The following is a 133748-nucleotide window of genomic DNA, read 5'->3' as shown; positions in this document are numbered from 1 at the left end:
AAAAAATATACTTAAATAATATATGTTGTGTCTGCTCTCCACATCACTTCTTTTCCCTTTCAGTTAGAAGAAACTTTCTCCAGTTTTTCATCTTCATGGATTTAACTTTTCACCATAGTCGTGGTGGTTGTTACTCATTGTTCCTTTGTTTTTTTGTTTTGAGACAGAGTCTCGCTCTGCCGCCCAGGCTGGAGTGCAGTGGCCGGATCTCAGTTCACTGCAAGCTCCGCCTCCGGGGTTCACGCCATTCTCCTGCCTCAGCCTCCCCAGTAGCTGGGACTACAGGCGACCTCCACCTCGCCCGGCTAGTTTTTTGTATTTTTTAGTAGAGACGGGGTTTCACCGTGTTAGCCAGGATGGTCTCGATCTCCTGACCTCGTGATCCGCCCGCCTCGGCCTCCCAAAGTGCTGGGATTCCAGGTGTGAGCCACTGCGCCCGGCCTCAATTGCTCCATTGCTTTAATATAATCACTTTGATTCCGTTTTATGCACTGTGCACTCTTATCTCATGTTGTTTCTTTCTTTTTTTAACTCCTTACAAACACAAATTAAAACAAAATTGTAATTGTTTATTCTGTTTCTTCAGTAAGTTTATTTTGTAGAAAAAAAAAAATTGCCATGATTTTTTATTTGTTGGTTTGTTTGTTTGAAACGGAGTCCCTCTGCCGCCCAGGCTGGATGGAGTTCAGGGGCGGGATCCCCGCTCACTGCAGCCTCCGCCTTCCAGGCTCAAACAATTCTCCCATCTCAGACTCTGGAGTAGCTGGGACTACAGGCGTGCGCCACCGCTCCCGGCTAATTTTTGTATTTTTAGTAGAGACAGGGTTTCGCCGGGGTGCCCAGGCCGGTCTCGAACTCCTCACCTTAAGTGACCCACTTCGGCCCACCAAACTGCTGGGATTACAGGCCTGAGCCACTGCTCTGGGCCGATTGCCATGATTTTTAAGAGTTGTTCCCATTATAGTGATAAACCGAGAAAGCAGAAAGTAAAAATGCATGTTCACGTGCCCACAGACCTCAAAGGCCCCAAAGAGGAAAGTGAATCATTAAGACTGACCACAGTATCAACCACTGTGCTATTACTCATCTCTTCCTGAGATGATTTTTTTCTATCACTTATCTACTTAATTTGTGATTATATAAACTCTGGTTTCAACACATAGCTATAGCTGTGAAGATAGATTGCCAGCTTGTTACATTAGAAGCGCTTAGTAAATATGAATGATTATGATGATGACGTACTGCAGAAATCGTGATTTCAGAACACCATTGTACAACTCTCAACCTCACATAGAAGCTTAAAAATACTAAATGATTCTGACCTTGCTTACTTTACTTGGGAAAACCAACAATTTTCTTTTCAAATATCCAGTGAAAGAAAACATTTGAGTTCATCTGATAGCTGCTATAGAACACAAAACAATGAAAACTTACAATCTAGAATAGTAAATCTGAGCTTTCAGGAGAGAAGAATCATTTGACCTATTTACAAATTAGAACATGCAGTCAGTATGTATTTATAAAATTAATTTATATAAGTGATTTCAAAACATGTGATCTTAGATCATAAGCCCTCTTTATTTAGCTGAAATAATCATAATAAAAAGTTGTTGGCAGCAAAACTTGTAATAAATATTTCTGAATGGAGATTTAATTAATTACAACAGCAATGCTTGAACAATCATTGCCAAAATAAATAAATGCCACCAAGAACACAGGCCTTCCATGCAATTTGCATTGCATTAACAGATCTCATTTTTATCATCAGCAACTTTTTACTAAGAAGCCATTGTGAACAAAATATTAGCAGTGCTCTCCTTGCTACAGATATGATCAACTGTATTTTCTCAGGTGAGTGGAAACAAGGAGGTGGATCATGGGGAAGAGGAAACAAGATATGAGTCTTTGGCCTCTCTTTCAGCTTCATTTACAACAATTGCAAGTATTAAGAGTCCAACAACAATTTTATTTGTTTGAGGTTACTGATTTGCCCATCCTTCAAACTTAGAAAAAAAACAATCACATTTTTTCCCAGTATTATGAGAATCTTTGAGAGTTCTGCTATAGAAACATACACGTCGCTGTCAAGATATAGCTACTCAGTCTCTTGTATTATTGCCTAACTAAATTATTGCCTAATAAAATAATATAAGGCCAGATATCCTAACTCTATTTATATATTCATTTAACTCATGTGTTATATTTTAAGCTTATCATCTTAACGGTTTTTCTCTTGTGCTTTACAAGAGCCTGGTATCATTTCAGTTGTAACACTCCACCCTGAGTATAGAAATCTTACGAGATACAAACACATGCTTCCCTAATGAGACTACCAACAAACTCCAGTCTGTTTCTGCTATACTCTTTTGGATATGTCTCACTATCATGCTTCATTTAGTAGGTCCAGTTGTTATATTATACAATTCATATTAATCCTCCTTAATATGGTTTTGGCCATCAAATGGCACATAGGTAAGCCATTAATAAATATTTGTAATTAAGCTTAAATAAAATAGTTCTGTAATAAAAGCCAAATAAGACACCACTGGGCTGTAAAAAGAGCATTTTTAACCCTGGCCCTTATTGTTTGAGTAACAGCTTAAACTAAAAGGCAAGGAATCATGGATATACAATATAATGTATATCTGAATAAATGAGAACCTTTAGAGTTATACAAAAACTACAGGCTATTTTCTGCCACGAAAATTCAGGTAGAGACACTAAAGAAAGGTCTCTTGTGTCTGCAAAACTCATCTGGGAAGCTTCTTAGGAAATACGAGGTAGGACTTCATGCGAATGAGAAATAAACTTCCATTGTGTTAAAAAAAAAAAAAAATCAGGAAAGTCTCTTAAAACTCTTGCTTCAGACTACAACTACAAGCACTGAGTCTTTTTAGAAGAATGTTTTACAGTAAGCATTAGTCTATTTTCTGGTAAGGAGAGACAGTCCTCCATACTTCCAGCATTTCTTGCACTATATGAATTTATGAAATAGCAAACAGCATTGGTAAACATTGAACTATATAATAGAATTTATGAAACCTCTATTGATAAGTAAATGCCTATAGAGATGACACTTAAAGGTGTTACGCTGTCTCTGATAGATAATTTAGCATCATATTGAGGAGTGACAAAAACAAGCTTAAAATAGTATGGGATGCTAAGAGACAATTTGTATCAGAGGCTAACCAAATAAGGAACCAGGTTCCCATATACTCATGTCTCAGCTACACTTGGACAGGGACTTCAGCAACATTCTTGTAATGAAAGCCTAGTAATCAACATTAGTATCAACATGTAGACTATTTCATACAATGTGCTCAGCTAGTTCCGCCGGATTTTTTGTTTTATTTATAAATAACATGTTTAATAGAACTTTTTCAAGTACTTATGGCTTAAATTTGATTCTGCTTCCTAACTACTGAGATTGAACTCTTCGGAGTAATTCCTCTTCTAAATGAAATCAGTAATGGATAGAGGTTCTGCCTCACCAACCCAACATGTATTTTTGTCATATACCTTTGCAACTATGTCCTCGGCCTTAGCTGCACAAAGGCTATTCTTGCTGAATGATAGAGAGTTTACAAAAGTATGTAGAAGGTCCACTGGGAATTAGTCCAAGACCTAGATCTAGAATACTAGATACCAAAATAAAATGAGTATTATTAGATTACAAAATGACCCAATTTTTTCTGTCTTCATTTCTCAGTGGGATTTAATGGAATCATTGTAAGCAACCATAACAAAGTAGAAAAGAGACCAGGGAACCACACATATCTGCTCATTTCTCTCTGAAATTTCCATTTCTTTTGAGTCCCATTGCTTTACTTAATTAATGTTTTATGATTCATCATTCTCAACTATTTGTCCATAGCAAATACAAAATTTGTTCTTATTTGCATCCATCCTGTAACTCTGTCAGTAAAATAGCCTTCTTGTTATCTTTGCTCCCACATCAAAACCATTCCACAGATCATTTTGACATTTTTTCTTTCTCATCATCTTGACCTTCATATTCCCATTCCTGAGAATACCACTGTTACACAATAAAAGCTACAGAGACACTGAAGATATAGGAATGCAATTTTACCAAAACCATTCATAATGGTTTTGGTAAAATTAAAAATCAATTATTTGTATTTTGTTCAATAGACAATAGCTATAAATAATCTGAAAGGAATAAAGTAGAATAAATTGATGTTTTCCTATGAAGGATATGTGTGGGTATTCTAGTACCTGATCCTCATAAATCCACCAAGCAACATTTAGCTAACTTGCAAATTTCCATATACATTTAAGGCACTAGTAACAAAATGAGATCACCAATAGTACCAAGAGTTTCTACAAAACAACAATCAGTAATGAAAGTGTCTACAGAGGAACTATTTTACTTTTTGAACATAAAATGATGAATCCAAAAGGTATGTTTTGGTGAATTAGGTAAGAGTATTAGGTAACAATTGGTTCCATTATCTTTTGGTTAGAATACAATTATCAAAATGTAGAAACGATTTTGATTGAAAATATACCCTTGATTTTATGTAAAAAGATTATTTCTATGTCATATATTGTAGTTAATTGTGTTAGTAAAATAATTGCACCAAAGTGGATGTTCTCGAGTCATTTATGTAAAATGTAAGAGACACAGTATTATATTCAATAGCAATAATGGAATGTATATTACGGAATCTTTAAAAATGAGCCATCAGCAAATTAGCAGGTATATCCTAGCAATAGTACTTGCATAGTGACAAAATTGCTGTATTTTCTAGGGGAAGAACTGGGTAGTAAATTTAATACTATATCAAAGTTCATTTAACAAGGGGACTTTTCACAAGAATCTACCATTGTGAGAAAAATAAAAATAAAAGCAAATAAAGTAAAACACCTGAAACTACACAGAAGCCCTCCACTATGTTACCATGACACCAGTTACAGAAATCCAAGAGTGTTTAAATCCTGCCTCTGGCAATGTTATATATAACATGTGTAAATTGTATTCTCGAGCCTTGAATTGAAAAATTTGCTTCTCTTCAGCTCTTCTTGTGGGCTGAGAAAATAAAAGTCTGCAGGAAAAAAAAAGTATGACACGAACAATAAACATAATAGATTTTTGGACTTTCCATCCCTACATTTTGTACTCTCAGGTTCCTTTGTGTTGCCAAAGAGAATAGAATTTTCCCAAAGCAATACTGGTAGTTGAGGCAATATTCCACAAATAAAGAAGTTCATTCGAATTAGGAAGGAGCTACTTCCAGTTGACAGTTCACTCAGCTCCATAGCCGTGTTTATACCCAGTTTAGCCATCATCCATCACATTTCTGTTACCTAGAGGTACAACACAGGAAGTTCTTTGTTTCTTAGCAGACACTTTCCAGATAGCCAACAGAGGTCTCTCAGAGCTTTTCCAAAAGAGATTGGGTAAGGAAGCACAGGTAATTGCAGACCAGAACAAGGAACAGCATAAGAGAAAAAGCGCTCTTAGCATAGCGCTGGGCTCTTAATAGACATTCAAAAAAATATATTAAATTAATTAATTTTTTAAAATTCCATATCTTACACATTCTATAATCAGAATCACTGAATTAGGAGTTTTTCATCTCCCTTTGTCCTTAACAATCTGCAAGAAGACATTCAAGTTTAGAAACTAGACAGACCCACACCGATCTACATGCAAATCAGCATTTGTGTGCAACCCCAGGCATTTGGAAAATGTTAATATTTACAACTATCAGTTTCAATTTAATAGTATAACGTATTATATTGCAAAGTGTTTTAAAATAAGGGAGTGCGCATATTCACAAATACTCTGTCTTGAATTTTGGACCTGATTTTTGAAAGTAGTATCGGGAGTTCCCTTTCCTTCACACTCCACAACCTACTTCAAATTTTTCAGAGAAGTCCCTGGAAAACAACAAGGGCACAAAATATAACCATCTTAGAACACAATCCTACTACTAGGGCAATGAACTTTTTCATCAAAAGAGTGCAGAATCACAGCACTTCGGGAGGCTGAGGCAGGCGATTCATGAGGTCAGGAGATCAAGACCATTCTGGCCAACATGATGAAACCTCATCTCTACTGAAAATACAAACATTAGCCAGGCATGGTGGCAGGTACTTGTAATCCCAGCTACTCGAGAAGCTGAGGCAGGAGAATTGCTTGAACCCGGGAGGTGGAGTTTGCAGTGAGCTGAGATCATGCCATAGCACTCTAGCCTGGTGATAGTGTGAGACTCCATCTAAAAAAAAAAATAGTGCAGAAGATACGACTTCCTGTAATTTCCCCATTAGTAACAGAAAAGAAGACAGAGTCTGGAATTACCTAGCTTTCCCCTTGAGATATTTCTTGAGTCTAAAGAACCTAGGGAAATAAAAAGGAGATGACATTTACTGAGTGTATATTACAAACAAAACACAGCACTTTATGGCTTATATATTATATATTTAATCTTTGCACTAGTCCTGTGAGGTAGGTGGTACTTATCCCATCTTACCAATGATGAAACTGACACTCAGAAAGGTTAGGTAACATTTCAAGATTACACTGTTAGCAAAAAGAGGTCTCTGTCTGACTCAGTGGCAGCCTTTGCTGAACTGTCTACTGAAGTAGACTGGCTCTCGAGCAAGAGCCATCTGCTTGGGCTTATTCTGGCTTCTGGGGTTTATGAAAAGAGAAACCGAGGTTCTTCTTCAGAACTCTGTCTTGAAAAATCACTTTTTAAATCCATTTCAAAATTATCAATTAAAAAGACGGAACAGAAGGGGACTTTGAAAGAGGGAAGCCAGAGAAAGGGAAAGGAAAGGAGTGTTTAACTTAAAGGATGCCTGCCTTGGTAAATATAAAGAAAAAAAAAAAAAAAAACGGAGCATGAAAACCCCCTTTCTCTCTGAAGGACTCCAGCAGTCAAAACAAAAATGTGGCCTAAAGCTCTAGGGCTTCAACAAGGGAAAATTCAAGATGAACCAGTTTTCTCACTACTCATATTCCTCCGCTGATTGATAATTTAGTGATTACGATATCTAGATTGCTATAATAAAATAGGACTTAAATCGTTTTAGAAATCAAAGCTATTAGGTTGAACCATGTGAAAATGTCATCTTTGTCGATCAAAAATGGTTGAATAATGACAATTCAGTGTGGTTCAACCTAACATATTAGGTTGTTAACAACAATCCAAACATAGGAGAAGACCAAAATAATGAGAATTCAAACATGCCAATAACTCTGGATCATGTAAAATACAAGTTTTGACCCACACAGTTTCTCTGACCAAAGTTGATATGCCAGCTTGCAGGTAGAACATTCCCAAAAGACAGTCGTCCAGAGCTCTGAAATATTACTAAGGAAACAGTCTTTTACCATAACAGCAGTTTCGCATATGGCAAAGCAAAACACATGCGAACAAAAGTTCTACTTCTCCCGTGCCAGGGGCAGTTTTTCAGACTGAGATAGCTGGTCTGTGCTTACCTATTCTCATAGCTATGGAGAAGCTTCAGTTGGGACCTCAGTGTAAATTATATTCAGCCAATAATTGTGTGGAAGTATCAATTTAATTTTTAAAGAACAAGTCTTTGAGGTTTAGCATAAATAAGCCTGAATTAACATGTTTGCTACAAGGGCTGAGGCAAGCTGCTGGCTACGCTGGCCAATTCCAGTGTACAACCAACCCCCTTAGGTTTTCTACCGCATGTTTAAAAGGCCTGTTCTCTATGGCAAAGGCAGAATATATCCTGTAGGCTCCCTATGCAACAAGAGGCTAAAATAGCATTTAAATTTGATCCTTGGAACCAAGGGGGAAATACAAAGCTGTCCAATTTCAGAAGAGTTGGAATGAAATTCAGCTGGTATCACTGTCATGCTCAGGAGAAGGAAAAGGCAGACAAGCCCAAGAGGAGATAGTCACAACAAACAAGAACTCTGGATCTCTGAAATGAGAAGCTACTGCCAAGTCCTCTCATCTAACAGTGCACAGTGTTGTGAACTCCTGGGGAAACTCAGACTCTCCACAGATGGGCATTTGTGGCATATGTTTTCCCTTCACAGTACACTGTAAATGGATATTTTCCTTTCTGCTTTGCTTCTTTGTCTAAAATTTAAGAGCACATTTAATTGTGCTATGCACTTTCCTAGACATTAGGTCTAGATCCCAGATATTGGTGGACTAAGAGGAGAAGACCTCTAAGAAATTGTTTTAGGAAGAACCACATCACTTTGGAAATGGTGAGTGAACAAGAAGTCCAATAGAGAACAATTCTAATAAGGGTAACACATCTCAAATATGCAGAAGTTAGGCAACTAAGGCACCGTTTAGTGAACTAACATGGGTTTAATTTATAAGTACGTAAGTGAATTTAGAAGAATATACATTTATAAGAAAGTAAGATTTTTACTTTCTCGTTAAAGGGGTATACTCTTTAGTGCTAGTCTTCACATTTCTGACTCGTTCATCCCTCCCCACCTCAACTCTTAGATTATTTCCCTTTGCCTTACTTAATTGAAAAACTTCCCTTAAGGGATAAGTATCTACATATTACCTTAAATGTAACCTGCCATTTTTCACAAGCAGCTTCTTTAGAATGGCCCCATGATTTTTTGTGTGTTGTTATGATTAGAAAACTAAAGCAAAATGGAGACTTGGTTGATAAAGTTATTGAGTGAAGAAACTCCAAGATTGTATCTCAGATATTCCTAAAATAAATAACAACCCTTTTCCCCATTGTGATTGAAATCGTACACATTGTAATCCGATTTTTTCAGCATAAATGTTTTCAAAATAAAGGAAGTCATGTGGATAAAACAAAGGCGAAAGTATTCTGATGCCTTCTATGTTCAGCTCTATCTGTGCCAAGCTGTTCTTTGATAATTCTATTACCAGATTCTCTTATACAAAGAGGCTTAACTGAAACCTGTATGTGTTATACAATTAAATTATGTGTGACTAAAAAGAAATAAAATGTTTTCCTTTTCTAAAATGCAGTTAATAAAAATTGATTTTCCCAATTTTGTCCATACTCACTTTTTAATCAAATGCTCTTATTAAGTCATTTCTTAGACACTGCAGTGTACGTATGAGGTTTTTTTTTTTTTTTTCCCCGGTAATATACCTTTTTGTCCATCTCTTGTTAAAGCACACAGATTTCTCTTCAGGAAACTGGAGTACATTATGTTTTTATTCCCAATCTTCCCCCTCTCTATATTTATATCTTTTGCAATTCTTTCAACAGTAGCAGATTATACTTCCCTACGTCGTTGATTGGCTGTGTTATTTGCTTTGATCAATGGGAGCATGAGCAGACATGACATGGAGGCTTCCAATGTACTTGAACCAGTGCCTCCAGCGTTCTTTAGCCATTGCTATGAACAGAAGATATCCCTGGTGGCACACAGTCCCTAGAATAATGAGAGACATGTGGAGATGAACTAAAACAACACCTCGCCTGTAGCCAAGCCAGGGCGAGTTCAGCTAAGATCAGTCAAACCCCAGCAAACCCACGGAAATATGAGCAAGCAATAATTGCTTATTGTTTTATGAGGATAATAGTTTGTCGTCTATTATTCAATATCATTGGCACCATATCTGAGTGATAACAGAAACAAATTCTTACCCTTATGAATTCTAGCAAGACTTCCAGTAAAGATTATCTTCTTCCACTAAAAAGAGATGGGCATATGACCAAAGTTAGGTCAATCTGACTCTCTCTCCTAGGAATTCCAATCAACCTGAGTAACAAAGACAGAAAACAGTTGAAGCTATTTCATCCCGGAAATTCTGCAGAGATTATGCAATACTTCTTAAAATCCAAATTCGTAAAACAGCCAAGAATCTTGACTTTTCCAAGACTTCAGATTTTTCTTTATTCTGTTGAGCTAATACACGTTAGTTAATTTCATTCATTTGTTCTTAAGTTAGTGACTAATTTTCTGTTGCTGGTAACTCAAAAACCTTAATGATATAAGGACTTCATTTTTCAATCTCTAAATAAATTCATTGAATAGCAAAATATCTTATCATTATTTGCATTTTTCAGGACCCATCAAAATTCACAACGAGAAGGGAGTTGCCTACTACAATGGGAATTTCTCCAAACAAGTTATAAAAACAAAGGCTTCAACATCAGGTAACTTACTTGAATATTTTATTTGACATAAGAAAATGAATAAGACCTGATGATGACTCTTTTTGTTTTAGAACATTAATAAAACTATTTCCACCAACAAACATTTCATAGATGTTATTCTTATTTTATTACAGAAGCTATACATAATAAAATCAAAGAACCCTCTTGAAATGGCATGTAACATGCCAAATATAAATTGAGTCAGAATTATTATAAACTTATTTTAAATAACTCATGAAAATGCAAATATTTATTTTAAATGATGATATAATTCCCATTTCCAGCATATGATGATCAAAATAATCTGAAAACTCAGCTGCTACCAACCAGCTACAAATGGGAATAAAATTTTATTGAATATTTTAACTGCATAGCCAATATTTAAATTATACTTGTGAGATATCCTCAGAAACCAAAACTGGAAAAGGAACGAAAAGTAGGGGAGAACTACAGGGCTGATAATTTTGCTGGGGTGGAGTGGGCTACAATTAATTCCTCTCCTTAACAAAGGATCTTGGATTTTAATGCCAAGCTGTAGCTAGTACCTTGTGTCTGAGAAAGGAATGGATTATTAGTGATAGCCTCCCACAAAGCTGAGACCCTCACCCTCAGTGAAAGGGTAGACACGTGTAGGTAAATATGGACGATAAGTAAACTTATGCTTTTCCCTGAAATTTATGTGAATAAAGAACTGATCTGAGAATCCAAAATAGTGCTGAACTTAACATGGATTTGAAGTTCAAATCAAAATATCAAACTGTATGGTGCTTAAAGTGCGAAATTAATATTAAAACACAGCACCAGTTTGATTACAATACCTTTAGCACATGGCATAAGCCAATGCAGACACCTAAAATGAAAAATACTAATGATAAATAGCAACAGTGACACAATTATAGCAGAGACTTACAATGCTAAGAAAAAACTAAGAACAAAGTTAGTCAATGAATATAAACTTTTAATTAAAAGACTTACTAGAAAAAGACAACTTGCAAATATATTTCATATATATATTTCCATTAGAGAAATTGAATTGGTCTACACCAGTGTTTCTCAACTTTGTCACCATTGGTGATTTGGACTAATAATTATTTGTTTTCAGAAGCTGCCGTATACATTGTGGGATATTGAGCAGCGTATCTGGTCCCTATTCACTAGATGCCTGTAGCAAACTCAGAGTTTCCATAATTTTGTTTCCAATTCTCAAGGATGACTGAGGGGTTCAAGACTTCAGTGAAGGCAGTAACTGCAGATGTGGTGGAGATAGCAAAAGAACTGAATTACAAGTGGAGCCTAAAGATTGGACTGAATTGCTGCAATCTAATGGTCAAACATAAATGGATGAAGAGTTGCTTCTTTTGGATGAGCAGTGAAAGGTGCTTCTTGAGAAGGAATCTACTCTTGGTGAAGATGCTGTGAAAATTGTTGCAATGACAGGAAAGGATTTAGAATATGCCACAAACTTAGTTGGTAAATCAGCAGCAGGGTTTGAGAGGATTGACTCCAGTTTTGAAAAAAGTTCTACTGCGAGTAAAATGCTTTCAAACAGCATTTCATGCTACAGAGAAATATTTCGCGAATGGTAGAGTCCATTCACATGGTAAACTTCATTGTTGTGTTATTTTAAGAAATGACCACAGCCACTCCATCCTTCAGCAGTCACTACCCTGATTAGTCAGCAACCATCAACATTGAGGTAGGATCCTCCACCAGCGAAAAGATTACAACTTGCAAAAGGCTCAGATGATTATTAGCACTTTTTCATATGTGCATTATTTTTTCAGATATGTTATTGCACACTTAGACTATAGCACAGTGTAATCATAACTTTTATATGCACTGGGAAGCCAAAAAACTCTTATGACTCACTTTACTGTGATATTTGGTCTACTGTGGTGGTCTGGTACCAAACTCGCAGTATCTCTGAGGTGTGCCTGTACAAGTTCTCCAAAACCACAAATTAACAAATAATCTCCTCCTTTAAAAACTTGTCCCTGAGACTCAAGAGAGAATTTATTTTATGCAATGGGTCTTACGTTAATGTGAAAATTGCATAAGGGAAAACTGACAAGTAGGTGTGACTTCTTAAAATGAAAGAAAAATTCTTAATATTAGAAAACTAATTCTTTCAACACTTATACACTGCTAATGGGAATGTAAATTAGTTCAGGCACTACAGAAAGTAGTATGGAGATTTCTCAAAGAACTTAGAACAAAAGTACCATTCGACCAGCTATCCCATTACTCAGTATATACCAAAGGAATATAAATTGTTCTACCATAAAGACACATGCACACGTATGTTCATTGCAGCACATTCACAATAGGAAAGGCACAGACTCAACCTAGATGCCCATCAATGGTGGACTGGATAAAGAAAATATGGTACATATTCACTATGCCATACTATGCAGCCATACAAAAAATGAAATCATGTCATTTGCAGCAACATAGATGCAGCTGTTGATTATCATCCTAAGCAAATTAACGTGGGAACAGAAACCAGATCCCTCAGGTTCTCACTTATAAGTGGTAACGAAACATTGAGTACATGTGACACAAATAAGGGAACAATAAACAATGGGGGCTACTTGAGGATAGAGGGTGGGAGGAAGGCGAGAGTCAAAAAACTACCTATCAGGTACTATGCTCACTACCTGAGTGATGAAATCACCAGACCCCAGTGACATGTAATTTACACTAGTGACATGCAGTTTGACAACCTGTACCCCTAAAACTAAAATAACATTTGAAAAATTACCTAATTATTTCAGTGTACAAAAGAGTACCTCACAACTGAATTGAGAGCATCCTAGGAATTCAAGAAAGAACATTAGAAAAGAATATGGTTTTAATTTATCATTTTGATACTGCTACAGACGCATACAGAAGCATGCATGAATCTAATGGACATAATATTGAGCAAAGAAGTCATAAACACATAAGTAAATATGGTATCCCATTTGTTATGAATTTCAAAAACAGACAAAACTAGCATACAGTGTTAGAAGGGTAGTGATTCTTGGCAGATGCAGGGAGTGGATAGAGAAAGAGAAAGGGCATGTGATATTTTATTGTTCTCTGCCCTTATGCTTATTAGGTCTTTCCTTACTTGTGAAGTGCTATTGTTTGCATAGGTATAAGGCTATAAATTTACCCTGAGTTCTGTTTTATCTACATCTCATAAGTTTTATGATGCTATGTCATCATTCGTATTCAGTTCAAAATACTTTACATTTCTGAATTTAAGTTCTCTTTGACTCACGAATTATTTACAAGTATATTGTATGATTTCCAGGGAGTTTTTCTAGTTGTCTTCTTGTTATTTATTCCAGTAATATGATCGTGGTCATATAACATCATCTGTGTTATCTTAACCTTTTCAAATTCTTTGAGATTTTGTTTGTGGCAGCAAGTGGACAATTTTTGGTAAATGTTTCATGTGTGCTTGAAAAAAATGTGAATTCTGTCATTATTCGTTGACACTTTTTATATGTTTGTCAATTAGGATAAATTTGTTAATTGTGTTGCTCAGCATGCTATATGCTTGATATTTTTTGCCTTATTAGCCATTGAGAAAGATATGTCAACATCTTCCAATATAATAGTAGACTTGCTAATTTATCCTCTCAGTTTTGTCGATTTGTGTTTTGTAAATTTTGAAAATATGTTTTTGATAATGTACAGATTTAAGACTGTGATATTTTCTGTTGGATTAGCCCCTATATTGTTATGACTATCTCGCCTTGGCTCTGCCAATTTTTGCTTTTAAGATTGTCTGATAGCATTTCTAGGCCTGCTTAATTTTATTTAGGATTTTTGTGATACATTTTTTTTTTTGCATTTGGTTATTTTAACTTCTCTGTGTTCTTATATTAAGGATGTTTATCTTAATGCAAATTAAAACCACAATGAGATACCATCTCATGCCAGTCAGAATGGTGACTATTAAAAAATCAAGAAATAACAGATGCTGGCAAGGCTGCAGAGAAAAAGGAACAGTTTTACACTGTCGGTAGGAATGTAAAGTAGTTTAACTATTGTGGAAGACAGTGTGGTGATTCCTCAAAGATCAAAGTTCTAGAAACAGAAATATTATTTCACCTAGCAATTCCATTACTATGTATATAACCAAAGGAATATAAATCATTCTATTATAAAGATACATGCTCGTGTTACATTCATTGCATCACTATTCCCAACAGCAAAGACATGGTATCAACCCAAATACCCATCAATAGCAGATTGGATAAAGAAAATGTGGTACACATACACCACGGAATACTACACCGCCATAGGAACGAGATCATGTCCTTTGCAGGGATGTGGATGGAGCTGGAAGCAGTTATCCTCAGCAAACTAATGCAGGAACTGAAAAGCCAACACCACATGTTCTCACTTATAAGTGGGAGCTGAATGATAAGAACACATGCACACATGTTGAGGAACAACACAAACTGGGGCCTGTCTGGGCAGAGAGTGGGGAGGAAGAGCATCAGGAAGAATAGCTAACTGATGCTGGGCTTAATACCTAGGCAATGGGTTGATCTGTGCAACAAATCACTATGGCACACGTTTACCTATGTATCAAACCTACACATCCTGCACATGTACCCCGGAACTTAAAATAAAAGTTGATTTAAAAAAAGAATGTTTCTCTTATAAGAATACCACAATCATTGTGTTTTTAAAAAAATCCAACCTGAACAGTCTTTATCCAGACTATGTCGTCCATCTACATAAAATATAATTACATGTTGGCCTATATCTACACACTTATTATTTGTTTTGTGTTTAGTTCAACTACTTTATGTTTCCTTTTGCTTTCTTAACTTCTTTTGGATAAGATCAAATATTTCTACTTGTTCTTTTGTTTCTTTCAAGTAGTGTGATTATTTGTTTTTGTTTTGTTTTGATTTTTACTATTCTTATAGTGGTTATGCTAGATATCACAACACAAATCATTGGTTTATAATCTAATAATATTTATATTCCTACTACTTTCTTGATACTACCTGGAAACATACAACTTGTAAATTACATTGACCTTTCTTACCTTTTATATTATTAGAATCATACTTTTTAGTTCCACATATAATTTAACCCTCAGGGTATTACTATTATTTTTTAATAGTCTGTAGAATTTAATATTTGCCTGTATGTTTCTCTTGCCTTATGTTCTTTGTTCTCTTATACGGCACTTCCACATTTCCATCTAGATCATCTCTCCCTTGAAAAGTGTGCCTATTAGTGTTGGTCTGCTAATAATAAATTGCCTGTTTTGTTTGCTTCAAAATTTATTTTACCGTATTTATTGAGCAACATATTTTGGGATAGAAACCTTAGTTGAGAGCTTTTTCTAGAAATATTTAATTTTTTTCTGATTTGAATAATTTCTGCTAAGACATCAGCTATCAGTCTAGCATTCCTTCGAAAGCCACGTGTGCTTTTTTGTTTGTTTTTCTGAATGTTTCTTTCTTCTGTGCCTTTGATGCTCAACAATTTTACTATGATGGCTCTTGGTATGGTTTTCTTTGTATTTGTCCTGCCTGGGATTTGCTAAGTTTTTGGAATAGGTTAATATATCTCACCAAATCTCGAAAATTCTTTATTGTTTGTTCTCTGAATATTGCCTCTGACAGAGAAAGAGACTAATCTCTCTTTCTGGAATTCCAATTATAATTATATGAAGGTTTTTAATATGCCCATGTGTCTCTTATGCTATTCGTTTTTTATTTTGCTTTTCATTCTGTTTTCTCTGCATTCAGTATTTTCTGTTGACTCATCTTTGAATTAATTCATCCTGCCTTTTACTTTGTGCAATTGACTATTAAACTCATCTCTTGAGTTCTTCAATTCTATATAATATTTTTAAAATTATGAGTTACTTAATTTTTATATCTAATTGATTGCTATTTTTATTGAAATTATCTTTTACACCGATTTTTGTTCATATATTTCTCAATTTTTAATATTTCCATCACAATTAGCTTAAAAGTCTTTGCCAACTTTTACATCTAGATCATATGTAAGTCTGCTTCTAGCATCTAAATTTTATTTTTATTATTAATAAAATGCAAATCTTCCTCCTATTTCCCCAGTTTCTCAGGAAAGAAGCTGAACTCCACCGAGGAGAGAATTACACAGCACTGATCATTCAGAGAAAAGTAATCTGAAAGCATTTATAGCCATTAATAAGCAAATTTTCATTCATCTCATCATAGCTGGATAAAATGTACTATTTTGTCACTTTAAAAGAATGGTTAAGATATATGATGAAATCTATTAAATGCCTTTCAGACATGTACAATAATCCTATTAACTTGGAACTTAGAAATTCTATTAGGGTTGTCAAATAATTGATACTTACTACCACAAGGATTCAAATGGAACCCCAGTGATGTTGCATCAATAGTGTATGTTCCCACATGAATAAGAGCAAATTCTTGTCAGTAAAGATGCTCTAGTTTAGGTATTATTAGAGCTCCATGTGTATTGTAAAACCTACACACAATTTATCACGTTGAAAGGTATAGATTTCATATAGTTCATGGAATGCACAGGTGACAAAGATAAACAACAATAAATTTCACAAAATGCAAGTAAAATGACTGTGTATGACTCAGATATGTCTCCCTTTTGAGACAAATGGCATATTTGTAAAAGGTAAAAATTTCTAGTGCACAAATAGATTTTTAAGAATTTTGATCAGTATTGCCTATTTAATTGCTTCATTTGTTATTTTAGAAAAGTAATAGTAGGCTCCAATTTACCCAAAACAAGTACTTGGTTTACAGGGTGACACCAATTCACTTCAAAGCAATTCTGATCATACACAATTTATCCATGTAGAATGATATTCTAAATATCCAATTCTATATATATTGTAGTAAAAGCCACAAACTTGGTGAACAAAACTATCTGTGAGAAGATCTTGGTGTACAGCCATTTCGAATCACAAAGTACTTTGTTTGAAATAGATGGAGAAATTAAAATATGGACTAAAAATGGTAACTGATACAGAAAATGTCTACATGCTAATAACATGCTTATGTTTATTCAGACTCAAACAAAGCAAATATTGATCACCTTATTTTCAAATATATAATCCACAATTGTGGGAGAACCTGGAGAAGTAAAGACTGGATATGAGAGACAGAGGTTCAGAGAAAGAGTGACTAACAAAACAGTCTGCTAAGCCAAGTACTTCTAAGAATAAGTGGGTCCACCAAGAGGAAAGTTATAGGGAAATGTACGAGAACTTGTGTATTTTGTATAGCTATCACCTCCGTGAGTCCACAGCTATACATGTGGTAGTAGCCATGGACCCATCCTGTTAGTCAATAATAGATGAAAAGACCTGCTCAGTTAGCAGGAGAAAGAAAAGACAAACTACCACTTATCGGGCCCCCCTGTGTCTGTCTGCAGGGACATCTAACCACAGAATGACCTTTGGAGAGTTTCACATCCATCTTCAGAGAGTTTAACCTCCACCTTCTCAACTTTGCCTAAGTTCCTTTTTTTGCCACCTCTTAACCAGACTCATAAGCAGAGGGGGATTCTGGAAATGTAGCTCCCAGATTAATCAAGAAGCAAAATACACCAAAGTACCTATCCAAGTTAAGTGCCTCTGTCTTACATAAACTTACAAACATATTCTCATTTATAATTTATATTATTGCTTCAAATAAAATTAAGCAGTAATTTATTACAGTTTTATTTTTAACAAAGAAACAAAGGATAGGATATAGCCCTTCCACTGATGTAAATTTCAAAATTTACAAATTTTAGACCCTCTTCCAAAATAAAAATACTGCCACTTACCATGTGATAGAAAAGCAAATTTTTTATCTGTATTTACGTTACCCTGAGAAAATCAAAGTTAATTTTAGTTCAATTATTAGTTTTGTAACTTCTTTCTTACTCTAGAAATTAATTTGTTATATATCATTAATCAATAATACATAAATAGGAGAGTATGTATTTCGTAATGTTTAGCATGTAAGTACAAGATATTAACTTAGCCTCTTGGAGAAAATCTCGTTGAATTTTAGAACTACCTTATGACTTTGATTGACCTTAACTCTTTTTTACTTCTTCGACAAAACACATCTAACTGAATTGTTTATATTGAAGTTCACAGAAAGTAATAAGCTAAAATACTTTAATTCCAGAAAATGTGTCAATTTGAAAGATCTCATCAGGCACATTTGACACGTTGTTGCTGCACACACTTGTACCCTTTTTGTTCACATTTGTTTGTGTTCAAGGAAAGGAAAGGAGGAAAACCCATATACCTTGTTGCTCTGTGAATTCTCCAGCCTGCAAGTATCTGAGAAGCTGCCAGGACCTTTTATTTGTTTTGTAATCTTTAAGCTCTTTAAAAGGACCTTGACATTCTGCTTACCTTCTTCATTTCAGCTACCTATTAAACATCAGCATTTAATGATTTTCTAACTATAACTGTAAAATTGCTTTGCTCATCCTTCTGATGTCACAGCCTTTATAACACAATTCTTCCCCTTCTTTATTTGCTCTAGGGTGACATTGAGGGTACGAATATCAGAATCCTTTTTTGTTTTCTATTCCATTCCCTGGACACATAGCACTCCTTCCAGAATCCTTATGTTCCCTCAAATTCGCAAAACTGCCCCCTGACTGTAAGTCATTACCCACAAAAAAAGTCATTTGGTGAGCTGATTTTCTCTCTCATGCACAGCGCATACAAAGCACCTCATTATATCTTGGTATGGCCTAGTAAACTGCAGAGACGTGGTGGCCACTGAGGAGCCTCTGCACTTCACAGTCCCTGATGAAGAAAGAGCCTCTGCAGTTTCTTCATCCTTTCACGTGCACTTCTGTAAGGAAAATAATCTCTAAGATGAAGAAGTCTTGCAGGCAACTGAAATTGAACTCCCTTTCTCCCCATACCCTCACTCCTATCACTCACTTTATCAGTCCCCTTCTGCAGTCATCCAACACCCCCTTCCTGAAATTACTCTCACACAGATTTCTTACTCATTCATTGAACCTCTAAAGGAAATTGTTTGTATCTAGTAAGCTCTTTTCATATATTTCTCATCCTCCCTGGGAAAAGATTTTATTGATCCATGAATGTCATGACATTTCCAAGATGATGGCAGTTACAGAATTTTTATCATGAGCAAGGCTTGGTTTGGGACAAGACAGAAGACAGATGGGGAACTGGTGATGTCACATATTATGTACCACAGAATATGGGGGTATCAGAGAGCACATGTGCATATGTCAGCAAGGTTCAGTAAGAGATCAACATCTGAAAATAAAACTGAGCTAACAATGAAGCAGTGAGGAAACAGGGTATTTATTCTTAAGAGAAAATTAAAACAACCATTAAAATTGCAGGTGGAACTTTGGGTTTGGAACTGACATTTTATGTCAATAGGCAATAATTATGGTGGAGTGTGTTTCCATAATGCATGTAAGTAATTTGTACATGGATAATTATTTTGCATTATTACTCAACGAGAGACCTATTATTTTTCCATGCAATAAGAAAACAGCATATTTGTAAGTAAGGCCAGTGGAATTGTATATTAAATTTTGAGAAAGAGATATTCATATAGGACAGTTTGGTGCCTGTGGTAAATGAGGAAAGAGAGAGGAAAGAAGAGTGAGGTTCTGGGAGACTAGAAGTTAATTCAAGATATTGGAAGGGGATTGAAAAATTGGGGACTATAAAACCAGTAAAACATAAGAAAGGAAACTTGCTTTTATAAAGAATGAGTATTTTTTTGTTTTGATTTCCATGAAGTACATGAAAATAAAATTATTCTTGACTGTAGTTCACCCAAAGGTTTATTGACCTTAGCTTTACAGCATTTGGATAAAGAGCTTATAAAATGCCTATCATACACAGGCCTGAGAAGCAAGAATTCTGCCTAGGGTAAGAACTCAGGTGTCTGCCATTGACAAAAGTTGGCTGCTAGATTTCTTTGCAATGCAGTTTAGTTAAGTGATTCCGCAAATTATCTGTTCCTGCTATGTCTATCAGTAAGGCATTCTCAAACAAGTGTAATTTTCAGTGAATAAGCAGTCTTGGCAATCAAGTATAAAAGAAAAAAGCAGGAGGAGAGGGGAGGGCAGAAGCAAAGAATGCCACTCTAATCAATTCTGCCTTGGAGCGGGGACTCCTACCTAAATAACATGAGAGTTAATCAGCATTTTGTGTGCTGTATATAGAAAAAAAAATTGTCAATTTTTTATTGCAGTACAGATATCAAAGTAATGTTTCCATTACTGATTGACTTCAGACAGTGAATATGTTCCATCACAATGTAGCCACCACAGCTATTTCCTTTAACGCTATTTTTATTTTGAAATAAAAGAACATACCTTATGAGATACCATAACAAAATATCATTTTAATATTCAGCCTTCTCAGTTTTTTTTCCTTTCAAGTTTTAATTCTAAGGAGCACTTCCTTGTGAAACAACCAAGAATTGTCTTGAGACAGGAACACTCCAGAATTAGGTTTTGGGAGAGTGTCAAAATCTCATTCTAATAGTAGGTAGCTATGAGAGAATTGTTCATGTCATCCTACAAATATACAGTGAGCATAGATTATATTCTAGACAATATTACATTGTTTTGTCATATATGGAGATGACTCAGGCTGGCTTCTAGACTTGAAGAGATGATAATATAGTTGGCCTTGTCCTAGGACCTTTAGAATTGCCCTGCCTTCTTTTTAGTCCATCATTATGTGTACAGATAATTTACCCGGCAAATTATAAGACACCGGAACAGGTATTTTCCATTGAATTTTCACAAGTGTGATGAAAAAAATTCCCTGATGTAAGTATCAAAGTATAAATATGAGCTTGAAAAAGTCATATTGCAAAACTGCAAGTGAATTATTTCTAGGAAATTTACACCTGCAAAAAGGATACTTACTGTCCAAGTGGCAGCTCTTTAGTAAACTCTACACATTTGATTTCTTAGAGTTATTTATTAATCCAAATCCAGCTTTCTTACCAACCCCCAGGCTGAACAATTTTAGCTGGGAAGAGAGGTGGCCAACTTTCTAGGGCTGACTTTGATCCAGTAGAATATGGCTTTTACAAGCATTTACTTTACCAACTGGGAACTCAGTCCCCTTCCCTGTGAAAAACGCCCAGGCAAGTCCAAGGTAAAATTTCAGCTCTCATCTACTAGAATGAAAAAGGAAGAGATGGTCAACATAATCAGCCCAATCCAGCAATTTCTAGAGCAAGATATCCACCCTTTGAACTTTTATGTGTTTCAACATCCCAGGGACTCCCATTGTTCAGACTGCCTGTGTGTGGGGTGGTAAGGGTGGAGGGACTGCCTGGTTCATTTAAGCACATGTTGACCAGACATCTATGCAGAGCAGAATTTTTCTTACATCAGAAACAAAAACTTTAGTAATTCTAGTTTAAATGTGATTGAGCAGAATCAGAGATGCAGTTTATTCTCTCCTAATTTTTCTCTATTTATAGCCTCACTTAGTGACAGGTCTGTTGCACAGGAGTGGGCTCTTACTCAACACATCTGCTCCCCATGTGTTGCTGAGTCACACATACTTTTTTCATTACCAAAAGTAACAAATATTTATTTTCTCCTTGACAGTCCCACAGAGTTGTTGCAACAGAGGGAAAAACAAGTGGGATTCCATTCAACTTGGCTCATATAAAGATCCTTATTGGTGCTTGTGTCTCCACTACTAAGAGGCTTGTGGAAACCTTGGAACATGTACAAAGTAGAGCAATGGAAATGACTGGGAAAGAGGATCTATGAGAAAGACTGAAAGAATTGATATGGGTGTAGAAATAAAATTGTATGGAATTACAGATACACTGTTTCAGGTAAAAAAAAAAAAAAATAGAGAATAGCCTACAGCTGAGTTTCCTCTAAAGCAAGTTTTATCAATCTGAGACAGGCTTCAGGGAACTTTTGAACCCCTCTCTCACATATTATATCCACATAAATCTTTAATTTTTGTATGAGCCTTAGATGTAATCATGCAATGTTATCTTAAGGTAATGACATAAATTATGTTTTTCTCACGATGATGTCAGAGGGCAGAGGTGAAAAACTAGGCTCTTCCACTCTTTGTGATTTTGTATTAGTAATTCTTTAATTTGCCTATTGCAGCTCTGGACTTACACATCAAACCACGTCTGACCTAGAGGACAAGGAGTGAAAATGAATAGTCTAGCCCACATCGTTTCTCTGAATCAGTTTTATAATTGAACTGCACTTTAAACCTTATCTTTAGTCTTCTCACAAGTCTTATAAATGAATGTCACCCTGCTTTGATTGACTGATCTTCATTTCACACCCTTCATAAAGTAGCCCAAAATAGCTGCTGGAAAACACTACAAACCTGCTGAGTTTTAGCAGTCGTCAACTTCATATTGTCAGAATTTCTTGTGGGTGAGTTATAATTAGGTTTATTTATTAACTATAAAAGCTCCTGAAAGAAAATATCACAAATCATGCCATAGCCATCTTATCTTGTCACTGCTTCTTTCTTAGGAAAGACAACATCTTATCCACTGTCATTAAGGATCATTGCTTAGAAAGGAATTTTAGGAACTAAAAAGATTGACTTCATACTGTGACAGTGAATTTGCCTTTTCTTTAAACTGGCTTATTTGCTATCTTAATTGCATATGTGTGAAATCACAAACATTCACAAAATAGGCTCTACAAAGGCATATTTGCTAGTATAATGATCGCTTTGCTTATATAATCTGGGAATGGACTTAGCATCATTACACACATTTTGAAAGAAAAAAAAAATCCTTCTATCAAGGTGGCCTAAATCAAAAAGAATGTTAGCTGACTTGAACATCAGCTGCTGCTTCGTGACCTTGATTGCGTTTAGATCACCTACATTCCCCCTGCTTCAGAAGAACCCACATTATGCTAATGACCCTACTTCCCAAAATATCTAACCCTCTCACATCTAGTTAAGCTAGTGCTGTTCCAAAAACATAGATCACCCAAATGCTCAGGTGCTTACAGAAAATTCACCCTTTCTAATAAGTCATTTTGGCTTGCCACTGCAAGTGTTCATGCATAAAACATACAAGCTGAACTCAAGAATTTATGTAAAAATATATGCCCCAGAATATTTTTCACAACTTAAAAATCATGTATTTTAAATTGAACACCCAATGTAATGTGGGAGCATAGCAGTTTTTAAGATGTAGTTAAATACTTTAAAGAATTATTTTTCTACCTGTGGCTTAGCTAATGGAATCTGTGTTACTTAACTTTCCAAAAGCTATTAAGTAAAAATGTAAAATTTCTTTCACTTTTACATCTAAAACTCAACTTTCTGCTCAAATGTAAACTCTCTGTGGGGATAGGAAATGCAATCTCAAAATGTAATCTGTTTTCTAGTCTTAAAAATCATCTGACAGCTCTCCAAATGCAAAGTACACACACATTTCAAAAGTTAACCTTCAGGAAGTATAAATAGAATAGAGAAGCACCTTGCTGTCTCATTGTGTGTTCAAATAGCGTAAATTGATTCAAAATCTATTAAGATTAATCTTTCAAAACTAATACTCTGTGGTTCGAAGGTTACTGAGATAGTTTCCCTTCATACCTTGACATGTTTTATCATATCTCAAAAGTATCTTAAGGGTTCACATACTATCTGATGTTTATGTAGGTTATAGGCCCATTCCATTCATAGGCAACCCAAGCTATTTCTTGTCAGACAGAAACTGATAAAACTTCAATAGTATTCAAGAACCTTTTCCAGCAAAGTAAATATCCCATTGCCATATAGTAGCATTAAAAAAAGTGGTAGTCCAATGTATTATGAATGCCTATTTTCATAAACAGGCTTTTAGGTGAATGTGTAAGCACATAGTACTATGTCTGAAAGCTAGCTACTAACAAAGAAACATTTATCTCTTATAAGAGTGTCTTTAAGTATACATCAATTCAATAAAAATGATATGGCAGAAAAGTAGTTGTGAAATGAATGTGAGCAATAAAGGCAACCAATAGGAATAACTCAGGTTGCAAATATTTGTCTCAAGAATAGGATTTTGGCAGAATCCCCAGATTATAATTTCAACTCTCTATTCAAATTTGCAATCATAAAGAAATCCAAAAATGATAACATATTGTCTTTTTTTCCCTAATGAAACAGCCATATATTTGAGACATATTTTTGTCTGAAATGAAATAAGATTCTGATAGACCTGGAAAAACATGTGGACAAATAATTTGACTATTTTTAACATTGTTGTCTCTCATGAAATTAAGTTGATAATAAAACCCGTGGACTGTGCCTTCATGGAGGGGGTAGAGAGCATTTACTGGAAAGACAATTGCCACTAATATTTTTGAAATGCCTCAGAAACTTAGAAATAAAAACATTATTAAAATCTCTTCTCCAGGAAGTTTTGTTCTCATTCGTTAAAGTAATCCACCGTTAAACATTATTCCATTATTCTTGTCCTTAAACATTATCCACTCCTTCTTCTGGCGAAAGGCAAATGCTGCTCAGACAGGAATTCTTGAAGCCTGGTGTTCACATGGATAGGGGAATGTGTCTAGCCAACCATGTAAGGAAGGACCCTGCAGTGAGCCACAGCATAGACTGAAGAGATCAATTTCTTGTCTTCAAAAAACACATATTCTTGATGTTCACTGCAGGTGTCAGAAGCAAACTTCAGGGAGAGTGAGACTAAAACGATCTTCTAAGGAATGATAAGAAATATTTTGTTAACAATCATGTGAGATTGGAAAGTAGCACTCCTAGAAAAAGAATTTTGTGCTATCATATACCATCTGTTTAAAATAATGAAACCATTTTAGAAGTGAGAAATGTCAAGAAATGTCTTTTATTTGACTATTGTAAGTAATCCAAAAATTGTTTATGTCCAAATTACTAAGCAATATTGTATACACCTGGAGTCAGAGTATTATACACTGCTACACTATACCAGGTCTATAGGTAATGCATTTATATATTACATGCCTATCCAGTTAATGGTTTACAATTTCTTTTATGTAGTATTATTTTGAAATGTATTTAGGTATCAAAATGAAATGTTTTCAAAAGAAAGATCCGCTAAGCAAAAGAGAAAACTCCTATAGCAGGAGTTCCATTTGAGCTCCTTCCCTACTTGTCAGGGAAAACTAACAACAAATATATAAGTAAATAAACATTTAACAAAAAAAATGATAAAATCCACTGACCTTCTGGTAATCTTTTATTTAAGAGTATGAGGTTAAACAAACAAGAGAATATGAAGGAGGAAAATAAGATGGAGGAGAACAAAGTTTTCAGAAGTGCTTAATAGAACTATTGTATGCCAAATATCTACTCTATGGGAAAAGCAAATTTCACAATATTTTTATCAATTCTGTATTCACACATCTGATCAAGGTAACATCTTAAAATGGGTAGATGAAACAATGACATGAAAAAACAAAAAGATAACCCAAAGATAAGTTGATATAAATGTCAATGTAATTCATCTAAAAATCTCATTTGTGTTGAGACTCTAATTCAGCAAGAAGTAACTCTAGTTAAAAACAAATTAATCAAGTCTAGTATCACAGATTAGTAAATCAAGGCCCACCCAAGGTCATGTAGTTAATATGTGGCAGAATTGGGATTTTTATTATGCAGTACTAGAATTAGAAATCAATTAAAGTCCCTTGATAAAGATTGAGACTTTGTAAGCATCTTCCAGTTTGGTATAGAAATGGGTTAAACAATAAATGTTGATTAAGAAAAATACCTAGAAACCTCAGAAATACTACTTAAACTTCAAGGAAGATGAGTGCTAATTTATCCCACAATCTCTAACCAGATATCCCCTTTTAATTCCTATAACCTAAGATTTCATTTTTTCTTTCCATGAGATATTGCTTCCAGGGGAGTTTAAAAAGAAGGAAAGAACCTTTCAGATTACTAATTCTAAGCATGTAATATGCCCTCATGATAATTACACTTCTCTCCACTTTCTCCACTGCATTTCACCTGAATAGAGCTGGAACTAGATCTATAAGCAATCATAGTATATCCAATGAGAGATTCTTTATTGTTATTTTAATTAATTTTGTCACCCAGGCTGGAGTGCAGAGGTGTGATCATAGCTCATTATAACCTCAGAGTCCTGGGCTCAAGCCATCCTCCCACCTGGACCTCCCAAAGAGAGATTCTATTTTTAAATCTAGGATTAGGCATATCTACACCTGGGTAGCTTTATGGTGAGTTGACCGGAAAAGTAAATTTCCTTTTTTTTTTTTTTTAAGGTTCTACCATTTTTTGAAACTAAATACATGTAACATAACAATTGAAGTAACAGTGGGTAGGCGGAAAATATAGTGGCATTCTTTATTTTTATTTGTTAAATGAGGCAATCTGATTCACAAGAGGAAAATGTAAGGTCTTTATGAAATGCAGCAGTAGTACTCAAGGTAATTTGGATTTTATATTAGATATCACAGATGTTAAGTGCATGCCCAATAGGTAATAATCTATTTAGGGAATAAACAACTTCAGTCTGTTTTAAAAGTATTTATATGTTTTATTTTATGACTAAATATTATCATTGAGCTAAAATAATTTATACAGCTACAAACATGAAAACATTAACTGTGGATGTAATTCAAGCAAGTGCAAGTATCACCTGTCAGTTGGCTGTTATGAAAACAAATTATAATTAAAACAAACTTAAATTAATTCAATTTCTCTAAAATTCTTTGCAAATACAGTACAGCTATTTGAGAAATGAAAACTAATTTGACTTCCATTACTCATAATTAGCATTCATTAATAAGGCAAGAACTTTTAAGCAAGCTATAGCATCTCTGCCTCCAAGAGTAGAAGGACTGACTTTTATTACATTTAAAACATAATTGGTAGCTTAGATAACTTACCTAAAGCAATCCAGCATTATGAAATTTTGAAAAGAACTTAGCTGCTCTGGGCTGTAATCGTCCTGAGGAAAAATTGTCTACTTTCTGTTCCGAAATAGCCCACCCAAAGACTATCAAAAACTACTAACTGAAATGTTATGATAATTTGAAGGCTTTCTTCTCTTATTTTTGTGTAAAAATCAACATGTAATAGACAAGGAAAGTTTAGTCGGCTCTTTCAATTTTGCAGGTACGTGAAACATTCTTGTATACCTTCAGAGAATGAGGCTAGATGAGAAAAGGGTCATTTTATACCTAAGACGTGGTTAGAATTTAATTTCCTTTTAAAATTTATTTTGAGCAAAGGAAGCTTTACTTAAACACATTGTGTGATTCCACTGGATTGTCACAGACTTCCCTCATCTGTCCAATTGTTCTGCTCACAGCATTCAGGAAACCCTGCTCGCCATCTCTCTTGTTCAGTTATGTCATTCTTCCTCTCTCTTCTTGTTCAAAGGCTCTTGAAATCTCTTTTCTTAATACAGATTTCTATGACGAAGAAATACAAAAGAAAGAAAGCTAATCTTTCTGCCCCTAATTTTTTTCTCACTAGCACATTTCTACTATACAGCAAAACCACTCCTGGATTAGTGCTTGTACTTCAGCACTTTCCTATCAGTGCTTGCATAAAATGAGCTATAAATGCTTCATCCAAAATAGATGGTGACTTTTTAGGCTTTATATAACCACGTTCTTTTATATGTTAATCCATAAAAGTTCTCTTCATTTGAGATACCTTGAGATCAAGGACATTATCATTTTGAAATAATTCTGTGGATCCCATAGAAAATGTTCATGTGGCACAAAAAACAGCACGCTATAGAATTTGCACTAAATGTGCTCAGCACAATATCCAAAAGTTTGCAGAGACTTGGAGCTAAATTGGGTGAGCTGGTGATTATACTTGCTTTAAACCAACAGCAGAGATTCACTAGCCAAACGAAGTGCATGCCTCATGTTGTTAATGCATAGTTTTAAACAACAAAATTACAACAAATACACTTATCAAGTTCTATGTCAGTAAATTATAAAATCTAGAAGTTGAGAAGGAAGTCAAATATGTTGATTCTCTCACTGACCAGAATATAAAATATAGAATGAGAGGGTTTGAAAAAAGAAAAAAAAAAAAAAGGAAATAAGAATGATTTTTAGGCTTTTCAGGGGCCATCCCACAATATTCTGTTAGATTTCAAAAAGCAGATATAATTAATTGCCCACAGACATTCATTTAATCAGGTGTTTTTCATCAAATGTCTCCCTAGAATTTAAAGCTGATTGCCATCCTAAAATGCTATGATATGTACCACAGGCTCTGAAAGATCCATCTGGTATATGTAAGTCAATATGCATTTTGGAAGGCTCAAGGCATCTTCAAAAGTCAAAACCAACAATCTACTATCTGCAGTTTACAAACTAAATCGTACTGGTATTTTTGCCTGCATTAGCCAATTTACCCTTCATTATAATGTAAACTAATAACTGGAGCCAATAGCTAGTTATTTCCCATTTTACAAATATAAATTGGGTCCAGAAAGGATAAGTAATTTGTCCAAAATTATATTTCCTAAGAATAGCAGGACTGGGATGTGAATTCAGAACCTGAGTATTTAGTCATTTTGCTCATCTGAATCTCACAAAGCTCTTGAACAAAACCTTATTCAAGATGATTGGCACTAGAAGTTGATCATTTACTCTAAGAAATCAGTTAAGGTAAGAAAGTATCTTAAACAATTTACAGGACAGACAGACATGGAGAAAGAAATGGATATATTAACAGATTTATTTGTAGATATTTTCATATATGGCCAAACTTTTTCTTTGATGGGTATCCTATTTTGCGCTCTCCACAAAGTACACGCTGAGATAAGTATAAAGTGCAAGTGACTCGTTTGAAAGTGGTCCCAGAAAGCACAACAAATAAAATAGGGAAGATGATTTAGAGAAGGGAAGAAAAGTCATCAAGGTATAGGTTTAGCTGTGAAAAGTAAAATTCAATCTCACTTGAAATTCTCTGAGGAACTGTGTGGTATTTCAAAACTATCCTAAAAATAATAACAAAAAGAAATTTTAAAAAGATAGAAAGCTGGCTGTATATTTATTCATTGATTTCCATGCCTCATTGAATCAGAGTTTTACTCGGGAGCATTAAACCCCTAGCACTTTAGGTGGCCTTGGTGCTGGACTGAGCAAGCTTCTGTATCTCTAAGAGAAATGATCAGGCAGAGAGTCAAAGGAATGCAGGTGTGTGGCATGTCATGCTATAAAACTGCTGGGCACTGTCTCCTGAAAGTGCAGGTGAACACAGAAAAGCTGTGGATGGAGCGTGAAGTGTCAACAGTGTCTGCTACTACTATGAGCAGCAGAGGAGAGTTCCTGGTTGGAATTTCTCCTCATTTTTCTTGCTTAACCCATAGCTCTTTCCTATTTTTGATAAATATAATTTTATGTTCCCTTAAAATGAAGTAAGAAACTAAAGATACTTGGAAAGAAAAGTGTAGAATCCTTTAGGTGATTTATTTTTTCATACTTTTATAAACTTTCCCAAACCTTTACAACCATTTTACCCTCAACAAATTCTACAGAATGCTTTTCGGAAATGTTCTATAATAAATCTTCCTAACAACTCAAACAACAACTTTATTTCATTCTGCAATATTTCAACTGTATACAAAATAATTTCTTAAAAATAGATATGACTCTTGGTAAATACACAATTTAGCTGGTTGGGTGGCTAAGGCAGATGAATCATCAAGATTTCTGCTTGCCTTGGACATCAGGTGCTATGTTTACCAATGAAGTTAAGACCATGGGCTAACCTTGTGGGGATTTTTTAAGTGGAAATTGCCACTGTTGCTGGTATTTACTGCTGCTGGGAATCTTACTGTCAGTCCCAGAAAAGGCTCATCATTATTTACATTTTACAAAATAAAATGCAAAGAAAAAATGATTCACTGTGTGGTCTAAAAAGGCCACACTATTGCCATGTACACTTACACCCAGGTCACCAGAAGGCACACCCATGGCTAATTGATGAGGCAAGTCACCCATTCATCGAAACAGTGAGGCAATGTGATTATAAAAACGTTAGATAATTAAATAAATAATTAAATATATTGATGTCATTAATCCATGTAATCACAGCCTTAAATAATGACTAAAATATATTACTTTTGTAAGAATCAATCACAAATCCTAGCCAAAAATATAAAGTGGGCAAGCATGTCAGCCTTGCTGTCTTCTCCTTTCTTGACACTTCACTCATGTTTAGGCACTTTTGACCCTTTGTCTGTCCCGCCTCAAATACTCCTCATTCCATCATATGGAATAATTGCTAGGAAGCAGGCACTCATTTCAGGACTTCATTTCTAGGTTCCATTTGCATCAAAATGGGGTTGTATGACTAGTTTTTAATGGGATAAAATGGCTGGAAGCAAAGTATATTATTTAATGGTCCAGATATTTGAAAAATGAGCATGCCTTCTCCCTTCTCTTTTACTATCTATTGGCTGCATATCAAAGCCTAGGGTGTCCTGGAAGATAACATGACTTCTGGCAGCCTGGTCTCTGAATGTCTGAATGAATTGATCGTGACTCTTTTCTAGCCCCAGTCTCTGAACTGGAACTACCTTAGACTGTTTAGCTACAGAGAAAAAGAAGGATTTCTGGAGTCTGGGTTTGAAACAATGCTGTGTGCTTCCCCAAACCATGTCATTTTCCTGGTCATACAAGAAGACTATAATGCCTAGCCTCTCCTATTTTTATATTGGGTAGATATTTCTGCATTCTGGCTAATGGAATTTGGGTATAATTGACATATACTATTTCCAGACTCAGCCAGAGAGCTTCTTCCACAATCCTGCATTCTCACTACTAGTCTCCTGCAGTCTCCTGGAGCTGCATGCTGAAGATGGAAGGCTAAGTCTTGAACTGATTAGGTGGGGCAGCTTACATTGACTGGGACATGACTTATGACAGGCATCAGAGTGTTCATTGAACACATTTGGTAAACTATCACCTATAGCCTGTTCCTGCAGAACTTGATCTAAGGGAATAGATTAGAAAACAAAGCCATTAATGTATATGTTGGTTGCTTCTGTTGTGTTTGGTAATATGTTGCAAGAAAGAGATAGACTAAGAATAAAGTGGCTAAGTTTGCAAGCAGAAATAAATGAGAATGAGAACCTACAATTTTTGAGCCTTGCTAACCCCTTCTAGATCCCAAAGTGTAATAAATAAAATTGAGGAAAGTCTCTGACCCTGTGAAACTTTTCAGTTGAACAGAGTGACTCAACTTTGTGCCCAAATTCAGTTGAGGGATCCATCCTTCCTAAAATTCCTGATAGCCTCCATAGAGCTGGCATTAAGGATAGAGTCAGAGACTTGAATGAGGAATTAAAAGAATGAATATCTTTGTGAACTACATCCCAGAAAGAACTTTAGGTGTGGCTACTAGGCCATATAAATGACAAGAAAGATAGATTAGAAGATACTGTTTGTGACAAAACTATTATTTTAAAATAAGAAATAATGAGCTTAGTCTAAAACATTGGAGGATTTGGGGGTAGTGTTAACCATTAGCAGACTAAGAGGCAGTCTGCAAAACCTGTGCAGTCCTCACAGAAGGCAGAGCCAGGCACCCCCTAGGAGAGTTTCTTGCAGAGAGTGGAATTAGCATCTAATCAATAAACTTCTCCCTCTTACAAAGTACATAGTCTTTACAATGTTCATCAAGCAAGTTTTAGAATTTTTCTATGCCAGCTTCTGTTACATGGAGCCCATTTCTTACCTTTTCACATGACAATGTTGTCATGCTATTGGGTTTTAGGGATAGAACCAGATAAAAAGTCTTTTCAGGTTATAGGATGCTGACCCAATGAAAAAGACAACACATCGTCAGTAGATTCTAGACTTTGAGTTGGAGGCAGTGACTGAATGAATCTTGTCCACCTCAGTGGAGAGTTCATTAATGTTTTCTATGTGTAGAAGTAAGAGTGAAGTAGTTATTTCACATTGGAAGTACAGACTTTGGCAGAGAAAATGCTATGTCTTCACCAAAAGCAACTTTCTTGACTTTCAAGAAGAGTACATTTTTCATACATTATGTTGATTAGTTTGAGGTTCTATGATTGAATCCTGGCCATCCGAGTATTCCTGTGAGTAAAAGTGATGTATGCCAGTTTCACACATGGTCAAAAAAACATCTGTATGATCATCTATTCTCTTTTTTCCCTTTTGCAGAGATGTTAGAAGCCAGTTCTTGAGAATTGCAGGACCACCTGGTGGACATAACCTGGGTCGGTGAATGACTGCATGGAGCAGAGTCCTATCTGTCAAGACATCAGATTATGATGTAAGCAATAAACATGTATTTTGTTAACTCATTAGATTTGGGAATCGATTGGTACAACAGTGTATTAGTTTCCTAGGACTGACATTATAAATGACCACAAACTCAGTGGCTTAAAAAAAAACAGAAATTTATCCAATCACAGATCTGGAGGCCAGAAATATGAAAGCAAGGGGTTTGGCAGGGTCATGGTCCTTCCAAAGAGGGACACTCTAGGGAAGGGTCCTTCCTTGCCTCTTTCAGTTTCTGGCGGCTGCTAGCAATTCTTGGCATTTGTTGGCTTGCAGATGCATCAGTCCTATCTCTTCCTCCTTTTTCACATTGACTTCTCCCCTGTTTCTGTGTGTGCATCTCAAATATTCCTCTGCTTTTCTAGAAGACACTTGTCATTGGACACTTTTTCCAACGACACTTGCCATTGGATTTAGGCTCCCCCAATTCAACACACTAGGAGCATTTAGCTTATTCAGTTCATTGAGCTCTCAAGCTATTCTACACAACTTTTTTCTCAGAAAAATAACTCTCCAAAACAGAAGTCAATGTTTCACAAATTGTAGTAACCAAAATGATTTTAGATGCTATACATGTGAATATTAATAATTACATTTGTCATTTTAAGGTTCATTCCTAATTATATAAAGTTTCACATTTAAATAGATGTGTTATAAAAGACAAAAAAGTTAAATAATTGAAAAAAAAAAAACTTCTATCTATTGGTAAGCAGTAGGGAAGCTTCCTGAAAGTAAAGGGGCTTTCCTGTATCCTTGAAATCATGATGTTGGGAGGCTGATGACACTGAAGAAGATGAAAGGTGATCTCTGGTACTAGGAATTAGATATTGAGGAACACGACAATTGCCCAGGCAGCCTCCAAGTTTGGACAAATTATATCAAGTAGTGACTGGCTTTGTGAAAAACTGCAAAGCTTCCAACTACATGCTCATTTTGGAAAGATCAGTAGGTCACACTCTTCCTTCAGAGTGTGTCCGTAAAAGATAACTTCTTCAGTCACTGAATATCAATGATCATAGAAATTAAAACACAGAAATAAGTACATATCAGAAGTCGCAATACTGAAGAACCACACTGAGCATGATGTTGGATCAAATGCAAAGCTTTGTGTGCGCGCACACACACACACAAATTTAGACTAACAGGACTTGTGTTCCTTATGCTGGCCCATCAAAATAAGAGAAAAAAAAACAACAACATAAATTAAGAAGTTATTTCACAGAGGATTCTTTGACTCAATAGTAATTAATTTAGTAATTAATTACTGAATTGTAATTAATTATATTTAATTAAACAATAAATTAAAAGCCATTTGAACACAGACATGACAACTAGTTTCATAAAAATCCTCTCCAAAAGAAAATGTTCAAGGACTTCATCATAGTCTCTATTATACTTAGCATTTTTGGCAGCATATTCACCATGGATATCTCACCAGACATGAATCCTATCAAAATTTATGTAAATTAATATCAATTTTAAAGTGAATGTAATTTGAACAAATATATTTTTTGGCTTATTGTAAAGATATGAAATTAAGGCATCAAATAGCAGCACTAAGTCTCATTCTTATAAATAGCTTATGGCCCAAATCTTCCTAAAGTCAACAGAAAGGAAAGACAATTAGCACGTTACTGATATTAATGTTCATTCTGTTCTTATTTCCAAAGCTATTTTATTTGCTAATTACACTTTGATTAATGGTTCAGTCTAGGTTTGTAATATCTCCCTTTTAAATGCATTAAATACCAAAAATATGCTAATTTGAGAATAGGATTATCAACTGAAAAATAGTAGTGGGTTTACTACATCTTCTCATCTATTTTGACCATTAAAAAATAAATCTCTCTTCACACTGCTCTGGACATTAACTGCAAGTCAGATATATATTAAATGAGTTTCCTCTCATCTTATTTCCCATTTTATTTTAGTACATAATTTACTTTCTTTGACAGTATTTTAAAAAATCAACCTGGTTAATAATAAGATTGCAATTTTGTGGCTTCTAGACAATAACTTTACATTTTCTCTGTTATTCTCTCTGGTTAAAATTTAAAACCTTGTTAAAACAAATATTTTAATTCAGTCAGGCTTGGGTGGGGCCAGTCATTATACATTTCTAATACTCTCCTTTTTGATGACAATGCTGCTGGTCTGTGGACCAGACTTTGAATAGCAAATTGCAGTCACATCAGGTAAATGTTCAATTTTCATTTTATTAAATTTATACTGACTTTAATGACTATAAAGCCATATACTATTAACCTAAAATGACAATATTCAAAAAGAAAAAAAAAATCACACAAAGGGAAGTACACACAGAAATAGGATAATTTTAAATGTGTTAAACCCCTTTTATACTCTTTAAATATGTTTTGCATATTGTAACTGTGCAACAAGCTAGTTCAGTAGTCAACACTTCTCAACTCTACTAGCAATTCACAAACTATGCTAACACTCAACCACAAGGTTTCCTTGTATCTTGCTCATTTATTGATTTTTCATATTTTCAGTGTCCACACGTAATCTTGGCAGCCTAGCAAGACCCGATCTCTGATTTCACAGCCATATGCCACTTAAGTAATAGCAGAGTTTGCTTGCACACATGGAAACATGAGCATTCTTAAAAGTATCTCTCTTGGGGTCTCACCAAAAGGGGCCAATTTTTCGATATCATTGTTCAAACCTAACTTGGATGAATATCCACCTGATCTCCTGTAGTGTATTCATTTATCTTTGCCACAATGTTATCCATAAAGATCACCTATTGAATAAATGACTTATCATAAAAAGGAACTTATTGGAAACTAGTCTAACAATTCACCTGAAGAAATTATTTGTTTGTTTGTTTGTTTGTTTATTTATTTATTTATTTATTTATTTATTTATTGAGACAGAGTCTCACTCTTGTCGCCCAGGCTGGAGTGCAATGGCGTGATCTCGGTTCACTGCAACCTCCGCCTCCTGGGCTCAAGCGATTCTCCTGCCTCAACCTCCCAAGCAGCTGGGATTACGGGCACCTACCACCACTCCCAGCAAACTTTTGTATTTTTAGTAGAGACAGGGTTTCGCCATGTTGGTCAGGCTGGTCTCGAACTCCTGGCCTCAGGTGATCCACCTGCCTCAGCCTCCCAAATTGCTGGGATTACAGGCGTGAGCCACCGTGCCCGGCCGAAATTATGTTGTTTATAAAAATTCAAAATTGTATTCATTGTTACCTGCATGTACATGTACAGACACACACATATAAAACAGATTTATAGATAGAGAACTTAAAGAGCCCAGTGAGAAAATTAAACTGTTAATAACAGAAATGTTGAAAAGAAGCATTGAACAACCCTGGCATTTTCTACATAATATGTTCTTGTACCTGATAATAATATTAATAATATGCTTACTTGGAGACAGTATGGCATAACAGTTACAAATATGTGTACTGAAATCAGAGGGCCTTAGTTTGAGTCCCAGTTCTTTTGTTCTATAATTATGTGAATTAGGATGCTTTACTTAACCATTCTGAGTCTCAGTTTCTTTACAATAGCTTCTGCTTTAAAAAATTACATTAACTTTTGTTGCATAGCAGAATCACTAAATCACACAGGCATAGATGAAGAAGCATTATTTTCTCACTCATCACTGTGTGAGTTTGCAGGTTAGCTGGGGGTATCTATCTTGTAGATTAAGTCCAGGTCAGTTCCATATGTAGCCTTCTGGGACCTGGGTTAGAAGGACAGTGATTACCTGGAGACATGTTTTTCTCATAATACAGTTCGCAAGCTTCCAGGGGATTGAAGAGTGAAATGTACTGTTTTTTAGTGACTCAAGTTCGACACAACAATGTCATTTCAGCTCACATTTTATTGGCCAAACCAAGTCATATGCCAAGCCCAACATCAAGGAGATGTGGAAGGAAACTCCTCCTCATGAGGTGGTAAGGGGAAATCGTTAAGGTGGTAAGACAGTAATCATTATCTAAACAATAATCTAACCTTTACCAATGTCTTGTGAGGGATTTAAACTGCACTTCAAATGCTTAGATAGGGATGTATAGTAAGTATTCCATGAATGCTTAGAGAAGAGAGATATTTAGTGTAACTATGAGTCAGAACCTGGTTTGGTTGTTCACCAGCCGTTTCCCTTTTGTTCTTGTGCACATAGCTTGATTGCATTTCCCAGTTTCTCTTTTATTTAGATGCAGCCATTTATTTGAGTTCTGGCCAATGGAAAGTGAACAGACATGATATACTGGACTCAGCCTGGCTCACAAAAATCCCCCTACCAATCTCCCATGCCCTCTCTTTCTCATCTGCAGGCTTGAAACAGAGGTCCTAGTGGAAGACCGGGAGGCTCCAGTTCAGAGTGTCCAGCTAGATTTTTGTGATGATGGAAATGTTTTACAACTTTACACATCAATAAAATAGTTAGTAGGCAAATGAAGCTACTGAATACTTCAAATGTGGCTTCTGCAGCTGAGAAGCTGAATTTTTCATTTTAATTAATATCTTCATATGGTTAATGGCTACCATGTTGTACTGGGCAGTTCTGAGGAAGGCAAAGACACTAGATAGATGGAGTCTGAAATGTTGCATGCCAATCATTTAATTGAACTGTGATATAAGCTAGAAATGAAATTCTACTTTGCTAAATTACTGAGATTTGGAGGTTGTTTCACGGAACTGTTAGACTACTCCAACTAATAAGGGGGCTGTAAGTAACAGAATTACGTGTTCAGGCTTTAGCATGAGACAGAAAAAGGTTTCGATCCTGGCTCCACATTTAGTAACTACGTAGCATTGGGCCAGTTACTTAGCTATCTCCTTTGCCTATTAAAAGAAAATATTACCAGAACCTACCTAATATGGCTATGTAGGGATTAAATAACACATTGCTCTTACAATAACATATGAAGCATAGTAAAAGCCTAAAAATAGCAGTTACAATTGTTGCTAAATAGTTGAATAGCTGAAAATATACAATTCATAAGGGTCACCCCCAATCTCTCCTTACCTTAATGAAATATTTATGATAGTTTTGTATGTGAGAACAAGGATTGAGGCAAGTCATGACTTTAGTCAAATAGATTTGGACAGGATGCATTATAGCAGTATAAAACCACATTTTAGTATTAAGCCTGGGACTTTAATAAACTGCATGGAAACAGAGAAATAAAAAGAATCCAATCTATGTTATAAAAATGATTAAAGGGAGGGAATGCCTTAAAGAGGCATACTAATTAATAATAATAAAATTTAAAACCATAGTTGAAAACATACTCAAAAGGAAATAATGTAGCATGAAAATTCTAAAGAGATGTGTTTGGTAGAAGAATAGTTTTCTGCTAACCCCACCAAGCTACCTTGACTATGATTTGTTTGGGATCCTCATGATTAGGGAAAACACAAGTGTGTGTGGATGTCCATGCAGGTGCTGAGAGAAGAAAGAGTGGGTATGTAGAGCGAGTGGGTAGTAGAACCCTTACCCTAAATAAAAAGCAAATTATTGTGGAAGTATAAAATTTTCATAATAATTTAACAAATTACCACCAGGGCAATGTCATATGCATTTTAAAGCAACATTTATCATCAATTTAGAAATGCCTTATTTCATCTAATTAAAACAGAGCTTAATACATTTTATGATGGAAATTTATACCAGGAAATGATACAATTTAAAATCATATTTATTGTGTTTTAAAGCAAGTGACTTATTTTAGGACGGAATAGATCAACTCATTCCAAGGGATAACTTTCTCCGGTTTCAGCTACATTGTTAAAACTTGAAAAATTATCAGGAATTTCTCTCTCATGGTGATATTTAATTTGAGTAAGGCCTTTCACATTTGGTCTGATTGGCATATAAATCAAGAACAAATATTTCTTAAATGCTTATTTAAAGTACTCATTTGCCAATTTTTGAAATATAACTCAAATGTTATGGAAATGAAAATTAATGTTCTATCCATATATTTCCTAGAACTTCTTAATTTAGGGCAATTTTTGTTTGCTGATTTGTTTTGGTTTTTTTGATCCCGTTTGTCCATATCAGAAAAAATAATTTTAGATTATCATCTCCCTTAGATCATCTCATCTAGTCCAATGGCTTTAAATACAACCAATAAGCCAATGACTTCCAAACCTCTATCTCTATCTCCCTCCTTGACTGTTTAAGTCCACTTTTCTAGGATAACAAATAAATAGAACATAGTGGATTTCAGCAACATGTGTTTCTTGTGCGCAGCACTCCAGTGCTACAACTCCAATGGCCTTGACTCAAACAGCTCAGTGTCATGTGTCTTCTCATCTCAGATACCAGGGTTAAGGATCAGAGAATCACTGGAACATACCACTTTCATGGTGGAGGGCAAGAAAAAGGGGCCAAACTAAAACATGCAAGCCAATTTAGAGCTTTTTCTTACACACAGCAAATGTCAAGTTTGCTCATATTCTATTACCCAAAGCCATTCGTGTGGGCTAGGAAGCACGTTCTGTATATAAATGTGGCAAGGGAGGGAAGGAGACAAATACTCGTGAACAAATAATGCCAGCTACAGCACTACGCTTTTTCTGAACTCAAGGTTCATATGGACATTAGAGCTGCTTGATAACTCCACCTGCATGTTTACCAAACATTTTGCCCTTACCACGTCCAAACTTGAAACTTTGATTTCCAGTGCCCCCTCGAAGCTGCAATTCACTGACCTGTCTTTCCTAGCGCAGTAAATTTCATTATTATCCAGTCTATGTTCCCAAGCACTATACCCTAGCAGTGTATCCTATCAGTAAAGGCTAGTATTTACCGAGTCAAATCTGGGCACTGGATTGCTTATTATACTGGAGGAAAGTCGTGTTTTTATATAATTTTAAACCTTTGTATTATGAAAACTTTCAATTATATATAAAGTAGACGGAATAGTATAATGAATTCTATGTGCCCAACTTTAATGACTATCAAATTCATGGCTAATCGTGTTTCACTAAACCTCATTCACTTTACCTCCCCAACAGCTTTTTAAACAAATTCCAGATATCACATCATTTCATCATTGGTATTATACTATAAAAAGAATAGTATTTTTAAATCATCAAACAAATCACCATATGCTCCTGGTACCCTGCAATAGGTTCCCTTTGCTGCTGGAATAAAGTCTAATTTCTCTGATACCCATAGTATCAGCCCACACCTACCTCTCTAAACCCTTTTCTCTCATGCAGCTATCACCTTCATCCAATAAGCCCTGAAACACTGAAATTTCTGGTCATCTAGTGTTCCTTTTGCCACCAAAGCTCTGCCACGCAATCTTCACATGGTTATATTCATTTTATTATTTAGGAACAAGCTTAAATGCTGACGTCTCAGAAGGACATTCATTGACCATCAGTCTGAATGATCAATATGATTTGTGGCTATTTTTTAGCTTATTCTCTGCTGTCTGTTCACTCCACTAGAATCTGAACATCTTGAGAGAGAGTTAGTGTTTTTTACAATCACATCTTTATGTCTAGAACAGTGCTCTTTTGATAGCATGTATTTAATAGATATTTATTATATGAATATTTTTGTTTGTACAGGTTGGTGAACTTTTACTACTTGGATCATAATCCTCAGTATTTTCATTTAAAGAGTTAAATCCATTTCACTAAGTTACGTGATTTCTAGACCTTACTATATATTCTTGCCTAAGAATTGGAATTACAGAAGACAAGCACAGAAATAGGGGAATGCTGTCTTGCCATGTTAAGATTAAATGCATTGATATGCTTGTGTTTCATTCAAGTGAAGAATAAGGGGTGTGAGCTGGATTTGGGAATGCACAAGGCACTGAAGAGCAGTGAAAGGTAGATCCAAAATTCCTCCTGGGACATAATTTAAGACAGCTTGAAAGTAAAAATGAAAGATCAAAATGGTTTCAATTCTTATTTCTGCTATTGTGACTTCTAGACATAAAAGTTCTAACACATCCAATGATTTTGTATGAATTTTTTGTTAGCTTATTTCTCAACATAAAACCACTGAGAATCATCATCTCTATCTAATTTTTGACCACATTTAAAGCAAATGGACAAGCAATAAAATAAAATATGCAAGCAATAAGCAGAAGGCAGCATACAAGGAGAGCTTATCAGTAAAGATTGCATCACCAAGATCAGATCTGTGGGTGCTGTTGTGGGGATGGTTGGTAAACGTTGTTAACATTTCCATTATCTCCCTCCAAATAATGCATAATGTGACAGTTTCTACAAATGCAGCCACTGTCACCACTTCCAGCCACATTACTGCCCCTAAGCTCCTTGTCAAGAGAAATTTAGGAGTTACCAATGGTTAAAAGTATTTTAAACCAAAAATTTATTACCTAGGGAGATTTTGTTTATGAATAAAGTTTCTTTCTACCACTTCAAGTGGATAAGAAGACAGAAAGAAAATAAATTGTTCTTGACATTGAAACTAGAGAAGCTAGAGAGAACCGGGACATCCCTTGCAGATAACTTCAGCGTAAGTCAAAAGAAAACAAGGAGAAAACTTGTAAAGCTGAGGCAATTTACCACTTTCCTTATCTTTCTGTTTTGTGTTTTACATATATAACAATGAGTTACTAAGGTAAATGTCATGTTAGGAAGAGAACGCAATCATCATGATAGGAAGACCAATGTATCTGGTACAATAATTTCAAACTTAATTATGAAAAAATGTAGTTTTTATTTTCTACAACTCAGTCTAATTTAACCCTAACTCCATTCTGCTCAGGAGAACAGAAACATAATTTGCCACTTCAAAGCAGTCTAGAGGATTCTTCTTCCCTTTCCCTTTCTTCCTTGTATTGTATATAAATGCCAAGGTCACTGAGGTGAAATGTGGCATGAGGTGAAAAGTAGCATCTCGTCCTTCATCACTACACGCCTATCGTGACATGGAGGACTAAATATATATCCTCCATCTACTTTCTGGAATTAATACCTTCATGATTATGTCAATTGAGGTGTACAGTTCTCATGTGGTCTTTTATATTATTCAGGCCACGTATGCTACTGCAACTCTCCTCCAAGTTGACTGGCAAAGCTATGCCAACCTTATCCAGAAAAACTATCTGTCTATACTGTAAGTCTTTTTGGTGCATGCAGAACTGATTTAGCCATTTCATTTTATCCTCTACTGCCAAGAAGGAACATAGAACGTCAGCAGCACAGATTTTATCTAACTGCAGATCTCTAAAATTATTAAGGGATTCCACTTTGTCCCTATCAGTTTAGAGTTAACTCAAGTAAGAGAGGAGAGAGTAAGAAACCCATACCAGTCTCTGGATTGCTAAACTCCTTCCTTCAGATGTCATGATCTTTCTCCAGTCTCTGTTCTAGTGTAGTTTGGGAAAGAACTCCTTGTGTGTGATCATGTTTGTTTGCTTGTTTTTCTCAAATCTTGTTGTCTATTACCTGAGAACCACTTCAAATGTAAAAGGCAAGAATTTTAGGTCTATGCCTTTGTTCTGATGTTTTCCTGAGACTGTCCTCCCCTAAAATAATGAATGCTGTCTTGTGTTGCTGCCTGGAATAAGGAAGGAAAGTACCTAGTGACACAAGGAGATGTAATGTTTAATACTTTAACGCTTTGCAATACTAGTTATCAATAATAAGTTTTCCAAACTTAATCATTTAACTAATGACATCTTAGTGTTAGCCTTTATGTTACATGTCTATAAAACGTCTTATAAAGATGTAATTTGAATTTGCTTCATGTTATATTCTCCTTTTGTTTATTTGGGAAAATAACATCTACTAATTTAAAATTTGTCACATCCAAAATTTGTGATATAATAGTATAGTGGTAAATGATGGTGTATCAGGATTCTCTCCTAACTATTACTGATATGTTTAATTTACAGAATGGAAAGAGTTTAAGAGCTTAAAGAAGGAATCTTGTTATTTCTTTCAAGATATATCAGTAATATTTATTCATGAATAACCACTTGTTCTAAAATTTAAATGAAACTGAAAATTATTCAGAATATTGTAGCTGAGGCAATTATCAAAGCTGTTTTATACCAATTACGATTTTTATAGACAAGCTAGCACAGGCTATTGTGCTCCTTGCCATATAGAATTCAAAAACTGAAGATGAAATTATTTTGCAAATTTGTAATAAGAGGAATCCAGAACATGAGTATTTAGAATTTTGTTGATTTATAATTTTCAAGGTCACTTTCAGTCTCAAGCTCATTATGCTCACTAGCAACTCCATGAAATATGCACAATGATGTATTTTTATTTAAATGATAAGCAATTAGATTCAGAAGAGGTAAAATATTTACTTGAGGTCATGAGTCACAGATATTCAAAAGTAGGGGTAGCACTACATGATCTGAAAAATAACCCAATAGTTTTTCTACTTATTATCCCCCTTGAAATTATGTTTGAAAATCGGGATGAACGTTTTAACTGTATTTAGAGATGGGTTTTTTATATTAGCAGCACAACGTAATTAAGCATTCTTATGAAAGTTGTGACGGGCCTCACAGATTGTAATTTGTAAGGCTTCGATAGATTGTCTTATTTTCTGAGTTATGTGTTATGCCAGAATATTTTAAACAAAATATAGTTTGCTCTAATAATTCTTCCACAGTCTTATTTACATTACTAAAATGCTTACTAATGCATTTTTTGATATTTTGCACAGATAAACATATACCTAGTTCTTTCCTGAAATACCAGAAATTGCAAGCTTGTCAAATTGTGATTAATGAGGATTTACTGGATATCAACATATGAGTCTTCGGTAAATAATGTTTATTCTTTTTAACTGAGTTGCATTATTCAACAATGAAGAACAGAGGAATGATAAATAACATGCTAACATGATAGAGATTTGAGTGAATGTTTTGTCTTCACAGATCTTCAACGATTTGAACAAATTCAGAATTCATTACAGCAGTTTTTCACATAAAACTAAAGAAAAAAAAAAGATCAGTTCAATTTCTATGAGCCAGATATTGGAATTACTTGAAACAGGCTCGCGGTAGCTGTTCTCTGGGGAGAATAGTTGTTAACTCAATAGAATCAAGTCCTGAGATGGAGGGGGAGAAAAACAAACCAATCAAGGCTAATGGTTCCTGATGAACCCAGATTAAACACAGAGATTGGTCTGGTTTAAATATACTCAAGGGAACAGTCCTTCAGATAAGAGTATCAATTTTCACTCTGGGTCAATAGGATGAAGAGTGTGTGGTTAAAAATCAGATATTGCAAATGTATACAGCTTGAGTCAGGATGCCTGTTGGGGGGAAAAGAACACTTGGCAATCAGAAAAAAACCTGAAAGTACATGAAGAATTATAATGAATATAGTCAAATAAAAAATATTAAATTTGACAAGATAATTTTTAAAATACTTAAAAATAAACATGCAGAAATCAGTAACTTGTATATATATATATCAATATCTTAGAAAATTAAAAAGAACTGTAATTATGAACAACATAAACATACTTATGCATAATATTTAGGATTAAAGTGAAGAAAACTTCAGCAGTATTGAATAATATAAGCACTTGAATAAAGAGATATTACCATACGTAAGTTTAAATATTGTAAAGATTTAAGACATTTCTACAGATTAATTTTTAGATTTAAAGCAAATCTAATCAAAATCCCAACTTTTTACTTATAAAATAATACAAAAATTTAATTTATCAAAGCACGTATTGAAAAAAGGCAAATAAGAGATTTTACCATAAGGATGTTCAATGCAGCATCGTTTAAAACAGAGAAAGATGTAATTGTTTACATAATAAATTACACTGCATCTGAAGGTTATGATTTTGTAGGCAAGTTGTTTTTTAACAATAATTTTTTAGATAAGTTACAAAAATGGTATGTATGTTATAATGATTTTTATTTTGAAAATACTCTGGAAATATAGTTATATATATTTTTACATACAGGGAAAAAAAAAAGTTTGAAACTCTCACTGCTCTTACCTAGGGGCAGATAAATCTCCCAAGACGGGAATGAAGAGGGCAATTCCACGATCTTATTTGAGGAACCCTCCTTGAGCAAACTCCACCTTTCATAACTCCCCACCTGCACGCCCACCTCACCCCATGTATTGCTGTGGTCGTGTTTTTCTCTTCAATCTGATTCTTGGTAATTTTTTCAAGGGAATAATTATAATTTTTTCTCACTGCTTTTATCAACATGTTTATGTATATGTATGCATTTATTCATTTTATAATACCTTCCATTGCTAAGGTTTTGAAGCTGAAAAGGAAAGCTACAGTATGCATTTATTCTGTAATCTTGAAACAAAACTGGAGACATTTTGGCAATGGCAGCCAAGACTGCCTTATCTCTGTGTTTGCAGTGTTCATGATTGGGTGATGGAATTATGAATGCTTTTCATTTTCTTTGAGTAAATCCATGCTATCCAAATTGTTCATTCTTGACATTGTTTTACAATCCTAAAATCTATACTATTTGTTTCTGTTTTTAATATCCCTAACAATATCTGGTAAAATGAAGAAAAATTAAAAGTATTTTTGAAATACTTTCATTTTTATTGTCTTGGATCACTTAGAGAAAGAAAGTGGACATTTTTCTAGTAAGAAATACACTTAAACAAGTTTGAATTAAACTCAAGTATTTAAGACTGACTTACTGTTCACCTGAATTCCATTTTATCAACCCTTTTATTGATAATATATGTAGAGGACATGTTTTCAACTCTCTGATTGTGTTAAGTGCACATGGTATTAGAGGATAACCTCTTTGAGAATAAACACTGTGCTAAATGCATTTTTGTATCCTTCCTTGTGGCTAGCATAGGGCCTTACACAAGTACACAATGAAACACACAAGTAGTTAAGACTGACTTAAGATCCACTTCAACCCCATTTTATCAATCATATCCTAGTTTGATATGTTTAGAGGATATGTTTTCAATTATCTAAAAATATTTTAAAGATGTCTGAAAATATTCTATATCATTATGTTGAAAATAATAAATTTGGGATATACATTGCTCTTATTTATTATAAACTCTCTGGTTTATTATCTTAAAAAAAAAAACTCTGTGAGGATATACATATGCTTCCATGAATCATTATATGCTTGAGATCTAACTGATCCCATTATTTGACTTTTTACTTTTAGGAATATTCTCCTATCATTATTTCAGAAAGGAGACCTTGACCTTATAAGCACAGAGAATCAAGTAGAACTGACTAGCATGTAGTGCTACTGTCTTTTTACGTGTTGAAAAGATACGCACTTTTTTTAGTCCCCAAAAGGGGTCAAAAATGTGGCAAGCTGGTTATTGGTCTCAGATTAGAGTCATATCTTCCCAAGGGGCATTCAAACTAGACCGTTAAGAAAAATGGGTTACTGGGACAAAAATTATCATAAGATGATATACACCTACATAGGATTCCAAGGGACTTCTGTGTTTTATTAGGGCTCTGAAAATATGCAATATGAATGAACTAGAACCTGTAACTTATCCTCTATTTATTTTGTTGAACTGAGTTTACTAAAAAAATTAAAAGTTTGTGTCTGCTGAAAATATGTACATTCTACATAGGGTTCCAGCAAGTATGAGGAAAAAAAAAAAAATCTAATTTGACTGGACCGCTGGTTGATTTCCTAAAGTCCCACTGCTTCCGATTTCTCAGTGATGACATACTTTCCTGCAGTCAATATGCATCTCTTAATTTGTTTGCAGGAAAGTTGGCCTCTTTTGCCTTCTCAAATCACACTTTGTAATCAATGACTATGTTCTAAATGGAATTCAGAAATGTCTTTAGAAATCGAGGGCAGTTTCAATAAATTATTTTTAGCCTGCTCTCCTTCTAGGAACTTATTACTACCATAGCAGAGCAGTGATTTTTCTTTCCTTACATCTGCAAACCAACACACATTCTACTACAATAGTCCAGGATTTACAGAGCAGCCACATACTATGAATAGATTTTGTTCAATAAAATCTATTCCCAATTCACTCTTGGAAACATGCCATATTTACATGATTCTTGTAATATTTCAAAACATAGAAATTAACACTTCAGTCACTTGGTCTATTAAATAAATTTTCAATATCTGCATGTGCAACAAAGTCCTACTTTTTAGGAAACTAAGAAACTTCTAATACTATTAAAACATCCAGGATGAGTAAGATACTCAGACTTGGGATTTGAAGTCAAAATTAAATTACAGTAATAAGTAATAATTACACCTTAGAGTAAGCTATTTCATTTATATTTGAGTGATGGCTGTTCCAAAAAATATCTTTCTCAGAGACTGGTTAGTTCATGACACTATCATTTTATTTGAAGTACTATATATTCATACCATTTCAGTTAGCACTGGTGAGGTAAACCTCAGAAGCAGATGACCTGTGCAAGATCATCTGAGTATACATTTCTGAACTTGAATATTGCATCTTAAGAAGTCATTGTCCTTGATTTGTCTATTCTACAAAAATTTCTACCTATAAACAACAATAAATGCCAAAACCTTAAGGAGATTCTACATTAATGTTTAGCAAAAATACATTCAAATAGTTAATCCATTTGGACAAAATACACGAGTAAAGAAACAATCAAAGCCAAAAGCAGAGTAAAGATACTACCGGAACTGTTATTAAAGTTGTGGTTCAAGGCTATCAATAAGGTCACTTAACGTAGGTCATAGAGTTCACTAAGACTGAGACAAAGCTACAGAGCAGGTGCTGATGACGTATATTTATGGTTCATTCACTCACTGACAAACCCAATGCTATCTATGAACCATTGCTCACTGTGGGACTGTTCCTAGTCATGGGATACAGTAGCGAAAAACATAGACAAAGTCCTTCTCATGCTGTCATGGCTTTTCCATTTTAGATGAAGCCAAGGAGAAGGAGGAGCTCCTCAACAGATAGAGAGAGAGAGAGAGAGAGAGAGAGAGTTTAACTTAAGGTAGTGATAAGTGTTATGAGGAAAAGCAATGTATCACATTCTCAAACGACCATATTGTATCACATCTCTTGAAAATATGCTTTAAAACTGCTTCAGTATAACATTGTTAGAATTTAAAAAACATCAAGAAAACAACTTTTCAGGGGATAATTCATATACATACTTACACAAGTAACTTCTCTGAACTTACTAGTAGCAGGATTAGTGTAAGACCTAGCATTTTCTTAATTCTAGGCTTGTGCTTAGATGTATGCCTTAGCTTTCAGCTTTCATTAGCCATAGGTTACATTTAACTTTAAAGATTATAGTATTACCTCAAGAAGAGTATTAGAATAAAATTCAGTAAATGAGGATTCTAGAGATTCAAGAGATCATGAGCAAATTCTAATCTCTTTGTGTTGGTTTCTTCCAACTAACAAATGTGGTTAAGCTTTTTCAAATGAATATAGAGGAGTTTTGAGAATTTCTATCTGATTCAATTCCTAATATTCCAGCTATTGTGACAAGCATGGGGGTGCATCAAGGAAGACAAACACTAAATAATTCATTATACATATTAGAAAAGTGGAGACCTACCCATTTTTTCAGAGAAGATAAGCCACAATAAAATTTGAGCATACACTTGAAGAGTGAGCAAATATTAATGCATATACTAAGTAGCATATTTGAATTCTTTGAGGTTCCCTGGAAGAATGGCAATCAGCATTTGTCTAACAATAGTAGCGAAAGTCACACTATCATAATATCATATCAGAAGATATAGAACAATCCCCAAATCTCAAATAAATAATATATATGAAAATAAATGAAGTCTTGGTAGTTAATATGCTCCTCACTAAATTCCTGAATAAAATGTGGCCCAACCTATTAAAACTTTAGGGCATGGCTAAATCTTACAGGTATTTTCAGAACGAGTTATTAACCTTCTCCCTGTTTCCTCCTTAGTTTCTCATTTTTTATATTCTTCATTCTTTCCTTTCATTACAAACAATCACACTAGTTACTAAACAGCATAGTCAAGATAAAGTGGCCCCTGAAATTATTCATCTTGCGCTGAAGTCATTGAGAACAGAGTGAATAAGTTGTAAGCAGTTGTCTCTCCAGAAGCCATCTAGTTATAAGAGAAAAGGTGAAATACTAATTTCTCTATGAACTTTGTTTTTAAAAATACATTTTTATAAATTGTATAAAGTTGATCATTACAGTAAAAAATGCCCTTTAATTTGACTTAAATATCAAGTTTTTGTGATGAATCCTTCTACACATATTATAGTGATAGAACAAAGAAATAAGATTTCCAGGGCTCACAATAGCTACATCAATTTTCCATTAAAAGCTTCAGAATTTAGCTGATCTCATTTAGTAATAACCTAATTAGTGAAGGTAAGGAAATAATAACATGCATCAATCTATTATCTTTTTTATATAAATTATATAATGAAATTAATTTACAGCCATAAGAATACAGGTTATAAATGACTCTGATAATGTGTTAACACACTAGAAACCCAATTGAACCTATAAGTACATATTTCTTCACTGAAATTGCTCAAAATCCATTCATCAAATTGTTTCATCTAAATTCATTTCCCACCGGTAAGGAGAAAAGGGGATAGAAGAAGAAAGATGAGAGAGGTAGGAATGAAGGAATTCCTGGTGTTATAGCCCTGTGCCAAATTTTCAGCTTTTCAAATACCTAACAGAAAAGATAAACCATGTAGTATGTTGTCATACTAAACACAACAAATGATGGCTCTTGTCCCCAGTTTCAATTAAATGCTAAGAAATACAATTCATGATCTTATTTCTTTTGTTTTTTTTCCTACAAGAGCTCCAAAGAGCCATTTCAAAATGATCGTTCTTCTTAAAGGTTGGCGTTGTTCCTCTTATCACCCTTATTTGCATTTATATTTTAGAGTAAGAATTTTATGATACAAAATCCTCAATATGCACCTGATGGCCTTTTGAATTCTCCCCAATAAACACTGGCATATCTACACACACACACACACACATACACACACACACACACACAAAGTTCATCAGGCCATATGCCACAATTATTTTACCTTCTCAAAACTAATCTTTTTTTGTCATAAAGTCACTGGATTATTGTTTCTATATATTCTGAAATGACATCTACTGCATACCTCCTTAAATATTTTACTTTATATAGAAGTAGAGAGCAGAAAAGGAGGAATAGGAGAAGCACTGTGAAACTCTAAGTCAAAGACAAGTGTTTTGTTGTTGTTGTTTTGGTTGGTATGACATTTAATAAGTACAGGAAAATGAAAAATCTCTCCTTCAATAGAACATCCTACATAAGTAGCCACAGTGAACCTCTCCCTGATGACCCCTCAAGAAAGAACAATTGCCAAGTGTCTGTACATAGGCCAAAGGGACTATCTCAACATTCAAATTATTTGAAATATGCATTATTTTAATATTCATGTAAAATTTTAATTTTACTTCCTTAAAACAATACCTACTTATTTTCACTTATTAAAAATTCCTGGTCAGGCACTGTGGCTCATGTCTGTAATCCCAGCACTTTGGGAGACTGAAGCGGGTGGATCACCTGAGGTCAGGAGTTTGAGAGCAGCCAGCTAACACGGTGAAACCCCATCTCTACTAAAAATACAAAAATTAGCCAGGCGTGGTGGCGGATGCCTATAATCCCAGGTACTCAGAAGGCTGAGGCAGGAGGATTGCTAGAACCCAGGGAGTTGGAGGTTGCAGTGAGCCGAGATCACGCCATTGCACCCCAGCCTGGGCGACAAGAGCAAAACTCCTTTTTAAAAATAAAAAAAATTCCAAACCTTCTGGTAATATTTCAGCCCCACACCACCATATGCTCCCAGAGGGATCCATAACCAACCATGAGATGCATAAACAAAGGTGACCTTCTGGATGAGGTACACTGGCTTATAGAAAATTATTAAATGCATGCTATAATTGACCTTAAGAGGTTATATAATCAAACCACAGTTTCTAGGTAAGATTATATTTGGTCTAAACATAACAATCTAATTTCTGTTTGAAAATCTCCAGAAGGGGAGGTAACATATCTTAGCATATTTTAAATTATAGTGCTCAACAAAGTATTCAAATCTAAAAATTCTCTTTCTCAGTGAAAAGTCATCTATTCCTTTCCACCCTAGGTTGCAATGAAGGACAGCTATTAACTATTACTACATCATCATTATTATCTTTTAACATTAGAAGCTCAAGAAAGTTACATTTTGTTAAGAAAAAGCTGATTTTTACTCAGAACTGTGCAAGAGTTGTGAAATGATAATAGCAGTAAAAATAGCAATAGATTTGAAACTCCATCTACAATACCTCTGCAAGCTCAGGGGGACAGAGAAACTAAGGCATTGTCCCATCCAAGGTCATGCAGAATTAAAAAAAAAAAAAAAAAAAGAGTCAATAGGAAGCCAATCCAGGAGTTTCAGTCTCCTGTTCTTACTGCTTCAATAGTCTCACCATCATTAAAGTTCTTTTTCATTCAGGTTAGACAGAGCCCTATGGGATTCATTCCCCCTTGTGTGTGTTGCTTGGCTGAGCCATACATTTCTATTGGCCCTATTGATTAGGCATCTGCTTCCTCTGTGAGGATAGTTTGCTCTTGTGGAACTGTGTTTAGCAGCTGTTACAGTTCAGATGAGTGTTGACAGGATGAAAATTAAATTAACACCCAATAACATTTTAACACCTGGTCCAACAACTGCAATATCATTGAATTTCACCTTTTCAAAATTGCTTCGGGAGTTAATTCATCCTTACTTTGACTTTGACCTGAGGAGACATTCCTGTAATTTTGCCACAAAACACTCTCTCCTGACTGTTCATTTATAATTTCCATGAACCTCCCTCTGATCCATGTTTAGTGACTACATGGCCAGTTTTTGGAAAATACACAAAATAAATATCCTATTGGAAGATGTGCCACCCTCTTGATCACAGCTAAAGAATGAGCACAAACAAAAACATTAACCGAAAAGAATGTGTTTCACTGTAGCATAAGCCAGACTGATGGGCAAGTAACCATCTTACCAGAGAAAATGAACTCAGAAAGAATGCAGGTTTCACACACTTGTGACTTTCTCAGTCTTGATTGGCTTGTGAATAATGTTGGAAGGAGGATGTAAAGCACTGTCTTGAAGCCGGTGGACTCTGAAGTCAGTCGGCCTGGTTGAAAACTTCACCTTGGCTGCTCCCTAAGCATATGACATTGTATAAAATACTTCAATCCTTAAGCCTCACTTTCTTCATAAAATGCAACTAACAATGGTGTCTATTATGCAGGATTATTTTGATGATTATACAATCCATGTAAAACTCTTAAAGTGCTAGTGCCTGACAAGGTCCTAAGTCAGCCTAAGGTACCATATTATCTCACAGTCTCCCTGAACTGAAAGGGAGCTTTGAGATCATTTATCTTGCCCTCTCATTTTACATTAAGCAAGCACAAAGGGGTTCAGCAATTTCTTAAGGATGTTTATTTTGTAGTTAGAGCTGAGAAACAAACCCAGGTTTCCTCATCAGAACTTTTATTTTCTTTTTATAAGACTGCCAACTTCTATTTTAATACGCTATTTATTTAGAAAACATTCTGTGTCCGTGCTATGTAATTTATCCACTTAAGCTCCTTTTGTATTTCTCTTTCTCCTCTGGGAGGCGGAAATGGTGTTATTTGCTATTGGCCAGAGCTATTAAAAGGCATAGGTAATAAAAATATTATACTATCATTTGCTCTTTAGAATTCCTATCAGATGCTAGGTGCCCTGACAAAGATAAATATAACACAGGACCTAACTTACAAGAAAGCAAGGAAAAAATGGTATCGCACCACCACATAAAAAATACAGTCTATTAACAATTGTTAGAAAATGATAATCCATTTTGTGGATTTTCCAGGATCATTATGTCTTTTCTTGTTTTTGTTGCCTTCAATTTTATTGCTAATTATATCTGTACTGAAGGAGGACTAGCAGAAGAGAGAACAGCATTTTTTAATTTGGGTAGCGTTGCACATATTAACAATGATTTTGGCAAATGTTTTGTATTTCTAAGATTGATATTTTAGGCTGTAATGAGATTTTAGGATTAACTGTAAATTGTATTTATCTATTTTTCCCACCTGCCTTTTCCCCAACAAAACGTAATACAGACTCAAGAGTTTTTCTTTTTGTTTTATGATAGATTATCCACCCCCAACTTTTTTTCTTTTCATCCTAAATGTATGGTAGTGATAAAATAGGCACAATTTGCAAAATACAATTTGGTGGTGTTAATTACTTTCACACATGATACTTAAAAAAAATAATTTTAATTATTTTAAATAAAACATCCCAATCCTTTATTATTAAACTTGCAAAATTCAATGTAAGCATTAGTTTCTCAGAAAAATGCCATTTTGTAAAATGAGGTATAATTTCATGAAAAAAAAAAAATGACAGATGGGAGGGGCAGGTGTGAAGATTTTGACTATTCTAACCAGCTAGTATGAGAAAAGCAGTTCTCCAGAAGTACAAATCAAATGGTGGAAAGTATTGAATGTTTTCAAAATGTTATATAATTGCTTAATTGCCTCACACTCCTAAATGGTTCCCTGTGTCCCCTCAGGCAAATAAAGCCTTCATTACCCTAACTGTAGAAGGGATCTAATCACCCTGGGGAGAATATGCATATAATTTGAAATATATAAGCATTAATGATATAATAATGTGCTCAGCAACACATATATCACTGATTCCATCTATATTTCCCAGATAAAGGTATATGTATCTGGAGAAAGGTGTATTTTTCACTAAAAATAATGAGACCAGTAACAGTTTAAAAATATTTTTAGCTATCTAAGCATGCATTTAAAACAGGAAGAAAAGTTATGGTTCTCAAATTCTCATAGATATGATAGTGTATTTTATCAATCCTTTGCAGAACTAATTACTAAGCATCTAAAAATACTCCTACTAAAACTAATACATTCACACTATGATCAGGATTAATATTTTAGTGTTGTATGAAGAATGAGAAAAGATAATCTTTACAGACCTAAAATATGTTTGAGCAGTTTTAAGAGCCTTGGCAACCAGTGACACTTTGCTTTGGGATATTTTAATTATACTTTACTACAGTAAGATACGGTCAACTAGGGAAAAAATATTGTTTTCCTAGGAGAAAGAGAAGCCCCCCCCCAAAAAAAAGTGGAATAGAAATCAGGAAAACTTCTCATCTATGTCATTGCCACTATATAGTTATCAAGTAATAATTCATAAAATCATAGAACTAGAAGAAATCTTAGTATTCCATTCAGCCCACGCTCATGCCTCCTGGAAGTCAGTAGAAAATAAGAAAAAAAAGGGAAAAACAACTATAGACTTTTGAATAAAAAACAGCAGCTCAGCCAGTCATGGTGGCTCATGTCTGTAATCCTAGCACTTTGGGAGGTCAAGGTGGGTGGATCACCTGAGGTAGGGAGTTTGAGAGCAGCCTGGCCAACACAGTGAAACCTTGTCTCTACTAAAAATACAAAAATTAGCTGTGTGTGGTGATGTGTGCCTGAAATGCCAGCTACTTGGGAGGCTGAGTCAGGAGAATCACTTGAACCTGGGAGGTGGAGGCTGAAGGAAGCTGAGATCATGCCACTGCACTCCAGCCTGGGCGACAGAGTGAAACTCTATCTCATACAAAACAAAACAAAAAACAAAACAAAACAAAAAAATCCAGCCACTCATCAGCCTCTGATACTATTTAAAAATATTCATGATAATGTTGGCAACCAAAGCAGGTAGAGCTCCTTTTTACCACTTCATCAGACATAAAATTAACAGTAATAATAATTAATTAATTAATTAAAATACCAGAGAAACACAACCCAGAATATTGGGGATCATCTGATAGGAACACTTTATTTTACAGATAAGATGACCATCCCTGTAAATTATGGCATGTGTTCTCCATGGCTACACAGATAGAAAAAACAAGATGCAAATGGAGGGACATTACCTGGCAGGCCAACATACGTTTTAGGACACCAAGCTAGTAGTCAAGCTTGCTCTATTATTAGTTATTAGTTAACACTTAAGTGGTAGCAGAAACTAACAGGAGTCTGAAATTCTAGAACTTTTAGTTTATTTGCCAAAGGGAATCATGATCTCAGCCTCTAGGGCATCTCAGATAAATGGCATGGAAGTCATTTATTTTGATGTCTACCAGCCTGTCTTCCAGCACTCTAACCTGCTACAGATGACTGCTAATAACTATATCCAAATAAAAAAATGTTTGGAAGGGAAAGTTCAAATGTATAGATTTGGTACCAATATATATTAGCAGGAAAATTACATATATATACACACACATATATATATATATCTGGTGGAAAATTAATCAAATAATCAAAATATTATTTATTACAGATATATATTGCTAATGTACTATTTGACATAACCTATGGTCATTATTGAAATTCTTTAGATATGTTCTTTGGGTATTCTATAAGAAGGTTAAGATTCATAATCTTTACCACCATCTCAATAGATTTTTTATATATTTTTCTGATTTTACTTTTAATACAAACCACTATTAAGACAAGAAACAAGCCAACAAACAAATACGTTTCCCATGGTAACTGGAACTCATCCTCTCTACCACAGATCACCAAGAAAGCAAAGTGTATTCCATCTGCATGAGAATGGATGGAAGGCTAGAAATAGGCCAGAAATACCAAGAATATAATGTTCTGACCTAAGAACTCTGAGGTGAGAATGTTCTTCAAAACAGTCTTGACAGATACACATAATCAAGATGGCATGTTGCTGTGGCATACCATACCCACATCCATGTGAAACACAACATATAAAAGGGAAGAAAAAATGGAGAAAGACAGAGTCATTCTTTGGCTGATATCTTATACATTGCATCACCACCAAATGTTAAGTAAACAAGAAAGCAAATTTTAACCGGGGGCGGGGGGGATGTCCTTTATCTAGAGATTTTTATTTAAAGTTTTATTACAAACTGGAAAAAGAAATGTAATTATATTTGCTTTCAGAGATGGATCAGGCTTAATACATTTATACAAATGTAGCCTTCCTAAGAAAATAGATATTTAAGCTTTGGTTCCTGGGAGTTCCTAAAACTGAGGATGAAGTGAAATTGCCTTTGGAGTCAGTTACACACCCAGAATGAACTTCAAGATGAACTAAGGGAATAGGAAGAAAAAACAAATATAACCTATCACTGAAATTATGTTGTTTACATAACTATAACCTTGTTATCTAATGAAAAATTTTATGAATTGAAATCTATTTGATTTATTTTAGTGATTATACTTAAAATATACAGTCAAAACATTTCCCATCTGAGCTATTAGTATTTTGTAGAAAGAATGAGTTTCCAAATATTTAAAAAACAATCACATTCTTAATAAGCTCACAAATTATAGTTAATTATTGCAAAAAGTTAATGGATAAATGTGGGCTAGTAACTTACTTTTACAGAAATAACAAAAGTAAGCTCAGATAGTCTCCATACTATAATAAAGGCTCTTCCATAATTGAAACACAAATGCTTTAACTTACAAACACATGCAGTTAATGTTGATTAGGGACTTTGGGTGTATTTAACCTGTAATGAGGGCTGACGCATTTAACACTTGACCTGGACAGGACACAAAAAGTTCAACAGCACAATTCCATAACTGAAACAAAGATGGAGTTTCATCATTCAAGGAGAATGCTCATACACTTAGCCACTATTGATATGTACCTAGAGGTTGACTCTTTTCTCAAAGCTCTCTAAGTAGTCCATTTCTAAATTGCCTTCTAATATGATCTCATCTTAGAATCTACATGACTTTGTATTTAAAAATTCTTGCTGAAATAACTTCACTTCTCTATATTTATTCAATTTATCTCACTCTTATTCTCAGGTGTGGTGATAATACCATGTTCACCATCTTCAAAATAATTTATTTACTTTTTTGAGACAAAGTCTCACTCTGTTGCATAGGCTGAAGTGAAGTGGCATGACCACGACTCGCTGCAACTTCCACTTCCCAGTCAAGCGATTCTCCTGCCTCAGCCTCACTAGTAGTTGGGATTACAGGCACCCACCACCATGTCCAGCTAATTTTTGTATTTTTAGTAGAGATGGGGCTTCACCAATTATAATTTTTAAAGTATTTATTTAGGTCATCTGAAAAGCAGACAGCAAGATGGGAATAGACTTTCAAGAGATTTTTCAGTTGGAAACAACTGCAAAGAATAAAGGGGAGGAAGCAGGATGAGGCAGAGAAATTCTTCAGACTGCAATGCAGATCTGATGTTTTGGACAAGAAAGGGAAAGAAAGAGAGTGGGGCAGGTAGTGTCTCAGACTTCAGTGCAGCTCTGAGAAAATCTCAGCCAGAAGGATAGGAGTTCCCAAACCAAACTTTCCTACTAGAGAAGTCCAAAGTCTCATCAGAATGGGCCACCATCAGAGGCTTTCAATAGCAGAGCTCAATGGTGCATTTCTATGTCTGCCTTGGTAGTTTTGAACTCTTCCTGCATATCTATGAGAATTGTAACCTGGAATATGTAGATACTTTGCAAATGCCCAAAAGTTAGGCAAGAATCTGTCTATCAACTTACCTTCCAATTGCAGATAGGAATTCTATTAGTGTCACAGTGACAAAGCACTCAAACCGACAAAATTGCCTTCTGACAAACACTGTAATTAGAATAATACAGCTTTTCGTTCACATGGGAAATTAGAAAACAACCCGGAGGACTTTATTCTCCACTTCTATGGATGTCTCTTTATTTTTCTCATGATTGATCAAATATATATTGGAATAAGTTTTTCAGTAAAGGTAACATACTTCTTCAGAATATGCATATGTAAGAACTCGTTTTTATTGCCTTTGCAGATACATACCAACTTGACTGAGAGGAGATAAAGGAATTGCAATTTAGTTAATGATACTGTTCCATAAGATGAGGCACATTTTTCCCCCATTCCCCCACCACCACCTGCACAATTCTTAACAGATCAAGGTAGAACTGCCGCTATTGCCAAGTCTGAAGGGATGTGGAGTTTGAGGATGAGACACTCCAAAGTCACTGAGGAACAAACAGAGAAATGAACTCAACTACACAGAAACTGGTAGTTACTTTAACTTGTTTTATCATACATCATTTTACTCTCTTATTTGGAGAGGTTAGGAGGATAAAACTCATGCAACATAGACTCCTTTGGAAACTGGGTTTCTAGATGTGAATTAGCTGCCTTCACATGGCATTTTGGGGCAGTGGTGGCTGGCAAGCAAGTTTTGACAGGAAGGTTTTTGCCTCAGACAGGCTGAACATTCTGATCCCTTGTCATCCACCATCAGCATATATGATGGCAGTGGATGTAGCCCTGGGAATAGCAGGGTTTTGTGATCTTATAGCAAAAAGTCTAATGGTAATCTGCTTGCAATGTTTTTGTAAAAATGTAATTTCCTGTAGAAAGCCTTTTTCTGCATGGTTTTGGTTTTTCTGAACAGAAACCTGAACTAACACAATGATCGTGCTATAGAACTATGTGTGTGATAGGGAGGTAAATGGATGGAGATCATAAGGTGGAAAGCTATGGAATAACTGCACTTGCATCAAGATGGAAAAGTACCATGGAAAGGTCATGATGCTGCTTATTGAAGACTAAGAATCTTCCAAAAGAAAGGAAACCTAGTTAGTAAATTCTGGGATAAGAATATCCTGGAATGAAATACAGAGATGATGCGCATGTAAAATGGTTAATTTTCTGTGAAGTCAAGTAGTTCCTGAATGGATTAAACATAATTCAGATATTATCCAGAAATTTCATTCCTAGGATATATCCAATAGAAATGAAAACATAGGTTCATACACAAACTTGTACATAGCCAAAAGATGGAAACAACCCAAATGTTCATCAATGTACAAATAGATAAATAAATGTGGTATATCCATACAATGGTATATTACTTGACCATGAAAAATGAAGTGTTGATATATGCTACAAGATCGATGTGCCTTGAAAACATTATGCTAAGTGAAATAAGCCAGTTTTAAAAGTCCATATATGATATGACTCTATTCATAGAAAAGTCCACAATAGAAAGATCTATGGAGACAGTGGTTGTTTCCAGCTGAAGAAGGAAAAAGGAGTAAGGGTTTGATAGTTAAAGGGTTATGGGACTTCTTTTTGAGGTGATGGAATAGTGGAAAAGTCTTTCCAGACACAAGAAACAGAGTAAGTCCACAAAAAGAAGTCAGTAATTTTATTTTTGCTTCATTGCTGCTACTTTTTATAGGGTGTTGTATTTAAAACACAGTGTGTATAAAACACTGCTACCCCTTCACAAACTGACAGTTTTGTTTGCTTGTACCAGTAAGGCATAATCAAACTTGAAATCAACATGAAGTCCTCTCTTAAATCTTCCTTTTCATTTTGAAATTGCACTTACTCTCTCACTGTTTGTGTATTTTGATTTAGAGTTGTGTTCTAGTGTATTAATTCTCTATTACTGTGTAACAAATTACCACAAATTTAGTAGTTGAAGATGACATCTCTTTATTATCTCACAGTTCATTAGTTCAAAAGGCTGGGCTCACATGGCTGGATTTTCTGCTCAGGGCCTCACAAGGCCAAAATCAAAGTATCAGGCAATCTGTAGGCTGTAGGGAAGAATCTACTGTTAAACTCACTCAGGTTGCTGGTAGAATTCAGTTCCTTGCCACTGTAGGATTGCGGTTCCTTGCTGGCTATTGGACGGGAATTACCCGAGGCTCCTAAAGGCAATTGTTTGGTCCTAGCATGTGGCTCCTTCCATTATTAAAGCCATGAACACAACAGCATGCAACATCTTTCTTATGCTTTGAATCTCTCTGATTTTCTTTCTGCCACCAGCTAGAGAAAAATGACTCTCTGCTATTAAAAGGTTCATGTGATCAGGTTAGGCCCACCAGAATAGTCTCCCTTTTGATTAGCTCAAAGTCAACTGTTCAGTAACTTTAGTTACATCCGAAAAACCACTTTTAAAGTGTAAGATAACAGAACCAGGGCATACTATTTTGTTAGATATACAAATCAAACGGTTAAGGCAGGAAATCTTGTGGGGAGTCCATCTTAGAATTTGATCTGCTAAACCTGGTTTAGATGAAAAGATTTCTATGAACAAGTAAACTTTAGAAGTACTGTCTAAGAAATGATAAGTAGGGTTTTCTTCTCTCTGCAGGATATCTCCACATTTTTAAATGGTTTCTGTACATTATTATTTTCCAAGAAGATAAAAATCTGTGTTAATTTTTAAAAATTATATGTCATGAGTCATTATATCAATGTAGTACATATGACTATCATTGATCATAGGAAAATTAAACTGAGTAAAACAATATTAGAATCAACCACAATAGGTTAAAGGTATTTTTGTGAATGATTTTATACTCATCATCCATATATGTATGGTTTATAATGTATCAGGTAATGTTCTAAGAATTTTACCAAAAGCAACATATTTTAATTTAGTAATAATCTTTAATGATAAAGAAACAGAGGCAGAGAACCTTGCCAAATGTGAGACAGGTAGCAAATGTTAGAGCCAAGATATAAACCAAGGTTCCACCTGGGTTTGTAGAATCTAACTACTATAGGGCAATGTTCTTAAGTACCACTCTAGTGCTAAGAGTTTTGTTCTTTTTTTACAGCTTTTATATTAAATATATTTAATAAGTAAACTCCTATGTTTCCTAAACATAGATTACAGTAAAATCCTTTGTTGATTCCATGCTGTAGTTCATTTTGTATCTTGAGAAACATCATTTAGAGATGCTTTTGTTTGTATGTGTAATATAAAAACAAGGTGAATGGAAAGCTACACGGCCATAAAAATTAACAAAATCTTGTCCTTTGCAGCAACATGGATGCAGCTGGAAGCTGTTATCCTAAGTGAATTAATGCAGGAACAGAAAACCAAATACCACATGTTCTCACTTAAAAGTGGGCACTAAACATTGAGTACACTTGTACACAAAGAAGGTAGCAGAAGACGCACCAGGACCTACTTGAGGGTTGAGGATGGGAGGAGGCTGAGGATCAGAAACTACCTATCATGTGTTATGCTCATAATCTGGGTAATGAAATAAACTGTACACCAAACCTCCGCAACACACAATTTATCTATGTAACAAACCTGCACATGTGCCCCCTAAACCTAAAATAAAAGTTGGAAAAAAAAGACCAGCAAGGTGGATCTTATGCAGATGGTTCTAAATCAATTTCAGTAAATTAAAAACTTAAATTGTGTAACTTCAAGTGCTGCAAAATATTTTAAAACTCTATTTAAATAGTCCCTATTTTAAAATGCTTCTTGATTTTTGATGGGGTTACATCCTGAGAAGCCCATCATAAATTGAAAATATCATGAGTAGAAAATGCATTTAATATACCTCACCTACTGAACATCATAGCTTAGCTTAGCTTAGCGTACATTACTATGCTTAGAACACTACATTAGCCCATAGATGGGCAAAATCATCTGGCAACACAGTACACCATAGGGTATTGGCGTTTGCCCTCATGATTGCCTGGCTGACTGGGAACTGCGGCTCTGCCCAACATCAAGAGACAGTATTGTACCACACATTCACAGCCCAAGAAAACATCAAAATTCAAAATTCAAAGTCCAATTTCCGCTGAACGTGTATAGCTATCACATCATTGTAAAGTAAAAGAATTGTACGCTGAACCATCATAAGTCAGGGACTGACTGTATTTCAATATTATTTAGGAGAATTAAGAGTAAGACAATTTTCAATTATTAGTTAGGTTTATAAGACAGTCTAGGAATTCATTGAAGTAAAAAAAAGAAAAAAAAAAAAAAAAAACACCTCACTTTCCAGAGCTCGATTATACCATGGAGGCAAGAGTAAATGGCATTAAATCAATATCCTAATATATCAAGCAGCTAGTAGAAGCAATGAGCTGGATTACTGAGAACACTGTGGAAGAATCTTAAAAACGTATTGTGGAGTTAAAAAAAAAAAAATGGAAATGGAAAAATACCTAACTAAATCACAATATCATTTAGATAAAGAGAAAAGGGGATCATCACACATACAGACAAATAAAGATGTCACTGTATTTTTTGTAAAACACATGCATATCTACAACATCATGGGTGCATCGAAGATTAAAAAATGTCTACAATATTAAAGGCACCACCAGCAGTGATTTGTAAACGGTCTCATGCCGTCTGCCCACATGCTGCTTCCACGAAGCCTTGCCAAGTCCTGGCTCCATCTTGGAAACTGTCTGACCTTCACGCCCAGGGGAACTTTGGCTGTTTTCTCTTGTCCCCACCTTCTGTCCTTGACCTGCATACTCACTTCTATTGATTATTTAATTCATTAATTAGATGTAAGATTAGCTATTGCACCACTCTGCTTCGCTGACGTGTATGTCTTTGGAAAGTCTTCCAAGTAAACGGTAGTTCATATTATTTTTAATTTGTTATCTGTGGTGTCAGTAATCATTTCTTCTAGAAGTTAGGCATCACATCTTTGGTCAGGAAAGTGACTTTCTATGGTAACATGGTTTCTATAGGAACATCAGTTTAAACTGTACCTTTCAAAGCATCTTTTTCTGAATACAAATTGTCATAAAAACAATGCATATCCATAGATTTTTGAGGGCTAAAAAATAAAAGTTATGTATATGTTATGTAAAGTTTATGTATTTGTTAATCTTTCTCTGCTTATTTTATCAGGATACAGACTGAAGATATTTATGAGGGTTCACATCATGTGTCTGTATCTTTGCGAAGCATTTTTATTAATAATGACTTAAAAATTCCCTGAATGTATTTTAGGAGTCAGTTGTACAAACAATTATATGCAAATAGTTTAGCTAAAATAACCTAATTATAAAAGAAAATTTTCCTACCTCAAAAGCAAAGATAAAACAGTCATGACAACATATATTATTTCTGTCATTCATTTACTATAATAGTCAAAAAATAACAACACTTCAAATTCTTGCTATGCCAAATTTTGATGAGATTACTCTATTTTTCTTGACAGAAGATGTATGAAAAATTTTTATTGAACTTATAGCTAAGTGAAAATCCAAAAAAATAGCTGGATATGTCAGCCAATGAGGTTGACATCACTCATTGTGAATGTTCAAGTTTAGTAATAAATCCTCACTTCAATGCACAAAATATTACTCACTGCAATGGGACTCACTTCCTTAGCTTCCAGTTTAGGTCATACATGTGTAAGCTTCTTGCTAACATTTTAATTTAACATTAAGAAATGTCTTCCAGATGTTATTAAGAAAATGTAATGGTATAGAAAAATGAAAGTTTGAACAATAAATATTTGCTTTGATGAATAAATGGAAAACATAAATTTAAGAATACTTAAAATCTACAAAAAAAATTTACTTGTCCGTGCAGACAGATGCACAATAGGTTACCTTGCAAAACTGAGTTGCTTACTGGTGGCCCCAGCCTCTATCATGCTACGATAACCCATATAAGTATATATCATTGCCTAGATATCAGTATAGTCTCTCACATAACAAAAAAATGTTTGTGGATAATACCATCAAGACAGTTACATTTCTCGAGTTCAAGTAAAGTCTTATGAATAATATTTCAAAAATAAATATAATTTGTTTTCCCAGGAAATAGATGTGCCAAGTCTGCTATTTTGCAGGACCTTGGATTAATATCCATTTCAGTTGATAAGCTTCAGAAACAAATTATGTTTTCATCAATACTTTCCTTAATTAACTCTCATACATATTGTCTGTGTATTCAGATGGATTCTGCAGTGCTATCCTGTAAATTGACCAAAGAGGACAATTGATTGAGACTCTCAAAACAAGCTTCCTTGAGACAAAGGAATTTATAGACCAAGAAGTCAAAAAGGCCTAAAATATTTCAGGTATTTTAACACAGATTCAAATCAAAAGCTCGTAATAATTCCGAAAGAATTACTGGGATTCATCAAGGAATGTATTTTTGTACATACCTCCAGCATCATTTACAGCCTTTACAGCTAAATTTCAATAAAGATTTATCTACCCCAGCTTTCTCTCTTTTTTCTTGTTATTTGCTCTTTGTTCCTTTGTAATTCTTGCCACAAAATTTAACCTGTTCTCTTAAAGTTTAACAATAACATAGTCATCAACTCAAATATATATATATATCTATATATATATATATATATATATATATATATATATATATATATATATATATATTCTCCTCCATGACCTGAGAGCTACTATGGACGATTCCCCTTCCAATTATGGTTGCCTGACCCTGTCACTTTCTGTTCTCCTCTGACTTCTGAAGCCAATTTCTTCTCTGTCTTTTCTCTTGGCTTCTTTTCCTCAATCTATGAGTCTTTACCCCTATTCCCGTATCTCCTCTTTACTTTGTTATTGTTGTTCTTCTCCAGCTCTCTCTCACCAAATATTAAATATTTTGTGGCTTTAAATATTATTTCCCACCTGGTTCAGTGGCTCACACCTGTAATCCCAGCACTTTGGGAGACTGAGGCAGGTGGATCACCTGAGTCCAGGAGTTCGAGACCAGCCTGGCCAGCCTGGCCAACATGGTAAAACCCCATCTCTACTAAAAATACAAAAAATTAACCGGGCATGGTGGCAGGTGTCTGCAATCCCAGCTACTCAGGAGGCTGAGGCAGGAGAATCTCTTGAACCCAGGAAGCAGAGATTGCAGTGAGCTGAGATAGTAACACTGCACTCCAGCCTGGGCAACAAGAGTGAAACTCTGTCTCAAAAAAAAAAAAAAAAAAAAAAAGTTGGGGGGGATTTCTTTATGGCCCACCACCAAGTTTACATCCATCACTTTACTCCTTCATTCTCATTTTCTCATTTCTAATTACCTATTTGCTTAATCTATTTTGAGACTATAACAGAATCTCAAAGGCCACATTCACAAAGTTGAACTTCCCAAATTCCTAGTTAAAATGAATTATCCTATTTAATTCCCTACTTCAGTTAATGGCTTGGATGTTTTCTCTACTCATCCAAGCTTTCCACTTAAAAGAGCTTTTAGAGTTTGATTCTTTTTTCTTTCTTTTTTTTTTTTTTTTGTTTGTTTCACTGTCACCCAGGCTAGAGTGTGATGGTGCAATTATAGCTCACTGCAGCCTCAAAAGTTCTGAACTCAAGGGATACTACTGCCTCAGCCTCCCAAGTAGCTGGGACCATGGGTGCACACTACAGTGCCTGGCTAAGTTTTTTTTTTTTGGGGTAGAGATGGGGTTTCACTATGGTGCCCAGCTGGTCTCGAACTCCTGGGTTCAAGTTATCATCTCATCTAAGCCTCGCAAAATGTTGGGATTACAGGCTTGAGCCACCATACCCAGCCTTTTACTTCTTTTTTTTGTTTTGTTTTTAAACTTCATAGACCTTGCCTCCATCAATATAGTCAGTTGGGAGACCATGTTGATTTTCCAACTGCAGTATTTAACATCTACCCCATGTACCACATTTCACGGATACTGCCGTCATTATCTCCGTCCTGTTATACTATATTAAGTTTTGTCACCATTGGTATAAATAGATCACTTTATTATAGTAAAAACCTTTTCAAGTCTATTCTTGGTCCTGGCTTTTTCCTTTTGAACACATAACTTAAACAGTTTAATCTTCTCTTAATTTACAATATCTTAAAGATGATACGAAAACATTTAAATGGGCCAGGCATGGTGGCTCACGCTTGTAATCCCAGCAACTCTGGAGGCTGGGGTTGGAGGATCAGGAGTTCAAGGCTGCAGTGAGCTACAATCACACCACTGTCCTCCAGCCTGGGCAAAAGGATGAGACCCCCATCTCTAAAAAGAAGAAGCAGAAGCAGAAGCAGAAGGAGGAGGAGGAGGAGGAGGAGGAGAAAGAGGAGGAGGAGGAGAGGAAAAAAAAACTTTAAAATGGAACTATGATTGTCATCTCTAGGAGCAATACATGCAAAACTAGATGTAGTTTACGATTAAAAATAGCTTCATAGTATAAAAGCTTTTATCATGCTGCCTTATTCCCCCACATTCAGTCTTTCATTTGTTCAGCCATTTAATCATCAAATATTTGTTGAGTACTCCCTATGTATCAGGTACTGTTTTAGGCACTGGGAATATACTACTAAGCAAAATAGACAACCTGCTTGAACTAATTATCCTTATACTCTAGGGGTAGTGAGGGAGTAAACAAAAAATAAGTAATGGAAAGATTACCTACAACACTCTGTGTTCCACCATAGTCCAATATAGATAGGAGAGAGATAGGGTCCAAAATGACAAATGCCACAGGGCCTAGAGAGAAACTGATTTCTTGTTAACAGCAGGAATCATATAGGCCACACACTGAATGAGAAAAACACTTCTTTAGTTTCAGCATTACAGCATAACACAGTAGAACACAAGTTAAAATAATAGCCACAGCTATAGAACAGAGCCTGTACTTCACGTGCAAGCTTAGTGCAATTACAAAGTGAAAGACTGGTAATTCTCAGTTGCTAGTGTGCAAGTTACCATCCTAGTGCTGGCATTAAATTATCATCTAGTGCAATGCCACACTCTACTAGAATAACTTTTCCTTTGATCACACCTATTTGATAATTTCCCCAATTTTTTAGTGAGTATACTAGTCAAGTTTCTCCAGAGAAACAGGACCAATAGAAAATATATAGATGTATAGATATATAACTTAATTATAAGGAATTTGCTGATGCAGTTTTGAAGGTTGACAAGTCCCAATATCTGCAATAGGCAAGGTGGAGACCCAGGAGAGCCGATGGTGTAGTCCCAGGTTCAAGACCTAAAAAAAACCTGAGGTTCCAGCTCAAAGGCTGTTAGAAGGAGTTCCCCCTTACTCATAGAAGGGCCGACATTTTGTTCTAGTCACACCTTCAGCTGATTAGATAATGCTGCTGACATTAGGAGGGCAATCTGCTTTACTCAGTCCACCTATTCCAATGCTAATCACGTCCAGAAACATCCTCACAGACACACCCAGAATAATGTTTGATGAAGTATATGAGCACCCAATGGTCTCCTTCTCTCTTTTTTTCTCTTTCTTCTTTCTCTATGTATACATGTATGTATGTATGTATGTATGTATGTATCTAATAGCTATCATTCTGACCAAAACTGTGGATTCAGACATTATCAATTAATGCTATTGTCTTTGTAAACCATGTATTAATAAAACACCTTATCCCACTGTTAATATTCAATAATGAGACAAAGTAGACCACAGCCTGCAATTGTCCAGAATGAACAGCAGAGGTAAATTATGCCTCCTGTATTGACTTCCAAGCCTGCTTTTCTAGCTAATTGATACATTTTCTTATATATCATTTTGTTAGTGGTGGCAGAGATCAGAGTTACCACGAGTTACTAGCAACATATCCATGCAGGTCCACAGCCACTTCAATTCTTGACTCCTCAGAAGAAAAAATTCGACTGAGTGGCATAAAGCAGAAAAAGAGACTGAGGCAAGTTTCAGAGCAGGACTGAAAGTTTGTTAAAAAGTTTTAGAATAGTAAGGAAAGGAAAGAAAAGAGGAAAGTGCAACTTGGAAGAGGGCCAAGAGGGCAGCTCGAAAAACCAAGTGACTTGGGGTTTTATACCTTGGCCTGTTTCTGGGGTCTTGCCTTACTTCTCCCAACTCCTGAGACCTTATTGGGAAGCTGCTGATCAACTTCAGGTGTTTTCTATCTATCAGGAGACTGCATTTCCCTGATGCTGGCTACAACCAATTATTACTTTAGAGAAATGGTTAACAACTGCTTGACCATCACCTGATGGTCAACACTCCTGGTGTGTTTTGGCCGGGTGTCCTCTCCTGCCCTGCTCATACCTAACTAGCTACTTCCTCTAACAGTTTTATTTATTCTTTAATCCACCTTTTGAAAACAAAACTCAACCCCTTTTAAACTAACCCATACCATGCTGCTTGCTAGATTAGTCTTTCTAAAGCACCATCCCACCTTATCACTCTGTGTGCAAAGACCTTTCATTTTTTTCAACTGGTTTCAGCATGGTCTACATTATATATGTTATATTATATAACCTACTGCAAAACCTTGATGTATACTATTAACTAGTCAGGGTGACATATTTGCTGTTCCTCATTCAAATATTGCTCATTCTATTCCTTTTTTTCTATGACATAACTCTCAATCCCCAAATTGTACTCACTCAAAATCCTTCCTACTCTTAGGACTTAATTAAAATGTTATTTCTTCCATGAAATAACATGAATTGTTCCCTATTCAAAACTATCTTACTTTACATAAAACAATTTCTCTATACTCTGCACATGCAGCCATCTCTCTTTGAATCAACTTCCTCACGTTGGATACCCTAGTGTTGAATCCCTGATAAATCCTCTTCTTTATCTGCACTCACTTCTTTGGTGAGTTCGTCCAACCTAATGGCCTTAAATATCTACTTGCAATGTCTCATAAAGTTGATTTATGCTACCCAGCCTTCTCTTCTTTTTTCCAGACCTATGGTACCAACTGCATACTTGATTATCAGGGAAACCAGCCCCAATATTTCAACGTAAGTTCCTTCTATTTTCCCTAAGTGTCAGTTGGTCTGAGAAATAAAGAGAAAGAGTACAAAGAGAGGAATTTTACAGCTGGGCCTCCAGGGGTGACATCACATGTCAGTAGGACTGTGATTTCCTCTGTGCCATAAAACCAGCAAGTTTTTATTAGGGATTTTACAAGGGGAGGGGGTGTACAAACAGGGAGTAGGTCACAAAGACCACATGCTTCAAAGGGCAATAAAGATCCCAAGACAAAGGCAAAATTAGAATTACTGATGAGGGTCTATGTCCCTCTGTACAAGTGTTATCTCAATAAACCCCTTAACAGAAAACAGCTTCAGAGCAGAGAACTGGTCTGACCAAAATTTACCAGGCTGGAATTTCCCAATCCTAGTTGGCCTGAGGGTACTGCAGGAGACCAGGGAGTATTTCAGTCCTTATCCCAGCCACATAAGACAGACACTCCCAGAGTGGTCGTTTATAGACCTATCACCAGGAATGCATTCCTTCCCCAGGATATTCCTTGCTGGGAAAGGAATTCAGCGATATCTCTCTTACTTGCACATCCATGTATAGACTCTCAGCAAGAAGAAAAATATGGCTCAATTCTGCCCAACCTTGCTGGCAGTCAGACCTTATGGTTATCTTCCCTTGTTCCCTGAAAATTGCCGTTACTTTGTTCTTTTTCAAGGTGCACTGATTTCATATTGTTCAAACACACATGTTTTAGAGTCAGTTTGTACAATAGTGGTCCTGAGGTGACATACATTCTCAGCTTATGAAGATAACAGGATTAAGAGATTAAAGCAAAGACAGGCATAAGAAATTATAAGAGTATTATTAGGGAAGTGGTAAATGTACATGAAATCTTCACAATTTATGTTCAGAGATTGCAGTAAAGACAAGCATAAGAGATTACAAAAGTATTAATTTGGGGAACTGATAAATGTCCATGAAATTTTCACGATTTATATTCTTCTGCTGTGGTTTCAGCTGGTCCCTCCATTCGGGGTCCCTGACTTCCTGCAACACTTGCTATCTCCTTCAGAATGTTTAATAAACCTTTCAAACATAATCTGTCCAAAACTAAACTCCTAATCTTCCATCCACAAATGCTCTTTCCTCTCTCAAGTGATAATATCATCCTTGCAGTTACTCAGGCCCAAAACTTGCAGTAACCTCTTATGTGCCTTTCTTTCCCTCACAAACCCTGTCCAATCCATCAGAAAATCTTTTTGACTCTACCTTCAAACTTTATCCAGGATCAAACTGCTTCTCAGTAATTCCACTACTATCACTTGGTTTTATCCATCATTATCTGCTTGTGTGGATTTTTGCAAAATCCTTCTAACTACTTGCTAAGATTCTATTCTTGCCATTTGTTATACAGCAGCCAATAGTCTGCAAAGGCATATGTGATCTGCCATTCCCATTGCCTCTTCCATCTCATGGTTTTCCCTTTCTGTCTGATTCATTCTACTCAAGCCACACTTGTCTCCTTGATATTCCTCCCATACACCAAGTTAAGTTCCATTACAGGCATTTCCAGTGACTAGTTTTTATCTGGCTGGAATGTCCTTCAAAATATCCTCATAGATAATTTCCTCATCTCAAGTCTTTGCATAAATGCCACCTTCTCTGTGAGGTCTATTCTGACCATCCTATTTAAAAATGTATCTTTATCTATCCTATACACTTGATCAGCTCTCTCTGTTTTATTTTTTAACCATGGTATTAATGGCCTTCTAATATGCTATATAATTTACTTTTGTGTATTTTTTGCATCTCTCTCTACTAGAATATAAGATCTACAAGAGCAGGTATTTTGATGGATTTTGATCACAAATATATTTCAAATTCTTACATTGGTGTTAAATAAATTTTCCTTTTTTAAAATTATTTTATGGAATACACACTGTAGTACTATTGTTTGTGTATAGCTTATTTCCTTTCTCAGTTTTTGGACTCCATGAGGAGAATATCAGTGTCTGATTCATTTTTGTTAACCGCATCTGCATTCACAGTATTCAGTATCTTGCTTTGCACATGAGAGGTAAGTCATAGTACAATTTTGGTACAAAAAAATACAAATTCAAACAAATTAACTGTTTGTAAATGGTGTAAATTAATTTTGGGTGCATAATTATTTCACAGAAATGAAATAAAATTTTTCTATATACTTTCCATATTTAATAAACAACTAATACCAGGAAACTGGAATGCTATTGGGAAGTGAGACAGGATCTCCTGTCTACATCTTTGTGGAGCCAGATATTTCACCTCTAGTTGTTTGCACAGTTTTGTTTTTTCATTTATGTCTGTCTCTCCACCCCTTCTCTTTGCTCTCTAATCCATCTCCACACAATATTTCACTGCTTCTTCATATTTATATAACAAAAGATGGCTATCCATAGCTTCCTAGTTTAACTCCTCCTCAAGTAACACTTGAACCATTTCAGTTTTAGGGGCTTTGGCCTAGATATAATGACAACCATAAAAATTTAACCCATCAAATTTTATTCAAGTCTTTTCCTAACCAATTAAATGGCCCTCACTATAGGCCTAAATCTCCTACTTAAAAAAAAACCTGCCTAGTTCAGCAGACTGCCAATGGACATCCAAACTCATTCAAGCAATAAAAGGAATCTTGACTAGGTTGAAGGATTCATTCTAATTAAATCAATTCCTTTGTCCCATTCATCATTCATTCTCTCTAAATAGCTATGCCAATTTATTTTGCCCTACTATAAGATTTATAACCTTGTGTTTATAGTGGAAAAGAAATGGAAAGGCAAGGTGAAAAGAAAGTTTCAAGCTCAACAAAGAAAAAGTATTTTGCCCAGTTCTCACTTACAGCAATGTAAAATCTTTAGGCAAGATATCCTGAGTTATATATATATAATTTAAATTACATATAATGTATTTAAATGTATATAAATATATTTAAATATATAATATATTTAAATTATATATAATTATTTATTTAATAATATATATATACTTAATCACTATGATTTAAATATTCTCCCTTTTTTCTCCCCTAAATGTTCATCTTCTTGTTATTACCACTGGTTGTCAAGAGATACTAGATCTTGGCTTTCTACAAAAAAAAGCTGGGGAAAAAACATCCCACAATATTTAACAAAAACCACAACAGAATTTTAAGAAACAGATTTTGTCTTTTTGATATTTTTCTTTTTCCTTTTCACTTACTTCTAAATGAAAAATAACAACCAGAGATACTGGCTGAGGAAGAATATGATGAATGTCACTGCTCATCGGGGTTTCACCTAGACCACTGTCTTCTTTCTCCAGTCTATCCCACACCGATAGAGTTTAAAAACACAAATTCTTTGACACTCCTACCATTGTGAGATGAGGTTCACAGCACTTCTCCTTTAATCTGGGCAGGTTCCTAACTGTTTGTACCACTAGAATATACTATGTGGCTTCCACAACTAGGTCATAAAAATATCTATGCAGTCTTTCACCTTCCTTACTGGTACACTTGCTCTTGGAGCCCTAAACAACAGTGTAAAACTGCCGACCTGGGGTGGAGTCGTATAGATTTCCCCATCAACATTCCTAACTGTGTAAATTATTTTGTCATCTACTCTACCTGCTAGAGATGTGAATAAAGAAATCATTTTTAAAGGGTATCCTCCATCCCTAACTGTTTCAGCCTTTACTGCTTTAAATTGCCTCCAGTAATGGAGTCATTCCATGAGCATAATAAAATGATTATAGCTTTGTAGACCTGACTTGTGCAGTAGTTTGTTACACAGAAGTAGATAACTGGCCCACATTTCAAAGCTTTAGTTGTTTCTTTTGATTCCTGAACAACGTCTTCATTAACAAAACATTGACAGCCAGTTATCATATGTAAAGGATGTGATAAACTTTACAGTAAGGTGTTAATAGGTGATAACCCAACATAAGCATCTGAGCCTCCAGCTTCCTCATTATTAAATCAGGAGTATGTGCTATATAGTCTCCTAGACTCCTTTCACTTTGGATCTTTGTAGGACTCATGAGATGTGCCTTAACTTACAGAATAAAGCATCAGTGGTAGCACTTGTGGGTGCATAATTTAATTTTCAAATATTTAGCTTAGAATCTCTCAAATATATCATTAGGTTGTCATTCTCATCAGTTTGTTCCGACACTAACTCTAGTCTAGAGACTGTCAATTCAACATTTTTTTATGGGAGCAGTATACCTCTACATCTCTTCCCTAATTAACTCTTAAATAAGATGTGTGATTTTTGATGAACAATCCAGGTACTTTCCTTCTCTACAGTAATTCAGAGAAGCAGTTCTCTCAGGACCATACTAGTGCCATTAGTGTCTGTAATATTGGGCCAGAAATATTTCTAGCTATTTCCTCTGGAAGGCAAATAAAAATGACTGGGAAGTTTCCTAAGGATCAGATTTACTCAAGCAGTATTTTGTCCCAAAGCATTCTTTTGTTCATCACTAGGAATGGCATTATATCACCATTAATTCCTATATTAATTTTTATATTAAAGAAAATACATTTCTGAATACTTCTAAAAATTTAACTTTAAAACAGATTTTGCTTTAAATAAAGGTGCTTCTTTTCCCCCTCTTAAATGTTAGTGCAGTGAAGAAATTAATCTCGTTTTTCTTTCTTTCTTAAACAAGCATTCCTAGTTATTTGTTCATTTAATTATTGTTACATAGCTAAATATTTTTTTCTTCAGATTTTAAAATCTCTCTTTCCTAGTGGTAGACCACTGACCCTTAGCGAAAGGAATGAAACCAGTGAATTTTGGTCATTAGCAACAGAAAAGATTGGATCTTTTCACCATCTCTGAATGGAAAGAGATTGTGACAGTTAACCAAGTTATACTACCCATTAAAGCTTAAAGTCTGCTTTTCTGAAAATCCTGAGGTAACCCTCACACCACAGATTGCATGTGTTGTTCTTTTAAAAGTGGAGAATGACATTAAAATAACTATGAAAATATTTTTGACTGAGAACATATTGAAACTTAACATTATCCAACTCTAGTGCTTTGACTAAAATGTAAAACACATTTGCTGAAGCATTGAAGTTCTCATTAAGTAGCCCTAGCTTAGTCAAAGCACAATTGTTGACCTTCTGTGCTTAAGGCATGTGCTGTTCCATACAGATAGAGGCTTTCCTACCACACTCCTCTTGATGGTTCATAACGGAGTGGCATGTGCATATCAGGAGAAGAACAGACCCTAATTTGAAATATTAAGTAGCATAAGCACATAAAAGGCCTTCATTAAAATATTAAAAGTTTGTTAAACCCATAAGAGCTAAGAGATATGTTTCTATGAGAGGAAAATTCCAACCTCAGGCTCCCTCCATATGTTAATTTCTGACATTTGTTAATAAGAACATTAACTTAGAAACTCATTTTATCCAGTAGCTGCTAAAGTGCTACTAGACTACCGGAGGATTAGTTCACACTTTACTTTTTGCAGAACACAACAGAAGAGTACCATATACAATCATTGCATCCCTGAAAGTGCCAAACTACAAACCTAAGGCTTATTTTGTCATTGTGAGCTAAACAGAGGATTGGCGGGGAGTATCCTCATTACAACAATTTTCACCAAGTCATTGATAGCCTCATCAAGGTTTTGATATTATAACTATGTCAATGGACAGTTGATGTTCATATTTTCATCCAAAATTGGGGAAGCACTTACCATCAGAAAGTGCCTAAAACAGAGCACTCTGAGTCTCCAATTTTGGCTTTTTTTTTCTTTTTGAGATGGAGTCTTGCTCTGTCACTCAGGCTGGAGTACAGTGGTGCAATCTTGGTTCACCGCAATCTCCGCCTCCTGGGTTCCAACAATTTTCCTGCCTCAGCCTCCTGAGTAGCTGGGACTACAGGTACATGCCACCACGTCCACCTAATTTTTCAGTAGAGATGGGGTTTCATCATATTGATCAGGCTGATCTTGAACTTCTGACCTTGTGATTTGCCCGCCTCGGCCTCCCAAAGTCCTGGGATTACTGGTGTGAGCCATCACAACTGGTTGACTTTTAAAAATATAAAACAACCTATCTAGAGACTAATTTTTATATTAGCTATTAAATGAACTTAGTAATTTCTATATTTAAAAAGATGCATTTCTAAATACTTTTAAAAATTTAACTTTAAAGTAAATATTGTTTTAAATACAGGGCTTTTTTCCCCTCTTAAAAGTTAGCATCATGAAGAAATTACTCTCATTTGTTAAGTAACAGGTATCAAAAAAGTGGTAATATTTATATATACCTAATCTTTAGATATTGTTATCTTAACCATTTAAAAGTCATATTACATCCTGGAATCCATCATAGTGCTTGAAAAGCACCTGAGACATAATTCAAGGGCTATTTGTTTAATATATAAATTTTTTTAAATGCTTTACTCCTGCTGAGTACACTTTAATAGTATGAGGATAAACATGGAGGGAATAGCAAGGATTGCTCCAGTAACTAGGCTAGGAAGGACTTCGTGGATTTGCAAAAAGAAAGAAAAAGTTCACAAATTGGTAACAAAGTAATATGTGAAAATTAATGTATTCATTTTGCTAGGGCTGTCACACACACACACACACACACACACACACAAAATACTACACAATGGTGGTTTAAGGAACAGAAATTTATTTGGTTACAGTTTTGGAGAAGTGTATGATCAAGGTATTATTCTGATGCCTGTCTCCTTGGCTTCCAGATGGCCACTGTCTCCCTGTGTCCTCACACATTCTTTCCTCTATTCCTGTACAGAGTTTTGGTGTTTCCCTGAGTGTCCAAATTTCTTCTTTTTGTAAAGACAACAGTCAGATTGGATTAGGTCCCCGCTAAAGATCTCATTTTAATGCAATGACATCTCTAAGAGCCTTATCTCCAATACAACCACATCCTGAGATACTGGGAGTTAGAATTTGAACATATAAACTGGGGAGACACATTTCAGCCCACAACAACTAGTTTCTCATCTTCAAGGCCACAGAAACCCACAAAGTTAAAAATGGAATTTTGAAAAAACTGAGATTTTATTTATTTGGAAATATATTAGGGAGAGACCTTGAGGTCTTTAGATATTCAGAAACTATAATACATTTGCAAACAGTACAAGAAAATTGTGTAATCAATAAAAGTAGGCTTTGTATCAACTGCAAAAACAACAAATTAATGTCATGGTATTATACCATAAAAATAAAGGGTCACTCTGCTGGAAAAAAGTTGTTTCACACCCTACTTGAGAGAAGAGAAGGGGAAGGTATGAACTGAGCAATAACCAATTGCTATATATGGCTACATATGAAATCTAACTCCCAGAAGATAGATGTGGGAACTTGGGAGGAAAGGCAAAGTCAAATGCTAATAACTAGCCTAAGGCTTACCAACCCTTACAAACCAACAGGGCTTTCTTGCTGGACCCTAGTTTCTACTCCCTAGAATGACCATATGTTCCAATTTGCCAAGGACTATCCCAGGTTATATCTGTTGTTTCTCAGTCGTATGTCTGGCTAGCATCCCCATGAAAATCAAAAGTATCCCAGTTTGCATGATGTGATCATCTATCACTATGGCCCCTTCTCCCACAACATGTGTATAAACCCACACAAATAGCAAGTATTTGAGGTTCGGAAGACCTAGTCTCCCATCCTCAATAGATATCATCCCCTCCCCATACTTACACATTCAACCTCTTTCCTTTTTGACCAGTGATGAGAAGTTGAAAGATCTCAAATTCTGTTTTATCTATCTTTGATGTATTAGTCTGCTCTCTGAGACTGGGTTATTTATAAGAAAAGAGATTTATATTGGTTCATGGTTCTATAGGCTGTACAGAAAGCACAACACTGGTATCTGCTTCTGGGGAGGCCTCTGGAAGCTTACAATCATGGCAGAATGCAAAGAGGGAGCAGGGACATCACATGGCAAAAGCAGAAGCAAAAGAGAGAGAGATGGGAGAGGTGCCACACACTTTTAAAGGACAAGATCTCTCAAGAGCTCTCTCACTATTGCCAGGACAGCACCAAGGGGATGGTACTAAACCATTCATGAGAAATTCACCCCCGTGATCCAATTGCCTCTCACCAGGCTCCCAACTCCAACATTGGGGATTATGTTTCACCATGAAATTTGGATGGGAACACAGATCCAAGTCATAGCACTTGATAATACAACCTAGGTTCTGAAGAGAAAGAAGAAGAGTTCCTGTAATATTTTTCAAACTCTCACATTTAATCTCAACAGTCATCAAGGTATAATAGAAAGAAGTCTGGACTAGAAATATTATTAGAATTCCGGTCCCCACTTGGTTGTTAGTCCTGAGACTTTGTACACATTATTTAAACTGTTTAAGCCTTACTTTCTTCATTCATATCAAAGGAATAGGGTGGATAAGGGAGCATGATATCCATCCTACCTATTTCAGTGTCCTAAAGAATCAAATGAAATACTGGCTAAACACTTTTAAAATCCTTTAAGCATCATATGAATGGTAGTTGTTATTATTCTTATAATCAGAGAGATAAATAGACAGCATAATAATTAAATGTGTTTATTTAAAGACCTTATCCACAACATTAGAAGTGCCCTCTAGGAGCTATAGCTTCTCACTTCCAGACCACCCTTTTCTCATTATTGTACTTTCACCATGAGGATTCATATGAGTAAGGTGAAAGCAGAAAAGCTGAATTAAGGATGGTATATCTGAATATACTACAGAATTAAGGACGAATAATTGAAAAACCTACAAGTTCAGAGAGGAGGAAAGGTGAAGTGAGATAAAACTGTAAAAGTACTTCATAAGCTTCCCAGTCAAGTCTTCAAGGGCATTGGAACATGTAAGTGGTGATGTGTTAGTATCCTATGTTTTTTATACTTTTATTATGGGGAAAGGGAAGTTGGGGAATGAGAAGAGGGAGAATAATAAAAAAGAAAGTAAACTATAAAAACAGCAATGAATAGACTTTTAGCCTTTGCTTTGCCCATTTTGACTTTTGTTAAAAGAGGACACAGAGAACACAGGAAAAAGAGACTCAAGATGTGGGACTATTTTCATCAACATAGACCTGAATGTATGAGAGATTACCTTGACTTCTTTGTTTTTAGTGTGTTTATGTGTTTCTTCAAGGAAAAAAAAATACATATATATAAAAGTATATGGTTTTGTCCCTAGAAAGACTGTTGTCTAATACTCAGTTGGGTAAAAAGATAAAATAATACATGGTCAATCTGGAACAAAAAGGACTTACCAACCTATATTCTAGCACAATACTCCCCACTTTTCACTAGCCATCCCATTGTCATCTTCTTTTTTATCTATTATAAAATTCTCACCATTCCCATATCCACAATTTAGTGTGTATTTAGGCATATTAACCTGGGGATATATCTAACTATGGATACAATGTATGTGCTCCAGTTTCCAAAAAATAATTTTATGCTCAGAGAGACCAAGGTCAAAGTGGTTGAAAAGACATGTGGGGTCAATTCTTGCAATCATTAGAAATCAGTTCAAAATATTTCTTAAACAAATACCCAAATCATAATTGCCCTTAAGTTTGAATATGTACTGTGACATAGTCTATGCTCTTCTGACAGAAGGTTTTGTTTTGTTTTAACAAAACTACCACATAGTCTGTATTGAATTAGTTTGCTACTTGATGTATTCAAAAACATTAAAATTTGGCAATGACTCTTCTCTTGATTATGACTCTTGGCTATGACCATGGCTAGTTGAGGGAAGAAGAGTAGAGAATTAGGATTGTTTGCAGAACATTCCCATAATGAAGAAATTTCTTTTTTCTTACTGTGTCAGTTATCTGTTGCCATCATAAGGCTATAAAACAACAGAAAGCCTCAATGACCTATAGCAGTAAACATTCATTTAGCTCACAAGTCCGCAAGTTGATGATTGAGGCTGAACTCAGTCACATAGTTCTTCTAGTCTCAGGTGAGAGCACCCGCATATCTGGGGTTCTGCAGTCCTAGATTGGGGCCTCATGCATCCGGACTGCCTGGGTATTGGCTAGAGTAAATCAGCTCTGCTTCACTCACCTCTCGCCAGCAATCTATACTTGTATTCTCATGGCAAAAGCAGAGGAATGAAAGTTGGAAAAAAAAAAAAAGAATAAATAAGTAAATGGTTTCAAGAAAAAAAGGAGAAGGCAGAACTGTCACTGCCTGTTTCTCCCTATCCACACCAAACTCTTTTTCAGCAGCCTGTTTCTCAGGTTTCTTGACTCAACATTTTTATCAATGATTTCCTCTTTCTTCACCATATCATTACTGATATCTTATTCTCCTGTACTCTTTACTCTGTATACTCTATAACTGATTTTCTATATCTTATAACTGATGTTTTCAAACCTTCTCTTGCATTATACCTGCTAACTTCCCATTGACCAAACCAAATTACATGGTTGAAGGTAGAATCCAGGGAGCAGAGGAATAAACCCCACCTTTTAATGAGAGTAACTACAAAGCCACATGGCAAAGAGATCCCTTTGTAAGGAGGGATGAAGAATTTGGGCTATCCCTGCAGTTTATGGTAGATATACCATCAACCATTCTTAAATAAATAATTTCTCAGGGCTTTAGGGACATTTCTATATGGTTTCATTAGAATATCTATATCTATATCTCTATCTATATCTATATCTATCTATCTATCTATCTATCTATCTATCTATCTATCTACCTACCTACCTATCTATCTATCTATCTATATGCAGTTCCCAGTCATCTTCCCTGGGCCACCTCCCCACCCACCCTGAAATCTATTTCAGCTGCCTATGTGTTTCTCAGGTTTCTTAACATTTTCATCACTGATTTCATCACCTTTTATCACGTTGTTACCAATATATATTTCCTTCTGTTTTCTTTATTCTCTCTACTCTATAACTAATTCCATCATGTGCCAGGTCAAATGAGCCAGAAAAATAGGAAGGTCTCTTCCTGCTTACCCTCTCTTTACATTTTCCAATGGATCACGTCCCATGACTGCTACCTCTGTAATATTTGCTTATGTATTTTTCTTTTCTGTTTCCACTGTCACAATACTGATTAATGCTTTACCTTTTATAACTACTGAAATATTTTACTTCTCTTTCTATTCTAACCTGATCCAGAATAACCTTTCTAAAATGAACATTGTCATGGGATATCCTAGCTTACCATCTTCAATGGTGCCCCATTGCCTGTAGGACATAGAATGTGAGGACCTTCGTGATTTACCTCCTTCTTACAGTACCCCTAAATTATGATAATACTAATCTGGAATAATTTAGTGTTGTTTCAATAAGCCTGGCTGATTCTACTTATTTGATTTGAGTGTCTCATATATATATAATATATATAAAATATATATACATATATATTATATATATATTACATACACACATAAACACACATACATGCAGAGACACACACACAACTGGGGTAGGGAAATCAATAAAAACATAGACTTTGGAATAGGGAGGATCCGAGTTTGAATCCTGGCTACATCACTAACTAGCTATTTAAATTTGGGCAAGTGAACTAAACTCTTTTAGTACAGTCCTTTGGTCTAAATGTTGGTTTACGTATTTGTGTTAAAATGCACAACTGTAAAGATACACAAATACATCGGGTATGTATCCATCAGGTCTCAGTTCAAGGACCATCATCTATCTGAAACCCTTTCTAAATGACCTAGAGTACCTTTCTCACTCTGTATTTTATGTCTTCACTACATTCTGTGTAGACCTTTATCATAACAGCTGTAGTGCATTAATGCACTTATTGCTTTACATCTGTCTTTGGTTTTATAGACTATGGTTTTATAGACTATTCTCACCTTATTAAGATGACTTCTTATTCATCTTTCTAACCCCAGAATCTAGCATGCAACAGATTTGGTGTCTGAATAAACTCAGAGACAGGTGGTAGGTAGTTTCCAGGTGAAAAGGAAACATTACACATATACCCAGTATACATGTTATATTTTCTCTTGATATTAAATAAAACAGACTGAAGAAAATAGACTAAGCTTGAATCTTCCTCTACTCTCTTAAACGATATCCCAGGCAATTTGCCACTTACTCCTTTTCAATCAGTGATTACTTCCTAGAGCTCTCTCCAGATGTATAAAATGACTGGTAAGTCAGTCTTATAGAACCTGCCAGAGTCAGCTCTCCAGATGGTACTAAATGTGTCAATAATGAAAATATGCCAGTGTTAATGCTGTCCTTCATTTCCATATACCTGATGAGCCAAAAGAATGAGAGAATGTCAACTTTTACAATAGGTGGGTGAAGTACTGGAACAAGAAGATTTTTGCCCTCAGGAGTACCAATAAATCATTAAAAATTTTATTCTACCTCAAGAGATAACTCCCCAATGATATTCTTAATAATGAGGACTTACACACAAGAGAAGCTAAGAAATTTAAAGTAGGACACAATATACATATTAAATGTATATTAATTTCAATAACCTGCGTACATTCATTTAAATGGTACACATGCAGATACCATTCAAGGCCTCCAGGTAAGAGTAGCCAGACTCTAATCAAAGCAGAAGAAGGAAGATCTTGTGGCATCACAATTTCACCTCTTTAAGGGTTCTTTTTCCCTCCTACTATGAAATAATAAACATATATTCAGTTATCACTTTTTACAGTCATAATATACCACCTGAGAATGCCTAACAATGAATTGCATAGTGGAGAGCTGACCATAACCCTGAGTTTCTTCCATACCCATTGTCTTCTGCTGGCCAGAAGTTGCCAGTTGGCCAGCAGAGTAAATGGTGTCTTCACTTGAGTATTCTGAACTTAAAAGGTCATATTAAAATTGATAGTGACTATCCAAACCAATTAGAGAAGGATTAGATAGTGGAAGGATTTAAAAGATTTGCAGAAATAAATAAATAAGAGCCATGAGAAAGTGCACATCATGAATAAGGAGAAGCCAGGAGGTAAAAATAGAAAAGCAAAAAGTAGCCACAAGTAAAAGCAGAGAAACAAGTGGAACAATAGAGTGATTAGTAAAGGCAACAATGGGCATTTGCCTACAATGAGACAACTGAAAATTTCTGGGGAGACACAAAGAACTCCTTGAGGACCCGGGATTTGATTACTGAAGCAGCTTCTTGTACTTTCCCTCTTCTCCTGTAAACCTACAATGAACTCCCATGATAAGTGGAAATCTAAACATGTTTACTTCTTATTTGGAAGTAACTTAATAATGCAATGGGAAAGTGTAAAGAAAATGTATGTGTTTCTGCTGGGCAGCATTTACAAGTCAATTTTTCTTTAGAATCTAACCAGGATAACAGTTCGGAACTTTTAACCTTCAGAACCATATTAATCTGTTCCAACTCTTTCATCTTACTGCTAATATTTTGTTAAGTATAACTTTTCTCCCATCATGAGTCAATATTTTAAAACAGTACTTAGCTTAAGAGAAAAAATGTCACTTAATAAGATAATATCATCTCTCTCAGATACGTTAAAGTTCCCTCTTAGTTCATTAATGTAAATCAAAATAAGTACATTAAGCTACTAGTCATAAAAAAGTTCAAACCAAAACACAAATGAAATAAGATGATTCTCTAACATACTTTTCCCAACCAGTATTTGATCTGTAACTCTCAAGACTTCAACTGATTAATATTTTCTGCCATAAAAATGCCCATGATGGAAGCCAAAATGTTTTAAGAAGTTCTTCTTTCACTTCTCCTAGATTAACTCTTACACGGGATTGAAAAGATATCCCTTGACCACTAGATATGGACAGAACCACTTCTGCCATATACAGTTGGTCAAAGTAGTCACAAAGCCTGCTCTCAGTCAAGGAATAGAGAAATAAACTCTGTGTCTTGATGAGAAAGTGGCAATGTCACACTGCAGAAGAGTACATAGGATGGGAGATCTCTGGTGATCTTTGGATAATACAATCTGTCAGCCTCCAAAGTTAAAAGTGCGAGCACAGATACATTTTACAAAGTATCTTCTGCATTTTTTTTCTATTTTTATAGTATTTTCACAATACTTGGCATGCAGCGGATATTTTTACACAAGTTTTATTTTTCAAGCAAGTTTTGAAATATTTCTAGTACTGCCACACAGTATACAAAAAGTAGAGGTGCTATTTTTTTTCGGGGGTGGGGATTAGATACAGACAAGAAGATGCTACCTATAAAATGTGGGATAAATTTTCAGCTGCAGTAAGGTTATTGTTTGCCTTATGTTTTCTTTGATGAAAGTGGCCAGGAAGACTTCCATCCTGAAAATTTCGCCTTCTAATAGCCCCATTTGTTGAGTACTATTTCCATGATTACATAACTAGATTTGATCTCTGGGTGTGGACTATGCATGTACTTAACCTGAGGTTGATTTGTCTCTCCTCTAAGGATGCATAAAAATTAGTTTTTAAAGGTTCCTATAAACTTTCATCAGCTAAGTTTGTATTAAAGGAAAAAAGCAAAAAACCAAAACAGCCTTCAGTATTCTAGATAAAGAACCTCCTTTTGATTGTTGCCAGGGAGACCTCATCTGAAGCCTCCCTCTGTGCTGGACATGCATTGGCTCATATTCATCACTATTGACAGTCTCATATGTGTCACTGTCCAGCAAAAATCCTATCTGTTGCTATTAATAAGTACCCTTTGCCACATTGATTAGGTGCTTATCTGAGCTTTACAGACAACAACCTCCCTGCTTGTCTCAGAAGTCTCATATTAGTCAGAATGGTACCCCTAACTCTTTACTCCCTATTTTCATGACTTTAGGTACACACAGCTTTGACCTTAGATATTTTCTTTGTACCTCTGTCTTAGCATTCAAATCAAGACATTCTCTTGAACCTTGTTACAGTGTTAACTCTCAGACAACCACACTCTTCTTTGTGCATTTCATATCTGGCATTTTCTGGAAGTCGTTTGGGTGTGGCTACTCTGCCTAAACTATAGATGGTAGAAATCTCCAAGCTAAAGTGTGGGGCTTCTAAATAACATGCACACAATAAATTTTAAAAGGATGCATTCAAATATCCCATTTTTAACATGACTTAACTCCATTTCTTGATAACAATAACAATAATTAAGTGGAACTGGAAAACTATTAGATCTAGTCCAGTAAATCAGTGGTATGACACACAAAGTAGATATTAGGAGGGAAAGGAGAAGCTTGTTCCCAGCTTAGCTGTAAACCGTGCTCAAAGATTCAGATGCTACTGTAACTCCCTAGAGAGCCAATGGGTTGACCTCACTAGGAATTTATTTCATTGACATGTCCACCTTGAGAGCAGTTTATCCAAAAGAATGAGGCATGCAAGCTCAATTTGAGAATGATACCAATTTAGAAAGAGGAGGCAGTTATCAATAGGTGCTTTATGTGAGTTTCATGGCCTCACATTTGTATTGTAGGAAAATTGACTTCCAGAGAAAATAAAAGCTGTTTTCACCAAAATCTCCATGAGATATTGCGACCATGAAGTCCAATATGAAGTGGCTACTCTGGTTACTTGTATCTGGGACATATATATCCAAGCACACCACAAAGGTGGAAGAAAGGGCTTCTCTTCCCCTAAGCATAGAGCCGAACGGCCACATGGTGATTCCTCAGCTTCAACCATAACTTTAGTTTTGGTGCAGCAAAGCAGCTTCAATTCAATAGAATATTGACATTACTCAGTTTCAGTGATTTTTATCCAGAGACTATGACAATATCAGCAGCCTTAGAGTTCCTTTGAAGGATTGTGTGAACATTGATTATTTTAGCAGCATACATTACTTGAGAAGTATGGACCAACAATGAGAGCAAAAAGGAAAATTTTAAAAGTTACACAGAGGTCCCAAAATAATTGGTGGAACTTTGAGAGGGGCTGCAGTTTCCACAGTAGAAATTAAAGAAGATACAGAAAACTATTGTTTGTCATTTTTGAGCTTAGTCTATATAGGTTTTTTCATATAAATTTTTTTTTAAAAAAACAAGATATGAATTAAGATGTAGAATTGAGAAAAGCCCCAGCAGAACATGGGGATGAATGTTAAACATTGGCTTCTCTAACCCTACAACTTTGCAATCTATTCCCTGCCTACCTTTTCATCTTTCCTTATTTTGTTTATACACATGAAGGATATTGGATGATGGAGCCACTGACCTGTGCCTCTCCAAAAAATAGATCCATTATATGCATACAAAAAAAAGAGTACGCATAAAAACAAACACCATGCTTGAAATTAGAAGAAAACATTTCAGTAGTACATTCAGTTAAACTTGCTCTTCTTATTTAGGATGCTATTATAGCTTCTTTGCTAGAATGTTGATTTCTAGAATTGTTTGCTGCTAGCAACTCACCATAAAATTCAAGAAGTGTGTCATAAAAGATCTCATCAAATATAACAGTTAATCAGATTCTTTTAATTCTCTGCATACATTTTCTCAAAATAACACATAGTATCCTTAAGAAAATGAGTTCTAAAATATGATCAAAGCAAAAATAACCTGTTTCTGATGGAAGCCCAAAGTGTCTAGCAAATACCTTTCTAATTCATATAAACAGAGACAAATAGGTTAATTTTGTTTATTGTTTTATTTTTAACAGCTCTCAGCCAAGATCTCATTTACACTTTTTTTTGTTTTTTTTTTTTTTTTGCTATAACTCTCTTTTAAAAGGGTATTTCCTCAAGACAAAGAAACTTCCTGGCATAATTGGCATGAGCATGTTATGTGAAATTGAATTATGTTAGCCAGCATTTCTCTAATTACCATTTTTTCATGGGCATCTATTATTCAACAATAATATTAGAAAAATAATTAATACCTTCAGGACAAGGACCTGAACTTTATGCAAATATAGATTAGAAAAGTCCAAATTATTTTTTAATGAGCTATATGTATTATGTCTCCCTATCTAGAGTTCATCTGGACCATGGCATTAAATAAGCTTAGAGTTAATTAAGCGTATTAGAACTATTCCTGGCTTCTGCCATTATTAGTATGAATCTGCCAGCTCAGAGGCACTCAGCAAACATGAAAATACTTTATCAACACCCCTCTCCAAAACACCTTGAAATATTTCAATCCTGTCTATACTCTTGGGATAATTCTAGAAGCTCAAACCTATTGGACCCATTTTGAAATCCATTACTTTTCTATTTATATCAATATGAATTTCAGGAATAGAGGACGCTTTCTTTGTAGATGTTGATTTATATTAATAAGAGCTACAGCCAAACAATTGCTCTCAAGCACATGCACACACGAAGGTAGGATATCTCTTGCTGCAGAGATACTGGCTCAGGCAGCAGATTAAATGAATAGATTTGCTTCATATCTGAGTGTGCTAAATTGAATACAAGTCATAATAGAAAATCTCAACATGCAAATGAAATCAGAAGAGCTTTTCTAATTTTCAGGAAGTGAATGACAGAATCGCCCTTTCAGTTAAAAAAAAAAAAAAATCTTCAGACCACTCGTTAATAGCTGATCACATGTTAGCACTAGCCAAATTAATTGAATTGAAACCTACTCAGAGGTTGTGTTAGTTAGAAGAGTGAACCCTGTTGGAGCAAGTCCTTCTAAAATCCACCCAAAATTTGAAAGAATTATTACTTATATAAGATAATCCTATGGATGGAGAGGAGCAGTGCCATGAATATCAAGAGAAAAGCAATAGACATTCATTTTCTATTAGGAACTCAGCAGGGAAAGGAAAAAAAGCAAAGTCAAGATGAATTTTCCATGGAGTGGGTTCAAATTCTATCATAAACCCTACGGCCATATTTCAACAGCTGTGGCAAAATTTTTTATAGGGGGATGATTTGACATTTGAAGAGTTATCTTTCCAGTCTCTTCCATGTAACTCTGTGATGAAACAACAAACTCAGGCATCCTGGAGAAGGCCTGGAATATCAAAAACCAATAGATTGTGGATTCAGACAAACCAGACTTTAAGTACAAGCATAGCCATACACTACATGAGCTACCTTGGAAAATCAGTTAACTTTTCTCAGCCTTAGTTCTTTCTACAGAAAGAGAATTCACTACAGAAACAGAGCCATCAAAGGGCATGTACCCAGCAAATATTTTGAAACATAACAGGCATTCAGTAATTATTTGTTCACTCATCTCCCTTTCTTCAGATATTATCTTCACTCTATTTTTATGCTATTAGCTACTGTTCAAAAACTTCAGTCGCTTTGTGCGATTTTGCCTTCAGTCTTGTATATTCTACTTTTATCTCAAGGTGTTCATCAGTTTGACCCATATAATACATCTTTTGAAATACCTCAAGACCTTCTGTCCCCACAACCTCACTCCATTCTTCCTCTAGGGTTGGAGGAAGAACAGAACAATAGTCAAATGGAATTAATAAGAATAGGCTATTGTACCAGAAGGTGGAATTTCTGTTGGGAAGAATAAAGGAATCATAATGACAGCTAGACCCAGGCAAACACATTCCTGTCTCTCGTGAAATACTCTTCCCCGCCGGGCGCGGTGGCTCAAGCCTGTAATCCCAGCACTTTGGGAGGCCGAGGCGGGTGGATCACGAGGTCAGGAGATCGAGACCATCCTGGCTAACATGGTGAAACCCCGTCTCTACTAAAAATACAAAAAACTAGCCGGGCGTGGTGGCGGGCGCCTGTAGTCTCAGCTACTTGGGAGGCTGAGGCGGGAGAATGGCGTGAACCCGGGAGACGGAGCTTGCAGTGAGCCGAGATCACGCCACTGCACTCCAGCCTGGGAGCACAGCGAGACTCCGTCTCAAAAAAAAAAAAAAAAAAAAAACAAAAAAGAAATACTCTTCCCCTTAGAATTCCTTGTGGCTAATAGGTTTCTTTTCTTCTTGGAAGAGAAACACCCACAACTCTGGAGGAAGAGTTCAGGAAAAAGGAACTAAGAGACAGGATAGTGAGGCCCACACATTATTTTGGGCAAGGTAGTCCTCATGACACATACAAAGTACAGGTGTGTTCTCTGGAGGGATAGACACATAAGCATTTCAGAGCCAAATCAGTAATTATTCTTTTTCCTTTTGTGAAATGATATCTGTGCACATGGGACTCAAGTTGAGATGGTCAAGGGGGCCTGCAACTGCTGTATGAGACAGGTAGAAATCTCAAAGATTTGATCCTGTCCACATGCTATCACTCCCCTTCTAATAGTTAAATGAATGTAGCCTGGTTTTCTTGAGTTTCATACAAAATAGTTTACAATATTATAAAATATGATTTTATAACTTTACTATAAAGATTTAGTACCTCATAAAGAAATTTTGAACTTCTTTTCCAAAAATGAATATAAAATATTTGTTCATATCATATATAAGAACTCTCTTAGGTTACATATTCAGATAACTATTTATAGACACTAATTTTTGATGGATCACTATGGTCAGCTACATAATAACACCTCAAAATATTTACATCCTAATCTCTGGAATGTTTAGATGTTTTCTTACATGGCTAAAGGAATGTTGCAGATGTGATTTAATTAAGGATCTTGAGGAGGGGCAATTATCTTACCTTATATCATGGACCATAAAGTAACCCTCAGTGACCTTATACGGAGGAGACAGAGGGAGTTTATTACAGGAGATGATGTGAGGGTGCTGCTGACTTTGCAGATGAAAGAAGGGGACCTGGGTTGAGGCATGCATCTCTAGAAATGGAAAAGGTAAAGGATTACATTTTCCCAGAGAACCTCCCTAAGGAATGTGGCCTTGCCAATACCTTCATTTTGTCCCAAAGAAACCCACTTTGAGATTCTGGTCTCCAAATCTATAAAAGAATACATTTCTGTTTCAAGTGACTAAATCTGTGGTAATTTGTTACAGCAACCATGGGACGCCAATAAAGTCAGAAATGTTCTAACCAAATCGCAACTGAGGATTAAATAATTTATAATTTGAGTATGTGAACAGAAACTAAAGCTTTTCCCAAAACCTTCAAACTTGAGTAGGTACTTTCACAGCATAGCATAATCCTCTCTCACTGCATCTCTCACATACACTGAAACTTAATTATTTAGTCATCTCTCATTTCCAAAAACCAGAAAGTCCATGAGAGCCTGGTTTCATATCTGCCTTACTCATCTCTGTATCCCTAAAGTCGAGCATAGTAGCTGACACATAGCAGAATCAATAAACATTTGTTGAAACAATAAATATGTGAATGAGAAAATGAATGAATAAATAAATTGTTTAAGAATGGTGCCAAGCAAGGAGAAGCAAAGCAAGGCAACACAGGCAAAAGAGCATTACCTCACACATGTAAACTGTTGTCAGTATAGGAAAGAAAGCCAATGGATTCAGGGGATTTTTTTCATGCTCGTCTTGATCATCTTTTGCTAAGTTTCAAGAAGCAAAACACAAAAAGGCAGCCAAATGAAATCAAAGTTTTGTATTATCTATAAACTTTTAAAGAGAACTTAAATTATCATAAAATGTAAGCATTTATAGATGATCGTAGGATCAAACATTTAAATATTTGAAAGATTTCTAATTCATTTTACAAATTGTATTTTAAATGTATTTCATTGTACTATATAATGGAAATACTATTATTATACTGTTGTATTGTGTTATTATATGGTCTAAACAATGATTCTTAGTAACAAATTACAAATACAGTACTTTTACCATTTTACACAAGCCGATAATCAATAGTCAATTTCAACAGGGAAGTTGTATCTTTGAACTCCAAATGTTTTACATACCCCAAATGGTTGTGTTTCCTGTCTCTACACAGGAAAGACAAAGAACATTCACTAAAGTTTAATTCTCCTTGACAATCAGCACTTCTCTAAAACACACTCAAAAACATAGAAATGGGAGGTTCTACTTTGACAGCACCTAAACCACCTGTGGGGTGGGTTGTTTGTCCAGTGACTTGCTCCTCGCAATTACTAATATTGCTCAGTAAGGAGGGCTAAGTTTTTCCCGCTTTCTAATATATGTAAAAACCTTGTTTGTAAAAGTTTTTACTATCAATAAATGCATTTCAATCATAGCCAGTCTATGTATCCCAAGCTAAACGCTTTCTTCAAACAGAAGTGCATATCCTGGAATCTTTTGCACCTGTTAATTTGAAAGCAAAATTTGGATCTGAAACCTTTTTTTATTTTTATCTAAGCACTTCTTTACAGCTGTTCAAACTAGTATGATAATATGAAAATCACATATCATTTATTCAGAAGGGAAATTAACTTTTATAATAACATACATTTCAGAAATTTCCCTTGTAGATAAACATTGCTTTTTTTTCCCCAAATTTAGATTTTCTTGACAAAGATTTGTTCTGTGTCATTGAATTCTTGTTTCTCTAGTTTGAGAGCTATATATGAATATGCAAATAAACTAGAGCAGTAGTCATTCATTGGAAAGCAATACTAATACTAATATTAATGCCATTCATATCTTACAAAGAACTTCTCAGAGTTAATATATAATGTATAGTATTGTATGCAAGTAATTCTCATTTGCATGTAATATAGAAAAGTATGACTGCCTTAGTATAACTAAAGTTGACTTTGAAAATATTTCCAGCACAAAATCCATTTTTAAGTATTGGTGATCCTTAAAAAGTCAGGAAACAACAGATGCTGGAGAGGATGTGGAGAAATAGGAATGCTTTTACACTGTTGGTGGGAGTGTAAGCTAGTTCAACCATTGTGGAAGATAGTGTGGCGATTCTTCAAGGTTCTTGAACCAGAAATACCATTTGACCCAGCAATTCCGTTACTGGGTATATACCCAAAGGATTATAAGTCATTCTGTTATAAAGATACAACCACACATATGTTTATTGCAGCACTGTTCACAATGGCAAAGACGTCGAAGCAACCCAAATGCCCACCAGTGATAGACTGGATAAACAAAATGTGGCACATATATACCATGGAATACTATGCAGCCATAAAAAAGGATAAGTTCATGTCCTTTGCAGGGATATGGATGAAGCTGGAAGCTATCATTCTCAGCAAACTAACACAGGAACAGAAAACCAAACACCTCATGTTCTCACTCATAAGTGGAAGTTGAACATGAGAACACATGGACACAGTGAGGGGAACATCACACACTGGGGCCTGTTTGGGGGGTGTGGGGTTATTGGAGGAATAGCATTAGGAGAAATACCTAATGTAGATGATGGGTTGATGGGTGCAGCAAACCACCACAGCACATGTATACCTATGTAACAAACCTGCACGTTCTGCACATGTATCTCAGAACTTAAAGTATAATAAAAAATAAATAAATAAAATAGAATAAAATAAAATAAATAAAGATTGTTAGCTATTAACAAATGACTCTCTAAAGAACAACACACATTTTGATTAGGAGCAAGGAAATGTGGCAAAGATTGTAAAAATTCCTGTCAGATTTTAACACTAATACATTAGTCAGGCTAAGAGTTATATCAGTAAAGGATGAGTGATGAGAAAGCTTCAAGTATACCAACAGATTCTGGGCTGAAGTACAGAACTGTCACGAACAAGATCTGACAATGAAAAGCAAAGAAAAAAAATCACAGAATGGTACCCTCAACTTGATTCGCCATCTGCTAGAATATTTGTATTAAGATCTTGATTTCTGGATTTAAAAGATCACCCAGGCTGGGCATGGTGGCTCACACCTGTAATCCCAGAACACTGAGAGGTCAAGGTGAGGAGGTCACTTGAGCTCAGGAGTTCGAGACTAGCTTGGGCAATAGGGCAAAACCCCATCTCTACGAAAAATACAAAAATTACCCGGACGTGGTGGTGTGTGTCTGTAGTCCCAGCTACTTGGGAGGCTGAGGCAGGAGAATTGCTGGAGCCCAGGAGGTCGAGGTTACAGTGAGCCATGTTCGTGCCATCACACTCCAGCCTGGGCAACAGAGTGAGGTCTCCAGCTCTAAGAAAAAAAAAAAAAAAATCCTCAATTTTCTTCTCACGCTAATACATCATGGTAATAATGACTTAAATTATATTTCTGTTAAGGCCATCTTTTAACAGGAAGATAGATGAGAAAAGAATTCACGTTAACACAGCAGTATTTATAAAATTTAAAAAGTGATTATGAACAACCTTCCTATTTGCTTTAGAGATAAAAGAAGAAATACAATTCAATTTGGAGTTGATAAGAAATTGTAAAAAAGCAATTACTTGTTTTGAACATGGACTCTGTAAACTAACATATTTGAGCTACTGAATACTTCACATGCCAGATTTTAGTGGTCTTTAGCCTCAGGTTGGCACCTCTAATGTTCACACAGACTGTTTTGAAAGGAAATTTGCAAAACAAAGAAAGATCAAAGTACATTTAAATATGTGGATGAGGCTGAAGTATCTATCAGTGGAAAAGATCTCCAAGATGGAAACTGTGATCTTTAAAAGACAGTTTCTGTTTGTCAGCAGAACCCAAACAAAACATCATCTTGTTCCAAAAGATGAAACCAAGGCATTTTTACAACTAGATTTGGACTATGGGCTTCCTAATTAATTTATGACTTCTAGCTCTGTATGGTAACGTTTCTAATCCATTTCTTGAAGAAGAATAACACCACACAATGAAAAGTTGAATTTATTAAGAGGCCAACATTAGGAATGGGCGGAGACTTAGAATTCATGTAATAAAACTATCTCATGTTACAGGCATGGAAACAAAGGCGTAGGGAGGTAAAGTGACTTGCCAAAAAGATGACACAACCTTTCCTCTAAAAGGAAGAAAAAGACTCCTCATCTCCATACCCACTGTCAAGTCCTCTTTCCCCCAATATTAAAGCACAACAAAGAGCAACTGAATGTGAGTGAATGATTTACCGTACATCATGCTTGCGTTTTGGCAGCATTTCACTACTTTTTGAAGCCATAGTGTTCTGAGTTACTAAAGATTGACACTACTATTTCAGTGAAGTTTATTGTTCACATGAAACCATTACAAAGTAGAGTAAGAGACAGAACAAATTTGATTTTGAAGTTGACTTTTTGTGCTTAGAGCATGTGATGAGGGAAAATGTTCTGACAGTTCAAGCTTACTCAAGCTTAATGACAGATCCAAATTGGAGCTTGGAGATAAAAGAAATTCTTTAGTGATGCCTCAGTTGTCATTGATTGCTATGAGCAATTTTAAAGCTATTCAAGATGAGAATTGCCAGCTTGGTTCTGAAAGGGGAGAAAGTAGTACATAAGATTAGAGGCTGGTACAAATGCTATCTTGGTTTAAAAAGAGAGAGGACAGTTTAGTATCACACGCATAGGTGACAATCGTGACTACACATAGACATTTACCAGCAGGAAATGACTCAGTGAATGTTTAGGGTAGTGTAAGCACCAGCTGTGCTGAGGAAGATGAAAATGAAAAGCAGCTTCCCTTATAAGGATCACCAGCAGCAACATGGCTGGGGAGGGAGGGGGAAGAAAGTGGTTGCTAAAGCTGAGAGCTAATAAAAAATAATCATAAACTATCTTCATAAATTACAGGATATGGTCCTTCTGCTTGCTGAAAATCATGGAATTAAAAAGATATAGAGTCCATTCTGAGAAATTCAATTTCATCAAATGGAAAGTGAAAGCATCTCCAATTCTATATATACACACTGAAGCCTTCATGCCCCATTTACACTACTCGTATCGAATCCCGTAATAAGTTTCTGCCTATTGGGTCCGAATAAATGGTGGTTATCAAAATGTTCTATTTTTAACTGATCTTTTAAGTTGCTTTCTCTTTAGTATTTTTCCTGATAAAATATCCTAATTCCTTACGACTGTTAATTAATTGATGTGCTTTCCCGTAAATAATAGTATCATTCATTTAAAGGTAGGAGCCAGAAACAGAAAAATTCAGCAATCTTTAAGGGCTTTTTTTTTTTTTTTTGGACAAAAAAAGTTCTATCTACAAGTAAGACAGAGGGTCCCGGGAAAAAATATAGCCCCAGTAGAGATTTTCCACTGGAGTACACAGCTCTCACCTGTTTGTTATCCCCTAAATATACTGTGCATATTCACACTCAGTGCCTTTTTAAAAAATGAAGCTGTTCTTCTATATAAAAATGGTTTTTCCAAGATTATTCACCTAGCGTATATAACTCATTCTCTACTTCTTACCTCCAACATCACTTTAGTGACTGAAAATCACATGTCAGAGAGAAATAAATATTCTTCCTTTGTATTTCCACAGCACACACCTCCAACATAGCAGTAGCACATACAATCCGTTTATTCCTTCACTATAAGAACTGCCCTATAGAACATTATTTGACTCTGTATCTGTCACAGGAGTTAACATATTGACTTTTACAGAGGAAGTACTACAGAATATTTGTTCAATAAATGAATAAAAGTGGACTTTATCAATAGGATTGTTTATTTCTTTGTTTTCAATGGGAATTACAATAAAATATAAAATCCAGCTACAGACAACCTTGCTGGTGAATTTTTCTTTCACATATATCACAGAAATGTATATTTTACCCTAATATATCCTATACAAATATTTCATTATGTCTATTTTCCACCTAAGTATTTATTGTTAACAAAGAAATTGCATAGGAATTTATGAGTGTGTTTGTATTATAAGATAAATAACATTTCTCCTTTTGTTTTGCAGCAATATAGAAGAACTCACTAAAAATAGTATTTTCTGTTGACTTAGACTAGGATTGATAAACATAGAAATGGAAAAATGATTTTATGGAAATGACAGAGTCCACCTCCTTTCAGAATCATACCTGAGTTAGGGAAGAGAGGAAGTGAATCACAGGAATTCCTGTGTTGTCTCTCGCTGACATCTTCACCTGCAATATCATAGCTTTCAGTTACTGTGGTGAGATTCAGCCACATTATCTGTACTACACCATACTGTCTGCCAAAGTATTTCCTTGCACAATTCTTTTATAGGAAATAAATACTCTAATCTATTTATTTTTGTCATATGGGTGGACCTGGGCAGAAAAATCCAGATGATTTTGGTAAAGTGAGCTGGAAAAACCCAATGTAAATTTCCTAATAAACAAAAGCAAGTATTTTACAGCGTAAATTATGCCACATCAGGGAAATCTCATAGTCCACAAATGTTCCAAATTACTAATAAGATATCCAATCCCAGCAGTCTGGGTATATCCAGTTGTTATTTGTTTGTTTTTCACTAGAAATGATCCTACCAGCAAAATGCTGTTGTTTTCTAAATTCTTGTTCATTTTGGCAATGTGCTCTAATAAGAGAAGGGAAAAAAATTCATTGAAATAACCTCCCATGAGGGTGCTTGTTATCTGTGAAGGTATATATAATGTCATTGTCTTTATAAGAGCAGAAATAGCTCTGACCTTCTCAAGAATGTATACAATCGCCGGGAGTGGTGGCTCACGCCTGTAATCCCAGCACTTTGGGAGGCCAAGGCGGGTGGATCATGAGGTCAGGGGTTCAAGACCTGCCTGGCCAACATAGTGGAACTCAGTCTCTATGAAAAATACAAAAACTTAGCCAGGTGTGGTGGCTCAGGCCTATAGTTCCAGCTACTCAGGAGGCTGAGGCAGGAGAGTTGTTTGAACCCCGGAAGTGGAGGTTGCGATGAGCTGAGATCTCACCACTGCACAGAGACAGAGTGAGACTCCATCTCAAAAAAGAAAAAAAAAAAAAGAATGTATACAATCAATCTAAAAATGGGATAGTTACACTTACTTAACATGCCTTATTTTTATCCAAATAAACGTGAAAAGAATCTAATATAATATTTGAAACTCTAATATAATATTTGAATATCTACATAGGATATTATATTAGAAAAAAATAATAGTAGTCTTTTTATAATGTTTATTCGCATCACAAAATTACTGAGAAGGAAAGCATTTCTAAAGTTACATTAGAACTTTGTAATTCATGTTTGTGTTGGAATGATGGTTACCAGAATCTGGGAAGGGTAGTGGAGGAGTGGAAACGGGGATGGTCATTGGGTACAAAAATATAGTTGGATAGAAAGAAAAAGACCTAGTATTTGATAGCGCATCAGGGTGACTACGGTCAGCAATAATTTATTGTACGTTTTTAAATAACTGTAAGACCATAATTAAATTGTAACACAAAGAAAGGATAAGTGCTTAAGGTGATGGATACCCCATTTATTCTGATGTGATTATTGCACATTGTATGCTTCTATCAAAATATCTCATGTGGCCAGGTGCAGTGGCTCACGCCTGTAATCCCAGCACTTCGGGAGGCCAAGGCAGGGGAATCACAAGGTCAGGAGTTCGAGACCAGTCAGGCCAACATGGTGAAACCCTGTTTCTACTAAAAATACAAAAATTAGCCTGGCATGGTGGCGGATGCATGTAATCCCGGCTACTTGGGAGGCTGAGGCAGAGAATTGCTTGAACCTGGGAGGCAGAGATTGCAGTAAGCAGAAATCACACCACTGCACTTTGGCCAGGGCAACAGAGTAAGACTCCGTCTCAAAAAAAAAAAAATCTCATGTACCCCACAAATATATACACCTACTATGTACTCATAAAAGTTAAAAATTATAAAAATTATAAAAAATAAAAAACAAATTCTTCTCTTTTCTAGTAGTCCTCTAAAATTATTTCAAGAATGATATTGATGCTGTAACAAAATTATGCAAAAATTGATAAAGTAAAACTGCAATTTGGGTCTTGTAATAATAAATTTGCCCTGTGGTTTTTCTTATATAATGTAGTGGAATCTTCTAGTACCCAAGCCACTGCAGAAGAGCAAGTTACCTAGCTTTTGAGAAAAACAAAACAATTATTCTTACAAACCACAGGAAACTTAGTAAATTAAAAGAGAAATTATGAATATTATTGAGAAGCATGAAAGAGACAATGCAATCTATTAATTTATGTTCAGAAAAAAAATCAGCTCTATACATAACTAATTATTGATAATAATAATAATTTTTCAAAATTTTCCTTTTCTGATACATTTCTGGCCACTACTTAACATTCCAGTTTGTGCCCTTGCCTACCTTACCATACAACAGACTCTTAATTTTGTATTGATTTAATGAATTATTGATTTAGTCTGTTTTTCTTCCATTAGTCTGAATATTTTGGAACTGATGCTGTATTTTCACTTACCCTGAAATTAACTAATAAAAAAGTCTGAATTATAACATTTTAATGCATCAAAATTGTACTTTTAACAAATGTTCTTTTAACTTTGAAGAAATAGCAATTATATTCTCAAAGTCTTTGTTTCACTAACGCTGAGGAAATGAGGCTTTATTTTTAAGAGGAAAACACTGTTGATTTATGGGGGCACATTTTTGGTTATTTTTATTTTTATTTTTATTTTTTGCCCTTGTTAATTAAAAAACAGGAAAAAGGATGGGCACGGTGGCTCACGGTGGGAGGTTGAGGCAGGCAGATGATCTGAAGTCAGGAGTTCGAGACCAGCCTAGCCAACATGGTGAAATCCCATCTCTACTAAAAAAAATTTAAAAATTAGCCAGGAGTAGCGGTTCACACCTGTAATCCCAGCCACTCAGGAGGCTGAGGCAGGAGAATGGTTTGAACTAGGGAGGTGGAGGTTGCAAGTGAGTCTAGATCACGCCACTGCACTCCAGCCTGGGCAACAGAGTGAGATTCCTTCTCAAAAAAAAAAAAAAAGGAAACATATATATTGAAGTAGTGTATTTGCTCTTACAATAGGTATATTTCTTGTTTTTTAAAATCCGATTCATCATTCAGGCAAATTATTATGTAATCTTATGTGTCCCTCTAAATTATATTAATACGTGCATTCTCATGTGTAAAAAAAAAAAAAAGAAAATCTGATTATACTTTCAAAGGCCAGGCCTATATGCCCCTCAACCTTTTCAACAATAATGTTTGTTTGTTTAATCTAAAACAATGAAACTGCTAAGGTTTGAAAACAGAGAAAGCCTCTATCAAACCTAGAAAGATTGGATTAATAACTGTAATTATATGATAATCTGATATGAAATTGAATTTTTAATTTTGATAACATTTAATCTTTAGTTCACATAACAAGTAGTACTCAAGATTCAAGGATATATGAAGGTATGGTTGAAGAGATTGTTCTAGGTGGAAGAAGGCACTGTAAATAACAATTACCAAGATGCTGCTGTGAATGCCTTTTTACTGTTCATTATAGCAAACTGCTGTAGAATTTTCACTATATTCTGGGGAGCATCATGAAAGAGATTCTGGCGTCTGTGATCTTTTGCTGGGTCAGTAGTGATCCATCAAATATGTACCCCTAGGGAGATACATATTCCTTGATGTGAAAGTTAGAAAATACTTCAACTCTATTACTTTCTGTATTTTTTTTACATTTTAAAAATGGAGCTTGACTTTTCTTCCTAGCACACTATAGGACATGCCTGAAACTAATGGACTTCAGACTCATCTAGCCGAAATAATGCAGTCATCTATTTTAATCTGTAGTGTTTGTGAGGTCATGTCCTTCTTCACATTCCTAATATTTTTATTTATAATATCTCTTTTTTCCCCTTTGATCAGTTTTTCAAATGTTTACCTATTTTATTAGTATTTTTAGCAGATGTATTTTAATTGTATTAATAATTTTCTTTGTTTGCTTCTTTGTATATTTTTACTTATTTTCTCAATGTCTAACATTATATTTACTCTTCATTTCTTTTACATTATTCGGATTTATTCTGTGTTTCTTTCCATTAATTTTGGGGTTGAATGCCCAGCTCATTTATCTCAGTCCCTCTGGTATAATGACATCACATCAGGTAACTTTTAAGCCAATATCTTTCTCTCTATGTAACATTTGGTTATATGTTGTAAATATTGAGGTGTGGTAAATTCAATTCCAAATATTCAGCAATTTTTTTATTATTATCTTTTTTATTCATCTTTTCTTTTTAAAAATAATTTTAATATTTATTGTAGATTCAGAGGTTACATATGCAGGCTTGTTACCTCGTTATTTGCGTGATGCTGAGGTTTGGGATATGATCGATCCTGTCACCCAGGTAGTGAGCACAGCACTTAATATTTAGTTTTTCAACCATGCCCTCTTCCTTCTCTTCCCACTCTGGTAGTCTCCAGTATTGTTGCCTTCTGCATATTCATGATCACTCAATTTTTAGCTCCTACATATAAGTAAAAACATGCCGTATTTGGTTTCCTACTCCTACATTAATTTAGTTAGGATAATGGACTCCATCTATATCCATAGTTTTTCAGATGTATAGTTTGTGAATATTTTCTCCCATTCTGTATGTTGTTCATTTACTCTGTTGATAGTTTCTTTTGTTGTGCAGTAACTCTTTAGTTTAATTAGATTCCCGTTCATCAATTTTTGTTTTTGTTGCAATTGCTTTTGAGGACTTAGTCATGATTTTTTTCCTAAAGCCCACATCCAGAGGTGTTTCCCAGGTTTTTCTCTAGGATTCTTATAGTTTGAGGTCTTATATTTAAATCTTTAATTCATCTTGAGTTAGTTTTTGTACGTAGTGAAAAATAGGTGTCCAGTTTTATTCTTCTTTATATGGCCAGCCAGTTATCCCAGTACCTTTTACTGAATAGGGAGTCCTTTCCCCATTTGACTTTGTCAAAGATCAGATGACTGTAGGTAGGCAGCTTTATATTGGGGGTTCTCTATTGTTTTCCATTGTCTATGTGTCTGTTTTTCTACCAGTACGTACCAGTATGCTCTTTTGGTTGTGGTAGCCTTTTCATATAGCTTGAAGTCAGGTAGATGATAATCTAGCAATTATCCCATCCCGCACTTACACTTCAACACATGCAAATTGCTGACAGGTACATGTTTCTGGTCCCACACTTCCTTACTCATTTTCTTGTCCAAGCTAGTTATGTATTTTCCACATTTCTGAAGATAGGCCTCTTGAGTTGTGCTTTGTCTCAGCTATGTCTACATATTTCTTGGACACAGAAAACATTTGAAATTCTGGCTTCCTCGGACACGCCTCTCTGGGTTATACCAAGTGTCCATCTCTATTATCTCCTCATCAAAGGAAAAATGAGAAGACCACATCTATTATGGCAATTTGTTGGTGTATAGCAGAGGATCAAGGCAAAGACCGTGTTGGTGCACATGCGCACACACATACACACACACACACACAAACACCTCAATATATAAGTAAGTCTCTCCTCACTAAGTCTCCTTACTGTATCTACTCCCACTCTGCTTTTCTCAGAGCAATGGAAGTCTTATTTAATCTGGAAAGAAAGTAGGCAGGAAGGAAACTTTTTCTGACTTATTTTTTATTTTTTTTTTTAATGTATTGTTTCTGAGGCTGGGCGTGGTGGCTTAAACCCATAATCCCAACACTTTGGCAGGGCCAGGCAGGTGGATCCCTTGAGCCCAGAAGTTGGAGACCAGTCTGGGCAAAATGGTGAAACCCCATCTCTACTAAAAATACAAAAAATTAGCTGGGTGTGGTGGTGTGTAACTATAGTCCCAGCTACTCAGGAGGCCGAAGTGGGAGGATCACCTGAGCCCAGGAGGTGGAGGTGGAGGTTGCAGTGAGTGGTGATTGCACCACTGCACTCCCACGTGGGCAACAGTGAGACCCTGTCTTCCCCAAATATATATATTTCATGGGGTGAACTTTATGCCCAGCATTCTTCAGGGCTTAAGCTTTTGAAGGTAAGTATCATTTTCTTTTCTTTCTTTTTTTTTTTTTTTGTTTTTGAGACGGAGTTTCACCCTTGTTGCCCAGGCTGGAGTGCAATGGCGTAATCTCGGCTCACCGCAACCTCCACCTCACAGGTTCAAGCGATTCTCCTGCCTAAACCTCCCAAGTAGCTGGGATTACAGGCATGCGCCAGAGTGCCCGGCTAATTTTGTATTTTTACTAGAGACAGGGTGTCTCCATGTTGGTTGAGCTTGTCTCAAACTCCCTACCTCAGGTGATCCGCCTACCTCGGCCTCCCAAAGTGCTGGGATTACAGGCGTGAGCCACCACACCCGGCCATTTTCTTTTTTCTTAAAAGAGGCTTCAGGTGTACAAAACCTGTGAAGACTCCTTGAGGAAGTAATTGCCTCATCAACCTCAAGGTATGAGAGGAAGCGTAATTCTGAGTAATAGAAAATCCTAGAAGTAACATAGAAGCTAATATATTACAAAATATGATTCTGACACATATGGTAAGAGACCAGCACTAATGCTTTTTATTTGTGTTAAAGAAAAATTGTAAGAATTAAGACATACTTTATCCCAATTCTAATCTTCATTTCAGGATATCTCTGACCAGTGACTTATTTTCAGAACTAGACAAGCTTTAAGGAGGTTATATACTGTTATGTAAAGGGCCTTCAAAGCTCTGAAGGTTGTAAATATTTTTTTTAATTCAATAAGAATAAAAATAAAGTTTTATTTCCAAACACAAAATTTTGTTTTTACAAGGGAAACATACAAAGTCCATACGTTAGAATACTAAAGTATTTCCAGACAACCAAGTAGAAAATGAAAACAATCACTTCTTTGTGGCTCTTCTTTGATAAGAATTTTTCCAGGATTTTAAGTAGAAATCAATCAAGTTTGGCAATATTAGGCCTCCACATCCACAAGACTGACATAATCAATGTTACCCTAAAACTCTGTAAAATACAATCCATTTTCAGCACATTAGCATATTTTCTGGAAGCAATATGAGGTTGAGAAAGAGACAATATTTTTAGTAAACAGTGGCAATCAAACATTAAGAATAACTGCAAAACAAAGCGAAAAAATATCTACCTCTAGGGTGAAATAAAAACTTCAACATAAGTTGTTTTTTCCTTCTGTGTAGGAAAAAAAGACTATAAGTAATTTTTAAATTTTGCATTAAATGTATTAGAACCTAGTTTTAAAACTTGGAATGTTTAAAAATATGTACCACAAAGAAACAACATTAATTTAAAAATCAAAAATTCACAACCATTTAAAAGTACCTTGTATTTCGAGGCTCTTAAAACTGTTTGATTTTAAATTTTGTTATAAAATATAAGCTCTATGAGGACATACACCTTCTCTAAGTTTTTCCCCACTGAATTTTCACTGCTCAGAACATTAAATAAAATATGAAAATCACTGCGTAAATCCCCATAGAATGAATTAAAACATGCGATTTTAATGACCACATATTTGTGACACAATGAAGGTATTTTGTCCTTAGTATTTCATAAGAGAGATGCTAAGTGATATTTTTGAAATAGCACACGGTTATTTAGTATCAGACAAAAATGTTATTAAGTTTTACGTCAGTGTAATGTTCTTTCCCAATAGCAGAACAAGATTTATGAGGCTACTAAAGGGTTACATATGTACATCATTGAATAAATCAAAACTGCTATTTTAATTCCATACAGAACCTGAAATTTTGTCAGATTCAGAGAAAAAGCTTTGGTTTGTTTTCCTTTAAATCTGTATCTATTGAAGTATAACTAACATTTGTTCCTGAGCAGTTTGTCCATCAATTTATTCATCCATCCATTCTTTCATCCTTTTTATCTTAATGATATCACTCAGCACTAAAATAAAGGAACCATACAAATAAAGCTGGTGGAGTCTGAACTATCACAATAAGTAACCCAACTTACTTTGTGCTTAAAGAGTACTATGACTTTGTTATGCCTTTGAGCTTTTTACAGCAAGAAATTATTTTGTCACATTCTCTTTGTTGTAGGGAGGGCCAATAAAATCTCAACAATCTGATGATCCCCTAAACTTTCACCGTTCTCCATCATGTTTCAAGCAACTCCCTTTTACTTCACCAGAAGAGTTTGATTAGGTCATTCTCTCCATTTACACTGCAGGGTTTCATTCATTCCTGGGATAAGAGGAGAATGAACACTTTAAGAAGAATCTAGTCAAGCCATACGGGTTTCTCTGTGAGCTCAGGATTGTGAAAGAAATTAAAGGCATATTGAATGAGAAAAAGTTAAAGGAAACTGGAGGTATTTAGCAGTGAGAAAACTCTAAGACCAGGCAAGGTCATGGTCTTCAAACATTTGAAAGGTTGTAAGGTTCCAAAAAGGAATATTTGTACTAGGGATAGAAGTAGTACTGGTGGCAGGAAGGTTAAGAGTACAGATTGCAGTTCAATATAAGGAAGTAAGAGCTATTCAAATAGAGATTTGGTTATGCAATTCAGCCCATGTGGAAATCTTCACTATTTATTTGTCACTGGACTTATCCAAGTGTAGGTTAGAGAACCTCTTGATGGGGTTGATGTAAGCCAATTCAATCATTACATTAAGGTTTAGCTTTCATGACCTTTAAAGTCCATTCCAACGCTGAGATTCACCGAGGCTCAGAAACCCACTCCACTGGGAGTGCTGCCTGCCAAATTAGTCTTTGCATGAAAGGCACAAAATGATGTCAATTGTTGCAGCTGCAGTGAGTCAGCTGGAAACTGCCTGACAAAGGCAAAGTTCAACCTAGTTACTAAACCCCAACTAATTTTAAATGATTTTAGCTTCTTAGATGGTTCCAGAATTACACACTCAATTAATGCTGTTGATTTCAGCCAAGTCTCCACAAAAATAAGTGAAAGCAAGGCAATTATTTGGATAAGTCAAAGCAAAGAAACTAAATCTTTCTATTTTAACTCTATTTTCAATGGTTCTGAAAACTCAGACCAAAAGTATATCATGATTCATGATATAGAGGATTGAATTGGAAAATAGAAGTCCAAGTCCCTGCCATATTTCACTGTATTTACAAGAGAGGAAGTTTCAGAGTGAGGCTGATTAAGTTTGAATACTGGCTTAACCATCATTAGTTATGAGACCTTGCAGGAGCTACGATATCTCTGAATCAGTAATCTCATCTACACTAACAACTGCAACTATCATTAATGGAAGCCTGCTATGTGCCTGTCACTGGACTAGAGTTTCAAATGCACACTTATCTTTACAATATTTCTATGAGATGAGCATGTTAATTACGTTTTAGAAATGAAGAAAATGACTTTCAAAGAGATAAAGTCACTTCCCCAAACCACACAGTTAGTAGGAATCTTATGAGAGTGAACAGCACTTTTTAACATTTCATTGTCAATTTTAGCCAGTGAAATGTAAAAGTGTCCTGTAGATCTTACAGGAAGATGTATTTGAGAGAGGAGACGTGTTTGTCTTATGCCCTGCCTCTGTCCTGCTGTCCAGAAGTTGTCTGTGATGGCTAGAGCTGAAGTCACTGGCTAGCTCTGGTAAGACATCTAGGGATAAGGAAGAAACACACTGAAAATAATCTGGGTTCCTGTGATTTTGAGCAACCACCATGTGTGTCTAAACCAGCTCATAATAAAGTTCAACACGATAGGGAAATGCACTTCTTTCATTTTAAGCATTGTAAAACATTGCTGATATGGGTTTTAGTATAAGGATGCTGACCTTAGTTATCCTAAGTGATATACCACATATCCAAATAAATCATGTTTCTGGAGCAGAGGCTCATGCTGGGGCGTAATATGAGAGATGTTTGATTAAACAATATGCAGATAACAACTACAGAAACCGAAAAGCTATCTAGCAGCCTAAAATTTCTGTAAGTTATTAAGTAGCCAACCATGGTAAGTTTTGGGGCAGATTTAACTAAGCAGCAGCATATATACAAAATAAGTTGGAGTTGAGGACAGAAACTTGTCTTAATAAGCTGTAACATTGGCAAACCAATTCTTCCTATGATATTCCTCTAGAATCCAGTAATAATAAAAACCAGTCATTAATTGATACTGGAAGCCAATAATCTCATCTTTTGTTTGATTCATTTACTTAAATAATTGTGCCATATTCTCCAATGCACCATGCCTGCTATATATGCTCAAGTCCTCAGATTGATTTAGAGATACAGAACATGAAAAGCATAATTCCTGTCCTCTAGTGAAAGAGACATAAAATTAAACAAATAAACAAACAAATACACAGAAATGAATGATGTGATAGAAATACGCACAAGATGCTTTGGAAGCCCAGAGGAGAAACAGTCCCTTCCCAGATTAGAGGGAGAGATGGGGATTAAAGACTTCTCAAAAGAGGTGACAGTTGACCTGAGTCCTCAGCAATACATAGAATTTAACCAGGCATATAAACAGCAGAAGGGTACCCTAGACAAAGTTAAAAGTCCATACAAATGCAAAGCATTGACAGCTTGACATATTTGAGCTGATGTACACACATTAATATGAAATAGAGGAAAAGAGGATATGAAGAAAGGGCTGGATAACCAAGGCTCATTATACTAGCCAGAGGAGCTTAAATTTTATCCTTGAAACATTTAAGATATTTCACGAGCACTTAAATGATCAAACGTGCTTGCTGATATTACTCTGGGAAGAGTTTGGAGGACAAAATTGCATTACAGATATAAATTGAAGGGCACATTAGAGATATTTAAAACAACTAAGAAGAGTCTACCAAATTTAGCAGTCTAAAGGCCATTTGGTTTCAAGAGTGAGAGAATTTCAGGGGTGCGTGAAAGCCAACCCAAGGCTAACAAGAGTAGAGGATTGAATGAGCAATGAAGTGCAGAGGAGTGGAGACTAACTCTTATGGTCATGTGCTGTATAAAGATGTTTTGGTCAATGATGCACTCCATATATGATGGTGGTTCCATAAGATTCAGTGGAGCTGAAAAATTTATATCACCTAGTATTTACCATACTACACTTTTTATCATTATTTTACAGTGTACTTCATGTATATATACACACATATACATACACATACACACACACACATATATATACACACACATTAACTGTAACACAGCCTCAGGCAGATCCTTCGGGAGGTATTCCAGAAGAAGGCATTGTTATCATAGGAGATGACAGCTCCATGGATGTTATTGTCCCTGAAGACCTTCCAGTGGGACAAAACATAGAGGTGAAAGACAGTGATATCGATGAGCCAGACACTGTGTAAGCCTAGGCTAATATGTGTGTATGTTTTTAACAAAAACATTTTAAAAATGTAAAAATACGTTAAAAAGCTTATAGAATAACGATATAAAGAAAGAATATTTGTGTACAGCTGTACAATGTGTGTGTGTTTTATGCTGAGTTTTATTACAAATGTTTTAAAAAATTAAAGTTTATGAAGTAAAAAAGTTACATCAGCTAAGGTTAATTTATTATTAGAAAATAAAAATAGTTTTAATACATTTAGTATAGCCTAAGTGTACCGTGTTTATAAAATCTACAGTAGTGTACAATAATGTCCTAGGCCTTCACATGCACTCACCACTCTCTAATTCACCCAGAGCAACTTCCAGTCCTACAAGCTCCATTCATGGTTTCTTATACATTTTTTAATGGTAAAATGATAAACATTTTTTAATGGTAAAATGGTAAGTGTGCCATTTTTAAAAACTTTTTTTAAATTTTAACTTTTTTCTTAATTGGTATTTTTTTGAGACAGGATCTCACTCTGTCACCCAGGCTGGAGTGCAGTGGCGCAATCACAGCTCACTGCAGCTGCCACCTCCCAAGCTCAGGTGATCCTCATCAGCTTCTTGAGTAGCTGGGACTCCAGATGCATGCCACCATACCCAGTTCCTTTCTTTTATTGTTGTTGTTGTTGTTGTTTTTGTAGAGACAGGGTTTCGTATGTTGCCCAGGCAAATCTCTAACTTCTGGGCTCAACTGATATGCCCACCTTGGCCTCCCAAAGTGCTGGGATTACAGTCTTGAGCCACCATGCCTGGGATAAATTTTTCATACTGTATTTTCTACACGTTTTCTATGTTTAGACATATGTAGATACATAAATATGTACATTGTGCCACAGTTGCCTACAGTATTCAGTGCAGCAACATCCTGTATAGGTTTGTAGTCTAGGAGCAATAGGCTATATCATATAGTGTAGCTGTGCAGTAGGCTATATTGTCTAGGTCAGCTGTCCCCAAACTTTTCAGCACCAGGAACCAGTTTCGTGGAAGACAATTTTTCCATGCACGCAGTGGGGGCAGAGGAGAGGGTAGTGATGGTGTCAGGATGATTTAAGCACATTACATTTATTGTGAACTTTATTTTCTGTTATTTTCACTTTGTAATATACAATGAAATAATTATGCAACTCACCATAATGTAGAATCAGTGGGAGCCCAAAGTTTGTTTTCCTGCAACTAGATGGTCCCATTTGGGAGTGATGGGAGAGAGTAACAGACCATCAGGCATTAGGCTCTCATAAGGAGCACACAACCTAGATCTCTCGCATGCGCAGTTCACAATAGTGGTCGTGCTCCTATGAGAATTTAATGCCGCCATTGGTCTGACAGGAGGCAGAGCTCAGGCAGTAATGCGAGCAATGAGAAGTGACTGCAAATACAGACTAAGCTTGGTTCACTGTCCGCTGCTCACCTTCTGCTCTGTGGCCTGGTTCCTAACAGGCCACGGAAGTGGCCCAGGGGTTGGGGACGCCTGGTCTAAGTTTTTGTAAGTACACTGTGTGATGTTGACACAAAGACAAAATCGCCTAATGTTGCATTTCTCAGAAAGTTACCAGCGCGATGCATGATTGTAGTTTTCCATCAAAGCAAAGCTGCTTGAATTGAGACAATATTCAAAAATATGTCTCAGGAAGAAAAGTAAAAGGAGTGTGTCTTTTCCCAAAACTAGAGAGAACTGAAAATGTTTATATTGTGGTGGGGGCAGGAAAGTCTGTAGAAGGATGAGAATAATCATTGAAAGCAAGACCATGAGCACTTAAGGGAAATGGATCCTACACAAAATATGCAGTACAGAATACAGTCAGGCAATAGAACTGTTCATGAAAAGGGACCCCAGGCATGAGTGAAGTATTCAGGTTTAAAGAAATTGGAGAACTTCATTATTTGCTTCCCTATCCCAGATGTAAGCCAATTGGGAGAGTCAACAAGAAAAAAAAAAATCACAGTCAGCAGAAGGTTTGAACAGCCATATTATCTGTGAGATGCTTTATACTTGATCCAAGAACCAGAACAAAGAAATGTATTCTTTTCTTCCCCATACTTATTATCTTATTTGTCCTTTTCTATGCAAATAGAAGTTGGGATAGAAATAAAAAACCCTTAAAGACATTTTTATTCATCGTTAGGTAGACTCAGACAAAACAACTTGCTGAATGAAACTATAGACAGTGTTTTAAATATTAAAATCCAACCTACAAGAAAGAAGGGGGAAGGAAATTCAGAAAGAAACTGCTAGTATTGTTCAGAAATGCAAAGACAATATTGTCAGATTAACAGTAGGAAAATTAGAAATGATTCTGAGAGATTAACACCTGGGGGGAAAGGTCTCAGGATTAAACTCCAGAGATTAGAAACAGGATTCTCAAAATGCAGTTTTGACAATGGTGAAGACTAGAGTGGTTTTCATCATTGTATCCCCCATACGTGATGCTGTTACAGCACATAGCACTCACAAATGACTACTATTTGTATATTATTATGAAGTGTATAACATGAGCCTCATACCTTCAGTATGTTTAATCATATTCTTAGTATGGCTAAGTATGGACTATCGGTTCTGTAACACTTAGTTTTCTTTTTAAAAACGTACTTTGTAATTGACAAATTAAAATTATATATGTTTATGGTATAGAACATGATGTTTTAGAGTATATGTACATTAGGGAATAGCTAAATCCAGTTAATTAATATATGCATTACCTCTTATACATATTCTTGGTGATAAGAACACTTAAAATCTGTTGTCAGCTATTTCCAAGAGTACAATATATTATTACTAACAGTAGTCACCAGGTTGTACATTAGATCTCTTGAGTTTATTCTTCCTATCTGCACTTTTGTATCTTTTGACCAACATGTTCTCAACCTCCCACCCTCACCCCAGCTCCTGGTACCATCAATCTACTCTCTACATCTATGAATTCAATTTTTTAGATACCACATATGTGACATTCTGTGTTATTGGTCTTACTTGACCTGGCTTATTTCACTCAATATAATGTATTCTACGTTCATCTACGTTGTTACAAATGACAAGATTTCCTTCTTTTTAAAGGCTGAATCATATTTTATTATGTATCAATCCCAGACGGTCTTCATTCATCCAATGATGTACACTAGGATTGAGTAGATATCTTGGCTATTGTGAATAACGCTACAATGAATATGAGAGTACGGGTATCTCTGCAACATACTGATTTTAATTCCTTTGGATTCCCAGTAGTGGAATTGCTGAATAATATAGTGGTTCTGTTTTTAAATTTTTTGAGGAACTTTCATACTATTTTCCATAATGGCTGTACTAATTTACATTTCCACCACCAATGAGCTAGGGTTCCCTTTCCTCCACATCCTCACCAGTGCTTATTATCCTCCATATTTTTGATAATGGCCATTCTAACAGGTTTGAGGTAATATCTCATTGTGGCTTTAATTTGCATTTCTGTAATGATTGGTGATGTTGAGCATTTTTCATACATCTATGGCCCATCTGAGTGCCTTCTTTTGAGAAATTTTTCAGCTTCTTTGCCCATTTTTCAATCAGGTTATTTGTTTTCTTGCTATTGAGTTTGATACAGTTTGGCTCTGTGTCCCCACCCAAGTTTCTTCTTGAATTGTAATCCCCATGTGTCTAGGGAGAAACCTGTAATCCCCACGGGTTGAGGGAGAAAGGTAATTGGATTATCGGGGCGGTTCCCCCATGCTATACTCCTGAAAGTGAATGAGTTCTCATGAGATCTGATTGTTTTATAGGTGTTTGGAAGCTCTTCCTTTGCTCTTTTCTCTCCTTCCACCTTTTGAAGAAGGTGCTTGCTTCCTCTTCGCCTTCCAGCATGATTGTAAACTTCCCGAGGCCTCCCCAGCCTTGTGTATCTGTGAGTCAATTAAAGCTCTTTCCTTTATAAACTACCCAGTCTTGGGTATTTCTTTATAATTGCAGTGTGAGAACGAACTAATGTAGAGTCCTTTGAGTTCCTTATGTACTTTGGATATTAACCCCTTATCAAATGCACAATTTGCAGATATTTCCTCCTACTCCATAGATTATTTCTCCATTCTGTTGGTGGTTGTGCAGAAGCTTTTTAGTTTGAAACAATCCTACTTGTCTATTTTTGCCTTTGTTGCCAGTACTTTTAGGGTCATATCCAAAAAATTCATGCCCAGGCCAATGTCATTTATGGTTTTGTATGAGTTTTAGGATTATCTCTTCTGTGAAAAATGTCATAGGAATTTTTACAGGGATTGCATCGAATCTGTAGATCACTTCAGGTAGTATGGACTATTTTAACAGTATTAATTGTTCCAACCCATGAATATGGGATATATTTTTAATTATTTGTGTCTTCAATTTCTTTCCTCAATATTTTATTGCTTTCAGAGTACAAGTCTTTCACCTCCTTGGTTAAACTTACTTGTAAGTATTTTTTTTTGTAGCTATTGTAAATAATATTGTTTTCTTGATTTCTTTTTGTAGTTCTTGGTTGTTGCGAAGAAACATTAATGATTTTTGTATTCTGCAAATTTGCTGAATTATTTTATTTGTTCTTACAGTTTTTTACTGGAGTCTTTTGGATTTTCTATACATAAATAATGTCATCTGCAAACAGTGACCATTTAACTTCATCCTTTCCAATTTGGAAGTCTTTTTTTCCTTTCTCTAGTCTAATTACTCTGGCTAGGACGTCCAGTATGAATATTAACTAGTATGTTGAATAGAAGTGATGACAGTGGGCATCTTTGTCTTGTTCCTGATCTTAGAGGAAAAGCTTTCAACTTTTCACCTTGAGTATAATGTCAGCTGTGGGTTTGTCATATGTGACCTTGATTGTGTTGCAGTACAATCCTTCTATATCAAATATATTGAGTTATTATTATGAAAGAATGTTGAATTTTGTCAAATGCTTTTTCTTCACCTATTGTGATGGTCATATGGTTTTAGTCTTTCAAATGCGGTATATTACATTTATAGATCTGTGTATGTTAAACTATCCTTTCATTTCTGGAGTAAATCCCATTTGATCTTGGTGAATGGTCCTTTTAATGTGCTGTTTGATTTGGTTTGCTAATCTTTTGTTGAGGATTTTTGTATCTGTGTTCATTGAGAATATTGACCTCCAGAATTCTTGTCTTGAAGTGTCTTTGCCTGGCTTTGGTATCAAAATAACACTGGCTTTGTAAGATGAGCTTGGGTGTATTTCCTCTTCTTCGGTTGTTTTGAAGAGTTTGAAATGGTTGGGATTAGTTTTCCTTTAAAAGTGTGATAGAATTCAGCTGTGAAACTGTAAGATCCTGGACTTTTTTTTAATGAGAGAATATTACTTATTCAATCTCCTTACTCTTTATTCATATGCTAAGATTTTCCATTTCTTTATAATTCAGTCTTGGTAGGTTGTCTGTGTCTAGGAATTTATCTATTTCTCCTAGGTCATCCAGTTGGTTGGCATATAATTGCTTTTAGTATTTGCTTATGATCCTTTATATTTCTGTAGTGTGACACTTTCTAGTGTCTACAGCTTCTGAAGGGGCTGGAGATACAACAGATGGTTAGATTCTCCAAGAGAGTGTTCATTTATTTATTTATTCATTTGAAAATTATTTAGTAAGCTCTACTACAAATTAGGCATGGTATTAGAACTAGAAATCCAGAACTCAATCAAGTTGCACTGTTTGTTTTCTATCTATCATACAGTTGTACCACAATTTCTAGCTATGAAGGGAAAGCCTGAAACAGCTTCTCTAAGATGGCAGAAATTGAGTGAGATCTCACAATAATATAAATTGTTTACAGCAGTGTTTCTTAAATCTAAATGTGCATGCACTTGGGGATAATGTTAAAATGTGGACTCTGATTCAATAGGTCCAGGGTGTTTCATGAACCATACTTTGAGTATCAAAAATTCATAGCAATTTAATATAGGTGGTATTAACTAGAAAACACATTTGAAGTTTTGTTTCTATAGTTTTTCTCTTCATATATTTTGCCTCTTTGCTACCTTTTCATAGTGTTTTTGTTTGTTTTCTAGTGCAGTGAATAATTGCTGTCTCAGTTGGAAAGAGTATACTTTGAATATATTCTTCAAACAAAAATATGCCATAGGTCACTGGTTACTATGGATATTAAAGTATGTTTTAATATTGTTGGGCTCTAAACACTGCATAGCTTAGTTCCTTCAGGAAAAAAATGCTCAATGATATATTTTCTCTTTTTATTAAAGCATTATATTTTTAAGATTGGAGGGAGCACATAAATGCTGTCTTATTTTCTCTTGATAACCAAATTGTTCTACTTTTTTTCAGTACTTAATTAGAATAATCTCAATTTTCACTGGAATAATAAATTTGTCACTAATATTCTGTGTGAACTTGACTAGAAAGCTAGATAAAAATTCTTTTTCTTATCTGAGTTATATATGTGTGTATATACATATATATATATTTTTTTTTTTTTTTTTTTTTTTGAGATGGAGTGTCGCACTTGTCACCCAGGCTGGAGTGCAATGGTGCAATCTTGGGTCACTGCAACCTCCGCCTCCCAGGTTTAAGCAATTCTCCTGTCTCAGCCTCCTGAGTAGCTGGGATTACAGACACCCACCACTGTGCCTGGGTAATTTTTGGTATTTTTTAGTAGAGACAGGGTTTCACCATGTTGGTCAGGCTGGTCTCAAACTCCTGACCTCAGGTGATCCACCCACTTTGGCCTCCCAAAGTGCTAGGATTACAGGTGTGAACCACCATGCCCGACCTAATTTTTAAAATCTACCAAAAGACTACATACAATTGTCACCCTATTTTGCATATTGAAAAACAAAGCAAAATCCCAGGAACTATTATTGCCCAACCAACCATTGATACTCTGAATATAACAATCCTCATTGTTAAAATGGGGGTATAGTAGTCTGCTTAATTCCCTGCACCTATAGCTCTCTAAGTCTAAATTAGAATTACTAACATTCCCATGAATATTTAGTTGCCTTACCCCCATTTTTTAGGGCAAGGTCTAGTGTAAGAAGCTTTGGGTCAGTATTTATCATTAAACCCTCTTGACTGTTGGCCTCTCTTAATTTTAATAGCTGATTCACTGGTTGTGAGATGATTTAGTCTGTATTTGGTATTTTAAGACACTAAGACATTGGATTTCCTAATCTTTAGCTTGACTGTCCCTTGGAAAAATATGTAATATCTTCTCCTAGATGAATATCAAAAAGCAGATGCTAGATCATCAAAGTTATAATCTATTCTCTTTCCTACTGCACTGACACCCTTGATTTGAACTTAAATCAGAGTATTGGCTAATCCTCAAAATCTGCCTATATTTTCCTCCATAAACTAAATTTATCAATTTAGATTTAATTTTAATAAATACTTGTGTTTAAATTTCCCATATTCCTGGTATAAACTCTTTATCTAATACTATGGACATACCTAGATTTCTAATCTTAAATGTTCCAACATATTCCCTTCCCTTTGTTGTCACATCTATCTTTTCCCTCCATCACTCCATTTCTGATTTTGATACTAAGGCCATTTCTTTTTATACTTAAAAAAAAGTAGAGTGCCTACTGTGCTCTAGAAACTGTCTTACATGTAGTAATACACAAGAAATTACTCATCTGCACAAAGCTTATTTTTCAAATGCTGTGATTCTAATATGTATCTATATAAATTTAAACAACTGTAAACTGTATTCCAACTTTATTTCATTCAGTATTTCTGATATATATTTTTATATTTTTACAAAATACATGTTTCTAAAAACGCTACAATTTTAACCATCTATTTTACTTACATAAAATATTCCATAATAATTCTTTTAGAATCCTAGATTGCAGTTTTAGAAAAAAAAAAAATTAGAAAATACCTAATTCAACACCCTTACCCAAATTCAGAATACACTTTCCAGAGTCTGTGTACATCGTCTAGTTTCTGCTCAGATATCCAAGAAATGGGATTTTTTTTTTTTTTTTTTTTTCTGGGACAGAATTTTGCTCTGTCACCGAGGCTGGAGTGCAGTGGTGCAATCTTGGCTCACTGCAACCTCCGCCTCCCAGGTTCAAGCGATTCTCCTGCATCGGCCACCTGAGTAGCAAGGATTATAGGCACCCACCACCATGCCTGGCTAATGAGTTTCTTATTTCATAAGGTGAGCTCACATTGTTGTTTCTCTAATTGGTACCATTTCTGCTCTTTCCTCAACAAAGAAAAATATTATCATAAGGTAACCTCCAAATATTAGAATTCCACCATCCCGCGTCACCTTAATTCTTTCTTCTCTAAGTTAAATAACTCAAATTTGTGGCAGAGTTTTATAGATCCTTCACCACTTTGATCCCTGTTCTCTGTATATGCTCTAATTTTGCAATGTTTCTCTAAAGATATGACACTCCGAATAGAACAAGATCACCCTGGTGGACCAGCACAAAACACCACAAACACTCCTGAGACCTGGATAACCTAAAATTGTAAGGTAAGGGTGTCAATCTTCAGTTTGTGGTGAGCTAAGGGAAACTAAATCTCCTTCCACATGAAATACAAGCCAGATATTTCTATATCTTAAACTAAATCAACCAATTGCTTATGCCTAAATGGAGTAAATTATATTTGCCCATGTTAATTTTTTGTTAGTTTCAATACAACATTCTAGTTCTGGTTATGAAAACACATGACTCAATCAACTATGCTATTAACTATCCCTTCCAATTTTTTTCCATCTGAAAGTATGATAAGCTTGTCATATATGACTTCACCCAAATAATTGATAACATTTTTCAACACTATGAAGGCAGAAGACAGAGCCTTGTGGCATTCCCAGATGGCAGCAAGCCATTAATCTTTCTTCCTTTTTTTCTATTTTTCTCCTTTGTAAGTATTTTCTTATGAAACTCATACTTGCTTGCTATAAAAATTTAAACAATACAGGAATGGCTATATTAGAAACAGAATAGTCCTATTACAATCCTACTTTCCAAAAGTAACATTTTTCAATGTTTTGTTACATATTTATCTATATAGATGTATTTGCCTATTTCTATTATAATTGTATGTATTCATATTTTTCAAAAGTGGGCTTACATGGTAAATATTGTTCTACAAATGCTTTTATTTAAATTATCATTAGCCTATTTGCCTCTGTGTTCGAACATTTCAAGCTATTTTATTCTGTTCTGGTTACATTGTATACCATCATATAGTTTTACCACAATTTATTTAATCTTTTTCTGGTGAACCTACTTTACTTACAATTTTTGCTGTTATAAAACATAGTTTTATATATATATATATATATATATACTACCACGTACAAATTTATTAGGCAATATTGGCAGTATTTCTGTAGGATTAATTCCTTGAAGTAGAATTGTTGAATCAAAAATTATGCATATTTTCAGGTTTAATGCATACTGCCAAATTGCCCTCCAAAAAATAATATGGAATTATACCTCAACCAATGTTAATGACTATGTCCATTTGTTCATATCTTTGTCAAAAAAATGATCAATCTTTTAGTTTGTGCCACTGTGACAGATAAAAGCTTTTCTTAATTTACGTACCTTTTGTGTTTTTTTGAATTTCTGTTTTAATGTTTTCTGTTTTAATCTAGCAAATTATAGCTCGGTTTCATAGCTAGGTATGAAAGCTTAAGGGACCCTAGAAATAATTAATTCTTTGAACTGAGATGGATGGCACCAACCCAGTCTCAACTCTTATGACTATATACATCCCAAGTGAAGACTGACAAGATTCCAATATTAAAGGCATAAATACATGAAGAAAACTGATGTTCCTTAACTCTCATCCTCTTTAAGTTGGAACTCCATCATTCTGTATGTACAATGGATGAAGTGAAGGCATATATTTTTGCAAAATGGTAAACAAAATATATTCTCCCGGGTACAATTTGGTTTTATTATAATGTGTAAATATGGAATGCTTTCTATTTGAACAAGAAAATGGTAAGTTTTTTTTTTTACTTTCACATAATAAAGCATCATTTTCTTATTATATATTTAATGTATTAATTTCCCCATTTAATTAAATATCCAAAATATCTATTACTCCCCAGTGATCTCAAGCAGTAGTTTTTTTAAAGTATACAGCTCCTAAAAGAAACTAGTAATATCTAAGAAGATAACATAAAGCAGTTATTCTCAAATCTAGATAATCACAGTATCCTTTGAGGACCTTTAAAATAACAGCAACAACAATGACATCTCTGGAGCACATCACTAAAAATTCTAATGCACTGGAAGTAGTAGGAGGCATTAAGTCTATACTTGTAAAAAGTATTTTCAGGTGACTCTGATAATGTTTTTAAATATTATACATATTTTTACCCATTTCTATAGAATTTATACTGTAGACTCTTAGACCACCAAGTTTAGATTATCTGGGAAGATAATTTTAAATGCGTATGATAACTAGGCTATAGTCCAGATATGCTGACTCAAACATTTAGAAGGACCTGGAAATTTCAGTCTTAATTCCCATCCCACTAAGTTTCAGTAATATTTACTTCAATACTGAGTCTCTACAATAGCATCATTGAAGTAGAAATGCAGGAAGATTGATTATGAAACTGCCTTTGCAAAAATTGTATCGGAGAGAAAATATGGCAGTGGGGGAGATTTGATTCAGCCAACCCCCACTCTTGCCTTTAGGTTTCAAGCTGCCTTAATTATTCTTAGACTTAGGCCAAACTAACTTTGGAAGACATTTAAGTTATAGTTTAAATGATAATAGCCCTTGTCCAAAACTAAACTGCCTTTGTAAAGCTAATGAAAGACCACCCGGCTAGGGGGAAGAGAGGAGCCTGAATTCTGCTAAGGTATAGACTGGTCACAAGACAGGCAACTTCTCCAGTTACTCCTGCAGATAACATCACTATTGTACATTGGCCTTTTGAGATATCTTTTCAAGTTTTTTGCATGTCTGACACTGATGGCTCCACCTGGACCCACCAAACCACTCCTGTGGCCTCACCAATGAGCTACTCAGCTCAAGAGGACAGCTTTGACCTGCTATGATTTAATCTCTCCTGTGGCCTATCAGCAGCAAGGACCCACTGCCTAGGCAGCCCCACTCCTTTTCCCAAAATGCTTCTGAAAAATCCCTCACCTACAAGCCTTCTTGATTTTTATTTTGAATAGGTACTGCAGCTTCAATCTTGCTCTATGCCTCTTACATGTGTTCTCTGACGCTGGAAAATTAGGATTTTAGGTACACATTTCTCAGCTGAGTTGAGGCACCTATGCACTGTGTTTTAGCTGTACCATTCTCCTATATTTTAACCACATACTCTCACGCCAGCCTACAACTCTTGTGTATCTACTAAAGACCACCAGTATCGAAAAAAAAAAATAAGAGGAGCATGTAGAAGTAAATATCATATTTTTTCTCCATAGGTCTATTTTAAATGTGTGTGTGTGTGTGTGTGTGTTTGTTTTTAAATACAGAGTCTTGCTATTTTACCCAGGTTGGTATTGAATTCCTGGGCTCAAGTAGTCCTCTCACCTCAGCCTCTCAAGTAGCTGGGATTACACGCACAGCCACCATGCCTAGCTAAAGGTTTTTAATTTTAAAATATATTATAAAAATCAGAAATGTATACATAAGTTAATTTTAAAAGCAATTTTAACCAACCCAGGTTTTAGAAATAGAATATTGTCAGTATTTTAAAACCTTCTGTTTGACCTTTCTTGTTACATTTCCCTCTCTTCCCACAAGAGATAATCGTTATTATGCTTTCTATGAATAATTTATTATTGTTTTCCTATGTATGAATCCCTAAACAATAAAGTTTAATTTTTCTGTTTTCTCAGTAATATAAAATTTAAATCATACTGAATATACCCTTTTGACTTTCTTCTTTTCCTCAGTAGTTTTTATATGTTCATTCATATTAGGGAGTGTATCATATAGTGTTCTATTTTATGAATATACTAAAATGTTAAATTTTACTACTAATGCAAATTTGAGTTGTTTCTAGTTTGGACTATTGTTTTTTAAAAAATGCTATAAACATGTGTTGTAGACATACAAGTTTTCCTCTAGAGTATACAACTTGATGTGGGTTTGCTAAGTCATAGGATATACACATCTTTAATTTTTCTTGATAATGACTAACCTGTTTTCCAGATTTCTAGATAATGACTAACCTGTTTTCCAGAGTCATTGCACCAGCTTACAATACACCAACAAAGTATGCATGTTCCCACTGCCTTATATTTGTACCAGCACTTGGTATTTCTGATTATTTAATTTTGGTCAATCTAATACATGTGTTAAGGTAGCTCATTGTAATTTAAAGTTACATGTGTCTGATTACTAATGAGGTTGAGAATGGTTTGAGTTTTGTTGTGTGTCCCAGTAAAATTTTATTTACAAAAATAGAGGCTCCTAAATTTGGGTGGTAAAAGTCATGTGAGAAGTGGCTAAATTAGAGAATTTTGTTTATATGTTTATCAACTCTGGATTTCATCTCCTGTCACTTAACGTCCTTTGAAAATTCTCTGGGAGTCTTGAGTTCCACCTCAATTTTTTCCTCAGCAGTTTATCTGAAAATAAAAAAATGTTATTGATGTTGGCTTTCAGGTTTCTGTAGCCATTCAATATCACCTCCAAAATTTTATAGAAGAGCTGCAATTCTAAGAGGTACCTTGTGTTCCCCAATCTTACTAACATGTCTGATTTCACATCACATATAGGATCTTCTAGAAATAATCAGGAGTCGCCTTCCAAGTGAACAGCCTCTTTTAATCCTACCACATTTTATTACATCCCTCCTTCTGAAGAAGACATACTAGGGTTTGAAACAGTCTATAGAGTAAATGTCTTGGAGACTGATGGGGCCATGAAAATAATTCCTCATATATCCTCAAATTCTCATTTTAGAGACAAATAAATAAAGACCCAGAAACAGAGAGAGAAGCAAATTTTCAATGTAATTTAATGATCTTTTGCATAATTCTAGATAAAATTGAGAGATTATTTTTCTAATTATGAAAAGAACACATATTCACGTAGAAAATTTAAGCCATAAGATACAAAGAAGAAAATAAAATTCCCTCACTACCCCACTAACTGAAAGTAACCAGTGTATATTTTCTTTGAACTAGCTTGTAAACACTCTCTTGCTCTCTTTCTCTCTCTTCAATATATTTCTTTAAAAATTACTTTTAATTTTTGTGGGTATATAGTTGGTATATATATTTATGGAGTACATCAGATATTTTGATACAGGCATACAATATATAATAACCACAACAGGGTAAATGGAGTATCCATCCCCTCAAGTATTTATCTTTTCTTTGAGTTACAAACTATCCAATTATACTCTTTTAGTTATTATTGTTGACTGTAGTCACTCCATTGTGCTTTCAAACACTATATCTCATTCATTCTTTTTTGTACCTATTAACCATCGGCACTTTACCCTCTCCCCACAATTACCCTTCACAGCCTCTGGTAATCATCATACTACCCTCCATCTCCATGAGTTCAATTGTTTTAATTTTTAGCTCCTCCAAATAAGTGAGTACACACAAAGTTTGTCTTTCTGTGTCTTGCTTATTTTATTTAACATAATGACATCCAGTTCCATCCATGTTGTTGCAAATGACAGGCTCTTATTTTTTTATGACCAAATAATACTCCATTATATATACGTTCCACATTTTCTTTATCTGTTTGTCTGTTGATGGACACTTAGGTTGTTCCTAAATTTTGACTATTGTGAATAGTGCTGTAATAAACATTGGGAGTGCAAATATCTCTTTGATATACTGATTTTCTTCCTTTTGGATATATACCTAGCAGTGGGATTGTTGGATCATCTAGTAGTTTTATTTTTAGTTTTGTGAGGAACCTCCAAACCGTTCTTCATAGTGGTTGGACTAGTTTCTATTGCCACCAACAGTGTACAGTGTTCCCTTTTCTCTACATCTTCACTGGCATTTGTTATTGCCTGTCCTTTGCATAAAAGCAATTTTAACTGTAATGAAATGATATCTCATTGTAGTTTTCATTTGCATTTCTCTGATGATCAGTGATGTTGAGCACCTTTTCTTGTATCTGTTTGGTATTTGCATGTCTTCTTTTGAGAAATGTCTATTCAGATCTTTTCCTAATTCTTAAATTGGATTATCAGATTTTTCCTTTAGAGTTGTTTAAGTTATTTATATAATTATTAATTCCTTGTCAGACAGATAGTTGGCAAATATTTTCTCCCATTCTGTGTGTTGTCTCTTTACTTTGTTGATTGTTTCCTTTGCTGTGCAGAAATTTTTGACTTGATGTGACCCCATTTGTCCATTTTTGCTTTGATTGCCTATGCTTGTAGAGTATTACTCAAGAAATCTTTGCTCAGTCCAATGTCCTAGTGAGTGTCCCCAATGTGTTCTTTAAGCAGTTTCAGAATTTGAGGCCTTAGATGTAAGTCTTCAATCCATTTTGATTTGATTTTTGTATATGACAGGAAATAGAGGTTTAGTTTCATTCTTCTGCACATAAATATCCAGTTTTCCCAGCACTATTTATTGAAGAGATAGTCCTTTCCTCAATGTATATTCTTGGCACCCTTGTTGAAAATGAGTTCACAATAGATCTATGGATTCGTTTCTGGTTTCTCTATTCTATTTTATTGGTCTATGTGCTTATTTTTATGGCAATACTGTGCTGTTTTGGTTACCATAGCTCTCCAGTATAATTTGAAGTCAGGTGATTTGTTTCTGCAGTTTTGTTCTTTTTGCTCAGGATAGCGTTGGCCATTATCTGTCTTTTTTGGTTTCATATAAATTTTAGGATTGCTTTACATTTCTGTGAAGATTGTTATTTGGAATTTTGATAAGGACTGCATTGCATCTGTAGATTGCTTTGGGTAGTATGGACATTTTAACAATATTGGTTCTTCCAACCCATGAACGTGGAATGTCTTTCCATTTCTCTGTGTCTTCTTACAATTATTTCATCAATGATTTACAGTTTTCATTGTAGAGATCTTTTCTTTCTTTTATTAAGTTAGTTTGTAAGTGTTTGATTTTATTTGTGACTGTTTTAAATGGGATTACTTTTCTGATTTCTTTTTCAGGTTTTTCACTGATGGCATGTAGAAATGTTGCTGATTTTCATATGTTGATTTTATGCATCTTTACTGAATTTGTTTTATCAGTTCTAATAATTTTTCGATGGAGTCTTTAGGATTTTTCAAATGTAAGATCATATCGTCAGCAAACAAGGATAATTTGACTTCTTTCTTTCCAATTTGGATGCTCTTTATTTCTCTCTCTTGTGTGATTGCTCTAGCTAGAACTTCTCCCCTAAATTTTTTGTTTGTCATTTAGCTTAATTCTTTATTATAAACAATATTATAATGGATATTTTTGGCATGTATTATCCCATGTTTATTTGACGTTTTTCTTATTATAAATTCCTGGAAAATAGGATATCACATTTATATTTTACTAGTTTACATTTGTTAACAAACTTTCTCCTTGAAAGTACCAATTTAATCTGAATGCTGGTTTCCTCATGTCTTTGCTGACATTGAATATTGTCAATCTTTTTAATATTTCATAGATTGACAAAAACGTGAAAAATCATTGTTTTGTGTATGTGTTTTTGAATGCCAGTTATTTTGACATGTTGTCACATGTTTAATAGCTTTTTACATTTCCCTTTAGAATTGCTTGTCCATGTCCTTTGTCAATTTGTAACTGGAATGTTTGTTTTATCTTATTGATTTTGAAATTTTTGTGTATATTAAGATCATTAACATTTTTATCATATATGGTGCAGATGACCTCCAGTTTTTAATCTCTTTGTTTTGTTTTATTAAACTAAGGTTTTAAGAAAATGTTTTGTTTGGTATATTAATCATAATAAAAATGATTAGAAATATATAAACAAAAATGCTAATGATCCATATTTGTGTGATAATGTCATAAGTGACAGTGGTAGACAGTGTATTATTGTCTTGTCTGCCCAGCATGCAAATATTCAGTATGGCAAGCAATTTCCTCCCACCTCTACAGTGTGTGAAAATATGTCTCTCTCAACATGATTTAGCAGCTAGAGTTAGGCATGTGCGTCAACACAGCAACTTAGTAGCTGCTACGAAAGAAAAAGAAAACTGGGGGAGTGACACAAAGATAAAGGGCCAAATAGGGGATCTGTGAAGCAGCTACCAAGAGTTGACAGCCTAATAGCATGATGTAAATCAAATATTCAAAGATGTAGGAAAGCAGCATATCAACTAATTGTCCAGTGGCATCAGGGTCAGAAATGTCACATGACCAGAGACAATTATGCCAAAAGTGATACCCTAAGCAAATATTTCTTATAACAAAATCTTAGCTGTGCAGAGTATTTTGCACAACAAGGATCCTGCTCAGTCTTGGTTCTCATCCTCCCTGTTGATTATGTAAGCCACCTGATACCCCTGTCTGTCTGCACTTCCACTTCTGGCTTAGTTCCATGACTTTCTTTACTTTTACTTATTTCTAAGCCTTCTATAATCAGATGATAGATGATATAACAGACCATATGATTGTTAGTTTTTAAATTAATACATAAAGCAATACAAAATATATTCTTTTATTACCTCTGTCTTTAATTTGTATGGCAAAATTTCAGGTATAATTTTCAGACACGTATTTGCCAAATTTGCTTCAGGAAGTTATATTTAAACAAGCAAACAAATCTGGACTCACATATGCCTTAAGAATTTTGTAATATACATAGCAATGTTCTTTTCATTTTAAAATAAAATATGTAGTTAACTGAATAATTTTTAATTTATATAATCTGTTGATAAAGCAACATGGAAACTTTATTTAAAATAGATGTCATTCACTACCACATGTACATGCTGAAAGCTGCAAGGGCATGCTTTGATTATACTGGGAAAAAAAAGTATTTCTTGATTATACTGGAAAGATAAATTTATTGAAAGTAAATTTTCCTGTATAATACTATCAACTACCAAATGTCACAAATTTTGAAGAAAGAAGAAAATGAGTGATTCTTCAATTAAAAACCCCACATGAAGCAAAATAATCTGCAAGTTTAATTTGACACTTATAGACATCTGGAGAAACATTTGGTAAATTTAGAGAAGTTCCACTGGATGTTTCAGAACTCCTTACTGCAAATTTTTCTCATTAAAACCAAAGGCAAACCATTATTTAAAGTGACATCATTTTTCTCTGAGTAATTAAAACTAAAATCCAACTTTTAATAACATTTAACTGTACTTTACTTTTTAATAACCATTATCTCTTGGTAGGTACAAAATTTCAGAAAGTTATACCAGCTATACATAAAGGCAAATTGACTTTACTTATTAACATCTTAATTACCCTGCCCAGTTAATCTTAGAGTTCACTGTGTGATTTGCTTTGGCTGATGGAAGGTGAACGGATGTGAAGTATGCCATGACCGAACAGAAACTTTGAGCACTTGAGTGGTTGGGCTCACTTAGCAGCTCTTTTATTTATTCCATGAGAGCTGCATGGCCCAAATAGAGACTGCTCCTTCCACCTGAATCCTCAAATGAAAAAAGACTCATAGAAAAAGAGTAGACTTGGATTATCTCTGTTTAGCTGTGGCCTACAGATGACATGTAATGAGAGAAACCACATAACTTTGTTGTCATAAGCAATTCAGATTTAAGAGATACTCGCCATGCATCATAACCTAATGCAAGCTGACTAATACAAGTGGTAGTGGTCCTCATTGTAGCCCAGTCGACATCTTCAGATGAGAAAATTCTGCATATTCTATATTACTTATTTAAAAAATAATAGTAATGAGAGATAAAGTGTATGCATCTTAACCCCAATACACCCAGAAGAATTTCTGTTATTTATCTGAATTAGAACAGGTTAAATCACACATTACTCTGACTTACGGTAGGAATATGGAATGAGATACTTACCGTAGTCTACATATTCCACTACTGTAGTCCAGGGTGGAAGCAATTGCTCTAACACTGCAAGTATTACTCAATGGAAATTAAGGACTTTTGGAAACTGAGAAAAGAGAAATAGATGATTAGAAGACAGTTAACAATTATTTGTTACACCATGAAAAAAGACAATTTTTAGTGCTCCCTTATAAATATTCTTGTAACTTTTAAAGAAAATGGGTGCATAGTTTATATTTGCAAATGTTTAAAATGTGGGTAGAAATATAACTTAGGGGTCAAGTCATATTAGTGGTTAAGATCTATTAGATTAGAGGTTAAAATTTTAACCACTAGAAGGTTACATGATTAGTTTGATACAGAAGTCACTAAAATATTTTGTAACTAGTGAGGAAGGTTGTGGAATAAATCTAGATATTTGTACACATATTTGAATCTGTGGTACATTTCAGATTAATTAATGTAGATAGTTAACAGAGACCATTTCATTACTTTCATCTTCAAAATGCGTTGTCCTATCTGAAAATTAAATACACGCATACATTGTACAATATGTCCATTTCACTTTGTTTACAGACACTTGTTAGTCAGAACAAGTGTGTGTATATTTTTTCTGTCTTTAAATTCAGTAGCAGTTGTGTGAGATTTTTAACCATATTAACTGTTCAAATGAACATGGATACATGTAGAATCAGAAGAGGTGGGTGACAAAATGTATTACATAAAACAGTAAGGAACCAAAGGTGCCTCAGGAATGGACAAATGATAAATAAGATAGAGTATCGTTAAGGATGGAAGGGATACAAATGCAGGCAGCAACAGTGAAAGCTGGCATAAAAGTAAGTGCCTCAGTCCCCTAAAAGGATTAAAAGCTCAGAATAATAAATTTCATTGGAAGATTTTAAAGTTACTTTTCCTTATAATAAATCACATCAAATTATTTCTTTTCTTTCTATAGAGAGATAATCAAAAATTTTAAAGGAAAAAATGGAGTCAAACCAATGACATAGTTGTCTTATTTATTCCTAAGAGCCCACACTTGTGAAGAAATCTATAGGTAGACAAATAGAAATCTATAGGTAGACAAAAAAAAAAAAGGATGTCATTTACATAGTCTTTCAGGATATCTGTTATTCTAACTTTACTACATAGGAAAAAATTGAAGCAGAATTTGATTGATTGTGAAAATGCCTTTTCTTCCTTCAAAAAATACCTCTTCAGTGGATGCATGTATTATTAGTGAAAATGAGCTCAGTTGCATCACCTACTGTGAACGTACAGCTGTATCAATCAATGCTGCTTTTTTTTTTTTCTTTCAGCAAAGCAGAAGAAAAAATTTTAGACAGGAAATGGAAAGGGAAGTCAAGTAATTGTGTTGTATTTTTTTCCCCATTTGGGAGTGAAGTGAGCTTCCAGAAATAAAACCGCTGCAGCAGGCAATAGATCCCCATTGTTATGGCTGATGTTCTGATGATTTTAGGAGAGTACCATGCTGTTAATTAAGCTTGCATCTTGTGATTTCCTAAAGTCTGCTGTCATAACTGGAACTATAACCAGGAGTCATGGATGATGCTTGTTTGATGATGACATGCCCTTGCAGTCCCAGCTACTCAGGAGGTTAGAGTTCAAGACTAATCTGGGAAACATAGAAAGACCCCATCTTTAAAAACAAAACAAAGCAAAAAATAAAAACAAAGCAAAACAACTTTCCTTTCTCTTTCCCTGTGTCTAGTTTACCATCTTTCCTTTGTTCTTTTTGTCATTTAAAGAGAAAAAATAATTTGTGCAGGACTTTACCTTTGGGCAGGTGGATTTTCACTTGGGACTAGGGTGCCATGTTGCACAACATTCAGGGTTATTCATCAAAATGTAGCAAAAGCCTGGATAAAAATGTTTTGAAGTTCCTGGAGTTCCACAGGGCACTGTTCACCTAGAAAACAATGTTAATGCAGTCCCCTGGGGTTTAGAGACACAATAGTATTGCATGAAGCCTCCCCGCAAACCTTGGGCTCCAGTGAAAAACAGAAGCTGTAAGAAAGTAGCTTCACCATCACCACTGAAAGGACCAACAGTCTGAGATAAGGACAGAAGTCACTGCCAACATTTTACATCCATGATATGGCATTATGCTTCCTTCCCTTTTTGACCCTGTGGCTATTTAGTTGGGAAAATAATAAATAAAGGAGTTATATATGAAAGAAAGAAATAGGTCATTCAATTTGTAGATAATGGTAAATTGATAGGTCATATTGAAGAGTGAAGATATCTTAGATAGCTGAAGAAATGAAAATTGTAGATGAGAAAAAATGGCCATTTTGTGTTGTAGCTTCAATTTACAAATGAGTAAACCAAAGCCTAAACAAGATTTTAGGTGCCTAACTCAATTCCATCAGGAAAGCTCTACTTATTTATGTTTTATTTTAAAAGGCTTGTAAGGTTTCTTCTGCATAAAGGATTACCAGTGCCCAGCACAAACACTGTCTTTCATCCAAGCTAAGGCATACCTTGTCTCATAAAAAGCAATTGTAAAGGAGGTACTTTAGGTAGAAAGATGGTAATCCTAGGAATGGAGAAAAAGGCAAGTAAAAAATGAAGAAGGGTCATATAAAACAATAATATGTTTTGTAGTTAAATATTAAAATTAAAGTATATAAATCAATAACATGTAAATCTAGAAAGGGGCATTAAGTGCAAATAAAATGTTCTACAGTTCTAACATTATCTGAGAGGAAGAAAAAAGTATTGAGTAGGTTTGGATTTAGTGAATTAAGTATGCAAATTTTGATTTCCAGTGTTATCACCAAAAGAATAGAAAAAGTGTATTTTTAACTGAGCAGAGAGGAAATAAATTCTTTAGCTGTTTCTTCTGCTATGTATTTTCATATTTCTAAGCAGTCTGTTTATATGGCTGCTTGATCAATTTTAGACACTATCAATTATTTGCCTTTTATGTGAGCTAACCACTTTTAACACCATGACCACACCATTTTCTTTTCTTCTGTCCTTCCCAATATAGTTATATCATGGCTCTGAGGTAAACCAGTATTCAGCTTTAATAGTGTCATGACTATATAAATAATGTTACTTGCTAAAACAAGTTTATTGCAAATGTATTTCCTTTCTTGCATAACATTTTGCCATTTTTCTGGAATAATAATGGCCTCATTTTTTCTTTTTCATCCATCACGTATCTCTAATTCTTCATAGAAGTTCCTTTGGAATGAGAACTAGGGAGGAGGATAAGTAAGGCTGAATATTAAAATATTTCACAACCAGTAACTTACATATATGCGAACTAATCCAATAGTCTCTGTCCATAAGCAATCAGTAAGACTGCTCCAGGATACACCCACCAAACATCAGCTCTGGGGACGGGAATTTAGTAGGAAAGAGTGAAACCTTGAAATGCTATTTGACCATTTAAACAATATGTATAAATTATATCTGTATTAGGCCATTCTCTCATTGCTATAAAGAAATACCTGAGACTAGGTAATTTTCAAAGAAAAGAGGTTTCATTGGCTTATAGTTCTGCAGGCTGTACAGGAATCGTGATGCTGGTTTCTGTTAGGCTTTCTGGGGAGGCCTCAGGAAACTTACAATCATGGCAGCAGATGAAGAAGGAACAGGCACATCACACAGCCCAAGCAGAGGCAAGAGAGAGAGGGGAGGTGCTACACACTTTTATATGACTAGATCTCATAACTCAGTCACTGGTGAGGATGGCACTAAGGGGATGATACTAAACCATTCTTGAGCAATCTGTCCCCATGATCCAATTACCTCCCACTTCTAACACTGGGGATTACAAATGGACGAGAGATCCAAATCATATCAATGTCAAATAAAAATTAAAATTAATTTAAAATATAAATATATTTGCTTATATTTACTCCTTTATTCCCAGCTGATCAACTTGATGCTAAATAATTCATTATGTGAAATATCCACAAAATAAAATGCAAGTAGGTATTTGAAGCAAAAGTCTATAGCAGGGGAAAATGTGTCTGGTGTGTAAGAGGACTGCTTAACAACCAAGGCACTTACTTTCTAACGAATAAATATTTTTGCCACTGTTTAGAGCCAGAAGCTGAATAATATACATCAAATTCTTCAAAGCAAAATGAATTGAATTAAAAAGATAAAGCAGATTTCCTCTTGAGGAAACCGTGAAGCAATTGCACCCTATTAGGTGTTAATTTTCAACAGGTATTGCTTAAATGTAATGTAGCATCATCCTTGTATTTAATAAGATCTCTGAGTTGTGTGTCTTGGTGCCGAATTTTATACTGATTCATTTAAATTGGATGAAGTTACTACACCTCCCCCAACACAAATAGAGATAGACATGCCATTTAGTAACTGTAAGGGGCACCACATTAATTATCATTCTTAATTTCCCTGCAGAAATCATTTCTGTCAATAATTCTATTTCAACTAAGATGAATGGGAGAAAAGGGCATTAGGTTTAAGCAGCAGGCTGCTGACAAACTGATTTTGGGACTACAGCCGAGATTAGATCATGAAAGTATGAAAGAGTTGAAACGTGTCATATACACCACCTATTTTGTGGTGTACAAATATACAAAAAACAGAGACAAATAATCTTTCTTAATGTTGAATTTTTGTTAAAATACAGAGTACCTACTAATACAAAAACTTTTGTAGGCTCTCAGTATGGAAGACTTTTCTTTTAAATGGATTATCAAATAAAAGTCTTCCTCTTATATTTTGGAGTTCAAGGACAAAAGTCTGAAGCAAAATCTAGGAATAATTCAAAAATAAAAAAGTATAACTGAACATTTAAAAACAGTATGAAATTTGCTATAGAGAAGATATTAAAACTGTGAATATCAGGCAATGCACAGAAATAAATTAACAATGTGTGTGTGAGAGTTACAAAGTAATACAAAACTATTAAACATTAAGTGATTTTATTCAATTCAATAAATATTTAAGAGAGGACTTGGAGATAGTAGAAAATGGCAGGGTCTTGTCCTTGTGAAAAATATAATCTTAAAGTGGAAATAGAGGCATAGGGAAATGATTTTATAATAACTGAACAATTCGAGATCTGTGGTTAATTTTGCCTGGGACTGGATTGAGGGTGGCTATTTAAGAAAAACCTATTTGAAATATATGTAAGTGATTATTAAATAAATACAAAAAAAATTGCACTTAAGGCAGATGGAACAGCAAGAAAGCATGAAAGTACACAAAGCATAAAAAGTGTGAGGTGGTTAGAATTTATAGCAACATATTTTGTCTAAAAAGAGCACTTACTGGGAGAAGCTAATAGAAGTCTAACACATTTGCTGTTTCCTGCATTTATCTAATTTCTCAAACAATTAGATAAATAGCCTGTTCTATTGGAATTATGGCTCCGGCTCATGTTTATTTGTGCTCTCCATTTTGTAAGTAATCAGAATTTGTACTCCAAATAGAAATTACTTTACCTAATGTGTACAGCAATATTCTTTCCATAACTGTAATCACGTGCACCCACCAGCAGACTCTAAAGCACTATCTCAAAACACAGGCACATCCTATCAGAAGCCTTTACGGGTTTGAGCATATATTTTCTTCCTATTTCTGTCTTGGCCACCTTATGCCATATTTTCAACATAAGATATGAACCAAGAAAATCTAAATTTGAAACTTAGTTATTTTTCTCCCACATCAACCAAGAAATAATGATTGTCCTCAGCATATCAAAATGCTATTTCAGAGATTTTAAGAGCTACAGAAATTTAATCCATTAAAATAAGTTGTGGGAAGGCCTAGGGTGCTATTCAGCATAGATAAAATAAAGAAATATTATATTTTCACATAATTTTTATCCCCTTAGAAAAAGCATATCCTTTTTCAATGAATAATATTATACATAAAAGTCTTACATAACACCTGTTTGCAATTATAACTTTGTCATCTTCTTTACCCTCAAGATATTATGGCTTGACGCAATGCAGCTAATTTTTATAATTCACATCATAATTCTCTCAATGTTTTACCTACATTGCCCATCAATTTTAAATGTGAATAAAAATTTAAGGGAGTCTTTTGTACTATGTATTTTAGCTATTGCTTGGATAAAGGGAATTCAGGTGACGCTCAACTTTTCAGAGCAGAATTTTCAATCTTTGATTTTGTGACCTTGTTCTCATAAATAAGACCTCCACAAATCTCATATTTATAATTATATTGACTGTGATAATATTAACACTCCTGATTTTGAATGATGGAAACTGTCCCTCCTTCAGCATTTACGATTATAAGGCTTTCAGAGACTTTCATGTTCTTTAAATGTTTTCAATACTAGCAACCCCAAAACTGAACAACAAGTATAACTTAACCGCCCTGGTGTCAGGAGGGCCTTACAAAATAACCACATTTGCATTTAGGCTAGTTCTGAGGGGGATATGTGCCAGTATTTACCTTCCTTGCGCTAGGAATTTCCAGCAGTTGAAGTAAAAATAAATATAACTTGACAACCCTTAAAGTCAAAGCATATAGATGTTCCTGCCTTCCAAATAAATTGCAAGCATGAACATTTTAAACAAAATTTTAAAAGGTGGAAATGTTTCTAGTATTTAATGTGGAATGAGATCATCAACTATGCATCCAGATTGTCAAATATTTGCCAAAACTTCATAGACTTTTGAAAAACTGGTTTCATATAAGGCAAGTGATGGATACGTCAACTTCTATTAATTTATGAGCTGAATTTTTCCAAATTATTCCTTATTATAAATATTTTCACTGAAAAATTATAAGGAAAAAGAGAACATTCTTATTAGTTGTATTGACTCATTGCCTGGGTGTTTGTTTCAGCAAAGGAATAAACAAAATAGGCTTTGGAAAATAACTTATCTATTACCATACATCTATGAAAATTAGTTTATATCTAAACAATCATGCTTTCATTTGAAATCATATGAAACTTAGGAACATAAAAACTTTTGTGAAAATCTCATCAAAGTCCATTAGGAAAGCTAACATCAGTCACGATGCTTAGGAACTTCATACCATAATCAATATACAAGAAGATGTGATATTCAAAGAACATTTTTAATGATATATTCTCAGGACATTTTTTAAACTTTTCTTTTACATGCAGGGGCACATGTGCAGGTTTGTTACATAGGTAAACTTGCATCATGGGGCTTTGTTGTGCAGATTATTTTGTCACCCAAATATTAAGCCTATTACCCATTATTTTTCCTGATCCTCTTCCTCCTCCTACCCTCAACTCTTCAATAGGCCTCAACGTGTGTTGTTCCCCTCTATGTGTCCATGTGTAATCATAATTTAGCTCCCACTTATATGTGAGAATATGGTGCATTTGGTTTTCTTTTCCTGCATTAGTTTGCTAAGAATAATGGCCTCCAGCTCCATCCATGTTCCTGCAAAGAACATAATCTTATTCATTTTTTATGGCTGCGTAGTATTCCATTGTATATGTACCATATTTTCTTTATCGAGTCTATCACTGATGGGCATTTAGGTTGATTCTATGTCTTTGCTATTGCAAATAGTATTACAATGAACATACATATGCAGGTGTCTTTATAACAGAAAAATTTATATTGATTTTGGTAGGTACCCACTAATGGGATTGCTGGGTTGAATGGTATTTCTGTTTTTAGGTCTTTGAAGAATTACCACACTGTCTTACACAGTGGCTAACTAATTTACACTCTGACCAACAGTGTGTAAGCATTCCTTTTTCATTGCAATCTCTTTGACTTTTTAATAGTAGCCATTCTGACTGGTGTGAAATGGTACTCACTATGGTTTTGATTTGCATTTCTCTAATAATCAGTGATGTAGAGCTTTTTTTCATATGATTGTTGACTGCAAGTATGTCTTCTTTTGAAAAGTGCTTGTTCACATCCATTGTCTTAGGATAATTTAATTGGTCTTCTGTCACAGAAAGAAATTAAACTCCACTTAAAAGTCAACTTTAATATGTTTCTTTAAAAAAATGGTGGAAAATCACTTCAAAATTTTGAAATTTATTTCCAGATGCTAAGTCCAGGAAACTGCATGGTTGTATTAGAAAAGACATAAAGTATTAACAGAAAACAATGAGAAATAATGGACATCATAACTAATCTGAATGATCAAGAAAAATACTATAAAATTAACTAATGTTATAAAAGGAGTCAAGGAATCCTGAAATTCTAAACTTTTTTTTTTTTGTATTTTTAGTTGAGACAGGGTTTCACCGTGTTAGCCAGGTTGATCTTGATCTCCTGACCTCATGATCCACCCTCCTTGGCCTCCCAAAGTGCTGTGATTACAGGCATATGCCACGACGCCTGGCCTAAACTGTTTCTTAGGTATAAACCAGCAATCAGAAGAGAGGTTCAGGGTCATTTTTATATGGTTATTTTACTGGAGTTCACAATAGAAGTGACTATTATGCTCTACTGCATTAGCACAGAGATTATAATAGGCACCTTGCCCTCAAGGAAATTATCATCCATGCTTTTCTCTTCATTTCCACATGGCTAAGTCCATAAAAATATACAAGAAGATGTGATATTCAAAGAACATTTTTAATGATATATTCTCAGGACATTTTTTAAACTTTTCTTTTACATGCAGGGGCATGTAAACAGATATATAAAAACTGTCATATATCTAAGATAAACTCTACACTATAATGTTGTAGTAGACTGGCATTTTTATTTCTCAATCCAAATGGAGTTATTTCCATTAATAGGAAGGGGAGACAAGGAAAAAGAGAAAGGAGAAAAACTTTACCTCTGATTATATAATTATGCTACCAAGTTTTATGTGAAACTTGTTTACAATAATGTTTGCTTTCATTGAATTTTCCAAACATTTCCCAAATATAAGTCACAAAAGTAGTTAGCAAAGGAAATATTCAAATTTGTTTTTTAAAGAGCTATTTTATGAATATACAATATTGTCAAGCTGTTCAAAAAAATGTTCCTGCACAATTTAAAGTTTAAGTACTTTGAAATATCTTTTATCACCCTTAACTTTAGCATTAGAGAAAATAGGAAACCACTAACTTATCTACCATCACTTAGAAACTTAAATAATTTAAGATTAGATCATTAACAAATATATTTAGGAAAAACAATTTGAATTCTTCTAAAGAAGTAGTATTTGAAAAAAGCATGTTATCTGAAATTCTTAATGACTTTAGGCTAATTAAAAAAACAAAATTCTTATAATAATAATACAAGGATTTCTCCTATTTGAAAATGTGTTAACTTTCCATTGTGTTTTACATTATTTAAAAGTCACTTTACTATAATTGCACACAATATTTTGTCCATTTTTCTGTGTCATGGACCCACAGACAAACAATCAAAATTAAATCATAGAGGGATTATAATTACTAAAACTGAAAATGATCTCTGAAATTGGAGCTAAATATTCTCTAGCTAATGAAGCACATGGGCAGCTGTAAATTAACCAGTAATTCAAAATGTGTCAAAAGTATTTGGTAATATTGAACCTTAGCTAACACCACACATCAAATTTCTGTCATCCTGTCATAGCAAAGCCACCTAAATCTTTAGTTCTCCCTCTGGTTCAGTACTGAACTTACTAAACAACACTTAAGACACAGTTTAACATACATATTAAAATTATGTTGAGTGAAATAAGCAAAGTACAGAGAGATAAACTGCATGATCTCCTGATATGGTTAGGCTTTGTACTCCCATCCAATTTTCATCTTGAATTATAACTGTCATATTCCCAATGTGCCAAGGGAGACACCAGGTGGAGGTAATTGAATCATAGGAGTGGTTTCCCCCATGCTGTTCTCATGATAGTGAGTGAGTTCTCATGAGATCTGATGGTTTTATAAGGGAAGGGGCTCTTCCCACTTCACTTGGTACTGCTCCTTCCTGCCACCCTATGAAGAAGGTGCCTTGCTCCCCCTTTGCCTTCCACCATGATTGTAAGTTTCCTAAGGCCTCCCCAGCCATGCTGAACTAGGAGTCACTTAAACCTCTTTCCTTTATAAATTACTCAATCTCAGGCAGTTTTTTATAGCATTATGAAAACAGACTAATATATCTCCATATGTGGAATCTTAAAAAGTTGATCTCATAGAAACAGAGAGTAGAATGGTGATTATGGGGAGCTAGGGTAGTTGGGGTGAAGTAAGGGGTTCGAGAGATATTGTTCCAAGTGTACAGATTTTAGTTAGACAGAAGGAATAAGTCCAAGGGATATATTGTACAACATGGTGACTATAGGTAATAGATTTTATTCTTGAAATACACTAAGAGAGTGGATGTTTAGTGTTCTCACTACAAAATAACTATGTGAGGTAACACATATTAATTTGCTAATTTCGTTATTCCACATTATGTATATATTTCAAAGCATCATGTTGTACATGATAAATACATAAAATTTTATCTTTCAATTTGGAAATTAAGTTTTAATTAATTTAATGTTTAAAAAACCCTTTAGGGGCTAATACAGTTATTCCATGGGAAATATAAACTGTTTTATTTAGGTTTTTGTTTCCTATTAAGAGAGACAGATATAACTTGACATTTAGAAATATAATTTATTGTGCCCAAATTCATCATACCCATCAAAATACAACTGGGGAAAGAGATGATGTTGGAGCACTTTAGGAGGCCGAGGTGGCTGAATCACCTGAGGCCAGGAGTTTGAGACCATCCTGGGCAACATGGAAAAACCCCATCTCTACTGAAAATACAAAAATTAGCTGGGCAAGGTGGCGCATGCCTATAGTCCCAGATACTTGGACGGCTGAGGCACGAGAATTGCTTGAACCTGGGGGCATAAGTTGCAGTGAGCCAAGATTGTGCCACCGCACTGCAGCCTGATGACATAGTGAGACACTGAAGAAAGAAAGAAAGAGAAAGAAAGAAAGAAAGAAAGAAAGAAAGAAAGAAAGAAAGAAAGAAAGAAAGAAAGAAAGAAAGAAAGAAAGAAAGAAAGAAA

At 35.0% G+C, this 133748-nt stretch overlaps 1 long non-coding RNA gene across 1 annotated transcript; it reads left to right on the top strand.

Annotated features, from left to right (window-relative positions):
- Positions 1-41775: 41775 nt before the first annotated feature.
- On the top strand, positions 41776-92643 carry LOC105550459. The gene is made up of 4 exons (XR_001007725.1): positions 41776-41892; positions 43108-43206; positions 55038-55142; positions 92437-92643. It is a non-coding gene; the product is annotated as an uncharacterized LOC105550459 (long non-coding RNA).
- Positions 92644-133748: the final 41105 nt, after the last annotated feature.

The sequence above is a fragment of the Mandrillus leucophaeus genome, unplaced genomic scaffold, assembly GCF_000951045.1.
Source record: "Mandrillus leucophaeus isolate KB7577 unplaced genomic scaffold, Mleu.le_1.0 Scaffold487, whole genome shotgun sequence".
In the NCBI taxonomy this organism is placed as follows: domain Eukaryota; kingdom Metazoa; phylum Chordata; class Mammalia; order Primates; family Cercopithecidae; genus Mandrillus; species Mandrillus leucophaeus.
The sequence above is the reverse complement of the archived record's forward strand: the minus strand, read 5'-3'. Positions and strand labels throughout refer to the sequence as shown.